The sequence below is a fragment of the Tiliqua scincoides genome, chromosome 2 (assembly GCF_035046505.1).
Source record: "Tiliqua scincoides isolate rTilSci1 chromosome 2, rTilSci1.hap2, whole genome shotgun sequence".
Lineage (NCBI taxonomy): Eukaryota > Metazoa > Chordata > Lepidosauria > Squamata > Scincidae > Tiliqua > Tiliqua scincoides.
Genome location: NC_089822.1, coordinates 158841539 through 158960013, shown reverse-complemented (window position 1 = coordinate 158960013; position 118475 = coordinate 158841539). Strand labels below are relative to the sequence as shown.

The 118475-nt window shown below is 44.5% G+C and overlaps 2 protein-coding genes across 8 annotated transcripts; both read left to right on the top strand.

Moving 5' to 3' along the window:
- Nucleotides 1–8467: 8467 nt before the first annotated feature.
- MXRA7 (matrix remodeling associated 7) lies at nucleotides 8468–89593 on the top strand. 7 transcript variants are annotated; one of them, XM_066618458.1, is made up of 6 exons: nucleotides 8468–9208; nucleotides 45055–45115; nucleotides 47122–47175; nucleotides 70577–70673; nucleotides 75923–76003; nucleotides 84487–86250. In XM_066618458.1, the coding sequence occupies exons 1-5, from the start codon at nucleotides 8483–8485 to the stop codon at nucleotides 75954–75956; spliced, it is 972 nt and encodes a 323-aa protein (XP_066474555.1). In that variant the 5' UTR covers nucleotides 8468–8482; the 3' UTR covers nucleotides 75957–76003; nucleotides 84487–86250. The 7 variants fall into 7 exon arrangements, with proteins under 7 accessions (XP_066474555.1, XP_066474552.1, XP_066474551.1 ...); XM_066618455.1 differs by lacking the exon at nucleotides 75923–76003 and adding an exon at nucleotides 75686–75741; XM_066618454.1 differs by lacking the exons at nucleotides 75923–76003; nucleotides 84487–86250 and adding an exon at nucleotides 88626–89593.
- A 3725-nt stretch (nucleotides 89594–93318) lies between these two features.
- LOC136640736 (uncharacterized) lies at nucleotides 93319–100825 on the top strand. The gene is made up of 2 exons (XM_066616027.1): nucleotides 93319–94274; nucleotides 99217–100825. The coding sequence occupies exons 1-2, from the start codon at nucleotides 93887–93889 to the stop codon at nucleotides 99813–99815; spliced, it is 987 nt and encodes a 328-aa protein (XP_066472124.1). The 5' UTR covers nucleotides 93319–93886; the 3' UTR covers nucleotides 99816–100825.
- Nucleotides 100826–118475: the final 17650 nt, after the last annotated feature.

Here is a 118475-nt window from a genome sequence, read left to right as displayed (position 1 = left end):
TCTGTATTCAGAGATATAAAGGCTAAGGTCAAGACTTGCAGTGATCAGCCAAGTTTGGCATTAAATACAAGCATCCTCCAAACTGTGGTACAATTGAGGCTAGGTTGAGCTAAATACCCTCTGCCCAAGTTGTTGTTCAGTTAAAGGCTAAGGCATGGATAGCTGTGACTGTTCCCATTAGAGTTTATGGGGACACCACTTACTTATATATGGATTTTAAGTGCATATTTTCAGGTACCTGTCCATGAGAAATCTCACTGAAGGCTTGTGATTATATCAGAGTCCTGGTTTTCTTAATTTTTTAAATACTTTAGACAGACTTAATCCACTTGTTTCCTGATTAGCGTTATGTAACAGCTATTGACTTTGAGACATTGCTAAGCCTAAACCTTTTCTTTTTTGAATTCCTAATGACCGTGTCATTATGACTGAGGAGACCTTTTGTCTGTTGAGCCCCTTTTGAGTTCTGTTTTTCCCTTGTGAAGGAAGCAGTCTCCTGGACTCTTAGGGAAACATTAAAGTGCCATCTCCACTAGCTATTCATTAAATCAAACCCATCCATATAGTGGAGTCAGGGATGCTCTGAATTGTGTTTTGGATGATGATTGTGTTCCTTTTTATTTAAAATAAAGTCTTATTTTCCATTATTTCACTTTTACTTTGCTTTCGCATAAATGCTTGGAAATGCATTGTTCACTTTGTGTACAATAACAGATTTCCTGTGTACATAGCATGTAGTATACTGAAAAGGTAGATGCTGACATGGGAATGTCTAGAGTCCTCCCCTTACTGGCGTAGGAAGAGTGCTGTTCAGCTTCAGTATACGTACATCTGACTGGGGACTTGTGCCCTATTGATTACTTTGTGTTCTCTGAGGAGGTGATGTGGACATTATTTTTAAAAACCTCTACATATTTTAAAACAGATGGTTAGAAGTCCAAATATTTTTTTTTGCATGTAAGGTTGATAGAAGAAACATCTGAATTGTCTTGTGTAGCACTTTAATCATTCTGTATCATCTGAATAAGGTTGTTGCAAGGCTTGAAACTTCATTGAACTCAATGCATCTGACAGGAGGCCGTATGGATGTCTTTTGTCCATTTTGCTTCAGATGACTGAGCTGTGAATGATACAGTATTCATGAATAGCACAGTGTAGGTAGGTAATTCACATAGATTTGAAACCACTTTCAGAGAGGTAGCCTTGTTTGTAGCAACACACACAACACTCTTGTGGCACTTTGAAGACTAACATGCATTTGTAGTAGATGATTTTGTGGGCTACTGTCTAGTTCACCAGATGCATGAAGTGTTATCCAGTCGGCTCTGTGGGAGGGGAGCAGCTGGGGGGGTATAGGAAGAAAGAAGAAAAAATTGTATAAGCAGGCTAAGTGCTATACAAGAGGCTACTCTCAACCACCACATCAGCCCACAATCACCACATCAACCCATTCTACAGCCCACTATTCAGATCCACTAAGGAATACTCCTTGCTGTTTTTTCTCCCTGTTGTATGTGCGTATCACATGCACTGTATATATGAAACAACTACAACTGATTGGTTTAAAATTGGGAAAGGAATATGACAAGGCTGTATATTGTCACCCTGCTTATTATACGCAGAGTATATCATGCAAAAGGCAGGGCTGGATGAATCACAAGCTGGAATTAAGATCACTGGGAGAAATATCAATTACCTCAGATATGCTGACGATACCACTCTAATGGCAGAAAGTAAGGAGGAACTAAAGAACCTCTTGATGAGAGTGAAAGAGGAGAGTGGAAAATGTGGCTTGAAACTTAACATTAAAAAATCTAATATCATGCCATCTAGTCCAATTACCTCATGGCAAATAGAAGGGGAGGAAATGGAAGCCAAGAGTTTATCTTCTTGGGCTCCAAGATCACTGCAGACAGAAATTGCAGCCAGGAAATTAAATGACGCTTGCTTCTTGGGAGAAAAGCTATGCTAAGCCTAGACAACATATTAAAAGCCAAGACATCATCTTGTCGACAAAAGCTCCATATACTGAAAGCTGTGGTTTTCCTGGTTCTAATGTATGTCTGAGAACTGAACCATAAGGAGGGCTGAGCGCCGAAGAATAGATGCTTTTGAATGATGGTGTTCGAGAAGGCTTTTGAGAGTCCCCTAGACTGCAAGGAGATCAAATCAGTCAATCCTACAAGAAATCAACCCTGTTTATTGGAAAGACAGACACTGAAGCTTAAATACTTCAATTACCTCATGAGAAGGGAGGACTCTAGAAAAGATCCTGATGCTGGGAAAAATTGAAGGCAAAAGGAGAAGGGGACGGCAGAGGATGAGATGGTTAAATAGTGTCACGGAGGCAATGAACATGAATTTGGACAAACTGGTGGGTAGACAGGGAGGCCTGGCGTGCTGTGCTCTGAGGTCATGAAGAGTCGGACATGACTTAACAACTGAACAACAACAATGCAATATAAAGAATTTTAAACAGTGATGTTGTTCCTCCATGAAAGACTAGATTTGAAAATGAGCGTACAGTCTGACCTTGCCTCATTGAGTGCATATGGGGGGGTGTGCTGACTATATTACTAACCTGAATGCATGTGTCTAACTTAATACTATAGTCTCCATGTGTCTGCCATGAGGTTGACACTAGTGGATAGCCTGGTGGATATGACGGCCTAAAACGAGAACACTCTGGTCTGTAAAGTACTTGCTTCTGGAAATACAATATGAAGCAATAGCCCTAAGAATGCTTGCTTGAGAGTCAACCCCCTGGAGCTCAGTAGATCTGACGGCCAAGTGGAACATACATAGAATTGGACTCTCAGTTGGACTGAGAGTTAAAATAAGTGCACGTTCATTAGTGAGTTGTGTGGGATTCTTTGGAAAGATATGACTCTTTTTCTAATATATACAGTGTCTCCAAATAACTATTACTGAACAAGGGTGTGGTGGTATTTAGACTATTTATATTTTGCTTTTCAACTAAAGCTCACTAAGTGATTGATATAGCAAAGGAATATGAATCCCAAAAGGACCTGTAATCTAAAAAGAACCGAAAGGAGCTATTACAGCCAGTGGGACGGATGCATAGAGACCATTGTTGGTCCCTTGCTAAATATGAGAGCCACTACTTTTAAAGGTGCCATTTTTTCCAGTTAGCAGTAGTAGCAATACTATTGATTTTCCCCTCCCAGGGATTCAAATGCATATACAGCAGGCTCTCTCAGCAAATGCTGTATCTGTGTTTAGATAGTGCTGGTCTCTTACCTTTCAGCATTAGACAGGTTATTATGGAAGAGTAATACTGGCCCTTGGACTCAACTTCTGAGGTGGACCTTTTCCAATACTGCCACAGTCCCTACTAGTATGCCTGTCCTTCTATTTTGGTTATTTGATTAGATTGCCCCAACATAACATCTGTCTTTTTCAGGAATAAACATTGTTTTGACTGCTATGAGGGGTGTTGTGGCATGGCTTAGTTTCATGTCAGTTATCACATCTGTACTGCACACAAGTGAGATTGTCCTGTCCGTTGCCACTGCAGCAGAAATAGTATTGGTGCCAAGTTGTCCTCCACTGTGCAGTTTTTCTGCAGGAGAACCAGACAGTTTACCCAGCATCAGTGCCAATACGTTTGCTGATGTTGTCACCTGTAGACGTGCTTTTCCAGTAGAGGGCAGCAAACTGCTGAGATGAAGAAATTGATGAGTAATCATTGCAAGAGGTTGTGTGCACTGAAAATTGGGTCTCATCTCATGGAATGGAGTAGCCAGAGCCTAAAGACCACAGGTAAAATGCTGATGAATGTGGGACTGGGGCAGGAGATAAATTTGATAAATTTGCCAATTCTTCTCAAAATTAGAGTCACAATTTTGAGAATTGCAGAGAATTCTTTTTGACATAACTAGCCTGAGGAGTAACGTTTTTGAAAGGATTACCAGGTATTAGTTCCATAAAGATATTCAAAGTTGCTTGAAATTACATATCCCTCTCTCAGAAAATTGGATTTTGAGTGTTTTCTATTTGAATACCCCAAAACCAATGGTATCCATATCAAAGTGCTAAAACAGAAAATACACGATCCTCTGTCCTTCACTTTTAATATAGTTCCTCTTATACCTGTGGTTTTCAAACTCTCTGGAAGTTTGAAACCTGTAGTAAGTCTTTGCAATTGTGTCGCTCAGGGGGCTGCAGGGACTGGGATGCACTCACCAGTCCCTTCAGCAGCCATCCCTGTGTGCAGGGAGCCCTGAGGGAGCACCTACAGGGTGCCCCAGGTCAGGGAGAGTGGAGCAATCTGCTCTGCGTTTGCAAAAGCGGAAGCGGAGTGCGATCGCCCCACTCTCCCTGACCTGGGGTGCCCTGCAGGCGCTCATGCAGGGTTCCCCGCACACAGGGACGGCTGCTGCAGGGACTGGCGAGTGCATCCCAGTCCCTGCAGCCCGGTCAGAAGGGAAAGCAGAGCGATCGTGCCCCGCTTCCGGTTTTGCGGAGCGGGACACAATCGCTCCACTTTCACATTTCCTGACCTGGGGAGCACTTCCAAAGGTTGTGCAGAGCTCCCTACACCCCCAGGAGGCTGCAGGAGGCTTGGGCAAGCCCCCCTGCCATCCCCCTGTCTCCTGGCTGCCCCCGTCCCTTAAGGAGGTAGAGGCCAGGACCCACAGGCTGGGGCGTCGCAATGCCCCAGTTTGAATACCACTGTCTTGTACAATCAGTGCCAGCTCAATGGCGGAGAGCAAACACTTAGATCCTGACCCTACTCCTTTAATCAATCCAAAGAATTGAAAAATGAAGAGATGTTTTGTTTTTTTTTAAACCTGCCGCAATGAAACTAGGAGGCCAGACTTTCACCAGTGTTTGATTTAAGCAGAAGGCAAAGCTATTCAAACATATAAAGGCCACCAGGTTTATGGAAATCTTTGTTGCTTTTTCATGTTTTTCTTGCCTTAGTTTAATTATTCTAAACTGTTCTGAGGGTGCTTTGCCAAGCTGCAAAGCATGTGCTTAGCTGCCACTGTGGTCAAAGAGGAGGAAAGACCCATCAATTGACAATATTTCCCTGAATATATCTTAGAATTTGTTCCCCTTTTGTTGTGCTGTAGTCCAGCTCTGTCATCTCTCTCTTTGAAATACAAAGCTGCATGGAGGAGAAGATTAGGTGTTATGGCTGTTTGTTACTAAGAATACAATTATCCACATGCTAATGACCACTGGCTTGATAGGATTACCCCATAAAGAGAATCCTGCCTACAACCCTGGAGACACTGCCTTGCCTACTCCACTGGTACTTAAAGTGGATTTGTTTAGTCTTGGTATCCTAGGAAATGAAAAGAAGCCATCCTTGCGTATGAATGTATAAAGTTTGAACCACAATCCAGTTGGGCTGGAGTGCTAAAAATTGGGCCAGCTCCACTGGCTTAAATGGAGCTAAATCTAAGGTCAAATGCATTTTATTCCCTTTCCGGATGGAAACAAACCCAGCACTTGAGGCCAAGGATTTCAAGTGTGTGTGAGGACAGACTTGGAAATCTGACTCCATTTGCAGACATCAGGAGCTTGAGAAGTATGGCATCTGAAGTAAAAAAGGACGACGCCAATAATGTGTTACCAGTCAAGCTAATCTTTGGAACGTTGCCTTATCTATGATGGAATGGTCAGAAATGCTACCATGTCTTGTTTAATAGGGAGTTACTGTGCTTACAATACTTCGCATTACCAATGATAGCTTTCTCTCTAGCCTACAAAAAGGTTGTGAATATGAAAAACCTCTATCTAGCCCACCAGGGGATCACCTGGCAGTTGGTGTGGCCACACTGCCCTGTGGAGTGATCAGTGAGTCGGTAAGTTCCACAACCTCTGTACCTTTTTGCCCCTTAGCACAGAGCACTCTATCCACTCTCTTAGGGTCCAATCCTATCCAATTTTCAAGTGCCGGTATAGCTGTGTCAATGGGGCGTGCACTGGATCCTGTGGTGGGGAGGCAGTCACAGAGGCCTCCTCAAGATATGGGAACATTTGTTCCCTTACCTCAGGGCTACATTACAGCTACACAGATGCTGGAAAGTTGGATAGGATTGGGCCCTTAGCCAGTTGACATTTTTCCAAATACTCCTAAACAAAATTGGAAACTATGAGACAAACCAGAATCTGCTATCTGTCTAGGAACATTTAAGCTGGCTGAAATGTCTCTTGAAAACTGAGAGGTGGTGCTGTGTCATTAATGTGAACAGCACTTTTAGATGAACACGGCATTCCCCACTGTTCTGACCATCTATGACCATTTTAATCTGTTTTTTAACCATTGTAAGCTGCCTTAGGTCCCTTCGGGGAGAAAGGTGGGATATAAATAAAGTTGTTAATAATAACACAGGCCAACACACATTTTGCTTCCTTAAATGTTACACCAATTCGTGGGTATATTTGGGGTGCAGATTCCAAAAATGGCATCCGTTTTGCCCTATCACATCTAGTTTTGGAGACACGGCATAGCCTCTTTGGTGAAAGGTTCAAGCAGCTTCCTCATGAGGAAGCCATGGTGTAGGCTTCCTCATGAGTAAGCTGCTTGAACCATTCACTAATGAGGCTATACTGTATCTCCAAAACTAGAAGTGATAGGGCAAAACGGATGTCATTTTTGGAATCTGCACCCCAAATATACCCAGGAATTGGTGTAACTATAAAGTTTGGGAAAAGCTTTTCTGACCCTCAGTTTTGCAGGCCTGTGTAATCTATCAGTTGCCTGGTAATGACTCAAGAGCAGCAAACGTTAGTGAAGGCTGCATTAGCACTGACTGCTGGGTTATTGTGCACTCCTCTTTTTTTTCTTTTTTTTTTTAAGGGCAGAAGCAAGGGGGGAGCTGCAGGATTGATTGAACAATTTGTTCCTGTTTGAACAAGAGAGTACAACAGCCTCAGGATATGAGCTTGGCCTGCATGCTTTAATTTTCTTTAGCACATTCTGAGCAGCAAGCAAAAGTAGTACTTATCCATCATAAATGTGCTTTTACCTTGAGGTGGAAAAAAATAAAATTGTAACAGCAAAGATACTTCTGAATGGTGACCAGCAAACTCAGCAACGCTTCATAGCAATTCGCTGCCATTTGAGTAAGACAGGGCGCAATCCTAACCCATTTTCCAGCACCAACATAAGGGCAATGCAGCTCCAAGGTAAGGGAGCAAACCTTCCCTTACTTTGAGGAGGTCTCCATGAATGCCACCCAATTGCAGGATGCAGCGCATGCCTCATTGGCACAGCTATGCCAGTGCTGGAAATTTGGTTAGAATTTGGGTCATAGAGGTGCTCACTGGCACCTTGTGCCTCATTATATGGGATTGGTCTGCCACTCTTGCTCAATAAGGAATTGATCCTATGTATTTTAGACATTACAATGATCTCAGAAAAAAGTTATGGGGTGGGTAGTGAAGGGCTGGATGGAGAAAGATGAGATCATTTATATAGCACTCTCATTCTCATTTATATAGCACTCTTAATGAGAAAGCACAATCTCAATCTCTTTTATCCTCACAAAAATCCTTGGGAGTAGGTGTTTAATATTCCCATTGTATAGAATAAGTAACTGAGGCAGAGAGTTGGATTTATCCAAGGTCACTTTGGGCCCAATCCTATCCAATCTTCCAGCGCTGGTGCAGCCACAATGCAGCCCCAAGGTAAGGGTACAAATGTTCCCATATCTTAAGGAGGCCTCTGTGACTGCTACCCCACCACAAGATACAGTGCATCCCTCATTGGCACAGCTGCCCCAGCACTGGAAGATTGGATAGGATTGGGCCCTCAGTTGTTTCAGTCAAACAAGGAATCAGAGACACACCCAGGGCACATAGGATCAGGCACCACAGGTGTGGATAAAATGCACTATGTGGTTGGGAATACTCGCATACAACTTGATACACACCACTGTCTCCGGTTTGTGGCAGTGAATCCATGGCTAAAAGAAGATTTGAATGTAGTTATTGAACCATGAGATTTATGAAACAAATTAATTGGTAAGAAGAAAAGGAAGACTTGTGTGGTCTTTTGTATGCATTTGTAAGATGAATGGACTGAGTGATAATAAGCATGTCATGACTTGCCAGTGCTCCTCAGGCACTGAGGTTCTTGCACAAGGCCAGGGACCTTAGATTCAGCCAACTATCTTCTCTTTTTATGGCTCTGTGCTCCACTGATAAATCACCAAATAAATTCCCAGCCCACAGACCTTGCGTGCAAAGCGAAGATTGCAGTGCACATCCCTAGACGGGAAGGGACACCATCACCTTGTCTCCAAAGTGACCCCAGTGCTTGCTTGCTCCCAGTCGCCTTGTCCGGGGCTCTCTTTCTCTGCCCCTCCCCAATTTGAGGGTCGCTCGCGCGCCTTTCCCCACTTGGCTGGGGAGTTGCAGGTGGAAAGGAGCAGGGCCCAGAGCCGCATCCGAACTTGGGCTTCCTGCGCGGTGGCAGAGGCAGCTGTGGGCAGGGCCCAGGGAAATGACGCGAGTGTTGTGCAACCCTATCCAGCTTCGAGAGGAGAAGGGATTTCACGGGCGGCTGTTGCTGCTGTGCTGTCAGACGGGGCTGCGGGCGCTTGCAGTCCGCGGGCATTCGCCAGCGCAGAGCAGGGCGCTGGAGGCGAGCCATCCTGAACCGCAGCAGCTCCGGGCCAGTGCTCTTCGGCCTGCCAGCCTAGGAGGGATGGACGCAGCAGTGGACTGGTACCTGGCAGTGCCCCTGCTCTTCACCATCCTGGCTGTGATTCTCGCCTCGCTCTTTGTGAAGCTGCGATCCTCCGAAGGGGACAAAGCTGCGGAGGCGGCGGCAGCAAAGGAAGGAGGAGCAGAGCCCCGAGTGCGGGAAGCCCAGGCGGGCGCTGCAGCAGCCCGGGTCGATGGAGGGGGGAGAAGCCAGGATGGCGACGGGAGAGAGCAGCAGCCTCCGAAAACCCGGCTGGAGGAGGAGGACGTCCCGGAAAGCGGCAGAAGGGGCCCCGGGGAGGAGATCGGCGCCGGAGACCCGAAGGAAGAAGGAAAGGGAACGCGGGGGGAGGACGCGGCGGCTGCCCAGGCTAGGACTGAGGAAGCAGGACAGCAGAGTCACCCTCAGGAGGTCAAGGTGCCCAGCCAGGCTGCTGCTGCTGCTGCTGCTGCTGCAGTGGAGGTAGGCGAAGAGGAGGAGGAAGAGGAAGAAGAAGAGGACGAGGAGGAGGAGGAGAGCAAGGTAATGGGGGAAGGGGGAGGTGTGGTTGTAGTGCATCGCAGCCAGTAAAGCACTGCTTTTGGTCCAGTGAGTTCTCCTGCCAGCTCTGCTAGCCTATTCCATTAAGGGGGTGTGTGTGCATGAGAGAGACTGCAGAAGCCCAATCTGCAAGGCTTTTCCCCAGGAAAACAGTGAGTTGCGGGGTAGTTGATGCAGCTGGAGCGTCTCCCTCTGTTCCTTCAAGTGCTCAGTAAAGCTCAATGACACCCATCACCACCACCGATAAGGGTGCTGGCCTCTTCTCAAGGGCTTCCCAGCTGTTATATGACCACCGCACCCAGCCTTCCTGCTCAGCATTTAGTGCCTTCCCAGCATCCAGACAACAGAATTCCATTGCTGTGAGATATGCCGTGCAGCGTGATTGTTTTTAGAGCTATTTAAGATGCCAGACAAGTCAAGGATGTCGTAGATTAGGGGGGTCCCAAATCATCCTCCAAGAAGGGATCTATAAAATCCTCCCCTTTCAGCTCCTCCATGTGCTAGAACCAGTTTAGGAGGCCCACCTGTTGCTTCAGAGTGACTAGCAAGGACTTCTTGCTGCTGCTCTGAATGAGCTTTATGAAGTCTTGATCATCACCCTCATTCAGTGAACAGAGCTGGAGATTTCTAACGAATGGGCTTCCTGAATAGTGATAGTTATTATAATAATAAATAGTTGGATCCTTGGGAAGGACTCGATAGTCAATAGGCCAAATCCAGCCACCAACATCTGACAGGCTATGCATATTTGTCATCATTAACAGTAGTTATTATGGTTGTGATAATAAGGACCATCACATAGCACGGCCAGTGTACTATAAGTACAGAACAATGTTGTTTGCCTGAGCTGTTGGAATGTTAGGAATCTGATTTCAAAGTTTTCTCATTTTTGCCATGAGCCTAAATTCCAGAGGAGACTGGACTTGGAAGCCCCACTCCCTGCTCTTACTGCAGGTGTATCAAGATGAAACCCACTTGGGAGGAGTCTTCTCCAGCCCAGACAAATGCTGGATTTGACTTCCCATTTCCGCAAGCAGGGCCTAGGAGAGGGGAGTAATTTGTACCCGGGCCCAGGAGCCAAAGGAGGGGTCCCAGAAATTTCCTGGACTTTGCCATTTTTCTATCTGCTGGGGACTCTACCATGACTGGAGATGCTGGGGACACTACTGATGCCACATGGGTGGGTAGACCTGGGCTCCAAAGACTCTTCCAGCTGTCTCTACCCTCCCTTCACCCTGCTTTGCCCCTCCCTGCCCCTATTCTGCTTGCCAGTCACCACCCTCCCCTGCTCTGTTTCACCCCTCTCCCTTTGCAAAGGAGCCCAAAAGAAACTTTGGACCCCCTGATAAAATTCCTCTCAAAGGCCCTGCCTGCAAGTTTACAAGCACATTGTGATGTCACCTGTTTTCCCAGAAATGTTCTTTGGGTATGTGCAGAGCATGAAGCAAAAGTGACTGCTTCCCCTCCCACATTCAGTCCTGGTTTGTTCCTTATTAAAAGCAAATGAGCCATCCTAAGGGACCACTGCCTGCTTTGCCCAGACACCATTGTTGAACCTGCTCATTTGTCCTAGTCAAGGAAGGCAAATGTTACTTGCTCAGCTCTAAAAGTCTACAGAGATCAAGGCTTCCCCACTCTCACCCGAGGCTTGCTTGCAAGTTGCTTCTAGCTAGTCATTTCCCTTTGCATTCCTGAGGAAAGCTAGACTGGATGAATTGGGGGGGGGGAGTAAGAAAGAAGAAAGGAAGGAGTAAAAATATTTATTGCTCAGATTTAAGGCATACCAGTCAAGTGGGATGAATCATGAGACAGGGATTCAAAAATTCACATTACAGTGACCTCAGAAAAAAAGTTATGGGGTGGGTAGGGAAGGGCTGGATGGAGAAAGATGAGACCATTTATATAGCACTCTTAATGAGAAAGCACAATCTCAATCCCTTTTATCCTCACAAAAATCCTTGGGAGTAGGTGTTTAATATTCCCATTGTATAGAATAAGTAACTGAGGCAGAGAGTTGGATTTATCCAAGGTCACTTTGGGCCCAATCCTATCCAATTTTCCAGCACCGGTGCTGTTTTGGTGAACCATGTTTGGCTACCAACTAGTACTTAATTCCTTAAATGGGGGTTGTGGATGCTCACTCTTGCCTGGAGCCTGGGCTTTCTGACCTGGAAGCCCTTCCCCTCTTCTCAGGTATGTTATCTGTGCCTGCAGAAACCAAGGAGTAAAGGAAAGGTACTCTGTACAGGATCAGATGCACTTGCACCTCTTTTCATTAGCACACTCAGAGCTGGCACCAGAAAATGCATTCTGTCACTAGTGCCAATCAAGTCTTGATGCACCCCAATGGATCACAGGGGCTTGGAAAGAGGAAGACTGTGTGCAAAGCCATGCCCAAAAGAATCTGAGACGTTTGCGTATATGCAGCACACAGAGTACCCTGTTGCTTCTGATGTTCTAGGCAGGAATGTGTCACCCAGTTTTCCTTTCAGCTGCCAATTTGCTGTTAAAGAAAGCCTGCTGTGCAGAGAAAACTAAGGCAAACAGGCCCCAGGAGATGGTCTGAGAGCAGCCGCCTTGCTGTAACTAAGCAGGCCATGGCCTAGAAAGGGGACTACCTCTGAACCCCATGTACTCCACTTTGAGTCAACCAGGGAAGAAAAGCAGGGTATAAATGTAATGACAAATATTAAATAAACACAAAGAGGAGGAGATAAAATCATAAGACTGGTCCTTGCGCTCAGCGCTGCTGTGGCATGGCTCTCTTGGCTGATTGCGGGCAGACAACCTGGACTGAGCCCTCTGTTACACAGAGTATAATCTGTGGTATGGAATAGTAATGGAACCATTAAAGAGCTGGTGTTTTTAAGTGGTCACAGAGCAGAAGCAGCAAACTGAGAAGTCCTCAGTTCAAATCTCACCTCAGTCATCTCACCTAACTCACCACATCTCACCTAACTCACTGGGTACCACTCAGCTACACCAAACACGCTCACCAACAGCAGTAAGCACATTTCATTCCATCCCAGGGCTTTTCTGTTGTTTAAAATCATTAAGGGGAAGATATAAGTCCATCCTTGTGGTTAAGGAATGATGCCTAGTTACCTTTGTGTGAGTATACCAAGCCTAGAGGGGATTAATGAGAGATGGATCTGGCTAAGAGCCAAACCAGAAGACTTTGATTTAGGCCGATCTAATCCCATTGGGGTCACTGGTTTAAATGGTTTGTGTTTTACACTGTTTCATACAAATGTTTTGGCTCAAACTCCCCATCTCTAATAGGGGAATAATAATCCTGGCCAATCTTGACACCTCATTATAAAAGTTACTGAGATAATATTATATATGTGAAATTCTCTGAGAGCACAAAAAGTGCTGTATAAATAGATTTGCCATATTCCATTTTATCAAAATACAATGCACCTAATTTGCATATTATGCAAATCACTACTTATGTAAATTGAGTGGCAGAAGGGGGGCTAAGCGTCATCACTGTATTACCATTCCAAATTGTCCCCTTTCAGTGTTGCTTTGCAATGAGGAATAGTGCATTAGGCCTTTCCTGCACACTACTCCGTGCAATACTGGATGTTTGTATGTATTTATTATAACATTTTTACCCCACCTTTTGCCATCAAATGACCTCAAGGCAGTTAATAATAATAATAATGAAGTGCAGTTGAATCCTCAAAGCCTAAATAAAAACTAAAGTAGTCTGAAAGACTAATCCTATGCATGCAGAAGTAGCCCCACTGAATTCCATAGGACCTACTCCACAGTCATCATGTATAGGACTGCAGTCTAACTATCCAATCCTGTGCTCCCCATCTCCAGCAAAGCAGCCACACTGAAAATAGCTTGCGATGAATCCTGTGGAGGTGGCAGTCCTGCATGTCCCTTCTGGGTAAACCAATGCAGTGTGGAGGGGGTCTATTCAGACCCATGTCAGTGAAATTGCATGCACAGGTCTGCATGGACTCAGGTCATGGGACTGGGTTGGGAAGGGGGTTTAAACAGCCACCACTACTGCCAAGCTCACTCCCTTCCAGGGTCTGATCCATGCTCCCTGCCATCATCACAGCCCTGTTCCGCCATACCCCCATCCCATCTCCCCTGCCACATTTCACCTAACTCATCTCCCCGCCCCCCCCCCATACCTGGGTCAGAGGGCCTTGATGGAGCTGCTGCCTGGTAGGAGGCCATTCCAGCCTCTCTGCTGGTGCTCCAACAGCACACGGCTTCACACGCTGTCAGATATGCATTTACAACTGCCGTAAGGAATAGACATTCCACCAGCAGAATTGCCCATTAAGTTTGGGCTGTTAGTCTAGTAAACTAATCTTTAACTCACTGCATAAGTTGTAGTATTCTTTGTAATCTGTTCTTGTACATAGCAATTCCTTGCTACAGAATATTCTTTGATCTTCTAGTGCAAACACATTTCGGTGGCACTTTCATCTCTGACTCAGATGTATACCACACCATTTCACAGATGAAAATAGGGACATGCTAGTTACACTCCTGTTCCTCAATCAAAAGACCAGTCCCAGAGCTCCACGCCTTGCACTGATATATTGTATTGTTGAAGGTCTTCTGGCTGTTCATGTACCCTGCAATAGCCTGTCTTTCACTTACTTGACTCTGGTTTGGGCAGCAGTTTCCAAACTTTGCAAGGGAGGTGGGACCTCCCTAAATAGTTGGAGAGTAGGGACTGCGGTTATGGCTGTTTGTGATCACGCATGCCTCTGTGCAAAAAGGGGGGTTTATCACTTAACAGGGGTTGCTATGGCCCTCCAGAGGGTGCAAGATGTCATCACCCCCTTCTGTGGACCTCCTCACACCTCAAAACTGCTCCCTGCAGCAATCGTAACCCACTTCTGGTTTCCGTCACGAGTTAAATGAGACCCCCCCCCGGCCCCACCACACCCTCTTGAGGGCCATAGTGTCCCCTAGTAAGTGAAAAAAACCAATTTGGAAAGTGCTGCTCTAGGACAATTATTTTTTTTCTGTTGAAAAACACCAGAAAAGCATCATTGCCCTATCAGTAATGTGTTATCAACAATTCAAAACATGCCATCACAGCAGCTGCTGTGTATGAAATAGTATTCTGTGCCCTGTCATGAGCCTTGCTGTTCACATACCTGCATGTGCTCTAGGCAGGATGCATCTTTCCCCACTCAGGCTGCCATCCTATGCATGCTTACATGGGAATCAAGCCTGTTGTCACTTACTTCGGAGTAGACATGCCAGAGGCTTAACTTGCGGAGACTTGGATCTGGAAGCTGAGCCCTACACAACACCACCAGCAACACAGAAGCAGAACAAGGGCAAAAGAGGGACAATGACTGTCCAGGGAAAGGTGCTAAAAAATAGTGACTCTCCCTGGTCAAAAGGAACATTTGAAGCATGTGCTCTGTTATAAATGGAAACTACCCTCACTAAGGCTGTAGCACTATACAACAGTATACTTTCCTGGGAGTAAGCTCCATTGAACACAATGGGACTTACAACTGGCTAGACATGCGTAGGATTGTGCTGTAAGCTACTAAACTTTATACAAACTTTCTCTACCTGTAAATATTTGTCCTTCCTCATACACTGTACTTTTGGGGTTGGAGGATTAGGATTAGGGGCAATGGGAAATAATGAGTTTGGGGTCAGGATCATGGCAGTATTCAGATCTGGGGTTAGAAAGGTAAGAGAAAATTTTGGGTTTATATCAGCAGGCTTATCTCAGCCAACCAAAAGACTCACAAGATGGCAAGTGATATTAATCATAATTAATTAATTCAGGGGGCAATCCTAACCCCTTACGTCAGTACTTTCCAGCACTGGCATAGCGGTGCCAATGGGATGTGTGCTGCATCCTGCAGTTGGGTGTCACACATGGAGCCCTCCTCAAGGTGAGGGAATGTTTGTTCCTTTACCTCGGAGCTGCGTTGCCCTTATGTCGGTACTGGAAAGCACCGACATAAGGGGTTAGGATTGCGCCCTCAAACAGATAGCAGGTGAGAGGCCTACAATCTGTGAGAAACTGTGAGAAACCTGCCAACCAGGTAATAGGGCAACCCTATACCTATAAATCATCATTGTTATACCCATTGTTATTAACCCTTTGCTATATGATGCATTGTCAAAGTAGCCATAGATTTTAAAAAACAGCCAAGGAAAGAGAAAGAGTTAAATTTTCTGCAGAGTCTGAGGACTTGCCTGATACAATAGTCTTGCAGAGTCAGAGTTCAGTTTGACTGGAGGTGGGGGAGTCATGAAGAGAATTAGAAGTGGGACTGATAAAAGTCTTGCATTTACACTGTTGTTTTTCTTTCGGGTTCATGAGTTTCCTGCCCTGGGGCCTGGGCAACATCTCTCTAGCACAGTGTTTCTCAAACTGGGTCGGGACCCACTAGGTGGGTCACGAGCCAATTTCAGGTGGGTCAAAATGTCATTTTTAATATATTAGACTTGATGCTCCCATGGTCTGTGACTGCATTGGGAGAAATGCTACAGATCTGTACTTTTAACAGCCTACTATATATAAGCTTTTAACAATGAGAGTCAATGGAACTTACTCCTGGGTCAGTGTGGGTAGGATTGCAACCTATGATTGTGAAAAATGTTCCTGTTTGATGATGTCACTTCCAGTTATGGCATCACTTCTGGAGGGTCCTGACAGATTCTCATTCTAAAAGGTGGGTCCTGGTGCTAAAAGTTTGAGAACCACTGCTCTAGCATAAATATTGCCTTTGCTTTGTGAAGCAAATGGAAGCCATGCAGAGTCAGCACATCTTGAGGACAACCCCTATGGCCCCCATGTCAACATGCATGAGGAGGATGTAATTTTTAATTTTTTTTCCATTTTTTATCCCTGGACCCAGTGATTACTTTTCTAACCCTTAGATCTGTCCTGTGCCTGCTTATGCCTCCAGGCACCCTTAAAGTAATTTCCCAGGGGACACATTGGCAAGATGGAGAAGTGCCCTAAGCAGCCTTGCTGATCAGGAGATTGCTGCTGTCAGCCAGCTGGGCTTCTCAGGACTGCTCAAGTTGTCTGCAGGGTGCAGAATTCACGCTGGCTTCTGTGGCTAGAAATGCACTGCATTTCTATCAGTGAAAAAACAGTTGACGTTCACCAACAGTCTGCTTAGTTGGAGCATCACCACAGATGTGAAGGTCTGTGGGGAAGGAATAACCTGGGGTGAGGCTGCCTTGTCCCCTTTCTCTCCTTTTTCGAACTCTTTTGTCATCAGTGTTAACCACAACTCATCTATGCTTTCTTCGGGTAAGAAATGTCATTTCTCAGAAATGACATTTATCCAGTTGTATATATAAATCAGATTATCTTTCCCAGGAGGTATACCTTAACATCCCTCTCAGCATGATACCTGGGGTCATGTACCCCCCTTTAGCTATGCCACTATAGGGCTTGGGCAGGTCTGCAAATCTTCTGCAAGTTGAAAGGCATCTTACCGATGAAACTGGCAAGAAGCAACTGATTTGTTAGACAGGCAACAATTCTGACCATGAGTACCCTTTTAAAAAAAAAAGGGACAGGAAAGCAGCTTAGTTTGCGGTAACAGAGGACAGCTTCCGCACCATGGTCTCCCCATCTCATTCCTTTCCATCCTATTGGACCTTTCAAAGCAAGCCAGAATATTCTGATTTATTACTTTCCTGCCATTTGCTGCATGTTGTTTGTGGGAAGAATGGCCCCATTTAGGTTGCTTGCTTTGCATAGCTTCTTTTGGCTGGTTCCAGCAAGAGGTCGTGCCTGAACAACATCCAGAGGAAAGGAAAAGAGGGAGGAACATTTTTCTCTGCTGAGTAAGTGCTTGAAAGGCCTGGCCTGGCACAATGTGAAACCCGGCACATGCCGGGGCTTCTCTGAGCAAGCTGTTTGTTTAGCTGGCATTAAAGTGAACAGATGCCCAAAACATTCTAGAGGGGGGTTGCTACCCTCTTGCTGCCCCTTGACCTTTGAAAACTTGTCTTGCAACCTCTCTTGTGTCCCTAGTTTCCACTTATTCCAAGCAGGAATAAGATTGTCTTTTGTATTTTAACTGAAATAATAGAGCCTTTGAATGGCTACAAATTGTATTTTAATGACTTGATTGCTGGCTTTGTGTTTAGTTTCCCAAAGGAGGTTTCTTGAATGTGGCTTTCATGGTTTTTGTCACTTTCCTTGTGGAATCAAACCATGTCATCTGGACCAGTTTTGTGATTTATGTCAGCTAATAAGGTTATGTATATGTTCACCTGATTTATTACTGCACAATCCCATGTGTGTCTCCTCAGATGTAAGTCCCATTGTATTCAGTGGGGCTTACTGTTGGCTGTGTATTGGATTGCAGCCATTGGCTTATACAAGTATTCTATCTGCAAATGTTATTCTTCCTTTACTAGCGAAATCTGCAAAATCAGACAGGTTTTATCTGGCAGAATGAGATATGCAGTTGGTTGCAAGCTTGCTTTGCATTCTGGCCTCCACGTTCTTTTTAACCCAGAAAACTTTTATATATAAAAAAAAAAATCAGATGCAGCATGTTTCAGCCATACTGAATTCAGTTTCTTGCTGACTCCCTAATCATAGGTCAGCTATCAGCTATTACTTAATATTGACTCACAGAGCCTCAGAGGCTGTTGAAATCCATGTAGAAATGCTCAGGAAGGCACTGAGGAGAAGCAGTGAAGATTTGATGTGTTTAAGGGTGCAATCCTATCCAACTTTCTAGCACTGATGCAGCTGCAATGCAGCCCTAAGGTAAGGGAACAAATGTTCCCTTACCTTGAAGAGGCCTCTGTGATTGCCCCCATAGCGCAGGATGCAGCACAAACCCTATTGCCATGGCCCAATCCTATCCAACTTTCCAACACTGATGCAGCCTACTCAGTCAAATGGGAGAGAATAGAGAAAAAGGTGGGTCACACACGAGAATAAAGAAAAGTAGGGCACAGGTAATATGGGACAGTGATTCACTCAAGCAGGACCTCTGAGTAACCAAACTACCTGTGATTGTGCCTCTATCTACCTCTAGCAACTCTTTTTAAGAGAAAAGAAAACCAGTGCTTGGCTGGTCAAGAGTTGACTTGCTCTGATTCCAGGGAAAAAGACTGTTGCTCAGCCTTTTATCTGCTCCAGTGCAAAAAGAAACCCTATCATGTAGAAAAACAGACAGAAGAACTGTACTAAGCAAAGGTTTACTTTTAAAAATATGCTGATTCTTGGGACATTTTGGAGAGACCGAGAAGCAGTTCGGCCATGGAGTTTTGGGAAGGGAGCTGAACCGCTCACTGCCTTGGGTTTTGACTGCGCAGCTGCCTCAACATGACAGGAAGTATCTGGATAAGCATTTGTCTCTCTTGACCATAAGAACCCTCCATGCCTCTTGGGTAATATGTATATCTGTGGCAGGAATTATGTATTAAAAGAGTGTTCTTATCTAATCAGGAAAAACTCTGGACGTTTTCCCTGCCTGAGATTCTCAGGCAATGTGAGCACAGCTGTCCGTTCTGTAGCAACCTCAGGGGTTTGCTAAGCAGGCAGAAGGTTTTTTAATTGAATCACTACATCAGGAATGGCAGGAAGAAACTGGATGACTGTCTCCTTTTCCCTTCTGGCTGGATGCATCAGGGCATGCAATAATTCAATGCAAATATTAATCAGCCTAGTAAAATGTTTATTGAGAAAGATGATCCCAGAGTGCACAGGACTGATAGACTGCTTATTCTCATAAAACTTGAGAATCTTTATGCAATTCACTGTCACAAAGGGGCAACTGAGGGTTGATTCTCCTACAAGTGTCTCTCACTCAGTCACTTTGTTATTGATAATCTTGTTCGCACCATAATTGTGCTTGGTACTTTACAGAGCAACATGAGCACCCCTAAAGAAAGGCCAAGCCCTTGCCTGACTTTTACAGCCTACAGCCATGACCTGCATGTGTGAATGAGCCATTATAGATCAAGTGTTACATATAGTGTTTTCATCTCATGTGATGTCACATAAATGTGACACATTTTTAAATTGTGTCCATTCACACAGTCGACTGTGGGTCATCAGGAGTTACGTAACCAGGTGATAGACACACACATTTGTAAACAATCACTGAGAATGAAAATATGCAACTTGGCTGAAGCCTGAGTTTGGTGTTTTTAAGCCAATAAGCCAGATCTTGGGGCAAATTCCATACCAACAAGACTCCACTTTTCGCATTTACGTTTCACTCTAGGCTTGTTTACACAATGAGGTACAATGCCTGGTTAGGCAACAACTTCCAGATGATGTGCAAACTGATTCTGTTGAAAAACATTGTGTTGGGGTGGCATGTATTTGAGTTCTGATGGCCTATTCACACATGCAAGTTCTTGCTTGCTGCAGACATCACCCAGTGATGGTCATGCAACAGTGAACTGCTTCCAGGCTTGATTTTCCTTTTAGTTTCTTGGTTCAGAGGAGTAATAACATGTACACATGTTACTTTTTTTTCTTTGTACACATTTGAAACCATTGCAGGAAAGGGTTGTGATTGTCTATGTGCGTATGGAAAACCAAGTGTGTCTCTGAAAGTGACACACAGCCTTCAGTTTGGCTGTACTTGTCGTAAGAGGCGACTAAACAGCCACCGGGTAGATGGGACTCAATAGCCTGGGAAGGCAGCTCATCTGAGAGAAGGAAAACTCTGATCCCAAACCTCCACTGCCTTGTGGCTACATCCAGTTATGGAAAAGGCTTCAGGAGTCAACCTCAAGGCAAAATCGGGAGCCGGCGTCCCTGAGGCAGTTCATGGCTGAACATAGTCACGTTCTGGCAACTCCTGGGATGCCGCTGGAACCAACCGTATTGGCCTCTGCCTTTCTATTGGACCATTCCAGCGATGTGGAGAGGGGGGATTTGCTGCATGGGTAACAGTCTATCCTCCATATCTACTTTACCCAGGCTTCGCGCACTGGAGAGGACACTCTGTTCCAGAACCACCATTCAGAGCGCGATAGCATAGTCTTCCGAGACTGAAGGATGCCAACTACTCTGAAAGTCTTATGATATCATTCTTGCATGTTTACACATTCAAATGGTTAAAAGAAAGAAGTAGACAGAAAGTTGTTGATATCAATTGCTAGAGGAATAGGTAGGGGATGGGTGAAAATCTTCTTTCAGAGGTGAGAGATCTGCTGGCTTTAGAGAACATGGGGATGCCCTTCTTTGCCTGCCTCTCCATGAAAAGCAATCCTATACACAGCAGTCATCTCTGGTGAAAATGGTGGGGAGGGAGGCAGGTTAAAAAGCCCTACTTTGGACTCTGAGTAGTCCTGTCCTCATGTAGTAGAAAGTAATTCACATTGATATTTACCACATAGAATAAGTACAAAAAATGACTCTAAGCTACCATGGTCATGACTTCTTGAATTCCTATCATTTTTTGTTGCCAGCTAGCCTCTAGCCTGAGCCTTGACAAATATGACACAAAAGCAGAAAAGTAGCCTTTCAAGACTACTTGTTTGACCCATCACTTGTTGAGAACAGGCATGCCATCTGGGGCGTCATCCATGAAACTATCCAGGCATTCTCCTCAGAACTTAGCATAGTAGAGGTACCTTTTATCACTCATCCAACATTTCATCTGGCATAATTTATATAGCACATTCGAGATCTGTAGGAGAGACAGAGAAAACTATTTTCTTGGAGTTTGATCCATTCTTCTCAAAAGATGAATTAAACCGATTAGTAGTCAGGGATCTGTTGGAAGATGGAAGGTCTTTTCTTCAAGCGTGATTTGTTGGTCACAGAATTTGCCTCTATCCTTCTAGGAACTGTTTCAGATGGTCTGTGACTCATGTTTGTGGAGTTAGACCCTTCCTTTGTGATAAATACAATAATATGTTGCAAAAAGTTCTCTACAATTGGTATAAATGTAGCCAACCATGTTTTGTGGATAAAATCCCTAAATCCTCTCTTGCCCTGTGAGCTGGATCAGAAGCAGGTTTGTGCTTCCCATCTGCTCATCAAGCTGTAGTGCTGTGATATAAAAGCCCTTTTAAAAGCAGCCTGGCATCCTGCTAAATGGGTGTTGCAGCTCAGAGAGGAAAGGAATCTGACACCAAGAAAAGACTCAACTGGATACAGCTGTGTCCTGAAGTGAAAAGTTTTTTTAAAAAAAATTTTTTGACCACATTCAGCAGGTTTAAGTTCTTCTAAAATATTACCCTTACATGTACAGGGCATTATCAAAGGACTCAAAGCACCTGAAAAGCTAAAAATTGATCTACTGGTAAAAACTTAAACTCAAATACCACTAAGGTTAAAACATCAAAACCCAGACAGCTCAAGTTGAAAATTCCAGACATCTAGAAATAAAAACCCTCTCCAGTCAGTTGCCAGAGTAAAAAGGAAGGTAGTTATAGCCAGAACCTCCAGACCCCAGGAGCTGCCCACCAATAATCACATTTATTTTTCTCATGACTCTACACATTTAACCATCTGTTTCATCTGCCTGCTTACACCCTCTGCTGTGTTAAAGGTACCTGACACTTCTTTCTGATCTCCATTAAATCTTAAAATTTTGGTCTTTTTAAGTCCCATGACTTAATTTTTTTAAGCCCCACCCACAGAAGTAGGCTCTAAGGCTGCAATCCCAGCCACTCTTTCCTGGGAGTAAGTCTCATAAACTCTAATGGGGCTGATTGGATGGCTGCATCATGCTGTATTTCATGCTCACAGCTATGTGAAATTGTGCATGCACTTCTTTTCCAATAGGATTGGAGAAGCAATTCTGTGGTTTACCTTTAAGATAATATAAAAATTAGTTTTGCGTGACATTCTTACAGATAAGCCTCCAGTGGGCAATAAGGCAGGGCCAGCAGCACGTGCAGGGCTGGCGCCACAAAGCCCAAGCAGTGGCCCAAGCGCTCTGCTCCCCTCCAGCTATGCCACGCTGTGAGCTATGCTCCCCTCCAGCCTAGCTCCTCTCCAACCCAACCACGGGAATGTCCGTGCTGCACCCTCAGGCTGCAATCCTTCCCTCACATTCTTGGGAGTAGCCCCACTGACTACAATGGACTTCCTTCTGAGTAGACATGCATAGGAGTGGGCTCTCAGGCTGCAATCCCAGCCACGCTCTCCTGGGAGCAAGCCCCACTGACTCTAATGGGACTTACTTCTGAGTAGACAGGCAGGATTTGTCTCTGCCTGTGCTGCGGAGGAAAAGCCTCTCCTGGCGCTGAGTGGGCAGTTGGAAAGGTGGGCTACAAAGGTTCAAATGGCTGAGGAGGAGAGCAGCTCCAGATTGGCTGGTCTTCAGCCAGTGAAGGGCCCTGAGCCATTCTAACAGAAAAAGTCAGGAGTCTGCTGGATGCTGATTGGCTGAGCCTGCTGGAGAGTTGGGGAAGGGAAAAACGGAGGGAAGCAAACTCGGGGCAGGTGGGGGCAACGGAGGGAAGGGAGAGGAGGCTGCAGCTTCAGCGCCCCTCTCCAGGCTGCCTGGCTCAGTCAGCGCGCGTGCCCACAGAAAAGGCTCGGAGTGCCCTCTCTGGCACGTGTGCCATAGGTTTGCCAACACTGCCCTATTGATTGTTTTCTTAGGATAACCATTTTATTGCAGGCCCTCATGATATGATCCTTTTCCCCTTGTAGATATTGAGATTCAGAGATCCTTTCTGCCCTCTTCATTAATGTGTTAACCAGACCCCTTTTTTGTTTGGGGTGATGATTAGAAGTGAATTGCGAATATCTGTCTATGGGTTGGTTTTCTATAAATCCCATATCCCAAAGTTCCATCTCTATTCCTCCTGACCAACACATCTAAAAAGGGCAACTCCTCCTTCTCCATCTCCATGGTAAACTGAATGATGGATGTAAACTGTTAAGATGGTCCATATAAGGGTTAAGGGTATAGCTCCCTTTCCCCCTTTTCCCATAAAAATATCATCAACATAGCAGACCCAGACTAGAGGTTCCTGAGTAGCTGAGCTCAACACCCTGTTTTCAAAGCCCTCCATGTACAGATTGGAAATTATGGGGCTCAGGGACCAACCCACTGCTACCCCTTCAATTTGTTTGTACACTACCTGATTCCACATAAAAAATGTAGCAGTCAGGCAATGCCAAAATAAATCTACTACATCCGATGAGAATAGATTAGCAATAATGGTGATTCAGATCAGCTGTTTCTTCAGACCTTTTGATGATGTTCTCCTGCTCAGGATTCAAAACAGGGCTTGTCAACCCCTCTCAGCAAAGCTTGTTGATATGAGCTACTTTACAAGTCTCTCATGAAAATGACTTGCAGTAAAGGAAGCCTCATGTATCCCCCAGGAGCTCAACTGTCCCTCCCAAACTTCACATGCTAGCCTAGCAGCTGAGCAAAGAACAGAACATGTGGCTTCTAGGGACCCAAATCATGTTGCCCACTGACTGTATTGCCCACTGTGTATTCTCAGAAGGTTCCCATATCTCGGTAGCTGCTGAGATAATCGGTTCACAGAAAAGCAACAAAGGCCTCCACGTACTCATGATAAGGTTGAGAGAGATGAGATGACTCATCAGATGGATAAGCCTGATGGGACAGCTGCCAGACTCCAGCAAAGGCTTATTCCAGTACATGAGACTCCACCAAAGCAGAATGAGGAATTTACTGAATTCCATCTTTAGCAGAATGATGGCTTCTCAAAGAATATGCATAGAGGAAGTCCATTCCTCATCTCATTCCCTTCCCTCCCTTTGCATTGAAACAGAAGGCAGCAAGGAACACACACCCCATCACGTGCAGGAGGACAGCCGCCCTTCTTCTCTACAGCTTGCTTTGTAAGCCTTGACAGATAACAGTGATGCATATGCATGTGTGAATCAGCCTTTAGATCAGGGACATCAAACTCATTTTTTTTTTGGGGGGGGGGAGAGGTTGATTAGCATTCATGAAGCCTGCTGAGGGCCAGAAATGACATCATTAAACAGGAAGTGATGTCATTAAGCAGGTCATGACCAGAAATAAACACTTTTTTTTCTCACTTAGGAACTCAGTGACAGAAGAGAAAATATGCAAGTCTTGGCTCATATTTTTAAGATGTGGGAAAACCCAGCTATCATACAGGAAGCCCTTTCAGCAGTAACGCCTTGGCATAGCTCAGCAGCTGAGAGCAGCTAATAGTGGTGCTAGGAGAGTTTGAGTGCCAGATAAGGAGTTTCCAGGGGTTACATCCAGCCCATGGGCCTAATGTTTGACACTTCTGCTTTAGACACTCTCGAGGGTTAATCAAAAAAGACCTGGACAACTGTGCATGTTGCCAAGCAAGCAAAGATGTCAAGATCGCAGTGCGGCATTCTTAGTTCCTCAGGGCAGGGACCACCTCTGACAGGCACAGCCATGTGGAAAATGAATTGTGCTAGACAACAGCAGTCTTATTCACCCAGTAAACTGACACTTCCCCCTGCAGAGTCAGCTGCCTCCTAACTCATGCACTGCTTTTTAAGCAGACAAGGTCCCGATTAATGGGCAGTGGATGGATGTTGTCCCAGCTGCTCTATAGGAGTTTCAGTGGAGGGAAGGGAGGAATTATGGGTCACAGAGCTGCCAGATGTTCCTTAATTTAAGAAGACTTCTCTTGTAGGGAGAGAGAATCACTGTTGATCAAAGTTATCATTTTATTTCAGAACCGCACTGAAGTTTATATAAAGGGAAAGAGTTCTACAGGATCCCTTGTCAGTCCCGCATGCTTGCAAGTTATAGAAATGTGGATTATTGTTTGACCTTAAACTATGCATGGATCAGCTCTGGTCGAAACCTAAGATTAGGGGAGAAGGGAGAGAAATGAAGAATGAGATTATCAAGCCATTGAAGAGACGTTCTGTTACGAGCATTAATTATTTTATGCATAATCAGTAAAAATTATCTTCCAGATAATGATAAAGACTGCATTCTGTTTTCAAAACTACTAGTACTGGTCTGCTAAAGTGGCAAAGGATTAGCATTTTAAGATCCCATCCAGTCCCATGCATTATGGAAACTCTCAAAAAACTGCACAGCAAAAGTGTCACAAAACCAAAATTATTGTCAGCCTCCTTTTGGCTATTGGCAAATAATGATCAGTATTGTTTGATCTGCTTTTCCTTTGGCTCCATGCCCTGGGTAACTTTTCTGAACACTTTTTCTTTTTTTGGATACCTCTGTCATAGGTATTTTTAACAATACTATTCCCCCACTGCAAACAAGGCCAAACCCAAGAACCAGCCATCCCAAACCACAAAATTATAAACTCAGTTTACATGTACAGGCTCACATAACACCCTCCTTTTGTTAGAGCTGCTGGGACAGATGCCATATGCTGTCAGTGGGTCCAATTAGGGAGGCTTTAACAGACTGCTGTCAGTTCTATTTAAGAGGTGGGAATTCAGCAAACCTACTCTGCTTGTGTATATAACACATTGCTTGACCCCCTTCTAGAGTGGTATGTGACATTCATGAGAAACACAAGCATCCTCCTAAAGGCATTTCTGCAAAAAGAAACCATTTGATCGAACAGCCAAAACTACCTGTATAGTGCATATATACAAGTTGGTTTCTTTGGACATGTCTGCAATGTCACCCCTCTGTTAGCAATATTTACCATTTCGTTATTTTTTTTTGAAGAATACCATTTCAGATTCTGTCTAAAATTCAGTGACTTTTGTTTTTCAGATTTACTTAGTGTCCCAGTAGCACGTTACTAGAGAATGAGAAAGAGAGAGAGAGAGAGAGATCCATCACTTACAGCCAAATCCTCTGATTGCCAGATGCAGGGGAGGACACCGGGTCACAAATTGTGTCTGTTGTCTTGTGTGCTCCCTGGGGCATTTGGTGGGCCATTGTGAGATACAGGAAGCTGGACTACATGGGCCTTTGGCCTGATCCAGCAGGGCTCTTATGTTCTACCACAACTACCACGTCTACCACAACTCCTCGGATCGCAATGCAGCAGCTCTGGTTTGGGCCCCTGGCAGCCCAATCCTAAACTGTCCAGCACCTAGAGGATCAGTGGTGCCAAAAGGGTGACTGTTGTATCCTAAGCGCATGAGGCAGCCACCGGCATCTCCTCAGGGGAAGGGGATATTTGTCCCTTTCCCATAAGGCCGCAGGTCCCACAGTGGGGCTACTCAAATCTGTGCTGACTATTTTGCGGTTATATGAATCCATGGGATTCATGGTTCTGGATGAGGTTCTGAATCCACCTTGCTCCCTCCACCCCCCCGCCCCAGAACACCTCTCCCCTGCTCTGACTAACCCCTCCGCTGCCCAGAATTTGTCCCTTGCTCCAGGTGGCCTGCAGCAGACTTCTGGCTAGTGCTGGTCCCAGCGTGGACTGGCGCTGAGCTGGTGCCAGTGCTGACCCAGCACTGAGTGTCTCAGGCATGCCTTATGGCACGTTTGCGACACTCAGCACCAGCACAGGGCCGGCGCACAGAGCTCAGGATTGGGCTCTGAGTCCCACAGAAAAGTTTTGGCCTCAGGCCTCCTCAGGATAAGGGAACATTTATTCCTCCGACCTGGCCTCCTGTGGGCCCAGTGCGTCAACTCAGACCAGCTCTATAGCTTTTGCAAGTCTGCGTTGACCCGGGAAGGTGAATCGGGTCGGGGATCTGGATTTGACATGCACTGCTGCTGCTGAACCCACCTCTTCCCTCCTCCCCCACCCCGTCACTGCACTGTTCCAGCCACCCATCCCCATTGCACCCCTTGCGCAGCCTTACCTGTTGTGGCAGGTCTTTGGCCATCTGACACTTTGGCCTCCCTGTGCCAGCCATGGCTGCTTTGCCACTGCTGTAATGAAGCCTCCGCCTCCACAACATGTGTTATGCCCAGCATAGGATTGTGCCATTAGTTTATCTGGATCCTATGGGGTAAGTGGGCAATCCAATCCTATGTAACTCTCCACATGGCAATGCAAGTGGTGTCAACACAGCTTCTGCTGTATACTGTGGGGGAGTTTAGGCATGTTGAGGCTTCCTTGAGGTAAGGGAACATACCCTTCTGGGTAAACCCCAGCAGCCGCCATGGGTCTCGACCTGTGCCAGCCCTGTTGACCCATGAAGGTGAATCAGGCTCAGGAAGGGGGTCGGGATTCAGCATGCATCTCCCACTGCCAAACCACCCCTCTCCCAGGCCTGATCCACATACCCCTGTCCCATCCCCTCCGTGTTTGACCCTCCCTCTGCCCCTTTCCACCCCCCTATCCCCTCCTTCCCACCCCCTGAGTCACCTTACTTGCCAGGCCTTCCATTGGCACTGTAAATTTTGCAGCAATCGTAAAGGGATTTACACAGCAGGAACACTTATTCCAGTGGCATAAAGGCCCCTTAGGGTTGGTTCATAAGTTAGGCTGAGATATAGTTACTCAAGATAGGAAACAAAGGGTTGTCATGCTAACCGTCACAACTTTCTACTTATACTGACCATCTAAGCCCTAATTATACTGACTAATTATACTGACCATTTACTTATATTTAGACCATCGAAGCCCAGTGCTTTCTATTCCTGCTGGCTGTGATTCTCCTGGGATTCAGGCAGAGCCATTTTCAATCAATCACCTGTTTCCTAATTTTTTTTTAACTTGGCAATGTCAGGGATTGAACTTGAGACCATCCTCATGCAAAGCAAGTGCTCAACCTACCTCAGTTTTGTAGCAGATGTAGTCATATGTATGTTGTTTTTTACTTCTCACATCAGTAGCTTGTCCTTCTCTTATGCATTTACATTATATCCTCCCTGTTTTCCATAATGGAACGAAAGTTTCCACCCTCACACATCAAGTTACCAAGTTATCATCACCCCTCCAAATAGAGGGGCCCAAATAGAAAGACTCAGGGCCCAATCCAGTTCAACTTTCCAGCACTGGTGCAGCTGCAGTGCAGTCCCTAAGTGAGGGAACAAATGTTCCCTTATGTTGTGGAGGCCACCATAACTACCCTCTCACCATGGGATGCAGCACACACCTCATTGGCACAGCTGCACTGGGGCTGGAAAGTTGGATAGGATTTGGCCCTTAGTTCTGCTTAGCTTCATCAAGGTTACTGCATCATTGGCCTAAGACCAGACTCTGGAACTCAGGTCAGGACTGTGTGCATTCAGACAACAACCCTCCAAGGTAGTTTTGACTATGAGAGTGTGACTTTGCCAAGGCCACTTGGTGAGCTTCATGAAGAATGCAGGTCTCCCATGTCCAAATCCAATCCTTCAGAAAAGACACTAAGGGCCCAGTCCTATTCAGCTATCTAGCACTGATGCAGCTGCAATGCAGCCCTTAGATTAGGGAACAAATGTTCCCTTGAGGAGGCCTCAGTGACTGCCACCCCAACACAGAATGCGGCACACACTCTAATGGCACACTACTTCGGTGCTGGAAAGTTGGATAGGATTGGACCGTAAAAAGCTCTGTGGCATACACAGACATATATATTTTGTCTTCACAAAACCATCGTGATTCAAAAGCCACAGTTTTTTTTACCATTTAGACCAGTCCCATTGACATCTTGTCTTCCTCATTCTGTTAACAAACAGTTCCTTGCAAAAAAAAAAAGAAAGAAAAGGGAACAAAAATCCACATTCTGCAGGAAACCAAATGTTAGGTTCAGAATGACACAAGATGGGAAGCAAGCAGGAGTACAGAACTTCTCGCCAAAGAACAAGTGTCTGTTCTCTTCCTCTGCAGCGTGTGAAGTATTCAGTTCACAATATTGTACACAAGGTACAGGTGGCAGATTTTCTTTGGTGGCAGATGAGAATGTTCCTGGTGACTCTGAAATTGTCCAAAACAAACACTGTGCAATACTTTGAGCAAAGTAAGGAGTGTCTGTTAAACAGAGGGATTTGGGGGTGAATGATTCCCATCAAGCTAGTGACAGAAACGACTGCAAGCAGAAGTCCTTTTCTAAGTATTTCTGGAGCCAAGTATCTCAGTGGTTCGGAGAGAGGTGCTGTTTTGTTTTATAAGCAAGGAAACAGAGGCAGATAAAAAAATCCCTAATTTTCAAGGCTGCACTGAAAGACTAAAACAATCAGGAATAGAACTGTTTCCTTTGGACTCTCAGTCTTGCACCCTTATCATTACAACCAGCAATTTCCCCCAGTTTCTAAGCTGAGCTGAAATCTATTTAAAATGTCTGGGCAAACGGCATAGTGTGTCGCCAATAAATGCAGTAGGGAGGTCTGGTATTAATGAGCTAGATTAGAAATGCTGTCAGGAGCAGCAGGCTCAAACAGTCTTGCAAAGCCTCCCCAGAGAATGGCATTACTGGGTGGGGTGGGGTGAGGAGCCCTTTGTCAGCTCCTTCCCTTATGACTCCTTACAGGCCAGGGACAAATATAGAAGGAGAATAAATAGTAGATCTGGCCAGCTAGCAACATGCTGGATGGTAAAGAATTTCTCAAAGGTTGGCTTTAATTATCTACCTGGGGATGCTGGCACCTAGCCTGGATATGTCTGGTTCCTGAGCCCTGTAGTCTCTGATCATCTTTTTGCCTTCAAGGATCTGTGTTGGTACAGCTTTCTGGGATTAAAATAAGGACTCGTCTTTCTAAAAGTGGGTTCTCTTTCTAAAAGAGTTCAATAACCCTGTGCGAGCTGCACCTTTTCCCCTGAACAAATGAGTCTTGTTTCAGCCTGATCACTGAGTGGAATTTAATGAACATTTATTTTATCCTTTGATTGTGATTTCAATCCTTATTCATTCTCACAATACTCCCACTGTGAGATGTCATTATTATCCCCATCTTAAAGATGAGAGACTGAAAAAGAACTTGCCTAACTACCCAGTGATTTCAAGGGCAAGATGAGATCTGAACCTGGGTTCAAATAAGTCCAATCCTCCATCCACAGGATCACATTGGCAGTGACTGAGAAACATGAATGGATGGTTCCTCACCCTATTTTCACACATCATCCAAAAAGTCAGACTATCATCTGAGCAAGGGTCCTGGAGGCCCATTTCAAGAGAAAGACAATTGGTCAAGATTATGTCATTGTATGTGCTTGGGATACAAAATGACAGCATATCAGGAAATACGCTTATATCAGACAAACTTCCAAGAGTAAGGGTTGTTCCGCCAGGGCTGCCTTTCAATAGATTGGGCCATCATATACACAGATTGTTTGTGTGCTGAATGTAATGTGCAATAAGGCACCTCCTCCTTGCTTTCCACAGAATTCCTCCTTCCCCTATGCATACGCATGTACCTGAAGTACGAGTTGCACACAGGCGAAAACAGCATATGAGTGGGCTCAGATTCCTTGTGGCTGCCACACAGTGGGAGAGTTCATACCTGTTCCAAGGCACATCCCTCACTGGCCTTCCAACTCTCCACTAGATTCTCAGACTCTGCCAGAGGTCAAGGGAGGTGTTTGCTTCAGCAGCTGTTTCCTTCGATACACAACAATGAAGAAATTGAACTGAAGGATTGGGGTGAAAGGGAAGTGGGCCTGATGTCACTGTCTAGTTGGCCACACTCTCAGAGGCAAACCGCTGCCTTGATTCCAGACTTTGTTCTTCTCCCTTTCCTCTTGCAACGTCTTGCATCAGGCTTGGGTCAGAAAGCAGAGCCATAAATGGCAACGTGTTTCACTCCTAAGTGCCCTAGCCAAGAATTATTTTCCAAGTGGTGGCTTTTCTTAAGCTCTCCAGCATTTGCATTCTCTTCACACCCTTCCTCTTCCCTGGGACACAACAATTGCTCGATTCCCGTCTCCAGCTTCTCTGCTTGCTATGGCAGCTTCACCTTTAAAATAAAATACCTACGGTACTTTCTTTTCTTCTTGATTTCCTGCCAAAAGAAATATTGGGCAATTTCACTTGTTTGATAGATGCTTGTGGGCCCAATCCTATCCCACTTTCCAGCACCAGTGTAGCTGCAATGCAGCCCTGAAGTAAGCGTACAAATGTCCCTGTGCCTTGAGAAGGCCTCTGTGACTGCCCCCCAACTGCAAGATGCAACACATGCCCCATTAGCACAGCTGCACCAGTGCTGGAAAACTGGATAGGATTGGGCCCTGTGATAGGGGGCAGGGAGAGAGCGCATGTAGGAAACAAACACCAGTGAGGTCATCCAAAAGCACACATAAAAACAGATTGCAGTTTGGTTCGTGAAAAGGGGGCACATTGAAACAACTGGTAAGACAGGTTGAGCTCCTCTGCCATTCACTTTGCTCCTTCCTTGTCATGTTCTTATGAGCTTTATTTGTTCATAATGGTCAACATTTGAAATGTTCCTGACAAAATAGGCAGAACTGGGCTCCCCCCCCCAATCCATTCTGCTGTGATATTCATGTTCCTCTTGTGCAGAAGCCTGACCCTCTGCCCCAGGCGGAAAGCACAGCAAGAAAAAAAAAATAAAAATGCAGTCCTCTGTAAGCACCGTTAATGAAGAAAAAACCCAAATGACATTCCACAAAAATGACACGATGCTATTCACTTTTAGATGTTAGAGATTGAAAATCTTTTTTCGTTCTGCTTTCGTTGAAATTTTTTTTACTCAATTTTATGAAATGATAAACATACAAATACAAAAAAAGTATATAAACTTAATGTAAAATGGGGGCTCAAACATTTGGAAACGAAATCTGGTTTGGATCAGATCTGCAGCCTGGGATGGTGGAGGATAGGATTGGTCTCTTAGACCAATGTCACTATTTTCACATTAATACTTATAAAAGCCTTGTTTTCCTTGCGTGTGTATATGGAGAAGTGCATAATAAGGGGTAATTTATGCCACAGTCAGCACACACCATCTTGGTCTGTTTTCTCCAAACCATGCATCTTTATCCTCTTTGGGTTTGCTGGTGTTTTTTCATAACCAGGCATGGTTGCTGATAGCATAAAGAATCAGGGAATACTGCAGACTGTTGAGTTCCATCCCCATTTTGACATCTTGGGTCTTTTTTGGTTTTGAGGGCAGTCCCTCCACTTCTCAGTTTGCCCCCAATCAGTAACCTCAGAAGTGAAGCTGGCAACTGCAGCTAGCTTAGAACCTCCAAAAATGTTTGGGTGCAAAGCACTGCTCTGTGGTAGAGAAGTACACAGAAGAGAGATTGGCCTGAAGATAAAACAGTTGTGGAAACCCACAATCTCCAGGCCTAGCACACTCAGTAGCTCAGGCAGCTGCTGGGTGAGAAGCCCCCTTCATTAAGCCTCCAGAAAAGTGGCCTTTGTCTGTACAACAGCTGCCCAAACTGCCTATGCACGTAGCTGTCCTCCAGATGCTCCCAGATACGGATCTCTGCCTCTGTTCTCCCCCAGGCAGGAAGGTTTCCACTGCCCTCTTTCTGAAAGGAAAACTCCTTTTTCCAGCCAGCTAAGCTGATGCTGTTCTCAAGGCCACAGTCAGCAAATGCTGGGGGAGCACAGGGCGGGGGGGGGGGTGCTGTCGCTTCTGACCTGAAAACGCCACATTGCTGCTCCTTTGCATGCTGCTTGCCAACTGGGTCACATCTTTTTCTTCCCCTGATGGGTTTTTCTGTCCTCTTGTTTTGCCCATAACTCAACCAGCTGTCCCATTTCTCCAAGGGGTAGCTTGGCTTGAGGACTCTAAGGACTCTTCTATTTGGCATAGACTTATTTTCTTCTGAAGCTAAGCATCTCGGGCATTCTCCCAAAAGCCATACTTTACTGGTGCATGATACTTCATGACACTGATTGCAGTGAATTGCAGGCCGAGCACGAGCGGCACCTCCACTGTGGATCCAGCAGCAGTAGCACAATCCAGATCTTATCCCATCTTTTCAAAACTGCCCCACCCCTTTCTTCAGACATATGCCACCAAAATAGGTGGCATACGTCCAAGGAGACCCATTGAAGATCAGGCACTCAACCAGGTAGGAAGTGCAATATGTTTTCACTCAACACAAAACGTTTTCACTTCTGCAGGATGTCCAATCACCCACCCCTCACCATAGGACAGGGGTGTGCAAACATTTTAGCAGGAGGGCCACATCATCTCTCTGACACTGTGTCGGGGGCCAGGAAAAAAAAATTTACATTTAAAATTTGAATAAATTTACATAAATGAATACATAAGGGATGGAACTTATATGAATGAATGAAGGTCTTGCAGTAGCTCAAGGCCTATAAAAGGCCTTGTACAAAGCAAGGCCAGCCTTTCCTTCACTGCCACTGCTGCATCACAGACATGAAACAGCAAGTAGTGGAGAGAGCCCTCGTCTCACAGCTCAGGTGAGAGGTTGAGCAGTCGTCCTCAGGCTGAGAGCAGTTGCGTCGGGCCAGCACAGGCTCCAGCAATTTTTCGGAGGGCCAGAGGCTCATTAGAGACTGGGGGCTCCCCGAGGGCTGGACTGGGAGTCCCCAAGGGCCGCAAGTGGCCCCAGGGCCGGGGTTTGGGCACCCCGCCATAGGATGCAGTGTTTGTCTTTTTGGTGCAACTGCATTGGCACTGGTGGTGAGTGATAGGATTGGGCTGTTCTTGATCTTTCTTACTCTAGACCAGGGGTAGCCAAACTTTTTGACAAGAGGGCCGTATCATCTCTCTGACACTGTGTTGGGGGCCAGAGAAAAAAGAATTAATTTACATTTAAAATTTGAATAAATTTACATAAATGAATATATTAGAGGTGGAACTTATATGACTGAATGAAGGTCTCGCAATAGCTCAAGGCCTATAAAAGACCTTGTGCAAAGCAAGGCTGGCCTTTCCTTTGCTGCTGTTGCTGCTTCACAGATGTGAAACAGCAAGAGATGGAGGGAGTTGGCCTTCACAATGAGAGTAGTTGCATTGGGCCAGTGCAGGCCCCAGCAAGTCTCCGGAGGGCCAGAGACTCATTGGAGATTGGGGACTCCCCGTGAGCTGGATTGGGGGTCCCTGAGGGCCGCAAGTGGCCCTTGGGCCGGGGTTTAGGCACGCCTGCTCTAGACAATGGTTCCAGTCTGCCATGGCACTTCTCTGTGGCTCAGCCAGGGGCAAGGGGAAACTTTCCCCCTTACCCCGGAGAGAGCCAAAGCAGCCCTAATGGGTCTACTTGGATCTGTACCACCTCCTGAGGTGGCGCAGATCCCTTCCTTCAGAATGCCTGCCACCCATCCTCCTTCCAGCCTGGCACGCCTTCCTCCCATCTCCTCCCACACTCCCCTCAGAGCCCTGCATCAGCTGAGCTCGGCTGACACAATCTTACCATCCTGGGCCTGGATCCAGCATGGGGAGGCCAGCACAACTCCTTGCACTGGCCTCCCCAACTCTTAAGTCGACTCAAACATGCCTTATGGCATGGTTGCAACACCTTCAGGTCGGTGCAAGTGACTTGTGCCTGCCTAACCCAGAGGTTAGGATTGCGACCTTAATCGTATATGCCCTTGGCTTGATGAAGACACCGTTCTGCCTCACTGTTCAAGGCATGATCAGCTGGGCATTGTTACCTCTTGCCAGAGTCTGGTCCAGTGGGCAGAAGTGCCCAGTCCGGACCCATACAAGCTTCAATAGGAGGGATGCACTAAACATCTTTTGACATGAAGGAGTTTCCCTAAACTCCTAAACAATAGATTGCATGTTGCCAATCCTAAAGTATTCACTAGCCCCTATTCTGAGACTGGGAAGGGAAACTCTGGGGATTTTCACCACCTATGTTCTCACTGGCCATCCGTGCTATAGGCCAAATTTGGGGAGAAGTATTGTCTAATCTGGCCTAATAACTTTCTCATCTGTTCAGTAGTCATTATATGGTCAGTCCAGTGATATTCTAGTTTACCAAAGGAATCTGTTGCTAATGAAGGCGATAAAAAAGTCTGGAAACAGTTTTCGAAAAGCTGAGAGTGGATCCAGCTGGATCTTCTAACACATGGATGTGAAGGAATTGGACTGACAAGTCTAGCCAGGCCTGCTGTGGATGAAGCCAGGCATCCAACTGTCTGCTCAGAGCAGATTTGGTATGAGTATGAAAGGAAACCTTTGGGAAGGAAAGCAAGGTCCAACTGAACATTTACATCAGGAGGGCGCTGCTGAACCAGAACAAAGTTCTATCTAAGCAAGCATCCTGTTTCACTGAGGTAGGTTCCAGTGGACGTCTACCTTCCATGGACGTCTTCCTCCTTTCTGGGTGGTCCCAAACAGTGTCTCTCAGCCACCACCACACAAACATTATGGACACAGAGGTGGCCTTAGCTATCAGCCACAGTCTCTTCTGAGATCCTTGTGTCCTCAGCAACAATGCAGAATTCCTGACAACAGCTTTGCACAGTGGCCAACTAGATGCTTCTGGGCAGCCCATTTGGACAGGCATGCAAATAGCCCTCTCCTGCTATTGCTTCCCAACAACTGGCTTTTAAGCATTATGCATTCCCAGCATTGAAATAAATTTCCGCTCTTGGTGCATTGCACTTGCAAACAGGTTTTCATGCTGCAGAAGCTAAACATGGGGGCTGTGGGACAAGAGATTAAATGTTCAATCTGCAAGATTCTTTTCACAGAAAAAAGCAGACCCATGTATACAAAATGGAACAAAACTCAAAATACAGAGGCGGATTAAAACAAAAGTTGCATCAGTCTAAAAAGATCTTTCTAGTCCAGTAGACTTAAATTATCTCCAGACCCCGCTGGAAAATGTATGGGTAGGGTATGAGGAAGAGAACTTTCTCTGGTTGATTGTTCCTAGCATCTGTCAAGCAGGATATAGCATTCCATATGGAGACACAGTAGCAGGCATGCAATGGCTCAAACTCTACAGGGAGCTTGGAATAATGCAGTTATTTCAGTGAGTGAGTATTTGTAAGTCCATTACCACGGATGGTGTCAGGGGTAGGCCAGGTTGGATACTGGCCAGTGGTTCACATCCATTACAGGTCTCATCTGACCAGAATGACTCCTGAACCCTCAGTACTGGTGGCAGTGGAAGTACCCAGTGTGCCATCAGGCGGGTAGTGGGGCAGTGCAGGCTCTCTACAACCTGGCACTAGCACTGGTGCTTACACCCTTGATCATGTTGCTCTCATAGTGTTGGAAAGTCACTGTGTCTCAGTTTCCATTTGCGGTCTGTAAAATGGCCTGACAGAAATATTGGGGAACAGATAGTGTTTCTGCTGCCCAAACTCTCCTTGCTTGAGCAAACGGATGTGGAGCGGAGATGTAAAACAGCTGTATCATCTATTTGCAAATAAGTATTCAGCACTGGCAGTGCTATGCATTGTTCAGATTTAAAAGCCAATGTGTTTCAAATCTTAGCTGAGGAACATCAGTATTGTTCTGAGGAACAAACCCTTAGAATTCAGAACTTTGCAAATGTAAGACGGTAAAAAAAAATCGCCAACTTGGTATATGCAAAGAGTCGGCTGTCTGCAGAGCTACAGAGTTGCTGCTGGACCTACTGCCAGGAATAACAATAATAAAGATGGATTTCCTTTCTGTAGGCAATGAATTACAGCTGGGGTGTATTTTTTAAACCTTAAGCTATTTTGTAAACTGCCAGCATTCTTCGGGATCCTTATTGAAGTACTAAAAATATGTGACTATATATGCAAATAGTTGGTTAACTGATTACATGACCGGTGGGCCCTCCGTATTCGCAGATTGTGTATTCACAGATCTGGCTCACTGTAGATCCCCCAGACCTGCATTGAACCAGACTTGGCCCCACTTGCAGGCACAGCTCTGGTCACCTCTGGAGGCTGCAGAGGCTGTGCGCATTCACCCACTGCAGGCTTCAGAATGCCTTTTTGGCCAAAAAAAGCTACTTCTGGTACTTTTCCCTTGGGAAACTGGAAGTAGTGTATCTTTGACTGAAAAGGCCATTCTGAAGCCCGCAGAGACCATGAGGAGATGTGCGCTCTTCCGACCTTAGAAAGCCCTCTGGAGGGAACTGGAGCTCATTTCCATTCCCTTCAGAGGACTTAAGGGGCTTAAGATCACAGATTTGATTAGCTGTGATTTTTAGTATCCACGGGCGATCCAAGCTTGGATCCCCCATGGATACTGAGGCCCCACCTCTATTTCAATTAGATGGCCTTTTCTTGGTTCATAGGCCTACTCAAAAGCAGTAGGAAGTACATCAGTGGTGTCCAGCCGATGAAAGAAGTGTCTTGAAGGCATATGCTGGAAAGCCAACCACTTTCCAATTGAACAGAAGGATTTTCAGTGGAATGGACTGAGCAAAATGCTTCCTGTCTGTGTCTGGTGGGATCATACCCCAATTAGGATAATTGCAGAGCAGTTTGTAAGGGGTATAGTGAATCCCAAGCTCATAACAACAGTACCAACAAGAAGCACTAGCATTCCTGGGAGGGCAAATGCTCCAGGGCACCACACCTGCCACCTATTGCCCCCCTCAGCCACTACTCTGCCACTGCCCACCACCTAGAGCCCTGCTGAGGTCCAGGTAGGCCGCACACAGTGTCCTGTAGCCCTCTAAAAGCTTCTAAGGCCTCCAGAGGGCCATTAAGCATCACCTCCAGTTTTCTGACAAAAACCAAAAGTGATATTTAAAGGCCTTCCAGTGGCTTAGAAGGTGTTTGGAGAGCTAGAGGACACTGTGCGAGGCTCCGGACGTGACCACTATGTGGGGGATGGCAATCTCCTCGGGGGAACAGGACGGGACAGCATTCTATGGTCCTGCTTCTGAGCAGTACATCAACTAGGATTGCAACTGACAAGAAGTGTCTTCTTGGACTACACACTTGGTGCAAATTCATCATGACTGAGTGGTTAAAGATGAATGGATTTTAGCTCTGGCATGCCATCGCATTTTTTAAAAAGAAATAAGCTGAAACTGAAAGGGCACGGGCTGCTTACAGAACCTGCAAAGAACATGTAAGCAAGGACATTTGCCTTGATCCTGAATGGAAAAGGCAACAGAGCTAAGACCAAATCAGATTTGTTTTTGCACAATCAATTTCTTACAGCACAATTTTATGCATGTGTACTCAGAACTAAATTCTATTAAGTGGGATTTTCTCCCATGTAAGTGTGCTCAGGATTGTAGCTGTACGGTGAGTCCTATACATGTTTACCTAAAAGTAAGTCCTATTATATTCAGTGGGACTTATTCTGTAAATGAGTATTGGATTGCAGCCTTTGGGAATCAATATCCACTTGTTTCTCATTTGCTACATGCAGCCCTCAAACCTGCCTTCAAAAATGTTGCTGAAATGATTGATGTTTAGGAAATATTTCTGAGTACTCAAAGTGTAATACTTTCCAACATAGCAAACACAGTTTTGTGACAGTTGGTGTATTTATTGATACTTCATGTTGCATTTGAGTTAGAAGGCACTCACATGAGCAAAAGAAACCTTTTTCATGCAGTGGATAATGAAACTTCAGCACTCATTACCATGAGAAGTGGTAATGGCCAGCAGTAGGGCTGTTCTAACAAGCACTAGATAAGAATTTTCAACAGCTTTGGGGAAAGTCCAGTTCCTCAAGTCAGTGGCGTCACAATGGGATGCGGGCCGCACCAGGTGATGCACATGGGGGGGGGGTGATACTGCTACTGGCCAAAAAATTTTAAATCTTGGTATTTTTGAATAATACCATAATTATATATATATATATATATATATATATATATATATATATATATATATATATATATATATATATATATATATATATAAATTGATACATAATTTCATGCAGACCGTGTTGAAATATCTCTATTCTATCAAAAGTTACAGCCAAAAAGCCAGCAGGGTTGGGTGACACCACTGCTTCAGGTATAGTTTTTCACAAAGAGTAGGCCCTTTCTGCAGAGATGCAGTCAGTTGCTGCTGAACCTGCTTCACTCAATCAATCAATCAATCAATCAATCAATCAATCAATCAATCAATCAACCTCATTCATTCGGAGCATCTCTATGGCTCAGAATTCTCCTAATATTGAATGCACTTTTGCATATTTATGGCAAAGCACAGACTCTCCAGTTACCTGGTCTACCTTAATTCCATCTAGCTCTCTGACTGTTAGTGGCAGACCTCCCCAGCCCTGTACGAGTAAAGGTCTGCGATGGCACCCCCCACGGGCTGTCATGGCCCCCCACTCACCTGAGGTTCACAGAGCCTTGCGCGACCTGTGCCTGCGTCAGGGAAACTCCCTGAGGCTTCCCCGACGCAATAAACTGCGCTTCCAGGAAACCGGAAGCACAGTTTCTGACCCCGTCGGGAGCCTCAGAGAGGCTTCCGCGGGGTCCTAGAGGCTCACACCCAGGGTATTTGCCCCATCGGACATAATGGGAGGTCCACAATTGACTCTCACCCACACATCTAATGACAAACATGCCAGGAGAGAGAGATAATAGAGAAGACATAAAACTGGTGCAGATGAAAAAGATCCTACAGGCTGGATGTGGACCAAAGACAGGCAAGTGGATGAAACTGCTATATTGTAGCCAGAACATCAGACTGCCCTATGTATGGAGACAACATTTTCCTGATCTGATGTATCCTTGACTGTGCAGGAGGACTCAGCCAAATCATTTTTTCTATGACATTCTTTGCAGAACTGTGCACAAGACAGCCCAGGCTTGCTGGTCCACCACACTTCCTCTCCTCCAAATATGGACCAGAAAAAAACATGAATGAAGCAGCTAACAGAGCTTCCATTTTTGGAAGCATGGACTAAAATAGAGGCGTGTATGTGTGTGTCAGAGGTGGAAATGCAGGACGTGTGTCCAGCTGATGAGTCAGAGACCAGAGAATGCAAAATGCACCCAAAAAGGCTGATGAATAATTCACATTCCCCATTAGTGACAACACTCACCCGGTTCTGGCCTCTGGGCTACAAAGCAAATTCCTGGTTTCTATAAACTGCTTTTAGGATTCACAAAACCTTCAATGCAGGGAAGCGTATTCCTGTTTTATCTCTCCTCTCTCTCTCTCTGTGTCTCTCTCTTGCCAGACTCTTGATAAAGGCATGGCCCTGGTGCCCGTATTAGCTCCCTTTGTTTCCATCTTGACTCTTTCTCCCTAATTGAGGTTGGCAGCCTCCTGTGGCTTTTCCTCTGTACATACACCATCCCTTACAAATACAGCAAGCAGCAGCAGCTGTAAAGGCCCTGTCCCCTTGAATCAAACATGGGAGATTAGATGAGTTGGGGAGGAGACAAGAGACAGGCCCACACACCATCTGGAATCTGACTGGCTGTTCCACTCCTCTCCAGGGATACAAAGGCATGGAGAGAGAATGTGTGCAGTTTGCTGCCTTGTTGTTACGCATTCCAGCACCTAAGTACTAAAGAAAAAGTAAGTGCATGAACAGAAGTGTCTGAGTGTGCATGTAGGTGTGACAGAGTGGCGGACTCGCTGATTGACCAACTAGGGTGCTATACTAGGTACCTGCTTTTCCAGTGACGGAAACCATAAACTAAACTGAAGTACCCCATGGTGCAAATCCAGACTACAAACTTTTATTCATTTAAACAGTTGTTATGACTTTCCCAAGAAAAAGCCTTGGAACCGCAGGTTGCCTGGGATGTTGAGCATGCCCTGTGACAGATTCTTAGCTCTCCTCACAGAATTACAGTTCTTTGGGGAGAGGGATCTCTTCAGTCAGTTGAAATGCTTTGTGTAGTCATGCCCTGTATTTTTCTCTGTTATCTTAGGGCCTGTTATTCTGGGAGTTTACATGATAGTTCCTGTTCCTGCAGTGCTTCTGTCTAATGCATTTGGATTGGTCACAGAGGGGCTGGCATAATGCTCGCATGATGCTTGCTGGCTAGCGCACTGAGTTGACATGCTGCTTTCCAGCAAAAACCCTGCAAAAATCAACCCCTGGATGTGGTGTTAGTCTGTTTGGGGCATCTCTCAGGTATTATAGCAAAGAGAAGGAGGGCTTATGATGCATATCTTCTTTTTCTTAGCTCAGAACCAGTGCAGTGGGATGTTCATGATTCTCTTCCATTTTCCTTCCTTTTCCTACTGAGAAGGGAGCTCTTATACCCTTTCTCAGGGTACCATCATGCATTTAGTGTCTGTCCCAATCACGGAGCTGCCAGCCTGGAAGCACCACCAAACTGGAGATTCAGGAGGCAGGCCCTGGTGATGTCACAGAGTTGCATACTATTGAATGTCTTAAAATATCTGGTGCCAGGATGGAACCTTGCAGAGGAAAGGACAGAGAGAAATCCTTACCTTTAAAGAGAAATGTTTCCAGCGGAAGAAGCAATATTCTTTTTCAAAATGATGAGTGAAAAACAGTATTGTTTTAAAGTAGTATTTTAAAATAATATTGTTATCACCACTTATACTGCTGCATAACTCCTCCTCCTCTTCTCCTTCCAGATGAATGGGAGGACATTGAGTGGTGTGCCAGCAGCATGCACAAACTTTTGTATGGAACGCTGAAGGGGAACAACAGAGGTGCCCATCCCAAACTAAAGTCTCCAGCTGAAAACCTGAGATTTGGCACCCAATAGCCATAGTTATATACAGTCACCCCTCACCATACACAAGCATTGTGTTTCAGAGTCAGCATGTAAAACTAAATTTGTGCACAAGTGTGCCCTCTTATCAGGGGTAAGAGATAGCTTGTTTCAGGGATAGCTGAAACAGTGGCTACGGGAAATGCCCGTCCCCACGGTTTGGGGAGCTGCCCCCCCAGAGGGGAGTCTAAACTCAGCAGAGGCTGGGGATGTTTAGCCCAGCCTCTGCCATTCTCGGCCTGAGCTATAGAGCTCAAAACACATGACTTCCGGTTTCATGAAGAAGGACAGATGTCAAGGACGGGAAAGTCAAGGATGGACGTCTCCAGTCTCCGCTGAGCCTCCCCTCCAGAGGGGGTGTGCGGGCGGGCACATGTGCTGGGGGGGCTGGACTTGATCCGTGGATAACTGAATCCACAGATAAGGGATCCGCGGATATATGGGGCCCTCCGTATACTCAATATTACATTGAAAATCCCTTACATCCAGAAAGTAATATATATTGTCTCTTAAAAAATTATGAGAGACAAGCAGAGACCGATGGATCAGCAGCTTCATTCTCTGATCTCAGTGGAATTGCCTTCACTGTTTAAACCAGAGGTGTCAAACCTAAGGCCTATATTATTATTATTATTATTATTATTAACAGTATTTATATACCGCTTTTCAACTAAAAGTTCACAAAGCGGTTTACAGAGAAAAATCAAATAACTAAATGGCTCCCTGTCCCAAAAGGGCTCACAATCTAAAAAGATGCAAATGAATACCAGCAGACAGCCACTAGAACAGACAGTGCTGGGGTGAGGTGGGCCAGTTACTCTCCCCCTGCTAAAAAAAGGAGCACCCACTTGAAAAAGTGCCTCTTACCCAATTAGCAGGGGTCAATTGCATAGGCATAGGCCTTATTTGGCCCACAGAAGCTCTTTATCTGGCCCATGTGATAATTGGGCTCTCTCAGTGCTGCCATCAGCTCCTCTCAGCTGCCGAGCTGTGACATGGCACCTGTGAAAGAAGCAGCACTGCTGAAAGGACAGTGCTGGGTGAGCTCAGTTATCAAAAGGCACCACAAATGCTTTTTGGCCTGCTTTATGAGACAAGTCTGACACCCGTAGTTTAAACTGTTGTTTTTCTCTGAGTTGGGATTTGTTTGGTTTGCCGACCACACATGGTTGAATTTGCACGTCAGCTGAGTGTAAAAGAGGGGTTATTGTGTTAACATACTAAAGCGGCAGTCTTATGTACACATACCTTAGAGTAAACTCCACTGAATTCAATGGGACTTACTTCTAAGCAGACATTCATAGGATTGCCATGTGAGTCATTTCTTTCCGAAATAGAATTTGAATGAGGGAGAGTAGTAAAGAAACATCAGCTTGCTACCCTCCAGGATTCTATAGCATTCCATAAGAGACTTCCAGCTTGTCACATCTAACCTTCCTTCTCTGTAATGTAAGACAAGAAGGGGAAGGGACCAAGGAGAGGCAGTGGAGTGTGGAAAAGACCAGGGCACTGAATTCCAGCCTCTACTGCAAACCATGATGTGCCCTGGGCTCCAAAGGCAATCAGAGAGACTGTCATTTTTTCCCTTCATCCACTGTCTGTGGAATTACATTGGCCACCCACCCCTCAATAAAATATTTTATTTATTTTTCTGGCCACAGAAATCGTCAGAACTAGTGGTGACAAAATTGCTCCAAAATTATGTTGGACGTACGAATCTGATCACTGACCATCTAAATTGTAAAGCCATCTAAACCAGTGTTTGCTGCTCTCAGTGACAGTGGCACAATAGACATTACTTATTACTGTACTGATATTCTTTAACTGGAATTGCTGAAGATAGAATGGGGGACCTTCAGTACGCCATGCATATGTGCAGCCACTGAGGTGTGCAGCTTCTTCCTAAGTACCAAGTCACATGTTATGAAGAGCCTGCCATTTGGCCTTTTGCTTTGCTTTTAGATAACATGCTGGTATGTATGTATGGGCAAGCCTGAACACCACATCCCCTGCTGTGGTTCCTATTCCGATAGTGCGACTGCCATTCTATTTATAGTTTCAAAAGAGCTCCAGTTGGTTTTCAATTGAAGCTTTTCAGAAACTGTCAATAGGGCACAGGGACACACACAGTTGGGATAGGAACCACAGCAGGCGGTAAGAAAGAAAGCCTCTCCTCCCCCCACCCTCACTGTCACTTTGCGGTGTTTTATGCACATGGGTGCACACACCCCACACACTATTTAGGAACAACCAAGCTCATGCATTCTTTGTAATGTGTAGTTTAGCCCAAAGAGAGAAAAAATGAGCTGTTGCATTTTCTCATGACACTATGGCCAGTTTCTCATGCTACATTTTGTACTCTTGCATATCTGAGTATAAAATCCATATTGTGAAGGGTATGTGCCCAGTCAGATATGGAATATCAGCATGAGGTTTTAGGGTGATACAGAAGTTCCACCCCAGGTATAATCTTTAAAGGTTTGTTTGTAGTTGTTTGGTCTACGCTGTCAGTATGCTGTACGGACAGTGCTTAATATCGGAAAAGAAAAAAGCGAAGACTCAGGCCCGCATGGGGTTTCTGCCATCTGCCTTGGAGAGAGGCACTGCTCTTGACTTCTGAAGTGGAGAGACAGGCTGCAATTGCTCATTCCTGAGGGAAGGCATTTTGTACTTTAGGATACATTATTGTTTTTAATAAGGAGTGTGGCTAAGTTACCAGAGAGGAGAGGTGAGGCTATCAACCCTTGACCAGTGGTTCCAGCAAGAGATTTTTTTTCCCTTCTTACGCCAGTGGTGCAAGCACTATTGCTCTCCTCTTTGCATTGTAATGCATCTTCTGGATCTTCTGGATCTGAAGGAGAAAATCAAGCTGCCCCTTCCACATAGTTTCAGAGATAAAGGGGAAATTTGGAGACCTTTGCAAACAATCCCATATTGAGTATATGTTGTGAGAAGTTGCTCCAAAAGACTTCTCCTAGGATTTTTGTGTATGCTGTTAATGCAGGATTGAAAGTGGAAGAGAGTCATGTTAAAAAGTGAATGGACATGTTCACCTTACATGTGGAGGAAATTCAAAATACAACTTTCAATACTTAACATTTCAAATATATCTTTTGTAGAAATCCTAGGCTATGCCAATCCTTGCTGTTGCCCTGTTTTGTTAACATAATAGTGTGTCCCCAGGAAACACTTAAATGATGATCCATCATACATTAATACGCTCCAACACTTGTGTCTCCCCCCTTCTGGTGCTCATAAGAGCAATGTGGAGGAAAATGTAAGTGAACTATAAGGGTGTATTTAATGTGGAATTTTTTTTTCTGTGTGCTCCAATAGAATTCTATCTCTGAAATTTTTGCCTCTAATTCCCTTGTGGTTTGTAATGGTTTGATCTGTTTGTTTTGCAAGGAGCTTTTTCTGCCAGTAGCTTTTTAACAGTTTTATGTTCAATTCTCCTGTTCCAGGAAGAAGATCAAGAATCAGAAAATGAGAAACTAGTGGTGAAGGAACCTGAAACGGAAGATGGTAAGTTCTGGGCTTACATGATGACTAGAGGAAGAACTGTCAGAGACACAAGCTTTCATAACTGATGGCATGAACATCTTTTAGTCAACTGTCATTATTTTGAATGTAAAATTGGAAGAGAAAAAGAACCATTATTAAACTGAATGCACATTTTAGTCAAAGTAGTAGTAAGCTGCTTCTTTTTTTGACTTACAGGATTTATTGATTGATTTGATTTGCTTTATAGGAAAAGCAAACACTCATTAAACCCATCATTTGCAAAAATAGCCTTAGAAATCAATTTGTGAATTGAAAACAGGTGAACTTCCTCCTCCAAGGAATTTCATAAAATGAATATCATATCAGTACCACACTGTATTGTCACTTGGTTGGTTTTCAGCTGCCTTTTTCTGAACTTTTTACAAGCAGATGCAATTTTTATTTTACTTAAATGGCATTCAAGGTGGCTAAAAAAGTGTATTTTTTAAAAATAAAAATGGATTTTTAAATCTTTAAACTGTACTTTTTGTAAACAAACAAGAAAACCCATGTGATTATAGTTTTAATTTAAAACATGTTATAGTTCAGCAGTGACCAACCTTTCAACTGTAGGACTCCTGGACCTTTAACATGTTTTAAATTAAAGGTGCAATCCTATCCTGCGCTGGAATAGGCAAGCCAGGAGGCAGGATAGTGGCCATAAGCAGCTCAGCCAGAGGTAAGGGGAAACATTTCCTTTTACCTCCGGGTAAGGGCTGCTGGCCGCTATGGGTCTCCTCGGACTTGTGCCACCTCTGGAGGTGGCACAAGTCCAAAGAGAGCGGAGTGGCTTGAAGCTGCTCCCTTCTCCCTGGGAACAGGAGTTGGTAATTCGGCATAACTGCCCAATCCCAGCCCCGCCTCCCACTGACTGCCCACCTGCCCTCGGGGTCACCCCCCCCGCCCGCCCTCCTGCCGCCCAGGAACGCCTCCTCCCTGCCTCCCCCCCGCCTACATTTTCTGCTTGTGTCGGCCTAGCCGGGCCAATTCAAGCATCTGAGAGGAAGCCAGTGCAGAGGCTTATGTCAGCCTCTGCAGACCGGTGCTTCTCAGAGCGCCAACCTGGCTTCCTCTCGAGGAGGCGCAAACGTGCCTTATGGCACGTTTGCGGCCCAAATATGGGTCTGGACTGCGCCCTTAAGCTATCATCACATGGGTTTTTCTTTTCTTTTTTAAAATATACTCCAACAGTTCTTGGACTGGGCCTCGACTTTATGGAGTTCCATAGGCTTCTGCATAGATTATTTCGGTTTATCTTTCTATCTATCCAAGTACTAGTATTCAGTCTAGATTAGATACCATCAGAAATGTTTGTAGTTCTCAGACTGGGTTTGTGTCGCCAGAGATAACATGCCTTTAAACATGCTTTTTAATAGCTATAGATGGAGATGAGAAATAACAGAGCTGATCAGCTCTGTTTTCCAACTCCGATTGCAGTAATTCCTGGGGCTCCCCCACCCATGATGCAATGTTATAAATTATTGGAAGCCCTATTAAAATCTCCAAGATCAGTGATGCAGATTCCTTTAGGGTGGCAACCCTGTCAAATGTCCATCTTCAACTTTGTGCAGACAAAGTCAAGCCCTTACTTCTTTACCTGAAAGTGCACACTTTCAACAAAGTCCATGGACAGAGGATTATTGGAGGTGGGGTAAATCTGGGCAAGGAGAAGAATGCTGGAGATAAATGGAAAAAGGGAAATGCATGCAGTAGAAACCAAAGTGGGAAGATATGAGCAGAATATATGAGAAGTCTTGAGGTCTTTTGAATGATAGTTTTGAAGTTTACCTCACCTTTCCTCATCACTAGAAGGGAAAATATATCGCGGCAGTAGGCCATAAAAGTGACTGTTTGAGAATATTTTAATGAAGTTCCTAGGGCTGTGGATAAGACAGGCATGCAGGCAAAATGCAAACAATGCAACAAAGAAATGCAAGGCCTTTTTGCCCAAATGAAACAACATCATGAGAATTGTTCCCTCTCCAAAGGAAGTTGCTTTGAAGATGATGGAAGGAACCTATCTGGACATACAGGATCTTCAGGTTAGTAAACTTTCTATTCTTCTTTCTGAAAGACTACCTATCTTCCCTGGCCTTATTGTTTGCTTGGACATACTTGAATTCTTTCTGGCGCTATTGGTTTAGATGTAATAAAGAGCAGTGGCCGAAATAGACAGATTTTCTTGTTATACAATGCAGGATACAATGTCACCTTTAGTACTAAGTGTCAGGGCATGCTTGAGCAGAACAGTACTGTAATAACTAACTAAACTGACCTTTTTTAGGAGGATCCATTCTGAACATGCAGGATTCCAGTGGTTATTCACCTTCAACATCACAGTCATGTTCTTCTACAGTTTCAAAGTAATCAGCTAATGAAAGGGACATTGTTTCAGTAGCATCTTCTATGTCACCTAAGTTTTAAATCACATAAGCCTGTGGTTTAAAAAAAATCTCCACTCTTCTGAGACCATCACAGATAAGTTTGTGATAAGAATCAGCAAATTACAAAAAGAAGTAATTGATTAAAAAAATTACTTGGTTTGTATATTCAACAAATTCTCCTTTTCATTAAGAAAACACAGGTAATTGACATAGTTCAGTCATTACAATTATGGATATAGGTATATATGCCAGGATATCATCCACCAAGGAGAACAGATGTTGCGGAAAAATTGCCAGGTAAAATTTGAGAGAATAATTGAGCAGTATGCAAAAAAGTCTACAGGGCAAAACTGTCAGCTTGAGTCTTGATGGTTGGAGCAATGTCCACAATGATCCCATTATATGCCCTTGAATGACAACAGAAGATCGTCTTCCGTACAGAAACAATGGATACATCAGGAAATGTACACACAGCATAATACTTAGAAGAAGTAGTAAAACTATAGCAAACTGTGAGAAAAGATATAAATGACTGGTATGTAGCTTAATCGTGGATACTGCTGCAAATGTAACCAAGATGAAAAGAAATCTAGAAGGAAGTGCAGAGAATCCCAAGCTAATAACATATGGCTGCAGTGCTTATTTGATACCTCGTAGTCAAAGACTTCAGTGCTCAAGAAATAAAGACTAATGTTGTTAAAAGTGCACAATGCTTTCATAATAACCACTCTACAGCATCTAACCTGAAGAAAGTGAAAGGAACCAACCAAGCTTACTCTCCCACCAGATGTGCAATGGAAGTTGGCAGTAGACTATTTTGTCTTTTGGTATCAAAAATTGGCCTAACCTGATGATGGTTTACAAAACCATGAAAAAGTAGATGGCACTATCATAGTCAACATTCTCACTATTGTACTTAAGAGAATTGCTGGTTGACCATCCTGAAGCCCATTTCCGTTGCCTTGAGCAGTGTGCAGGAAAATACTGTTCATCGCTGATGCTTTTGAAGTATGGAAGGAATTGAGTGAGATCCTAAGAAGAGAAATAGATGATGAGAAGCATTATAAGAAAATCAAAAACATGAATGAAACAAGCAGCATTCCCAGCTCGCACATATTCCCAGTACTCAGTACTGTCAGACCTTAAGTACTGAGGAAGAGGAGTTGGCTATCACATGGGCATCCATAAATCATCCTTCCAGAATGACTGCTATAAACCTTCAAAGCAAAGGGCAAACCATTCAAGAAATATACATTTGCTAATGAAGTTTTTAAGGAATGCCCCAGCCTGAGGGCCCTAGCCTCTGCCCCCTTAAGGGGCAGGGGCAAGGCAGCGATGTGATCCCCAGGATCGCATTTCTGATGGGGCTGCAGAGACTGGGATGTACTCACCAGTCCCTGCAGCAGCCTTCCCGGGGTGCAGGAAGCCTTGTGCGAGTGCCTGCAGGGCTCCCCAGCTGGTTCCAAGTGAAAGTAGAGCAATCACGCCCCACTTCCGGTTTTGCGCGATCACTCTACTTTCACTTCAAGCCAGCTGGGGAGCCCTGCAGGCACTCGTGCAGGGCTCCCCGCACCCCCAGGACAATGCACCCCCAGGACAATGCATCCCAGTCCCTGCCTTCCCCCCGCCCCCGCTGCCTCCCTCTCCTCCCTTGCAAGAACTTACTGCACTTTTCAAACTCCCAGAGAGTTTGAAAACTGCAGCACTAGGCAGAAAAAGGCTCTAGAAAGAGGCAATATTTTATTATTCATAATAATAAATTATTAATTAATAATAACTGAGGTCCTGTGCTCCTGAGTCTGCTAGCATCCTTACATTGTGTGTGTGTAGAGGTATAGACATTTGCTGGACCCTTCCTAGAAATGGAGTCCAAGGACTGTTCCCCCAAACCCCAGGGTACCCAGAAGGCGGACCCAGAGAGCAAGATGTGCAGTTAGGGACTTCCAGGCCAAACAAAAGGCTGAGACTGGGTTCACACGTGATCTACTGCACAGCGATTACTAGAGATCGGAAAATGTGACATTTTACTCTAGGGGTATGAAAATTACCTCATGTCACAGGTTAGCATTCCAGCTAACAATTTCTTCTGCAAATCAGGCAAGAAAGCTTGCAGAAAATTTTTTTTTTAATGTTTTAAAAACTTTTTGCAACACACCAAAAATAAGCTCACAATTCATTGGTGGGTCCTGACTCACAGTTTGGGAAACACTGGACTAGTTCATTCAGAGAAATCATTTACTGAGAAAGCAGGAAAGCTTGTTTTTCTTTTCCAGGTTATGAAGAAAGAGGAAAAAGAAGATAAAGACTTCTTGTTGGCTGTGTAAGCCAAAATTTCAAGTTTCTCCAGTAGATCTGGCTGAAGTAGGCTGCGGTCCTTAAACACATTTAGGCTTCAATCCTATGCACACTCAACTGGGAGTAAGCCCCACTGACTATAATGGGATTTACTTCTGACTTAACACACATAGGAGTGGGCTGTCACATGAGAGTAATCTCCATTCATAAAATGGAACTTATTTTTGGGTAAACATGTATATGATTGTGCTGATAGTCTCATTTCTATTGTTTTAAAAATTTTAATTAAAAATAAACTTATTTTTCAATATCTGGATGCACTGGATGTGAAGTCACTCCTTGCGATGCAAATTGAAAGGACTGAAAAAGAATTCTGGTGGTTAAGATCTGAACCTGACAAAATCTGCACTTCTCCCTTCAGGCTTTGCTCTCCTGACCCAGCAGAGAAGGAAGTCCAGAGAGCTGTCACTTCACATTTCCCGCCTAGCATAGGTGACAGAGAGATGGAGGAAAACAGCAAGCTGCCTCCTCAGTGTTCCCTTCCCTGCACAGCAGAGCCCTGCTTATATTGTGTGTGAGCTGGGGAGTCTGAGCCCAGATACAGGACAATCCTGAGCAATGATCGAAGACGAGGGCAAGGCTGTCAGTCTCTATAAATACAGTTTCTCATGAGGCAGGCCCAGGCACTGTACTATAGTATCCCTCCTGGGGGAAGGCAGAGGATTAGCTGCCTTTCCCCAAGCAGCTGAGAGGCAAAGCAGGCTGCTGCCTCCTCCTCCTTCTGCTGATTACTGAGCTGTTAATTCTTTCAGTGGCAGCGCAAAGCAAGGGAAAGAACAAAGGACAAGACCATTGCTGGTATTTGTCAGAGAGGCGAGTTAGGCAGTTCTCTCCACACACTGTCTCTCAGAGAAGGAATAACAGGACAGCAGGATATCAGATTGAGTTGTGCTACTGGTGATCCTAACCATGTCGAAAGAAAAAGAAAACCAGGCATTTGTCAAGGCTGAAAGCTAACAGACAAATGGGAGGGTGGATGCTTAAACACAGCTGTTAACTCAGTGCTACCCTTACATTGTGTGTAGTGTCCAGGCCTTCCATCTTGGGGAGTTCTTAGTAGATGATAAACAGTCCTGAAGCAGACCTTTCAACTATCAGAGTCAGCTTTGAAAAAAATAGAACAAACTACTGAGTTTCATGAAGCCAGAGTAAAGAGAAGCCTGCGATGACAAGATATTCTCATCTGCAGATCTGTTAATGTTGTACAGGATGCTTGGCCACATTTAACCATAGCTTAAAGCCCTTTTCTGTGCTCTGTAACGTCCTTTAAGAAATTGCCAAAAAGAACACCAGCCTTTCTAAAAGACTTTATTGGTTCCAAGGTGTTTTTTTTTGTTCTTGTTACTATCCAGAGAACCCCAGCTTTCATATTGTTTAAAGCTGCATTTTGAAAAACAATACTAAAAATTCAACAGGGTTCTCTGACCTATTGAGATGAGGAAAAGCAAGTCCTAATCTGTTGTTTTCCAACACATTGCATTCACCAGAAATACATTGGTTAGCCAAAATAAAGCATTTTGTTATATTTCTGCGGTGTAGATCAAATTGTCCTTCCCAGTTCCAAAATGACCACATATTAAATTCAGGCATATATTACAGCCCACTTCTGAATCTCCACAGAGGTTTATCATAGAACCCATATCTGATCTCTGTCTCCTTTTCTAGCCCACCATTTTAAATCCCACTCTATTCTATCTCTAGAGACATTTATCCAGAGCTGTATTTAAATAATTAGCCAATCAGATGATTAGGAAAAATGATTAATTGACTAATTTTGGAAGCTTTACTTCCAAATTGACTAATTTGCTTTATGCTGGGCACTTTACCTGCCCAGCATAAAGCAAGACAGATGGTACCAAGCAAATGTGTGCTCTAAGGCCTTTGCAGAAACCTTGTCGAATGGAACCCTCCCTATTAGCCTTCCAGTGGGGGCTTAAGACGTTTTTATTTGGGATGGCTTTAAGTTTTTAAATTTTTTTTTACTGTTTTATTATGTTTTTATGACAAATGGTTTTATTTGTGGTAATTTTATTTTTTTAATTGTTTTTTTTGTGTGTGCAAAGTTTATTTAGTTATTACAGATACAGGTAAGGAAAATGGGTTAAACTTAGGGCTGGGACTACATCGGTTACACATGAGGGTATTGGCCATAGATTACAACATGTCTTAATCCAAAAAAGAAATCAACAACAACTGAAACGAAAAATAGTCATTGATACAAAAATTATCATATTTGTCATTATACTAATGACAAATATTTAACTAAACTAAACTAAATGACTAATGATTTAACTAAACAATCAATATTGTTTAACTAAAATTATTTATCCAGTCATAAAAAGGCTTCAAATTTTGCACATACAATATTCTTGCTGCTATACTGATATGTACAATAAAATGTTTCTTGTATTGGTCTTCAATTTTATATCTAAAAGGAATAAGTCAATAATCCACTTCAAATCAACATCTCAAGAGACTGCCCCGTCAAGAGACTGCCCCGTTCAAGCTCTCAGCCTTTGTTCCTTCTTCTTGGCAACGAAGAGTACCTCATTGTTGAGGTCCTTGGAAAACATATCTATTTAGCAGTTCCCCCCCTCCAAGGTTCTCTGCTACTTTACTGAGTGTTAACTCTGCGCCCCCCCCCCCGTTTTAATTGTTGATTGTTAGCTGCCTTGGTTCCTTACAAGAGAAAAGTGGAGTATAAATGTTTTAAAATACAGAAGTAAATATTTTCTGCAATGATCCAGCACTTATAGCTCCAAGTCCTATATACCGTATTCCAGTTAAGTTACCAACAGCCCTTAGGAGTGGTCTGGTCTGCAACATATAGCAGATGAACCTGTTTGTTTTCCTGCCCTGGAAAACTTCATCTGTAGATTCCTGCAGATCAGGAACAGATGAAGCTGGTTTTCTTTCTTTCTTTCTGGTAAGTAATCTCATTAACTTCTCAATGTAGCTGAGGAGATGCTGTAGATGAGTTAGTGTAAAAGCTTTTATACTAGAGGGATTTACAAAGAATGGTCACAGAGCTTTATTCATCTCTTAGTAGAAGTAAATGAAATAAGATTTTTGTTGTTGTTGTTATATCGTATTCCACCACCTCAATCCTTCTACCACAGAGCCCAGGATAGCATAGAAGGGCAGGAGTCTATTCCGTTCTATTCTGACAGCAACTCTTTGAAGCAAGTTTGTCTGTTAAGGAATAAACTTTTCCAAGGTGAGCTTTTATTGCGTAAGCTGCAGGGTTCCTCAGTCTAAGCCAAATAGTCTTATCTTGTAGACTTCACTGCCAGATGAGCATCTCTGGGAGCAGTCCAAATCTTCCACCAGCCTCTGCTCTTCCTCAAGAGGAGAAGGAGAAGCAGTGGAGGGAGGTGAGTGGACACAGGTGGTCTGCCTGCTAGTCTGCTTATCTCAGGCAACTGCCTCAGTTGTCTTCATGGGTGGGCCAGCCTTGAGAACCCCTATGCTAGTTAAAACGATCTCAGGCTAGAACATTCTTCACCTCCTGCCAACCCAAGTATTGCTGCCCATTCCTAGTCTTCCTAACTAAACTGCTGTGTCTTTCTTGCACAGATGGAGCAGCTGTCCCTTGAGGCCCCATGTCACAGCCACAATCCTATTGGCTCAGGAGGATTATGCTTATAATACTTATAGACCATCTTTAATCCTCACACATCATGGGGCTCCCAAGGTAGAAGAATGTTATCCTTGTTTGATAGAGGGATGGATACAAAGGACATTGTGCATCAAATTTCCTGAAGCTTCTGCAACAAGACAAGTTCAGGGATTAGAAGTAGAGTTGCTATTTTTCTTTATTGCCAGGTCGGTGAATAATAAAACCTGCATCATCCGGGATTTAATCCTGGATGAGAAAGCCGACCTGGTATGTATTACGGAGACCTGGTTGGACATGGCAGGAGGAGTTAGTCTCTCTGAACTCTGTCCTCCAGGTTTCCAGGTGTTGCAGCAGCCAAGATTGCAGGGACGGGGAGGGGGAGTTGCAATGGTCTATCGTGAGTCCATCTCCCTTACCAGGTGCCCTGTCCAGCAGTTTGCTGGGTTCGAGTGCCTGCATGTTGTGTTGAGAGGACCGGACAGGATTGGGATTCTGTTGGTGTACCGCCCGCCCTGCTGCCCAACAGTCTCCCTGCCTGAGCTGACTGGGGTGATCTCGGGGGTGGCATTGGAGGCCCCCCGCCTATTAGTGCTGGGGGACTTCAATGTGCATGCCGAGGCACCTGCGTCAGGTGCAGCTCAGGATTTCATGGCCGCCATGACAACCATGGGCCTGTCCCAGAAGATCTTGGCCCCAACACATACTGCAGGACACGTGCTGGACCTGGTGTTTACAGCTGGGCATGGGGGCAGTGATCTGGACGTAGAGGAGATCAAGATCACTCCGTTGTCATGGACAGATCACTTCCTGGTAAGGTTTAGGCTTGTTGCGACTTCCTACCTCCGCAGAGGCGGGGGACCGTTTTCTATGGTCCGCCCCCGGAGGCTAATGGATCCTGAAGGTTTCCTGAGGGCTCTGGGGGATTTCCCCACTGCCAAGACTGGCGTCTCATCTGAGGCCCTAGTTGACCTCTGGAATGGGGAAATGACCAGGGCAGTGGATGAGATTGCTCCGGAGCGACCTCTGCCACGTCACAGACTCGGAGCGGCTCCTTGGTTCACTGAGGAGCTGCGAAGGATGAAGCGGCAGGGCAGGCGTCTAGAGCGACGGTGGCAGAAAACTCGGGATGAATCCGACCGGACACGGAGTAGAGCCCATTACAGAGCCTATTCCGTGGCGGTGGTAGCAGCGAAGAGATCGTTCTTCTCTGCTACCATTGTGTCTGCTGACAACCGTCCGGCAGAGCTGTTCCGTGTGGTGCGGGGCCTCCTCCATCAGGCCCCCCCAGTAGACCAGGAGGAATACACGGTCAGCCGCTGTGATGTGTTTGCGCAACATTTTGCAGATAAAATCGATCGTATTCGTCACAACTTGGATGCCACATTGACAGTGTCTGACGATGTCCCCTTGGCAACTGCTTGTCCTGTGTTGTGGGATTCTTTTCAGCTTGTACAGCCTGAGGATGTGGACAGACTCCTTTGGAGTGTGAGGCCAACTGCCTGCCTGCTCGACCCTTGCCCAGCTTGGTTGATAAGAGCTGCCCGGGGTGGGCTGGCTGAGTGGACAGGGAGGGTGGTCAACTCTTCCTTGATGGAGGGGACGTTACCACTTGCCTTGAAACGGGCGGTGGTTCGCCCCCTCCTGAAGAAGCCCTCCCTGGATTCCACTGTGTTGGATAACTACCGGCCAGTCTCCAACATCCTGTTTCTGGGCAAGGTAATTGAGCGGGTGGTGGCGTCCCAACTCCAGAGGGTCTTGGATGAAGCGGATTATCTGGATCCTTTTCAATCTGGCTTCAGGCCGGGCTTTGGGACGGAAACCGCCTTGGTCGCCTTGGTGGATGACCTACGCCGGGGACTGGACAGGGGGAGTGCGTCCCTGTTGGTCCTGCTGGACCTCTCAGCGGCTTTCGATACCATCGACCATGGTATCCTTCTGGGCCGATTGGCCGAGTTGGGAGCTGGAGGCACTGTTTTGCGGTGGTTCCGCTCCTACTTGGAGGGTCGGTCCCAGATGGTGGTGCTGGGGGATGCCTGTTCGACACCCTGGCCCTTGAGATGCGGGGTGCCACAGGGCTCAATTCTGTCCCCCATGCTATTTAACATCTACATGAAACCGCTGGGAGAGGTCATCCGGGGGTTTGGAGTGGGGTGCCATCAATATGCTGATGACACCCAGCTCTATCTCTCCTTTCCTCCAGACTCCAGGGTGGCGGTTGAGGACCTGGAGCGCTGTCTGGAGGCAGTGAGGATCTGGATGGGGGCTAACAAGCTGAAATTAAATCCGGATAAGACAGAGGCTCTCCTGGTTAGGAAATCCTCGATGCAGGTGCTGGACTATCGGCTTGCGCTGAATGGGGTTGCACTCCCTCTGAAGGAGCAGGTCCGCAGCTTGGGGGTCCACCTGGACTCGCAGCTGCTCCTGGATTCCCAGGTGGCGGCTGTGGCTAGGGGGGCCTTCGCTCAGCTTTGGCTGGTGCGCCAGCTGCGGCCGTACTTGGATTGTGCAGACCTGGCCACGGTGATCCATGCCTCGGTGACATCGAGATTAGATTACTGTAACGCACTCTATGTGGGGCTGCCCTTGAAGACGGTTCGGAAACTGCAACTAGTGCAGAATGCGGCGGCCCGTGTGGTTACTGGAGGTAGGCGGTTCGACCCTGTCAGTCCACTTCTCCAGCGGCTGCACTGGCTGCCCATTCGTTTCCGGGCCCAATTCAAGATGCTGGTATTGACCTTTAAAGCCCTATACTGCTCTGGACCAGGGTATCTTAGAGATCGCCTGTTCCCGTACAATCCGGCTCGCCCTCTCAGGTCATCAGAGAAGGCCTTTTTACAAGTGCCGCCGCCTAGGGAGGTACGTGGGGCGGCTGCAAGAAATAGGGCCTTCTCAGTACTGGCACCAACGCTATGGAACTCCCTTCCCCTTGACTTAAGAATGGCTCCCTCTCTTGAGACCTTTCGGCAAGGCCTGAAGACCCTTCTGTTTAAACAGGCCTTCTGAGTTCTTGGCCTTTTAACATCTTTTTAACATCTTTTAATATTTTTTTTACAGGCCTGATTCTTTTATGACTTGCTGCTGCTCTATGCTCTTTTTACCTATTTTTACTCTGACTGCTGTTTTTAGTATGTGTTAATATGTTTTTATTTGTTTTTAAATTGTTTTTAATATGTTGTAAGCCGCCTTGAGTCCCTTCGGGGAGAAAGGCGGGGTAGAAATAAAGTTATTATTATTATTATTATTATTATTATTATTATTATTATTATTATTATTATTGGCTGTGCTTCTGTGCTTTTAAGAGTGCCTGAAGCACAGAAACTAGGACTGCAAGCCTATACACACTTACAAGGGAGTAAGTTCCATGTAGTTGAATAAAACTTACTTTCAAGTAAATATGCATAGGATTGTACTGTAAGAGAGTGAATAATTTCTCATGATGTTGTCTTTATGCCAGAAAAATGCATCCACCTTAATTCTCATGTGTCAGTTTGTTGTTATGGACACAGGAGAAGAACAAGTTTATGTGCAATGACAATCCGAAATAGAAGCTAGGAGCTCTGGAGTTGCTACAATCAGAGCCATAACTAAGGCGGAGTTCAAGGGGCATCTGCCCCGGGCACTACACCAAGAGGGGGCAGGCTCTTTACTGCCCCATAGGCTCTACCTTAGCTGCAGAGGAGGAGCTGGGGGCTTCACGCCACCTATTCCTTCTCCTGGGGAGGCTCACCTTCAAGGGGAACCTCCATAGGAGAAGGAACAGACAGCGCAAAGCCACCACAGCCAGTGCTTCTCCTCTGGGGAGAACTCAGAAGTAGTTTAATGTCATGTGACATTATGACATCATTGCCCTGGGCTCTGGCTAGAGTTAAACAGTTATAGGGCACCTGTGCCTTAAATAATAGTTTGCCAAAAATTTTGCCGAGGCAGCTTGTCCATGCACTGTAGCCCCTTCAAAGGAAATTATAGGGAATGATATCCAGGAGCACTAGCTTTTAGGGTTTTCTGGTACCATATGGAGCAGAAATCTGGTGTCTGTAACAGTTGTGTACAAGGAACAATTTCACTGGTGCAGCAAGGAGGAAAAACTGCACCTATTGAATTTCTGCATATTAGGCTGCTGGTAAGACACAGGAGTCCTTCTAAATAAAAATGGGGCAACCTAAGGCAGGCTGAGAATGAGGGTTTGGTTTTAAGAGTGACACATTAGCTCATGGCTGATAGTCAAGCTGAAGACAAGAGAACCATTTCTCCTTCGTGAAGCTCCGATTGGTGATACTGGGTTGCCCAGACACAAATGGAACTTTTGTAGTGTTAATACTCGAATAGGAGGTGGGAAGTTCTCCCCCCCCCCCAGCAAATGCTATTGGTCTTGCAGAAGTGAAAATCTGCACTTGCAGGCACGATTCAAGTTACAGGAACCTGGTTGCCCTTTACATCTGATTTTGAGCGCGCTTAGTGTGGCTGAGTGAAAATAAGACAAGTACGTCATGAGCAGTCCCTAGCAGTGCATCAAGCTGTGATTGCTAGACCTCCAACATTAAAAGCAAATGCTGGAAACTGTTATTCTAAGAGACAGGCAAAGTGGCCCTGTTTACTTAAGTGGAAATGCCAGAAGGTGGCATGAGGCTTCGTTCACTTGGAAGTTTTATATAAAAATCTTTTCAAACTCTGGTGTTACAGATGCATACACATGCTCCCCATGCACCCCCATCCTACCACCGGAAGGAAAGGATTACATAATTTGGGCATATTAAGGTCAAGATCCAGAAGACGAGGTTTAGCCACGAGGTACCTGGAATTGTTAGACAGCAAACATTGTGCATCCCTAATACATTTTCTGACCATGCAGTGACAGTGCCTGCAGCATCCAGAATTCTAAGTGTCTCTCTGCAAATGGATGTCTCCCTGCCATCTTTCATAACCTTGGCGAGAAGAGTCTATTATTATAGCTGGACTTTTTCTTTTTTTAAATGTTTCACATCATGGGCTTGTGTCTGATTTTTGGATAGATACTCAAGATGAGAAGTGCATCAGATGTCATTGCCGCAGTCCTGTGCCTCATCCAATTTGGTCTACAGGACTGTCCATTTCCATGTGCCTGACCTTACAGTATTGTAGTCTCAAATACTGATTTTTATTTACCGCATTTGAATTCCATCCTTTTTTCAAAGAGCTCAGAGTGGCATGTAAGTTCCCCCCCCCCATTTTATTCTGCCAACAGTCCTGTTAAATACATTAGGATGACCTAATGATTGAACCAGTGAGTTTAACTGCTGATCAGGGATTTGAATCCAGGGCTGACAAGATACTGACAAGTCTGATCAAAGCAAGATCTACAAGCATTTAAATTTAGGAACAGAATAGATGATTCTCCCCCACAACCACTAGTAGGGAGGAACACATAACCATACCTAATGTTATTGTACAGGTGTAGCTCACATGTTGCAACAAATTGGTGGTGGATCTCTTGCCTACACATACCAAATTCCAGCTCCAGTGTATGTGAGTGCCAGTGTGGGCATTGGCAACCTTCCCTTCACACCAGCTAGCCAGTCCACATGTACACTGCACCAACACTCACCTTGTTGACCTTTTCTCCAATGCCATGTCCTCCCTGGCTTCTTGCAAAGTGCCAGGAGGATTGTCTTCATGCACGCCCTCCAAGTCTGCCAGAAGAGTATTGGACAGCTAGGTGGAGCACCCAGGCAGGCAGCAGGTTGGGTGAGGTGGGAGGTGAAAGCAGTTGCTGGGCACCCCCCCTTCCCGGTTTGCCGCCTCCCCAGTCTGCCACCTGAAAGGTTCATGACTGAACAGACCTTGTCCAGAAGATTATGTTCAGATAAAATCACAAACTTTCAGTGGGAGCATCCCAGTGAACAAATTTGGAATTACTTCCAAGTAAATGTGCATAGGGTGGATTATACTGCAAAGAGCATAAGGTGGTGAAGAGTTTAATTTGAACTTAAGTCCTGAATTGACAAAATGACAGCATCGTAGAAAATGACCTTCTCACACTCACTATATTGACATCTCACAGGCTTTTAATGGAATGGATAAGGGCAAGTGAACACATTTAAGTAAATACCTTTTAAAATGATATTTCCAGCTGCTTTGTTTAAAGTAGGTCACTCTGTTCCTCTTATATATTTTGCCTTAAGTCTCATGCCCACAACTTGAAAAGAATTTCCTGAAGTTTGCTGAAGGTAGGAAAGATCTCAATCTATGTAGGTATTTTTTTTTCACAGCCAAGCTCTGATGAACATGTAGATCAAGGACTTTCCTTGCAATGTTGAGAATACTTTATATCTATTTTATTTAAAACATTTTAAAGTACAGCATCTGTAGCTATTTCCCACTGTATGCATGTAGAGGGATGGATGTCACAAAGTGTGCTTGTTACTTTACGAGAGAGTTTTCTCAACCAGAAAAGTAAGAACTAGAAAACTGACATTAATCAGTGTAGGAAGCACCTTATTAACTAAAAATGCTTCTGTATGTTATGGCAAACCGGTGGCAGCTGGAGCGTTCCCTATTTTAGAAGGGCAAGTATCCTACCGTACCTACGGCCTGAATCCCAGAATTCATCTCCAACCCTACTTTGCTCCACCTGTTGGGAGGGTGGCTGGGAGTAATCTTGGCAACCAGACTCTATTCATTCTGGCTTGATCTTGGCCTCTCAGCAGCCCACAAGGGAGTAGTCACTGGTAGAATGGACAGCTGTTGTAGCTTCTCTTGCTCAGTGGGCCTGCCTAGACTGCACTTGGTTGGACGGGACGACTGCTTTTGAGCAGCCCACTTTTTCTTATCTGCACTGAGAGGAATATTAGATCTGTGTCAGTGCCTAATCCAAGGTTGCTGCAGATTGAATCGATTAAACAAAAACTGCATGTAGGAGGAAGAAAAGGAGTGTTCTATAAATTATTGCAGTTATTATAAATTATTGGTTTTAGGTACCAATCCGTGGAAGGTAAACCTTGATCTACAGCAAGAAGCCCCTTAAAAATCTTTCTGTAATCCACTACCCATGTTGTACTTGGATGATGATTGTCTACATTCTCCATGAACCTGACTGAAAATGTTTGCTTTTAAAGGCTAAGTGCAAAGTCCAATGCATGTCTACTCAGAAGTAAGTCCCATTGTATCCAATGAGCCATACTTCCTGGAAAGCATTGTAGGATTGCAGCCTGAAAGAGAGTGATAGTTTTATTTTTCCTCTGCTGAAAACTGATTGGGTGGGGGAAGGGGGGAATAAGGTCCTGTCCTTAATGCAATGTATTATATAACTCACTGATCTTTTCTGGTATCAATAAGTTTGATACTAGTGGTACTGATTTATATCACTGGAGATTTGAATCAGTCCCACTAGTATTTGTTGAGGAGCTCCAAGATCAGTGACCCATTAAAGTTCCTTTTCAAGCTCTCTGGTAGTGTGTGATAATTAAATGAGCTAAATTTCCTTTCACTTCCAGTTGATTGGGCTTATGTGCCTGCCAGGACCAGGAAAAAGCACTAGTTTGTCAGTGAAAAGAGATTTCACTAAACTGAATCTTTTGAGTACCCTGAGCCACAGCTTGGGTATGTTGGTAGTTGTGGTTGCTGGCTATACTGAAAGTATTTGGAATGTGGGAAGGGAATGAATTTGCATGGTGTCAGTAATTTCTGCTCCTGTTTTCAGGCAGACTGTTGTACCTGCCCTTTTGAGCTTTTGATTTGGGATGTTGCACCGGGAACTGTAGCAGGTGAAACATACTTGGTAACTAAGAGTGACACAATTTGGAATTTAAAAGAATGGATGTCAGTTTAGGCATCTGAATTTTGGTTTGTCTGCTCAGAAATTTCTGCTACCAGCAGCTCTTTCTGGACATCATGTGGTCTAGGTTATAAGTTTATACATCATGTGGAGGAAGAATTCATTTGAACAATGTGTCATTCTTTTTGGTTTGGGAAGTTCTGTCTAATTCCATTCAGTCAATCATGATTAGACAGAATTCTGCTACTCTCTTCTTAGCAATACTTTGAGCCCAGTTATATCAAATGTATGAGAGCCATTTAGAAGCATGACTTAGGGCAGGGGTCTCCAAACCCTGGCCTGGGGGCCAGATGCGGCCCGTGGCCAGCCTCTATCTGGCCCGTGGCCAACTTCTGAACCCCTGAGAGCCTCTGGCCCAGTTGACCAAACACAACCAGAGTTGTGCTTGTGGGGTGGGGGAATGGGGGTGCATTTAAGTGCGTGCTTTATTTCTTGGGCTGTGTTTGTTCTTGGAGAAGTCCTGGACATTTGAGCCCATTCATTTATTCATTCATCTAAGTTCCATCTCTAACGTGTTTATTTAAATTTTATATTTAATATTTTTCCAGCCCTCAACACTGTTCCAGATATTTGATGTGGCCCCCCGGCCAAAAAGTTTAGAGATGCCTGACTTAGGGCAACAAGAGGCTATGGATCAAATGACACAAAAACACACCTTGAAAGGGCAGCTGCTAGTCTAAACTTGGCTACTGAGCAAGAGGAACAGAAGAACTTAGCCTGACATTACTAACCCATGGGAGATGAGATCTTTTGATTGCAGATTGCAGCACCTGCTTTGTCCTAGATAAAAAAAAAACTGTGTTTCCTGTAAACAGTCTGGTTTTATCCAGTCCAAAACTTCATTAATTCCCCTTGCCTCTCATGGGGTGTCTTTTGTGTTCTCTCCTAGTAAACATCTCTTGGTTCTATTAGTGTATTCTAGTCTTTCCCTCCTTGTGTTTGTATTATTGTCTTCAGCAGAATGAAAACACATGGGTATCTTCAAAATCCACTTTTCTGTAACATCTTTGGTAAAACCCCGTCAACCCCATATCTTACTGCAACAAAAGTTAAATGTATATACTTAAAACCATATCTTGTCCCATTTCCACTGCCTCCATGCCCTTTTCAAAATTGCCTCCCTTGTGTCTACTAGACTGCTGTAAAGTTCTCTGAACTGACAACATTCTAACCATAATAATAAAGGTAGTTAATCTGGCTTTTGGAACGACATCTTTCATTTGTAAAGTCAGCCAGCCTAATTTCACCAGTGTTGAATAAACTAATTTAATCAAAAAATTGGGAGTCAGGATTATCTCCTTGGCAATGTTGTCAGTGTCAGGACAAGCCCACACGGGGATAACTACTTATGCAGGCGTAGGTCACATCAGTGGAATTTTTCCAGCAGTTGATCTTATCTTCCTGAGTACCTGGGTGATCTGAACCTGGTAAAGAATGGTGGAGGTGCTTAAGCATAGGTGCAGTGAGTGAACAAGTAGAGTGCCTTGATATGGGGAGGAATGTACCACAAGTAATGAATTAATTAATTGGTTTAAAGCAAAATCGTTTCTGCACTCTGATCTGACACTGTCAGCATTAGGGTTCATAAGAACAGCCCCACTGGATCAGGCCATAGGCCCATCTAGTTCAGCATCCTGTATCTCACAGCAGCCCCACCAAATGCCCGAGGGAGCACACCAGATAACAAGAGACCTGCATCCTGGTGCCCTCCCTTGCATCTGACATAGCCCGTTTCTAAAATCAGGAGGTTGCACATACACATCATGGCTTGTAACCTGTAATGGATTTTTCCTCCAGAAACTTGTCCAATCCCCTTTTAAAGGCATCCAGGCCAGATGCCATCACAACATCCTGTGGCAAGGAGTTCCACAGACCAACCACACGCTGAGTAAAGAAATATTTTCTTTTGTCTGTCCTAACCCACCCAACACTCAATTTTAGTGGATGTCCCCTGGTTCTGGTATTATGTGAGAGTGTAAAGAGCATCTCTGTATCCACTCTGTCCATCCCTTACATAATTTTGTATGTCTCAATCATGTCCCCCCTCAGGCGTCTCTTTTCTAGGCTGAAGAGGCCCAAACGCCGTAGTCTTTCCTCATAAGGAAAGTGCCCCAGCCCCGTAATCATCTTAGTCGCTCTCTTTTGCACCTTTTCCATTTCCACTATGTCTTTTTTGAGATGCGGCGACCAGAACTGGACACAATACTCCAGGTGTGGCCTTACCATAGATTTGTACAACGGCATTATAATATTAGACGTTTTGTTCTCAATACTTTTCCTAATGATCCCAAGCATAGAATTGGCCTTCTTCACTGCCGCCGCACATTGGGTCGACACTTTCATCGACCTGTCCACCACCACCCCAAGATCTCTCTCCTGATCAGTCAGGACAGCTCAGAACCCATCAGCCTATATCTAAAGTTTTGATTTTTTGCCCCAATGTGCATGACTTTACACTTACTGACACTGAAGCGCATCGATGTACATTCCTTGGTCAGGAGGGGCCGTTCGGGTAGCGGTATCTGCCTGAGGTCTGCTGTGAAGACAGTTGCAAGGAACTCATTCAATTTCTCTGCCATCTCTAAGTTTCCTTTTATTTCCCCTTTCCCTCCCTCACCATCCAGAGGGCCAACCACTTCTCTGGCGGGTTTCCTGCTTCTAACATATTTGAAGAAGCTTTTATTATTCCCCTTAATGCTGCTGGCCATGTGTTCCTCATAGTCTCTCTTGGCCTCCCATATCACCTTCTTACATTTCTTTTGCCACACTTTATGTTCCTTTTTATTCTCCTCATTAGGGCAAGACTTTCATTTACAGAAGGAAGCTTCCTTGCCCTTCCTTGCCCTTCCAGCCCTCTAACTTGGCTGGTTAGCCATGCGGGCACCCTCCTGGACTTAGTGGAGCCCTTCTTCCTTTGCAGTATACACTTCCGCTGCGCCTCTATAACTGTTGTTTTAAGCAACCTCCATGCATTTTGGAGAGAATCTTTTTACCTTCCCTTTCAACCTCCTTCTAACCAGCCTCCTCATTTGAGGGAAGTCAAGGGTTGTCGGAAGTCAAGGGTTTTTGTGAGAGATTTGCCCGGTATTCTTACCCTGACGTGCATGTCGAAACGGATCGCAGCATGATCACTGTTCCCCAATGGCTCCGTAACATTGACATCTCTAACCAGGTCCTGTGTACCGCACAATATTAAATCTAGAGTCACCTGTCCTCTGGTGGGCTCCATGACTAGCTGCTCTAGGGCACAGTCATTTAGCATGTCAAGGAATCCAGTCTCCTTTTCGTGACCAGAACACAAATTGTCCCAGTCAATATGAGGATAATTGAAGTCCCCCATGATTACAACCCTGTCCCTCCTTGTCATCTCCCTGATCTGTTTCCTCATTTCAAAGTCCCCTTCTGGTTTCTGGTCTGGAGGACATTAGTATGCCCCCAGTATTACATCACTCCTCAGGCCTGGTAATTTAACCCATAGAGATTCTATGGAGTCGGACCCATCTTCAATCTCTACTTTGCTGGATTCTATCCCTTCCTTAACGTAAATGGCCACCCCACCTCCAACATGCCCCTTCCTGTCCCTTCTGTAGAGTTTATAGCCCGGGATTGCGGTATCCCACTGATTCTCCGCATTCCACCAGGTCTCCGTTATGCCCACTATGTCAATGTTTTCCCTTGTCACCAGACATTCCAGTTCTCCCATCTTTGCTTGGAGACTTCAGGCATTCGCATAAAAGCATTTGTACATGGAATGCCCCAGGATGGGCTGCTTATTAGCTCCTTTATCCCTGAATTCTCTCATTGTGCCAAACCGTCTATCACATCCCATCATGCTACCATTCCCAATTTCTTCTCCTACTCTTTCTTTACCTTGTTGTTCTCTAACTTCCCCATCCTTGTCCCATAGGGATGAGGAGTCCCGAACCGGATGCCCCTCGGCTCCTGTCAGTTTTCCCCCAGGGATCAGTTTAAAAGCTGCTGTGCCACCTTTTTAATGTTATGCGCCAGCAGTCTGGTTCCATTCTGGTTCAAGTGAAGCCCGTCCCTCTTGTACAGGCCCCGCTTGTCCCAAAACGTTTCCCAGTGCCTAACGAATCTAAACCCCTCCTCCCTACACCACCGTCTCATCCACGCATTGAGACCCCTAATCGCCGCCTGCCTAGGTGGCCCTGCGCATGGAACGGATAGCACTTCAGAGAACACTACCTTTGAGGTCCTGGCTTTCAGCTTCCTACCTAATAGCCTAAGTTTGGCCTCCAGGACCTCCCAGCTACACTTGCCCACGTTGTTGGTGCCGACATGCACCACAACTGCTACCTCCTCCCCATCACTATCTACCAGCCTGTCTAGACGAGAAGTGATATCCACAACCTTTGCACCAGGCAGGCAAGTCGCCATGCGGTCCTCACATCCATCGCAAACCCCCCTCTCTATGTTTCTAATAATTGAATCCCCCACTACAAAAAGCCCCAGACCCCCGTCCCGCCAAGGAGTATCCTGAGTGCATTCGGATACGGGCCTGTCCCCTGGAGAAGGGGTCCCCCCAGTGGATTGTTTCCCTCCTCTCCAGGATGACGTCCTCCAGCCCCGAGACTTCCCACCCAGGCAGCTGAGGAGCTGCACGCCTGAGGTTGGGACGAAGCCTGACCGTCCCTGGAAGTCTCCCCACTGTCCTTCTCTGCCTTCCTCTGCTTCTCCAGGTCAGCCACCAAGGCTTCAAGGGAGCGGACGCGTTCCCTGAGACCCTGGAGCTCCTTGCACGGAGGACACACCCATGACTTATGCCCCAGAGGCATATAGTCATACATGTGGCACTTGATGCAAAACACTGGATAGCCCCCGCCCTGCTGCTGGCTGTCTGACTGCATAGCTTTTTTATTTTGTTTGTTTGTTTGTTTGTTTAGGGCAGGGGTGCTCACACTTTTTTGGCTCGAGAGCTACTTTGAAACCCAGCAAGGCCCAGAGATCTACCAGAGTTTTTTTTACAATGTTCGCGCCATCATAACATATAACATTTATGTGTACAATGTATGTTGGTGTACCTTGAGCCCCACTGAGTATAACAGGACTTACTCCTGAGTAGACATGCCTAGGATTAGGCTGTGAGGCTGCAATCCTAGCCACACTTACCTGGGAGTAAGCCCCATTGAGTACAATGGGCCTTACTCCCGACGTTTCCTCCCAGAGGCACCTGAAGGGGGCACTCCGCGATCTACTCATTTTGCCTCGCGATCTACCGGTAGATCGCGATCCACCTATTGAGCACCCCTGGTTTAGGGGTACTTAAAAACCCTACACTGGTTAGCAGCTCTCTTCTGAAGGGAAGAGAATGGGCGGTATCTGGGGCCCTGGCCTCCTTGCCCTGCTGCTGAACTCGCACAGATGCTAAACTTGCGGTGCCTTACCTGGCACTTTGTTCCCAGTGGCACCGGGTGTCCCAGAGGCCACACATGCTTCTGACTCTGTGCTTCTGACTCCACGCGCACTTCAGAGTCTCAATGCAGACCCTCCCAGAAGCAGTTGGGTACAAGGAGCATAGATGGTGTTGGTGGTTAGTCAACCACCACAGACTTCCTTCCAACCCTGTTTTCTACCCCTGTAAGGATAAAGACTGCCTGGAGTCTAAGCAACCTGACAATCTCGTAGTAAGATAATATTGCAGAGTGTGTGCAAAACAGGGTATGGCTGTTCTGTGTTCTTCCTGATGAGATGCAAATTGCGGATAGTATGTCATTATGCTGATAGTATGATATTAGCATATACAAGTTCACTGCTGTTCTCAGAGCCATGATGCTCAGCAGGTCTTACAACAATGCCATTGACCCTGAAGTTACAAATAAAAGAGGCATCCTAAGAAGAGACATTTCTCCACGACTCACATTACCCCTAAGAACTACCTGCGTCTCCCTGGATTTTCCAACATGAGCAATTCATAGCCTATCTGGTGTAGAGTGTATTTAAACATAGCCATGATGTATGGGTACTTTTTTAAAAGCTGACAAGCACAGGTGCATCCCTTGCTTTGATGCTTTTAATTGACCTCCAGGCCCATTGTTAACTGGGCCTCTTGTAGGAAGATAACCCTGAGGAGTAACTTAAAAAGCAAACAGAAACAAAGAGCTCTAGCAAAATTTGCTTTGGTGAGCTAAACCTCTGGCTCCACAGTCTTGTTAACTATAATGCTTTAATTAGGAAAGAGATGTGTCTATAGCGTTCAGGGAAAAAAGAGAAAATGTTGCAAAGAAAGACACCAGACCTACTTGATAGCTTGGGAGTTCTGTTCTTATCACCTGGGAACAAGGAAAGTTGGTGCTACACTGATTTCCACTGCTTCTCAGCTAACCAGTGGCATTTCAAATGCCCACATTAGCGCACTGTGTTTACCCCACATCTTTCTGCTTTTTAACTGGGGCATTTTCTGTTAAGCCATTTCTGCCCAACATAGCATATACGGAACAGGGACCAAATGTATATACCTGTAGGCTGGGCAAAAATGGATTAATCAGATCCACAGCTCCTAGGATTTCTCTTATTGTACTATTTATTTATTTCTACAGGTATTTACATACCGCCTTTCTTTGGTTGTCAGATTTCTCCTCAGACTTTAATCCAAGGCATTTTACATAGGCAGGCTGTTCTAAACCCCCGTAGGGATTTTTACAGTTGAACAGTTCTAGTCTTTCATAGAACTCCTCGTTCCAGCTGGATTCCTTCCCAGTTTGGCCTCTCTCTGGCCCTTTACCTCCCATGCTCCACTTGACGGCAACTCCTCTCTGCCACTGAGGGTCAGCTCATCAGTATATCAGCGTGTCGTCAGTTCTTGGGTACTTCTGGTTGTTTCGAACTGGCAGCCTCAGATCTTCAGGCATACAAGGTGGCAACTCTACCAACTGAGCCAGACCTCCTGCCCTCATTTTAGCACTGAAATGGAGGAAAGAGACATGTGGTCTCCTAACATATCTGTCCCGTCCCGTCTCCCCGATCTACATAATGGATGCAGATAGCTGATGTAGGGCTGATCAACCTAGATGTGGGCTAATATAAGTGGGATCCATGCTGATCCAGCTTGCTTGTAAAACTTTCCAATTACATCACCAAGTCTTGCTGTATACACACTGCAGTGTTAAGCAAAAGTGGTAAAGATGCTGAGAGGCCATCTGTTGTAATGCTGGTAATGCAGAATGATCAGTATGTTTCATCAATGGGAGCTAAGGACAGAAGTATCCCTGGTTAGGTGGGAATCTCTCTCCAGCTTCTCGAATAAGACCAGTCAGACTTTAGTGACATCTTCCAGCTAGTGAGAAGGAGAGGTTTCAAGTCTGTGGAGAGTTGAGACAGAGAGTTGTGAGTTGGTCAAAGGCAAAGCATCTTGGGGTGCAGGAGCTTTGTCTAACAATCTCATGCGGGGTTAAGTGGATTTGCCGTCTGTCATAAGAAGATATGTTGTTTATTCTATGCTATACTCCGAGATTTGTAAAAAAAAACACCAAATCTTGCAAAGAGGACATGCTTCCAGTGTTGTCTCTCATCCCAAGGAAACTAAACTCTGGAGTGCTGCTCTTGGAACTTCTCAGTGCTTGGAGAACTGAGAACTGTGTAACAATATTTACGTAGAAGTCTGTATGTTCTGTGGTACCACTTACTTCTAAGTAAATGTGTTGGCTATCAAGGTATCAGTCTTACCTGCAGGAGTAAGCCTGGTTCAACCACCTGGAACTTGCTTCCAACCACATAAGAAAGACTGAAAATATTTTTACAATAAAATAAATAATATAGTACTCCTTTAGGCAAAGTATTCACTTCCTTCTGATCATTCTTGAGTTCCAAATCTCATTTAGCATTATTGTGGTAAACAGGATTATCCTCTTCATTCAGAGCCCAATCCTGAGCTCAGTGTGCTGGCTCGACACTGGCACGCACAGTCACAAACGTGCCATAAGGCACGTTTGAGGGCCCTAGTACCAGGCAAGTGCTGGTGGTAGCCCAGCGCTGGCCGGCACCAGGCTATTGCCGGGCGGGCACCCAACCTCCACCGCTTGGTGGTTACACGGCATGCGGAGGGTGGGGAGGAGGCATTACAGGGAGGTGGGGAGAGGGTAGGGGCAGGCATGCTGGGGGGCAGGAGCGGGGAGAGAGGGAGGCAGGACCGATGGGGTGATGCTCCACTGAATCCCAAGCCTACATGTTGGGCTCACTGCCAGACATGGAGGCTTTTGATTCACCGCCGACCTTTTCGTTGGTGGTGGATCGAGTAGCCCAATAGTGAGGCTACTCTCTTTACCCAGGGGATGGGGACAAAAGTCCCCTTCTCCCAAGGAGACACCAGCGGCTACCCAAAGTGCACAGGATGCGGCGGCAGCCATTTTCAGCACCGCCACAGCCCCACACCCCAGGCAGCTCAGGATTGGACTGTCAGTCATTTTTCTTAAACCATGAAATTCCAGAGTTGTTATTCTAATCCAGCTGAGACCTAGCCATTGTGAAGTGACAGGAGAAATCATTCTATGTACGTTGGAAATATGTTATCCCAGGAAGAGTTTGCAGGGGAATTACATGGTTTATCACAAGTATGCACATACAATAAACTCAGTCCCTTCTTTGCAATCCCATTCTCTAAGCACCTAAGGCCTATATCTCATTAACAGCAACTGAGAGCGCAATCCAGATTGCTCGTTGAGCCAGTGTGGGTCCCCTGTGCTGGCCCAGGAGTGTCACGAACATGCCATAAAGCACATTCATGCCTCCTCTGGAGCCCTCCAACCGGAACCTATCTTGCAGGGGTACAGTTCAGGCCACTCGGCCTGTGCAAGTTAGGATTTGGCTGCCTGGCAATAAACCTATATCAGGACTACACAACTTCATACAGCAGGTGTGCCTCTCCTCCATAAAAATACTCCTCCATACAAAAAACACGCAACATAGCACGAAGTTTCAGAGAAAAGGATTTGTGACTTTTATAAACTGCTGACTTCTCCCCTCCTCTGGTTTCTTTTGCTTTGCTTGACATGCCGTCTCATGAAGAGTTCTGGAAAATTCAAAAGCTTACAACTTTTTGTGGTTGGTCTTAATAAATGTGTTGATAGTGGATTGATTCTGGCACTGTTACATTTGTCACTAAAAAGTACCTTTTTCCCCCCAAGGTAATATGTTGAATGAAAAAGATTGATCACAATGTATATTTTAAAGTGGCTCTTTTACTTTCATTTAATATAGTAACAACCATCCAGTTTAACGCACAGCCTTTTTCTGACATAAACTGTCTCTCTTTTCTGTAGTGGATGAGCAGTTCTCCTTTAAATATAGTCCTGGAAAACTGAGAGGAAACCAGTATAAAACTATGATGACCAAAGAAGAACTTGAAGAGGAACAAAGGTAAGTTGGCTTTCTTTTCTGAGTAGGAGAACATGTGGTGCCTCTAACACAGCTACAACATTGCAGTTTGCAACCAAGAATTATTTGGCTAGTGCATTTTAACTTTCTCTTAAAGCAGTGGTTTTCAAACTGGGGCATCACGATGCCCCAGCCTGAAGGCCCTGGCCTCTGCCCCCTTAAGGGGCGGGGGCAGTGAGGAGGCAGGGAGGAGACAGCAACAGGATCCCCAGGATCGCGTCGCTCAGGGGGCTGCAGGGACTGGGATACACTCACCAGTCTCTACAGCAGCCTTCCTGGGGTGTGGGAAGCCCTGCGTGAGCGTCTGCAGGGCCCCCCAGGCTTCTAAAAGTAAAAGTGGAACGATTGCACTCCACTTCCGGTTTTGCGGAGTCGGGGCATGATTGTGACGCTTTCACTTTTGAAGACCTGGGGAGCCCTGCAGATGCTCACGCAGGGCTCCCCACACCTCCAGGAGGCTGCAGGAAGCTCTGGTAAGTCCAGCCAAGCCCCTGCAGCCCCCTGCAACTGCCTCCCCCCCGCCCCCACCAAGACTTACTGTGGTTCAAACTCTCCCTGAGAGTTTGAAAACTGCTGCCTTAAAGAGTGAAGTGCTAGAGTGTGTTTGTACCATCGATTTCCCCAGGAATTAAAGAATTGCTAACATTTTTGTGATGCTCCCATCATATGGAACATTGGTTACCTCTTCAGAAAGTGATTTTTAAATTATTAATAATACTAATATTAATTTAGAGTAATAAGAACATTTATATATTGCTTTTCACCAAAAAAGTTCACAAAGCAGTTTATAGACAAAATCAAATAACTAAATGGTTTCCTGTCCCTAAAGGGCTCACAATCTAAAGAGATGCAGGAGAAACACCAGCAAACAGCCACTAGAAAAGACACTGTGATGGGGTCAAAAAATGACAGGTATTCTCCTCTTGCTAAATGTAAGAGGAGCATCACTTGGAAAAATGCCCCTTTGCCCGGTTAGTAGGGCAAGTCATTATTTCATTTAAAATAGTTATACTCTAATTTTCTTAAGTAACAAAGCAGATTTGTTGGCCACCGTCGCTTGTGTCAAGTAGGAATCTTGAAGTAACACAAACAGAAACACACAGCAGCGTATTTCAGGGGAACAACTCTGAATGTGGGTAGAGGGACAGGGCAGACTTTGATTAATTATGCCTTTCTCTGATTCCATAAAACATGCAGGGGCAGGCAAGGAAATTGCTTACTGCTGGTTTCGGGGGGGGGGGCCCTGGGCAAAGCTCTGCACTGGACTTCCCATGGTGCCTCCCTGATTGGTTCATTGGGTACATACAGTGCAACCTGTATTGACAGTTCAGGGGGAGCCTGATTGGGTGGACTCTGTCAAGGACGTAGGCCCTCAGTCAGTGCCCAGCCTCATCAACCACTGATGACATCCCTGAGCCTTCCACAATGAGGCAGATATTTAACCTTGCCATCCTGGCTTTGGAAGACATGCACGACAGTTTATTCACTAAGCATATTTAATCAGATGTAGGTCCCATCGAGTCCAAAAGAGATTACTCTTTATTAAGTGTGTTTAGGAGTACAGCTATAAAGGAATAGTAGCATTGGTTCCATAGTGGAGGCATCGTTTTTGTGTGATAAAGTATTTTTGTGATACTGCTTTGCTTGGTGAAATCAAGTTTTCACATAAGGTAAATAACTAGAAGAGTAGCAAAAAATAGTCAAGGGGCTTCTGTATCTTACTAATGGCTTGTGAACACATATCGTATTGCTGCTTCATGATGTGGCAAACTGAATTTTCTTTTATCGTTTACTCTTCCCTTCTGTCTTGAGTTACGCAGAAATGTGCTTTTGAATGGAGACTTAAGGTCAGATTCATGAATGACCTGGCCAGATATGGGTTCACATGCTTGCAAACCTAAATATTTAATCAGTAACACTTTTATGTCATGAGCCTGGCTTGAAAACTGATATAAGATTTTAATAATAAGCATCTAATAATAATATAGTATGACTTTCATAACGCCTGAGCTCTCCAGTCGTGTCTCCAATTGGACTTTTAACCACGGTGATGGCTATATATTATTTAAAACAGAAAGGATTTTCAAGTTTGGGGTTCTGAAAAAAAGAATTTCATGATGGGAGTAGGGTCAAGAACACCATTATAGAGAAGTGTAGGTTCATGATTACCTTCATTAGTTAAATCTCCATAGGAAAGCTAAAGAAACTCAATAGGCTAATTTGACTCTCCTGGATTCAGTGGGTTTCAGTTAAGTATAAAAATTCTGGCTTACTATTGGGTAGGGATATCAACCAGAGAGACAAGATGGAACAGAGTATAAGGTGTCTGTATCTTGAAGCGTTTAAATAGAAGAGAGACTTGCAGCAGGTACAGTTTTCTCAACCATGCAGCATGGATATGACATGCGATATGACAACCTGTATTTGCCAAAATGTCCTCTTCTGCAACTCTGAATGATACAGGAATCCTGTCCTCTTGTGTATTTATTCACTCTAATCCAAACAGTGTACATGAGTAACCAAAGAAATATACAATGGGGAACTGGTTTTTAGACACAAGATGTATTGTGGCATTATGTGATTAGGTAAGCAATCACATTGAGGAACCAAATGTTCAAGGGAACTGAATATGAATTTGTAGATTCATTTAAAGATTTAAAATGGTGTACATACAGTTTATTTTTGTAAGTCCTTGATGGAAGAAAATGTAGTTTGCCTCATAGACCAGGGTGTCAAACATACAGCCTGCAGGCCGGATACAGCCTACAGAACCTCTTCACGAGGACCGCAGAGTTCCAGGCCCACCCCTAGCCTCTCTGAACAGAACGGGACTTGTGCAACTCCAGAGGGTTTCTGAGGACTGGGGAAGCCGTGCACCGCCTTTCTGGCCTTCAGAATGATGTTTAGAGGCCTTGGGAGGCCTTAAAACGTCACTTTTGTTTTTTTCTGAAAACCCAGAAGTGACATTTTAAGGCTTTCTAAGAGAACGTCATTCTGAAGGCCAGGGAGGTACACAGCCTACCCGGCCTTCAGAACACTCAGCAGATGTGACTGGAGCACAGCTGCAGTCGCATTCAGAGGAGGCGGGAGGGACAGCCCTCGGACCACCAACTCTCGGCAGGTGCTATAAATCTGATGAGGTACCTGGGTGAATTGAGTTTGATTCCCCTTTAATAGACAGTCATGTCTAGATGGAGAAAAGGGTGTAACTTTAACATACTCCGCAGTCCTCCTGGAAACATGGGTAGAATTTAAATGCAGGACTTACTAGGCTGGTTAAATAAACAATAAGCTTTCCCACAAACTTATCTGTTAGATTCATACCTAGAATTGTAAATCTGGAAAGTGCCTGGAGGACACCTTAGCCAATAATCTACCATACTCAGCATCCTTAACAGAAGAGCCTCTGTTGATGCATTGTGCGGGTGAAACACTTCAGCTAGCTTGATGCGACCAGCAGTGTTTCTCTTCAGAATGCTTTAAGTTGTCACACATTAAATACATGCTTGAGCAGTGTGATACACTGAGTCTTTAAAAAAAAGAAAACAAAAAAGTAAACATATTGCCTTCAATTTCTTACCAAATTTGAATTCTGATTAGTGAAACTCATTTTGATGTAAGTTTTGCTATAAGGATATATTCGGGCTCAGTTCTAAACACACTTTTTTAGCTTCCTTGAACCACTTCAGACATTAATAATATTCCTGAGTATCAGAAGCGCAAGGCATGCCCACTTTTGTATTTGTGCATATTATTAATTATGAAAGTGGAAGCTCACGCATCTCCAGGGGATCAAATTTGCTGTGTTTACATGTCAGAACAGAGTGTATTTTCCTTCCCCTGTGGCTAAGTTTTTCAAATACCCATGATGATCTGACATGCTAGGCTCTTTTTATGCCTTCCATTTTGAGAGATTCTGCAACAGTTAGCAAGCATCAAACTGATACATCAGCAGTTAAAAGAGGCTGCAGGTGATCATTGCATCCCCATATTGACTTTGCAATCCCGTTGCTGTATTGACTTTGCATTGCAGACTGGTTGTAAAATCTCATTTCCTGATCCCTGTTGGACTATATAAATATATGTTTCTAGCTCACTGAAGAGCCTGGGCATGTTTCTGCTAGCTTGTCCCCATTGTTACTTCTTGGAGATTCCTTATTAAAGTGTCCCATCAAACTGAATAAGAGTGATGTTGATAGGCTTCTCGGAATTCCAGGTAATTTCAAGATGGTTTCAGTCTGAATTCTATAGGAGCCAGGCAGAACCTGGCAATATCTTGCGTGTCATTGGTATATGACAGCTGCTTGATAAATCCCCATGATTTGGAAGCACGCCTGAAACTGCCAAGTGAGGAGAGAGATTGTATGTTACATGCTTGATATTCTGCATACAATCCATATAGTCCTTCACTAGAGACAGTCATTACTTGTGTGGATACCTATTGAACTAACAGTTTAAACTGGTGCAGTTTAACATGTTAGTCAAGTAATGCAAGAATAACTAGGCAAACGTCCCTAACCTCCACGAGCAAGGTGTCTGGAATTGATCATGACAGTTCACCTGACCTTCCTTTCCACAGGCAGGCAAATAATTCTGCAGGGCAGTTTTCTCATAAGGGATGAAGGTATCCAGGACTCTGACACCCCTCACTTTCCTGGACTGTAATGCCAGTGTTGACAGCAGAGGTTTAGTTTCTGACTAACAGCATTTCCTGTGCCATCTATTGTCTCGTTCCGGAATGCACCTGGAATACGCAGCACTTGCCGTCTCTGTGCAGAGCCCTTTGCAAAACTCCTTCCAGCCTCCTGCACTAATTGGCATTGGCAGATTGTTGCATTTCTTCTAATGGATTCTCTGTTTCTTGTCAATGTGCCATGTTTTCTGTGTGCGTCTGTGTGTGCGTGTTTCATTTTCCGAGTTCTTGTTTGGTTTCTTTTACTTCTTTCCCCCTACCTCTGAGTGCTGGCTGTGGCATCAGCAATTTTTCATTTCAGGCTTCTCCAAACCATCCTTCCTTCTAGCTGGTTTGTTGGGGCAGGGCTGCTCTCAGGTAAGGAGCTACACCGGGTCAGCTGAGGGAAGCCATGCCACCTGCCACCCGACCCTGTTATTTCCAACCCCTTTTGCTCACGCACACACTTTTTTCCCTTCCTTTTTGCTGCCAGGCACTGCCTGACAACAATGCTGCTGCCATTTTGAAGTGACCCAGGTTTGCTGCGTTTATATTGCAGGATTGAGCTGACCTCTGACCTCACATCCCTGTAGCAAGTACCTTAGGTCCTCGGCCACAAACATTCTTACAAATCTTTTTGGTAAGGAGATGATGCTTCTTAGAAGTAGTGGTACCACCTATAACCTCTGCTAATGTGATTTGAAACTAAAAGTTGACCATGTTTTTTCCCCGCACCTCCCTCCCTTCCTCCCTCTTCATGACTAATGAATTAGTCTCCTTCCCCTCTGTGCCCCCATTTCATTTTCCATGAGCACCACAAATCAATATAGTGAAACAGGATATGCTGTCTGTTTACTATCCACTCGGTGGTTTCCTTTTACGATAGACTGAGAACGCAAAAAATATCAAGAATGTGAACTTCAGAACACCAACCTTTCAGTTCTTAGGACCCATCTATCAGACCCTGTGAATCCACATCCTTAAAGTAAATTTGCTTCCCAGTTTTAAAATAATCTCAGTCAAAGTGACTGAGAGCCCAATCCTGTCCAATTTTTCAGCACCAGTGCAGCTCCAAGGTAAGGGAGCAAATATTCCTTTACATTGAGGAGGCCTCTGTAACCGCCTCTCCATCGCAGGATCTAGTGCTCACCCCGTTGGCACGGCTACATCAGTGCTGGAAAGTTGGATAGGATTGGGCCCTGAAATGCTATAAGCTAGACAGTACTTTTCCCTTCGTTCCACTGGGCATCAAAATAAGGGCCAAACTAGATATGAATGAAGAGGCACGAATCTACTTCTGTTTCTTTCAAGATTTTGTAAGTAGCAGCTTCAGCGACAATCTAGGACCATGGTTAATGCAGGGAGGGATATAGCTGTTCCTCTTCAACTATTTTCCTGATGAGACCCCCTCCTCAGCTTTTTGCCTTGTTAGTGAAAACATGCAGGTACACACACCAAAGACTGTTTTTATTGACAAAACAAATAGCAGCTTTGTGGGGTTTTTGTTAGGAAAACAGCAAAAGGAGAAAATGCTGATTCCCTTCTACCTGAACTGCAGTCCCAGATTCTATATCGGTGCCACCACCACCCCACCTCCTACAGTTGCTATTTCTGAAAACTTTAAAGGCACAGAGATCCTTCATGCACTTCCATTCTTGTTTCATTCAGTTCTAAGAAGGAAGGCTATTAAAAGGGATAATTGTGCAGCAACTAAAAGGATTTTGGAGAAAATCAAGCTTATTGGGAAATTATTCTTATCTAGCATTGATATGGTACTTTCTGAAAGTTGCAAAACACTTCACATACATTATCTCGGTAATCCTGACAGTCTTCAAACAAGACACACGAGTATTATCATGTCCGTATTTAAGGGCTGTGGAGTGAGGCTAAGAGGCTGTGGCTGGCCAAAATCCATCTAGCGATTTCATGGCAAAGGTCAGACTTCAACCAGGCACTTCCTCCTCACAGCTGAGCCTCACTAAGCCATTAACTACAGTACCTCTCATGTAATAGCTAGGTTTGCTGACTGGCCAGCAAAAATTAGCCTGGCCTGCTCCGGTGCCTTTAGCAGAGATTTCCCATGGATATGAATGAAAAGGCAAAACCTTTCATGGCGTGAGGCTTAAAATTATCAAATGGCTGTAAATGGACAATTCCTTATAAGGAAAGGCTACGGCATTTGGGCCTCTTCAGCCTAGAAAAGCAGCACCTGAGGGGGGACATGATTGAGACATACAAAATTATGCAGGGGATGGACAGAGTGGATAGAGAGATGCTCTTTACACTCTCACATAACACCAGAACCAGGGACATCCACTAAAATTGAGTGTTGGGAGAGTTAGAACAGACAAAAGAAAATATTTCTTTACTCAGCTTGTGGTTGGTCTGCGGAACTCCTTGCTGCAGGATGTGGTGACGGCATCTGGCCTGGATGCCTTTAAAAGGGGATTGGACAAGTTTCTGGAGGAAAAATCCATTACAGGTTACAAGCCATGATGCGTATGTGCAACCTCCTGATTTCAGAAATGGGCTATGTCAGAATGCCAGATGCAAGGGAGGGCACCAGGATGCAGGTCTCTTGTTATCTGGTGTGCTCTCTGGGGCATTTGGTGGGCCGCTGTGAGATACAGGAAGCTGGACTAGATGGGCCTATGGCCTGATCCAGTGGGGCTGTTCTTATGTTCAAATTCAAAATTTGGCAGCCTTATTATTATTGCACCTATCTATATACCTTTCTTCAAGCAAGACGTTTACAAAGTGAACGGTAGCAATAAATATGTAGCAATTATTAAATGGTCCCTTGTCCTGACAGTTTTTTAAAAAGCCGAAGAAATACCAGCAGCAGCCACTAGAAAGTGACACTGCACTGGGATGGAGATGGAGCATAGCTCTCCCGCTGCTAAATATAAGAGATCCACCCCTTTGAAAAGTACCTCCAGCCAGTTAGCATAGTGGCTGAGGCCCATGGAAAGAATCCACGAGATATACAGGACATATACAAAAGGATTTGTGTTTACCTGAAGTGCTGTTGACAAGTGCTGTGTGGCATGCAGGGAGTGCAGAGCTGGTCCAAGTCAAAGATCAGGAAACTAGGTGAGCATAGTGAAGCCAGAAATTGGTTGAAGACTATGGCCTATGACAGGGGTAGCCAACCCACAGCAAGCATGCCACTAGTGGCACATGGACACTTTCAGAGTGGCACTCACAAAGTTGTCTGTCACAGCCACACTGGTTGATGCAGGACTCCATGACCACGGGTGCACAGTGCTCTTCCCCAGCCCAAAACCCAGAAAGGAAGTGACAAGGACCGGGGCAGGGCAAAGATAGCAGAGCAGAGTTTTTGCAGATCACATGGGCTGATGAAACCACCCAAGCAAGTCCGGAGAGGGCCAAAATAAGGTGAAGTGGCACATTCAAGATTATGTATGTAAAAAATGGCATGTGGCCTGCTGGGGGTTGGTCACTCATAGCCTATGATCATGCTGAGGTAACACAGCGAGGGCATCAATCTCAAAGATCACCAGTTTAGAGCTCAAGTGAGGAAGAATATGAGGAAGAATGACCCAGTTCTAGGACCAAAGACCAAGAACAAGAAGGTTGAGGAAGCTCTGGTGGAGGAGCCAGCGGCAAACAAAACCTTGAATTAAAAACCAAGCGGTAAGACTGGGCAAAGAGCATGTAGGCAGAAGTCCTTAGGCCTTCAAGGAATCCAGCTGCTTGCTTGGCCTGTTGCTCGATATTTTGAAATCTAAAAGGCTAAGGCTTCTATTTTAGGTCAGGGATAGAAGGCAGTTTCAGTGACTTCTGGCGTATCCCATATAGATCTCAAGTTCTGTTCAAACTGGCATTTAGTCTCAATGGGGCAAAGACATAAAGAATGATCTGATTTTGGATGCATTCTTTTCAAGCCTTCCAACTATTATGTGATTTTTGCTGTTTTCCTGTTAAAACAATGTAAAATCCCTATTGTTGGAGCGCCCTCTGTAGGCCTTTGGCAAGCATTTCTGATTTGAAATGTAGTTCTAAACCCCTACTTGCGAGATCCCTATGGTTGCTCTATCTGGGCATATCCACACATTAGGTTCTTAAACTGGTATAAAAATGAATATTCCTTTCTGGGGAATCTGGGAATTTAAAGAGGCTAGGGCTCTTTAATATAAATCTCAGCAGCTCATGAAAGTACAATTCCCAGCATTAACTGGGGAAATCTTTGACAGCTAAAATCAACTCAGATTTTTCAGTGTAGGTGTGTCCAGTACATAGTAAGTGGGAATAAACACACTTTTACTGGATCATCAGATTGCATCTTTTTACTGAAGTCCAGCATATTCCATAGGCTTATGTAGCTTAATTTATAACTGCCTTGGGAAGTCTTCAGCGCTGTACCGATTGCTCACAGACAGGAAGGTTCAGCAGGAGGAGAGCTTGCTCATCTTACAGCGAGATATATTTTGTCTGTCTCCTTGCTGCAAAATTAATATTTGATTCTCAGTTGCCTCTCAGTGAAATAAACTGAAAATTTGATTTATGCACTGAGGTTAACATTAATCAAAGTTTTGCATCTAACCTTAGGCAGAGGGTACTCTGGGGTGGTGCATGTGCTGTGCTACGTGTACAGTGTCCCATGCTGCAGTGAGGGCAGAACTTAATGTTGAAAACAGCCCCCTCTAGTTTTAGGGTCAGTCAAAGGCCAGGAGCTACATAGCAGCATCTCACTGAATTTCACAGTAAGATAGATTTTAATGGCAGTCGGAGGTTTCATCCTAACAGACTAGTTCAGCTGGCCTTGGCTAGTTCCGTGCTAAGCTTGCTGATCCTGTAAAGAACAGAGGTAGTGTGTATGGTTATAAGACGATGTGGATGAGCTCTCCTTTTTGACCTGCCCATCCTCTGAACAACAAAGGGAAAGCTTTGCAGCCATGGTGGTTGCCACAATCTGATACTCAGAACTCATACAAAGGGAAAAGAGAGAGAGCAACGTGATTTCTTACCTGAATGTCAGTGGATCATAACCAGGGCAGGAGGGAGCAGAATAGCCCATTTTCATGCCTGCCTCCATTTTTTTAATGTCAGAATAGAGCTGACAAAATTGTCCTTCCTAGCTACAGCCCGTCATTGATGCACCACTGTGGATTTAGACTAAAATCATGCTGCTGGCTCATGTGAATGGGTCAAAGAAGTGGATGCAGAGGATTGAGTTAAAGCAGCAAAGTGTGTTGCCAGCTTCCCTTTCACCAAGAGAGTTCAGCTTTCAGAGGATACATATGAGCAGGCTGCCTTGGGCATCTGCCAAGCCTGCTCTCCAGTGCATGCTCTCCCTCTGCTTGCTCCTCCATGATTTCTGCTTGCTTCCTTCTGTGTGTAACCTCAGGATGGTGAATGTCTTCTCTTGGTGTCATTTGCCCTTTTGCTGCTTGCATCTTCCTCCTCCTTTCTCAGCAGCTTTTGCTTTCCTGTCCAGCATGGTGTTGCTTTGGGGATGAGAGAGGCTGGTAAGTTTCTGTTCCTTTTGCTTTTCATCTTCTGCAGCACAATAGCGCACTTAGGCGTGGGGAAGAAGCAACAGGAGCCTGAGCTGAGGCCACTGTTGGGGGGGGGGAGTTACTATAGCTAGCATGTCTGCCATTTGAGTATCCACAACCATCATTTTGTAATTCTGTTCAAACAATTATCCAGCACAGGAATTGTGTGACCAGATTATGCTGAATAGTCCATGTATCCAAAGTTAGATTCAGTCTTGTTTTGATTTTGAGCAGTTAAATAATGGTATTCCTGCAGAAGGAATGTGAATGCATATATTGACATTCATTTTAGTGCACTTTGCAGGTCTCTATTCGGCCAAAGTTGCTTAGCAGCAGTTACAATAGTAGTTTTTGAAACACAGTCTAATGTTTAATACTATTGAGGAGTGGAGTAGAAATAGAAACACAAATATACGGAATTGGCATCTTTCAATAACCGACAATACTCCACAATTAACTGGCTACCCCAGTATTTACTGATGGTAGCATTAAACTAAGTTTCTCCTTGCAGTCATCTAGTTTCTTGTCCCAGAATGCCTTGTGAAAAGTCCAGCAGAGGGTGTGTGGTCAGGGGAGCACTGGGCAATAGGCGTTATTGTGACAGCCAGAAGCTTATGAGAGTGACAGCAAAATAGCTGCTCACCCTATTTTTTTAAAAATGTTATTTTAAGAAGCACCGAACTCCTGATGGATTTGAAGTCTAGATCTCAGAATGTATTTTCAGTACATGCAGCTAACACGAACACATTCACATATACAAAATAAAAATATCTGATACCTTGGTGGTAGATGGACAGAGGACTTTGTTCCATCATAACTTTTAGCAAACTTCAACCACCTGATTGACTGTCCTCTTGCCACATCTTTCCAAAACATGATGCAGAATTGATTCAAGGAATCATTCAGCCACATCATGAAAAAATTCCTGTAGGGGGAGAAAAGACTCCTTGAATCTTTTGGCCAATGGCTTGAAGTCTGCCTTCTTTCCTCAACCAACAGATGGTCACTGAGAAGACAAAATGCTAGTAGGAACACTCCTTTGAGCTTCTGATTCTTTTTCATCATTGCTCAGCTTCTGCTTCTCTGGTCTTTGTTTTTCATCTGTGTCCTACCTGGCAAAGTTTCACAACATGTCCTCCTAAGTTCTGCTTTATACCTGTCCTTCCACAGGCATTCTGCATCTGCCACTCGCTGGATGTCATGAGTACCATTACAGCCCTCTTTGTCAAGCAAACAATTGAAGGTGCAGGGTTAATGTTGCAGGAGAGACCTGAGAACATGTGGAAAGAATCAGCTGCCAAAGGGATTAAGGACACTCATTTCCATAATGCCATGAAGTTGTTGTTCAGGCCCAGCAACAATTTGTACAGGCTTTTAGAATTGTACCCCTGTTTCAGTGTTGCTACAATGGAGGCAAGCAGGGGGTGCTAATATTACATCATATGTATAGCAATGCATGTGCACTTCTATGTTTCAGGCTAAATCTAAGGACTTTGACTTAAGTGAATCGTATTTTGGGCTGTAAATGTGCACTTTGGGGTGATTGTGAAAGAAATGTGAATATATTTTCCAGTTTCTATAATACTTATCATGCCTTAAAGGCATGATGTCTGGTGAACCTCCTTTCTCTGTGCACTGATGAAGATATTGATAATCAACATCCACAGTGGAAAATGTCCAGTTTTCTTCCTCCTCTGTCCCAAAATGGGCTAATGAATACTTTAGGATCACTGTCGTTAGAGGCCAGCACATGGTCTGTTATTTAAGGGTTAAGATCCTTCATCCCCGAAAGCATAGAGTTACTGAAGTGGGCATGCATCTGTACTGGATACTCAAGCCCATCTGACCAGGATATGGCAGCAGGTAATGATATCCTGCTGACTGTGTCCTGACCAATGAGAAGGAATTGAACAAAGGGCATGTAAGGTAAAACTGAAGGATGCTTTTGGCTCCTGGTTTGAACTTTAGTGGTGACAGTGATTGCTACCTTTTATTTTGATGAGTTAGGGGGAGGAAGAAGGGTGCTGGGTGCAGGGCCCTTCCTTTGGCCAGGAAGTGTCCTGTACCCAGTGAATTTGCTGTCCCTCATACACAGTGAATTCTGGGGGGAAAAATATTTTGTTGCCTAAATTGTTCAGCAGGTAATCTTGTCTGTAGGTGACTAGCCAGGATGGTAGTGACTTAGAATTTGGCAGCAGGATGATCCCTTTTGCATGATACTGCCTGCTTTTCTCACATGATGCTGTTCACCTTTATGCAAAATATTTGGGGGAGATGTTTGAGCCAAAAGGAATTCAGATTTTTGCCTTGAGAATTATGGTGTAAAAGCAACCATTGTGTGGTCAAGCGCATTAAAAAGGCTTGGCGGGACTTCTATAAGTCATTAGGTCTGTTACACCCAAGCCACGCAACTTCAAAAGGGACCATTTCTAAAGAGGATATCCGAGGCCTGCCACTTAAGCCATTAAGCTCCATTGACATCAATGAGGCAAAACTGGGTTAAGTGCAGGGCATGCCAAGCTTTAAGCAGCTTGTTGACCACATCATCATGGAACTATTCCATGCTCAATTACACAACTTTAGCCTGATTAGCTTCAGTAGGCCCACAGCACTGGAAATGGTCATTGATTCATTCACTTTGCTTCTGTTTTTCCCTTTTTCAACCTATAGAGGACACTAGTAATTATTTTTTTCCTTAATGGACCATGCTACCCATTGAAAATCAAATCCTCCAGCATAGGAGGAGTACATCCTGTACCTCTTATACTGTACATTTTGGTGTAAACTCACTCTGGTAAAAAATGTTAATGGTATAATAGTCTTGCAAACTGTGAGGAATGGTTACTGTGTGTGCGTAGGAAAAGGTGGGTCTGCCAGTAGAAATTAGTAGCTTCTAAGGCTGTAATCCTATACACACCCTCCTGGGAGTAAGTCTCACTTAATTCAACGAGACTTACTTCTGAGTAGACGTGCCTAGGATTGTGCTGCAAGTAATGTACGGTACTAAACCCCTCCATGGCAAGCTACAGTGACACGGACTTTCGACAGGGGTGGAATGACCAGGCACTCATTGCCCTCATGCTGAGCAGAGCCAGTATCAGGTGAGACTCATAAGGCCTGTATGAATTAGAGCATAGGCCCGATTCATGCCTTTTGAGCAAGCTTCATTGTCAGATGTGCAGTTGGTCAAGTGATCCATATTTCTTGGGAAAATCAGAACGTGAAACACTTTGGGGGTCACTGGGACAAATTGATTTTATAGCTACCAAACTGTTTACCAGCTTTCATCTTGCAATGTTGGAAGAATACCTGGTGCACAGCTAGAGCTTAGGCAGGTATTCACTCTCTTAGGGGTATTTGGGTTTAGGCTATCCTGCTGCAGATGATGAAGCAAAATACCTTAAGCCTTGAGCCCCCTCCTCCCTCATTAACTTGCTTAGTGTGTGCCCGTGTGGTTCAGACACTTTCCTTAGAACTCCCTCCCTGCACTGATGACTTCTCCAGTTATCACAGAAAGTCATAGTGATAAATAACCCACCTGAGGTGACATGACTGAAATGAATTTTTATTTATTTTTTCTCCTTCTTGTCTCTCTTTGCAGAAATGAAGACTATATGAAGTTATCCCTAGACTCTTCTTAAGGCTTTTCCTTTTGGCATCTTTAAAGGCTTGAGAGAGAAAAACACAAAAACCAACCAGATATATGCATACACAACAGACAAATAATCCCTCAAAACCTGGGACCGCCGGAGCAGAGTTCCTCAGAACAAATTCTATATCTTTGGTCCCAAGAATTGTCTGGGCTAGAAAATTTACTGAAATTATATTTGAGGGTTCTATTCTTGGATGTGAGAGAAAGACCCTTGAACAAAATCAAGCACACTTTGTTGTGTTCAGCACTCCATTCCTGCTCCATCTCATCCCCCCCCCCAATACCTACTGCATAGCACAGCCAGAGATTGCTAGTTACACTGGGTGGATTTCAGATGCTAGATCAAACTATCAAGCCCCTTTTCACCATCTCACCCAGGACCAACATTTTTATTGATATCTTTGAAGACAGTGCATTGAGATTTAAAGCATTGTGGAGGTTCCCTTCACACTCAGATGGAAGGATAATGATGACATAAACTCTAGTGTAGACCTCTTAATCTTGCACTGTAGCATGTTGTTGGCAGTGAAATGGTCCTCCATTTTAGGTAGAGAGACGTCCTGAGAAATAAGAATGAATTTGTGTTTTAGTTTGTGGCTGATTTCATCATGAGGACTTGTGCTTCATGAATGCTTAATAATAACCTGTGCTTTGGTTTACTTGCCTCTTGCCCCTGTTTCCATGAGTCGAATTTGAAAACTTAAATCCTGAAACGTAAGGCTCCGTTTGGGTTATTAATGCTGCGTTTCTGGGGTAACAACAGAGATATGCTACTTTGCTTTTGCCATGACACCACACTAGTGTATCACCCTATTCTTTTTTTAACTTTTGTTTGTGGCTTGCATTCCCCTGCCCTGCCCCCCCAAAATACAACACATTTATCAATGTATTGGATCACTAACTTGAACAAAAATTCTGGTTTTTTGGGCCTTAGTGGTTGACCTAATATTGAAACTCAAACCTCACTAGTTTTTGGTTCTATGAAATGAAGTACTTTAATATGTTACTGATGTCACTTCCTGTTTTGTAGACATACCACTTCAGGTTGGGATCCAACATACTCCTGTTTTCCCTTCATGTCTTGAGGGCAGGCTACTGTTTAGCTAATGCTTCATAATATATCAAACCCAGGCTGCTTTAAAAACAAAATGTTATGCAGACAGTACTTGAAACTATTTAGTCAATCGTTATTTGGAGCACGTAGGTTTGGGGAATGTTTGTTTCTAGCATAACTTTTAAAAAGGGCTTATGTAGGAAACAGCAGGAAGCCTTGGCTATAAAGAAGCGAAGCTTCTGCTTTTGTACCTGTATCCACTAGCATAATACAGTTTGCCACGGAATCCTCATTGTATAAGGACACTCGGCTTTGAGATACCTGTTAGCAACCACTCTGCCTCTGATTCATATTGTCTGACAGATTCAGTGTTCCAAACACCATTAACTATGCAAAAAATGCCTTATATACAATATAATGTTTCAGTTTTACAGCAATATGTACATTGTACAAGGAACAACTGTAGCCGAGCCCAGATATTGCTAGTGGCAGCGAACAAAGCTATCTCCTCAATAATGACAAAAACAGCTGTCTGGGTGTTTTTTTTACTTCTTCTTTTTCCCTAAATGGGAAGGTGGATCTTATACACAGGACTGTAATTTTTTAGTGGCTTAAAATGTATGTTGCCATTATTCAGTCCAATAAACCTTTAAATAGTTTGTGTGAATGGTCATTGTATTTGTTAACATTTGGGGGGGGGGTCATGTCTTTCTACTCTCCAGCAACAATGGTTTATTGCAGAGTTGGGCAGCCCAATCTGATGCTGGTTTCTGCCAATGAAACAAGCATGCACACTGTTGCGAATGTGCCATAAGGCATGTTGCACTAGCACAAAAGCCCATCCACCTGGTGGAAAGGTCTATGCCAGCCTCTCAGACATAGGCCAGCGCCTGTGGGAGCAGGTAGCCACTCCACAGGAAGTTGGGGAAATGGGTGGGGAAGGGTGTAATGGGATGGGGAGGAGGGAGGATCAGGTCTGGGAGGGGGTAGGGAGGAGGCCTCTGCCATATCCTATCCCCCCCTCCTGAGCCTAAAAGCCCAACATGCGGCAACCCAGAGTGTAACAGCTATAGAGCTGGCACGGATCCAAGTAACCCCATAGAACCTTCTAGGGCTTTACCCGGTGTAAGGGGACAAAGGTCCCCTTACCTTGAGGAGACCTCCAGCAGCCACAATTCCCCTGCTGGATATAATAGAGGCTGCACTTGCCCCACTGCACCACAGCATGGAAATTTGGTTAGGATTTGGCTGTAAAATGATCTTTCTGGTGTTATATGTCATTCTTAATACCTACCTTGGAAAACAATCTCATAGTTATGCTCTTTCTTATGAGTAGATGTCAATGTCAAGTTTAAGGTGCAGTATCAGAAACACTCTAAAAACAATCATACAACTGATACAGTGGCTTTGACACAACTAGATATGGAGTTATTTTTCCTTCAACGTTATGTTTTGCTTCCAAATTTTTATTGCACGCTAACCTGACAGTGAGCCTCAGTGGAACTTACCAGTACTTCTGAGTCAACATGTATAAGCTTGTGCTGCACTCATGTCATGTCTACTAGGGACTTTGCTTGTATAAGTAATGCCAAAATGACAGGTGTAATTTTATAGAGATGGGCTCGCATGAAGTTACAGCTCCTCCCATTGCTAGGAAAGGCTTTCCTATCTGAGGAGGGGAGTTGCAACTTCACTCCAGGCCCTTTCCTCTGACATGATGCATGTAGAGCACTTGTCTGGGCAGATACTTGCTGAAGTAACCTAGCTGATGGTCAAAGACACACTAGAAAGCTGGTAGTAGAGGCCTAGTATCTGTTCCAATCAGAATCTAGTGCATCACAGTTGAAATAATTGGGCAGAATCTGGGTGACTGCCATGCCACTTGAGGGGAACTTGGGAGTTTGACCAGCAAAGAAAATAAGGAAACAAGAACACAAGGAATTGTCAATAAGACTTCATCTGGATGGCAGCTTTCCCCTAGGTCAGGGGTGTCCAAACTTTTTGGCAGGAGGGCCACATCATCTCTCTGACACTGTGTCAGGGGGGGGGGGAGAAGAAGAATTAATTTACATTTCAAATTTGAATAAATTTACATAAATTTACATAAATGAATTTATTAGAGATGGAACTTATGGTAGACTTTTTGACAAAGACCAATTTAGGAATATTGATATTGAAACAGTATCAATATTGTTTCAGTATTGAAACAATATTTAATATTGAAACAATATTGTTTCAGTATTGAAAAAATATTGAAACAGTATGGTCACTGTTGAAAATGGTAGACTTTGTGACAAAGATCAACTTACGAATATTTTTCTCAATCACACTTGCCCTTTAGACTGAAGTCCTGCTCTCTAAGAACCTGTTCACTTGCACATTGTTCTTCTTGTCCACTTGTGAAAATAGTCCATTCATGTGAACAACTGAACATGTAAACTAATAGCTCATGCGTCTTAGTCTCGGCAACTCCCATCAAAATACATTCGGGAGATAATGGAATTCAGGGATAACTGGGGGTTCAATTCTATCCAACTTTCCAGCACTAATGCAGCTGCAATGCAGCCCCGCAGTAAGGGAACAAACATTCCTTACCTTGGGGAGGCCTCTGTAGCTGCCTCTCCACTACAAGATGCAATGCACACCCCATTGGCATGGCTGCATCAGTGCTGGAAAGTTGGATAGGATGCGGCTCTAACTCTCATGTCAGGTGGTGCGTATGAAGAGAAACCCTGTGATAATAAATGAGAAGACTCAAAACAGAGATTAGAAATCAAGGCTCCTTAGATCTGAAACCAAGATTTATAGAATCTCAGTCCAAAATGTAAACAACCATTTTACATATCATGGGTATATCTCAAAAGGTTGTGTGCATATACAAACATACTACACTGCCACCAGGCATAACTGCAGAAGACCATAGCATTTATGAACTGTCTTGTTGTCCATAAATCGTGCTCAGGGCAGCTCTTGGCTTATGAAGCGATCATATTTCCATTTTCCCTTTTTGTTATTATTCTTCTCTTCTTGACAGGGTTCGGAGAGAGCAACTGACTGCCATCTTCAATCTCATGAAGGAAAAAACAGAGACATTTGGAGATATGTCTGAAACTGACATCAAAGAACAGCTTAAGCTTTATGACATGTAGTCACCACAAGCCTCATCATCATTTTCTTTAACCTTCAGTACACAGAAGGATGCAGGTCTATAGACTTCTGTATAAGTATATAGAAGAAGATAATGTTTGCCTTTTGGTCGATGAAAAATACTTAAGGCTAGCATCTATTTTTGAACTGATTTTTCCTCTTAGAAAAAATGTTGTTTGGTTCTTTCTGGCAAGAGAAGAAGCCCTGATATAACATTGTGGTGTTGTAAAAAGTATTTACTATATGCCATCTGTTTCCTCAGACAACTTTACACACAATGGCATGACAGCAGTGCTGAAGGTGGGTAACCTTAATGCAGCAGGCAAGCAAGATGGACAGAGCAAATGTTTAACAACCTGTTTCTGAACTCATGTGGCAAGGTGGGAACACATGACAGTTGTTTGAAATGTCAGTGATCTGTGTTGAGAGGATGTTTGCCAACCAAGCGCTCAAATACATGGGGAGTTAGGTAAGAAATACATCACTGCTAAGAACAAAGTACACAATTTCCACTTCTTATGGAAAGAGAATTCCATATTCTTATGTCCCAATTGTTCCCAAAGAAATCAACTTTCTACATTATCTAAACACCACATATGAAAAGGTTTTCAGGAAACAAGGGAAATGAGTCAGATTCCAGAAACTACCTGGTTCCACTTATGCTTGTTGATAGACTTCTAATGGGTGCTGTGGAAGGCAAAGACCTAATTTTTTTTTTAATGAACCTGGTAAACATGCCAACCCCCCCTTTTAAGCTTTAGATGCTGGGTTATACTACAGATGAGCAAATGTCAAGATATTCTATGGTTTCTTTTTGTGTTTTCTTCAATAAATATGCTTGTTTACAGCAAGACTGGTGGTAATAATAATAATAATAATAATAATAATAATAATAATAATAATAATAATAATAATAATAATAATAATAACTAGGTATTTATATACCGCCTTTCTGGTCATCAGATTACTCCTCTGACTTTATTCAAGGTGGTTTACATAGGCAGGCATTTCTAAATCCCTCAAGGGGATTTTTACAAACATAGAGGTTCTCTCTTTCAAGAACCAACAACATTTCAGAATGGATCTTCCTGGTTTGGTCTCACTTCTGGCCTCCAAGCAGCTCCATCTCTCACATGGAGGGCAGCCAAGACGCTTCTTGCTCACACCAAGAGCAGATGGAATCACTCAGCTTGGCTTGTCAGCTGCTTCAAGGTCTTGCCATTCTCAGCCTTTTAGGGAGCTGCCAGTGTCCTCAAACTGGCAACCTTCTGATGTTGTCTTCAGGCTAACAGAGGCTCTACCCTCTAGACCAGACCTCCTGCCCTGAATGTATGTGTCCTATTGATGAGAAAGAACACGTGAGGACTTGGTAGTTGCTTTTGGGTAACTTTGGATAGTTGCTTTTGGGTAACATATGGGACGATGCTAGCAGAATGGAAGGAGTTCAAAAATTAAACAAATTATTGTGCTTAGATTTTCTGTTTGGGGGAAAAAATTTTTTTGATCCAATATCCCATTCATATTAGTGCCTTAACAAGCCATGTAGGCTCTCGGCTAAATATCTATAATCTTCAGAATATTAACTGTCTCATGTATACTTAAATATGAGATAGTAATAGCCCCCTAAATGAAGAACGGAGACAAAACGAACAACAACATATGTTTCCCGCAGTGAAATTAAGAGCCTGATCCTACTTGACATGTGTTGACACTCACTATCGCAAATATGCTGTAAAGAATGCTTGCAGCAGTCAGTGCTGGCCTAACGCTGGAACAGGTTCAGTGCCAGTCCATGCTGGGCTGGCGCTGGCTGGAGGCCGGCCAACTGCTGCCCAGGACTCTGTGCGAAGTGCCAAGCAGTGGAGAGGTGAGTGAGGGTGTAGGGGGAGGCATTCCAGGGCGGGAGGAAGGCATGGCAGGGGGAAGGGAGGGGTGGAACTAAGGCACGGTGACCTTTGACCCCAGACTGTAACCCACATGTAAAGGCCACTGGATAGCCCAATATAAAGCATAGCAACACATAAGATAGTAAAAAGCTGCTTGGAGTTAAGAAAGAATCATTTTTACGAGTCTGACTGAAAGAATTGGCTGATGCCTCAGCTCAGGGTGTTTACACTTTGGGATGTAGCTCAAGAGATAACAGGTGCAAGGCAGCTGCTGGAGAGATGAGCAAGCTTTGGCAAATGTTAGTCACTGATTGTATTCACTAGCTTTGTAATTTAGTAACCTTTATGCTTTTAGAGCAAAAGCATACATATGTAATATGGAAACCAAGTGATCCCTTGATACCAATGTACTCAAGGTAACTGGTTGCAATAGTTAAGCCATAGAAACCAAAGTTGCTTGATTTTAGAAAAGTCTTAAGAGACACTTAATAAAAGACAAAAGCCTTGGTATAGTAGAGAGGCCCCACAGCTGCTGCCTAGTGTCTATATTAACACATAGGAAAGGTATGCAGATAAGATCACACAGTACCTTTCTTTTAATGAGGTTATTCCAAAATTTGTCAAAACAATCTGTATAAGCAACTGTTACCCTGCACATGCCTGATCTTGTCTGATCTTGGCTGCTAAGCGGGGTCAGGCCTGCTTAGTACTTAGATGTGAGACCGCCTGGGAATACCGGGTGCTGTAGGCTTATACTATAGTCTTTCGAGACTGAAGGTTGCCAACCAATTGGGTTGATTTATGTGAACATGGTCCAACACTCAGTAAATAGTATTATAGTGCACCCTGCTGGAATTTAGAAACTTTTGTACTTTTCTAGGTTTTAAGGTGAAACCCCACCTGTATGTAAATCAAAGCCAATCAATTGTTTTGCCTACTTGTTGCCCACCTATTTCCCATCTTTTATGCAAATGATACCTTATCTGTGTCCTATTAGGTGTTAGCCCCATCTCTGATGTAAAATTTCAGCCAATGGGAAGTCTAGATTTTGGGACAAAGAGCTAAAATTGTATAAATGGTCAAAATCAATATTGGGAAATTGCTCTCATGCTTTGGACACTAGTCCCGTGAGATGCCCATTGCTTGGAATGAAATAAAAACGCCTGCAAACTATCACCCCTGAGTACCAAGTCGTTCTGAGTTGCTTTCTTCAACCTTGCAACAGAACCAGCGGAGCTGAGCTCCGCCATATCCAAAGGCCCCACATTGGGCCTTTTAGAACCAGTACCCACTTTTTAAAATGACAATCTATCATGACCCACTAGTCCCCCCCCCAAAAAAAGAGAGACATATGAAGAGTTTTATTTATTAATAATGAAATTCTTAATTAATAATAATCATGGTCCTATGCTCCCAAAGCTGCTAGAGACTTCATGTATAGGACATGTGTGCAGATATTTGCGAGACTCTCCCTAGAAATGGAGTTCAAGGACTGTTCCCCCAAACCTTTACAGTCATTCCAGGGTACCCAGAAGAGAACTGGAGAGCAAGATGTGCAGCTAGGGACTTCCAGGCCAGATAAAAGGCTGATTGCATGGGTTTGCACATGATCTACGGCACACTAATTACTAGAGAAAGTTGGAAAACGTGACATTTTAATTTGAGTGTAGTTTGTAGTAATTTGATTTCCTCATAGCACAGGTTAGCATTCTAGTTAATGATTTTCTTCTGCAGACTGGGCAAAACTTTGCAAAGGTTTTTTTTTAAATATTTCAGAAACTTTTCACGACTCACCAAAAATCAGCTCATGACCCACTGGTGGGTCCTGACCCACAGTTTGGGAAACACCACTCTATACCTTTTCTTCCCCTCACTTTTCACTACTATGATTGCAATACTAAATACACTTGGGGCACAATCCTCAGCATGTGTAGTCAGAAGTAAGTCCTGTTGTGTTTGATGGGACTTACTCTGAGGAAAGTGTGGGTAGGATTGCAGCCTTAGAGCCAAATCCTATCCAATTTTCCAGCACAAGTGCAGCCATGCCAATGGGGCATGTGCTGCATCCTGCAGTGAGGGTGCAATCATGGAAGACTTGGCATCTGTAGTGGGGGCTACTTGGTACCATTAGGGAACCAAGACCCTTCTGGGAGCTTCTCCCCTTCAGTACTGATTTTTCACTTTTGACTTGGCTGTCTTGTTGGAACAGTGCGACAAAGTCATGTTGAGCACTGTTCACGTCTTCTGTCTACTTTTCAGAATGATCTCCCTCACATGGTAAACAATTTGAGGCAAATGGGACAGAATAAGGGTCAAACTAGATATGTGCCCAATTGCACAACCTTGCTGGATGGTGGTGAGCTTTCTTTGCCATGGAAGTCAGAGACGTCTGATTCTGGTGTCCAGTCACAGACCTGCAAAAACCCTGCCTCACTCCATTGATTCCTACGGTCAGGCAGAGCAACTCTGACGTTCGCCCTGGGGGCGGGGAGATTTCAAACGGGCTTCTCATTGAGAACCCGGAAATGACCCAGAAAGACAATGCAATGCTTCACTCTGGCTGTTTTCTAGCTCTGTGAGAACGCTGACAGGTCAGGGAACCACCACATTCTCTCTGCGCGCGCGCGCGCTCGTGCAGGACCCGAGAGAAGACTCCTTTGGTACGGCGGCTGCGCAGGCTCCGTTCTCGGCGAGTTGCGCGGCCTTATTTGCTTGCGCGCTTGTGCCGGTGGTCTTGGCGGAAGTTAAGAACCTAGGTGAAGTGCGTCTTCACGGCTGCGCGCCCGTCGCTGCGCCCTCGTTGCCAGGCGACAGCCCCCCCCCCGGCGGGAGTCCACTTTGGAGTCCCAGAGAGAGGCTCCTGACAGACCCCAGCAGAGGGGCTTTGCCCTCGGGAAAGGGGCAGCCTTCCCCAGAGGGGAAGCTGCTGCAGCGCCTCCTCCCCCCAAAGAGTGCCCTGAGCTCCCTGGCCTGGGCCTGGGCGGGAGGGGGAGTTGGGAAGCGGAACTCCTGGGGCTGCTGTGCTCCCCCACGACCTCTGGTCAACTGGGAGGAGGTGGTCTGGAGCTTCCACCCCCTGCTTACGCCTGCCCCACACTCAGGTTGCCAACTTACCAGGCCTGGTAGTGGAGAACTGCATCCTAAGCAGTAAAGCCCTCGTGCAAGCCACAGGCAGGCCTTTTTACAAACATTGGTTTAGGTGGTTGCCACAACATCAGTGGTTCTTCCCTGCCCCCCCCCCACTGCAAAGCCCCCTTCTGCCATGAGGCGCAGTAATACTAAGAGGCGCAATGACAGCAACCTTATTGTCTGTGGAGCCCCCACAAAGAAGCCGCTCAACTCACCTAATCCTGGGGTGCATCAACTGCCCAGGCCACCAGATCCGGATGGTAGTACCCCCAGTCCATCACTCTTGAAAGCTTTGGAGGCCGTTGTAGAAGCTGGTCGTCGTGGTTTGCTTGGTCCAGCGGCTAAGGCAGCAGCGACGGCAGCCAAGCCAAACTTGAATGGAGGAAATAGCAGTGGAGTGGTGTGTCCAGAAACCCAGAATCGTATTCCAACGGTGACAGGACAGACAAAAACGGAGAAGAAAACAGAGACCGTCAACAGAGAGCGTGGCACTTTGATACCTCTTGTGTCACCAGTAGAGGGTAAGTAAAGTGAGGCAAACCCGAATGTGCTGGGGCTGGAGTCCCATACAAAAACCTCCCATGTTTTCATGTTCTGTGACACTGCATCTGTCTCCTGGCATTGTTGGAAAAACGATCACAGGTAAGCGGAGATGGAAAAGGTTCCAGATTACAGTTTTTTAAAACTGCTTTACTGTACCAGCTCTAGACTTAAGTAGAGCAAATGTGGTGTTTTGATTGTTCTTTAACAGGAAACTAAAGTGTTTTCTCTTTCTATCATAGCCATTGAAAATGCAAGTCAAAATTTTATGAATTGGGGACCAGCAGACAATGTATTTTTTCAATGTACAGTAAATTGATTATACGCCTACATCATAACTGCAAAGTGTTTGTCACTCTGGCTTAAGTAGTTCAAGCAAAATGATACAGTTTGGAATGCTCTTAATAAAAAGGGTAATAGAAGTCTGGTAATAGAAACCAGGAGGTTAAGCATTTGGATCTGCCGTGGTGGTATATAAAATCCTAAAATAATTGGGGGGGGGGGGAAAACTAATGACTAACAGCCCAATCCTATCCAACTTTCCAGCACTGGTGCAACCCTGGGGTAAGGGAAGAAATGTTCCCAAATCTTAAGGAGGCCTCTGTGACTGCACCCCCAACACAGGAAGCAGTGCATACCCCTTTGGCTCAGCAACACTGGCACTGGAAAATGGGATAGGATTGGGCTGTAATTCATGTTGTCATTTTTTTTTCATAATAGCACACAGCAAGTGCTTTGCTGCCTTGTGCTCTTGACCACTTTTTTTCTAGCATATGATTCTGTCCTCAAGTGGCCACAGGTACTGGGCAGACCACTGATTAAACCCAGAATGGCTGCTAGTTTTCTGTTCTTTTTTTATTTGTGTATTAGAAATAATATTAGTTTGCTCTTCTCTGTTTTACTTACTTGCCCCTTAAGACAGAGATTTTTAACCTTTTGTGCCTTGTGCATTCCCCAGAGCATTTTGAAGTGCGCATGCATCCCCTCCAAGCAGTTTTTTTTGTTTGTTTGAACTATTGTTGAACTATTTTGTTGAACTATTTTGTAGTTTATTGAACTATTATTTGCTATTTTCCTGAAATTGCATTGAACGTATATGGCAAAAATTTGAACGACCCCCGCCCAAAATTTCACTAAATTTCAATAATAGAAAAATATATGCATCAAGGCAAACATTTTTCTTAATTCTGGGAGCATCTTATGCACCCCCTATACCCCTCCTCATGCATTCCCTAGGGATTCAGGCCCCACAGGATAAGAATATCTGCTTTAAGAAAATTTGAAGTCATTGTAAAGTCACATGCAATAAAAAAGAGTGATTACTAGGAATGGCATATTGTGTGTGTGCTTACTTTTCAGGGGTGCCTTGTTTTGTTCTTAATATATGACAAGTATGTATGACAAGTGTTTTGAACTCTCTAAAGCATGATAGAAATGGCAAGTATTATTACAATTAGTAGTAAGCACTTTATGCCATAGAAAACAAATGCATAATCCAGTTTATCTTTTGGCTGTATAAGGAGAAGGAATGTTATAGAGAAGAAAGTAGATTACTGTACTGTGAAAATAGATTTCCAAGTAAAAGTAACCTAAACTTCCTAAAGTGTTTCTGGGAATGTGTTTGGGAGTCTAGTCAGTTTTTATATTAGTAGGCTTGGCAGAGACAGCTAAAGACATGTTGGTTCCTGAGGCAGAAAACCCAGAGGGGAAATCTAATGGTGGCAAATATATGGTAACCTAAATTATTTGCTGCTTTTTGATGTTCCTCCAAAATCGGCTACCGGAAGTGGGCTGCTGTGAGTCTGGAGAGGGATGTAGCAATGTGGTAATACAATCTCAGTACTACAAAGATAACACAGAAAAGCTCAGTCAGTTTATGTGCACTATGAATTGGATCATTTCATGAAGTGAAATAATTGAATAATTCTCATTAGCAGAAGGTGTTAAGTCATGTATTCAATTTCAAAAACCTTTATTAGGCATTGGATTAAGTCATATATTTGAAAAGAGATTGAAAGCATTTGTCTTATGGACTGATGGTTCCTCAGCAGAAAGCAGTAGTGGAAGAAAAGGATTTTGATCACAGTAAGACTCTGAGCTACCAAAGTGATGTGACTGCAGAAAAGTGATGTATGCAATAGGAAATAAATTTTCTATTTTCCACCAAGGGTAGGGAACAAATATTATCCTTCAATTGAGGCCTCATCAGAACTATAATATCCACTTTTGATAATCTTTTTTTCAAGGATGACCACAAACATGATCAGGTGCAAAGAACTTTAATGGTCACAGAAATTGAGAATATCTTTTAGGAGCACAGATTTAAAAAGCTTGTTCTGTGTCTCTTAGGTGGAAGAAAAAAAGAGCTGTGATGGCCTGATAGTACAGTAGAGGTGAATCCTTGATTTAACAGACTTTGGAAACAATGAACATTTTCTACTTCATTTAAAATCATATACATTTTGCACATGTACATCTCATTGAGTTCAGTGTGTTCATATTTAACAGTCTATCGGCATTAATGTCTCTCCCTTTCCCTCCTATTTGTTAAATAAAGAGTTTGCTATATGTTTATCTCAGGGTGCAAAAACTAGTCACTAATAGTTGACCATTAATACATTTAGTTGGGAATTCTAAAATTTTTAACTGTAGAAGTTAAATTGGAATTGGCTTCCTTAGTGCTTATGTGGAACCAAATAATTTTGACAGTTTCAAGAGTGTCTCAGATAAATTTATGAAGGACATCTTTATATTCTGACACTCCAGTTGCAGTGTTGTAGTTCAGATTAGATGCACATTACCCCTTTGTTGTAGGTTTGCAGATTGCATGTTGTTTGACTACTCTAAATTCAGTCAAATATTTTTAAAACTCAAAATCTTGATGCTAGACTACATCTCATTTTAATCTCTGTATCTCATTTTATTAATAGACTAGGCTTCTTATGCTTCTTGAACTTCACAATTAGAATTCGCATGGGTAAATGTTAACACAGGATAGATGTGCGCGTCCACTGTTCCCCCCCCTCCCCCCGCAGTAGAATCCATTAGTTTTAGGGACCAAACTACATGTTACAATATGTAATTTGGCTCAGTATTTTTTCATTTTGTTCTTGAAAAAGTATGCTTGGGTGCTGTAAAATCGGGATAACTGGGAGGTGACTGAGGTCTTTAGAACTTTGCTCCCACTATTTATTTGAGAAATTTATACCACGTGTTGGGGATATAAGCACCTGTGGCTGGATTCAATCCTTCTTCCACCCAAACTGATAATGAACGCTATATATGAGTGAGTTTTTACTTAGGCCTTTTAGATGTTGTGATGGCACCTAGCCTAGTTGCCTTTAAAAGGCGATTGGCCAGATAGAGAAGTCCATCATAGATTACAAACCATAATGACTGTATGCAACCTCTGGGTTTTAGGCATAGTCTGTCTCTGAATGCCAGATGCAATAGGATATGGGACAACAGAACATGTTGTCTTGATTGCTCCCTGAGGCATCTGATGGGCCACTGTGAGATACAGGAAGCTGGGCTAGATGGTCCCTTGGCCTGAACCAACAGGGCTCTTCTTAGTTCTCAAACCAAGGTATTTAAAACCAATATATGTCTTGTCTCCTTTGCCTGAGACACCTAGATTTATTCTTTATTCTTTCTGAGTTGCACTTTGTTACTGGTAGTACATTGCATGCCATATTCTGTGGAAGCTGACGTATGAATGACCTGCCTTGTGGCAGGGTACTATTTTTGTTCATTTTCTGGTCGCTGTCAGTACAACAGTTCTGTGTTCTTTTTGATACAAGCCAATGTTCAGAAATTGTACTTTGTTATTTATTGGTGCGATGCATGACTTTGTAAATATTTCTCTCCAATATTAATGTACTTAATAAAGAGAAGCAAGCTCATTATGGTCAAATGCTCTTTTTTTCCTCCAGTGTTTTCACTTAAACTTTCTATGAAAGTGGGTTACAGAATATGGCTACATTTCACATTTTATAGAAGTCATTGGGAAAAAACTAAATTTTAATGGTTGAGACTTGCAATCCCTTATTTTCTTTTTGCTGAATGTGCAGCTAATAAAGCAAAAGGAATATAACCATCTAGATGCATTATGTCTCCAGTGCAGTTTTGATTGGGGGGTGGGGAGTCAAGCCAGGTTTCTATCCTACCACCAGCTACTATCAAGTGGCCACCTCCCTACTGTTTACTATTCTGACCTCACTCAGAACTTTGTCTTCTCCCTCTCTCTGCTGCTATTTATATCCTCTTCCACATTTTGAATGAGATTAGTCTTGTCACAGAGGTAAGTGCACCAATGCCTGCTGCTTCCACTCTTTCCTAATAAGTCAGTTTGTACTCAAACTTCTGCCTACTGATGTTCAGAAGTGTTCACGTTCATCAGTTGTCAGCAGAGCTCTTGCTGTCTCCTTTGTCTCTCTGTCTGTCATCCAGGCTGCAACTAGGTGAAGGAATAGCAAGGTTGAGGTTCATTCTTCTTTACTTGCCTTGCAGTGCTGGTCTGGAGTGGGGAGAATCTTCTTTTTACCTGCCCCTTGAAACCAGTTTGTGTGGGAATCCCTGTGGAAGGTGTGTTCCTCCCACCTTCAGGTCCTGGCTAAGCTCTGCTGCACCATCTTCCCTGTTCACTCACAGGCTTTTCCCCAGTCTGTCTTCCTGACAGTCTTCTGACAGTTTAATTCTGAAGCATAACTACAAAGCCTGACCTCTCTAAAGCACAGCTTGCACCCTTTCTTGATTTTTATCTTGAGGGAGTGTTGACCCACATCATCTAGCTCATTAATGTGTTTATATATTTTAATTCATTTTTCTAGTTCTTCAGAAACTGAAGGTGCTGGGATGAAGGAATACTAAACCTATATAGAGTTTCAACAGGAGGAGTTGAACTAATGTGACTTTTACTTTTAGGTGTTAAAAATCCACAAGCTACCCCAAAGGAAATCTGGATATGTGGCAATTCGGTGATCTTGTCATCAAAGAGAAGAGCCAAAATTCATCCTCGTGGGTTGCAACTGGGTGTTCCAGCTTCAAGCGCCTATGTATATTGGCATGGGATACAGGCAATGATGTGGGACCAGCTCGTGCCTCTTCTTCATGAAATGTATCAAATCCGATCTTGTCCATCCATTATAATAATTCATCTTGGGGAAAATGATTTGTTGCCTGACAATTGCACTTCACTCATTATGAAGATAAAAAATGACTTGGGCATTCTTAACAGAGCATTTGTAGATACCACTTTAGTTTGGTCTTCACTATTGCCAAGACGTCTTAGGAAGGAAGACCAAGCACCTGAGGATATTGAAAAAGCTCTAAAGTTTGTTAACAGTAAAATGGCAAAATATTGTAGTGAAATTGGTGCATACTTCCTGTCACATGAATTGATCACTTCTTATCAATCAAGACTTTTCTTGCCTGACTCCAATGACCTATCTGATGAAGGAACTGATATCTTCATAGCAGACCTGGCAAAAATCTTAAAGTTCATCCTTGATGTCAAAGGATGACATACCAACCCACTTCTTTCTGGAGGATGGATTTTCGAAAACTTCCTGTGACATACTGTATACTAGAACTTTTGGGGTGGATGGGAAAGAGATGCTGAAGATAGGTGCTTGTAGGTGTTGTAAAGTTGGGTCTGTTGCTCCTCATCATACTGTGTGTTGCAGGTTGTACACTTGAACAGATAGGGGTAGGCTACTAGAGAGATACATTTCTGGGTAATCTCAAATTATTGGACATTGAATGAACAGTGAAAGAAATTGATCCAGCTCCACATGCTGAAGCTTTTGAGTGTATACTTTTCTTTTTAATGAAACTGTTCATTTTGATTTCTCACAGAAGTAGTTCATATATACACTGTGAACATAGATACTGGATTTATGTTGGTTTTTTGCTTAGTTTGTGTGCTAGTCTTAAAGGAGCACATATTCCATTTGACTAGTGCATTGGTGCTCAAAGTGGTGGGTCATGACCCACCATAGGAACAAAAAAATGGGTCATTTCCCCTTAAGGAAATGCACGGCTGGCAGTCACCCTCAGGTAGGATGGCAAGACTCTGGGTGCCTGCGGCACCGTGATTGCTGTGACGCTGCTGGGGCACATCCCCAGTCCAAGTCCCTGCCCCCACAACCACTTACAAGCGGTTCTCAGACTCCCCATGAGTTTGAGAACCTCTGGGCTAGTGGTTAGCTGGAGTATAGGTTTTCCACATGTTAATCAACTATATGTAAAAATGTGGGAGAGGGGGAAATTATCAAGGCAACCATTGAATACATTGCTGCATATACAAATCTCTTCGCATTAGCTATAATCAGAGAGTATAACAGCAAGGCTTCCAGATATTTGCACTGATCTTCTGTTGCAACCAGTAAGTTGCTTGCACCAAATGTCCATTGAAGTCTAAGATCTACTCCAGGGTAAGTGATTTGTAGGCTGCAGTTTCTATTCAGGCTAGCAGCATTATGCTGTGACTTGTCAAAAAGAGACCATTTGACTCAATAGTTAGTTCTGACTCTAATGCAATGGTTCTCAAACTTCCCAGGAGTTTTACTCCTGGGGTCTTTGCAGGAGAGGGAGTGCAGGCATTGATATGATCCCCAGGATCATGTTGCTAATGGTGGAATGGGGGTGCTTTTACTTACAGATGGCTGCAGGACGTTGCAGGAGGTGTGGGGAGCCCCTTGCAACCTTCCACAGGGTTCCCCAATGCTTAGAACGTTAAAAAAAGCGGATGCAAAGTATTTCCTCTTTCTGTTTGCAACTAGAAAGTGCTTTGTGTCCACTCTTTTTTCAATGTTCTAAGTATTGGGGAATCTGGCAGAGGGCTGCGTGGGGCTCCCCTCACCTTTAACATCCTGCATCCAAGTAAAAGCACTCCCTTCCACCCCCATTATATCCTAGGGATCACATCGCTGCCCTCGCCCCCTCCCATGCCTCTTAAAGGAATGGAGGACCCTTTACATGACCTGGTGGGTTAGGACCCACCAGTTTGAAAACCACTGTTCTAGTGGAACCTGGAAATTGTGCCAAACTGCAGCCACACCTCCTGCAACGTCCTGCAGCCATCTGTAAGTAAAAGCACCCCCATTCCACCATTAGCAACATGATCCTGGGGATCATATCAATGCTCGCACTCCCTCTCCTGCAAAGACCCCAGAAGTAAAACTCCTGGGAAGTTTGAGAACTACTGCATTAGAGTACAGGAAGTCAGAACTATTGAGTTGCCTGTGATATCAATTTTTCCTTTTTTCCCTCATTTTATTATGGTGTTTTCATGTTGCTGTGTCAATACCCTTAATAAAAATTGAAGACATTATTGTTACTCCATTTGAGAAAATGCAAAACAGTCAGAAGCCAAATATCTCTGTTAGCTCAATTTTTCGTAATGTTTAATTGGTTCTAACTTTGAAGTTTCACATAATAGTTTCTCAGGTTGGATGTTAAGTAAAAAAGGAATGAAGGGAGGAAAAAGAAAAAGATGTCACTAGTAAGGAAGAGTCAGGAAGCTCATTGCGTAATTAAGACTGGACTCAGTCTATTAAACTCATTATCAACTTCTAAGGAAGCAGTCATAGAATTACACTTAGTTTGCTTGTGTCAAGTATACTGGATATCCAGTTGCTTTGGAGCATGCAGGAACAAATGAGCAATGACCAGGGATGGGCACTCAAGTCATGGATGTCACTGACCCTGATTTGACTCGCAACTCAGGGCCAGTGACTCTAAAAATGAGTCAGTATTTGAAATGAGTCCCACAGGCTCGATATTGAGTCCCGACTCAATATATTGTGCATGTGTGTTCTTGTTGTTTCCTTTTTTTCTTTGCTGCTTCCGCATCACACTGAAAAGACCTCGTGGGCGATCCAGAAGCTGGCATTTAGCAGGATGGCAGCAGCAAGGTAGGTTGGTTCCAGGAGGTGGGGGCTGGGGGGTTGAGAAGAGGAGGAAGGCTTAATTTTGGGAGGGAGGGGTTGTTGTTGTTTTTGAGACTTGTTTCTCCAAATGATTTGTGACACGAGTTGAAAGACTTAAAATTTTTCGTGAGTTGAATTGCTGTGGCCAGGCATTACTATTCATGAGTCGAGTTGCAAGGTTGCTGACTCAGGACTCGTCTCATGACACAGGCTCATGGACCTGAGCACATCCCTGGCAATGACCATTTTCCTTTTGAGAATGCAAAAGCCAGGAGTTACTGGATATGAGATGGATCCAAGTAAACACTGCCTTGTGTACTTTCAGAGGGGTTGTTGCCTCTTTGTCCCAATAAACTTGGCGCATCCTGAAATCTTTTGCACTTGGTGCAAGACAGCTTCATTTTCTTGAAGGGCTTCCTGAACCACCAACTTAACATTGTTACATGTTGCAGATGAGGCTTCCACTTTTCCCTTTACCAATATTTTTTTTTTCCTCTTCCACTGTCCCCTACCTTTTTTTAACCTGAGGAAGAGATCTGTGAAACTTGAACATTAGCTCACAGCTTTGACTTTTAGTTTGTCATAACAGAGAGAACTAGAATTTGTTACCAAGAGGATCTAGCAGCCAATGTGTTTGTTTTTATGCTGATAAGAACAAGAACCATGATATGTTTTTGAGTGTTGTCTTTTTCATCAGTATTGAATTATGCATTACAAATTATTATTTAGTTTAAAAGATTGAAGATTGGATAATGACCAAAGAGTGTGTGCATTAGTTTAGTGGAGATTCGGCCTTAGAGGGTGATCTTATCTCTGCAGAAGTCCAGTATAGATCCACAGGAATTTTGTTACATGATTTCAACAGAAGGTTAAGTAGTAGTAACGGGCAAGCCATCAGCATAGCTTTAGGTCTATTGAGGGTCCAATCCTATCCAATTTTCCAGTGTTGGTGCAGTTGTGCCAGTGGGGTGTGTGCTGCATCCTTTAGTGGAGGGGCAGTCACTGGAGCCTTCTTAAGGTATGGGAACATGTGTTCCCTTACCTTGGGTCTGCATTGTGGCTACACCGGAGCTGGAAAGTTGGATAGGATTGGGCCCTGAGGTTGCACAATTTTTGAGATAATTTTTTGATAGTCATGTAGTTAACCAAACCAGAAAGAGACTTGAGCTTAAGTTTCATTACCTGGAATGTTACCCATCTCTTTAGTTGAAACTTAAATGTAAATTTTGTAATTGTAATCAAACTGTGGTTTTGACCTTGTGTAGCGCTTTTCAATTGTTTTGCTTTTGGAACTGCAGAAAAATTCCTGTCTTGATTTTATGCAATAGTGTTAAAGTAAGCTGCTGGAAAGACTGTTCCCTCTGTGAATGAAAATTGAGACAAATGTTTTCTACAACAAGTATTGTTTGTTGATGCGATTTATAGCCACAGCATTATAGGAGCTCTGAAGATCAGTGACATGTGTGACTATTTTCTGTACTCTTTTAAGATGAATGGAAATGGAAAAATTGGAGATAATCCCAAAATGTAGTGTTCCTGTAAAATATCTATAAAATAGTTGGTCTGTACTGTACTCTGTTCTACTCAAGTGTCATCCACATCCCCTACAGTGTATTGGTCCCAAGGCATGAGTCTGCTGCATTTGGCCAGAAACTGGTCAAGCCTGGAAGCATGAAGTGCCTAAACTATGGGAGGAAAGCAGAATCTTCACCTCCAAAGCAAATGTCTTGTTTTACCCTGATTAAGCATCTATCAACCCATAATCCAATCAAGCACATGGGATGCTCTGTTTGCCTGGACCACAATATTTAGTTGCTACTGATGTCACACCAACCCTTGACTAGCCTGAGGATATCTCTCAAAGCTCTGAAAACCATCTTTTGGCCATTGGGAGTCTCCTTGACCTGAGTGCTCCTTGTCACAATCAAGGGCATCTTCAACCCAAAGAAAACTCTTATCACTGCCATCCTGGGTTATTCAGCCTGAGAATTCTGGTGTTGTCTTTGTTCTGGAGGGAATAACAAGACCACAGACAACTCCAGACTTTGCACCCTGACCTACTAACTCTTTGCATGGCATTCTAGCTCTGCATACCTGGACCATGATGCCTCTGTAAGGCACTTGGATTGAATGATGCTTACCCAAACCTTAACTATGCTTATGGATGTTGGCAACTTTTCTAATAACTCATTCAGTCTACTTTCCCCAATGTCCACTTCGCTGCAAGTCTTCTGAGTGCCTGCTTGGATTATAGTCTGGGAGTCCCCCATTCTTCTTTTTACTCCATCTTTTTTGCTCCAGTAAATTCACTTCTTTGCCTTGAGTGTCTGGCCACTTTGCTTTTCTGTGGAACCTCACCTACCAGCTTCAGTTCAGCAGAAATTGAAATGTATACCTTGCTTCCAGCTCTCCCTCTGTTTTCTCCCTTCTACAGACGTAGGCAGTGTGCAGTGTGCCCTTTTAAAACTCCCTCCTTTTCATCTTTTTCTCTTGTTTATTGGCTAGGTTTGTTTTTGGCAGCCATGTTGTTTTTCACCTTGCCTCTCAGTATTATTGCTAGTTACACCACAACCACATTCCCACACTTCAACTGGCATTGCTGATTTTCTCCACTTATACCTTTAGGTTCTCTTTCAAAGGCGGCACTTGTAAAGGAGCTCCCTCAGATGACCTAAAAGGGCAGGCTGGAATATATGGAAGGAGGCGGTCTTTCGGATAGCCTGGACCCAGATCATGGAGAGCCTTAAAGGTTAGAACTAGCACCTTTAATTGGGACTGGAAGCGAATGGGCAACCAGTGTAGCTGCTGAAGCAGTGGTCCAGCCGAGTCATATTGTCTGGCCCCTGTAATCACTCTAGCTGCTGATAATGCACAGAAGGGCCTCCTCAGTGGTGGCACCCAGGTTATGAAAATCCCTGTCCCAGGAAGTGAGGTTGGTGCTGTCACTATTGCAATCTTTTTCAGTTATCCTTTCCTCCATGATTTCTGGTGCTGTTGGCTGCTGTTTTTCCACTATTGTTTTTAATCTCTTTTTATGTTGTTGTTTTATCCTCCTGTTCTGTTGGTTTTTGTTTTTTAATATTTTCACATTTTGTTCTTAGCTATCTTGAGCATCTTCCTAACAGGAAGAGAAAGCATGGAATAGATTTTTTTTTAAAGAAATCACCATTTACCTCCTAACCTCTGGCCACCTTTTGCCAAGAAGTCACTCCACTTCAGTACAAGTCTCCAAATGCCTACTTAGATTATGGTCCAGGTGCCCCTCTCATTCTACTCTCTGCCTTTTGACTCTTCCATACAGTTTTAATTGCAGCATCCTGAATATTGTGTATGATGACTCTCTCTTGATACCCATGGCAGTGGTTTTTTGCACAGTTGCTTATATGGAATGGTAAAGTGGCTAAAGTATTTGCAAAAAAAAGCCGTGACGTTAATTTGCAAGCTGAATGGGTTAGTTTGGATACCGGAGTTTGTCACATATCAGTGCTTTACTGTTAAAAACTTCTTTATTAAATGAAAACATTATCTGGCTGTATATCTTCCAAATGCAAATAATCTTCAGAATAAAGTTTCTATTTTACTGCAGGTAAAAAATACCTTAATGTGTTTTCATTGTTGTTCATGTCTATACAATGTGGGGTTTTATTGTTATTCTTGTCAAACACACACACACACACACACTCACACACACACACACACACACACACACTCACACTCACACACACACACACGGTTGGGGGAAAGCATGGACATAAGAAGAGCCCCGTTGGATCAGGCCAAAGGCCCATCTAGTCCAGCTTCCTGTATCTCACAGTGGCCCACCAAATGCCCCAGGGAGCACACAAGACAACAGACACAACCTGCGTCCCGGTACCCTCCCCTGCATCCGGCAATCAGAGGCAGCTGCCTCTAAAACCAAGAGCTTGCACATACCTACTATGACTTGTAACCTGTAATGAACTTTTCTTCCAGAAATGTGTCCAATCCCTTCTTAAAGGCATCCAGGCAAGATGCCATCACTGCTTCTTGTGGCAAAGAGTTCCACAAACTAATTACACACTGGGTAAAGAAATATTTTCTTCTGTCTGTTGTAACTCCCAACACGGATACAACCTAGACAAATTTAAGTATAAGACTCAATCTTATGGGTTATAAACTTTGACTGGATTGTACTTTTGTAGCCCAATTCTATACGTATTACTTGGAAGTAAGTTTTTCCATAGTCAGTCGAATTCCTCCCAGGTAAATGTGCATGGAATTGTAGCTGTGCAGAGCAACTGAATGCATACTTGGAAGTCAATTTCAATAAATTTCAGTAGGATTTACTTCTAGACAGGGCATCAGAGGTAACCTGAACCCCAGAACTGGTTCAGAGAGCTGATTTCATGAACTGGAGCCTAAAATCTCTTGGTTGCTTTGCACTGAAACTGATGATTGGTTCAAAACCAGTTCAGTAACAAATAAGTAAAAAGAATTAGTTGCTCAGGAAATTTTTTGGTGTGGTGATGACGCCTCTGCTTTAGCTGTGTCTAGAAAAATATTACAGTGGGCCCTTGGTATCCAAGAGGGATCCATTCCTGGAACCTGGATACCAAATTTCACAGATAATTTAAATCCTGTTGGGAGGAATGCTGGCAACAAGAAGTGCCTCTGAAGTATCTGGGAGGCCTTCTCATGAGAGTGAGTTGTTACACTTCCTAGTGTGTTGAGAATTAATTTCTGAAAATCAGATAATCATGATAAGTATGTCCATCAATATAGTTGGGATATCCAAGAAATTCATGAATATTTCATGCAAAATAAATGTTTATATTTTCAAATACATGCGATATGTTACAATGCTAACTATAGGCCATCAGTCCCTCATTCAGTTTCCATGGCAGCTATCTGTGATTGATCAGTTACCTACTCTTGTGGTTTAAAGAGTTTGGTTTCTCTAGTCTTGGAGCAAAAAAATGAAATCATGCTGCCTAAATATTAAACATAGCAGGTGCTAGCTTTTGAGTGGGTTGTTTCAGTTGCTTTTTCAATGACTTTAATTTTCTGATAGGTATTGAACTGACTGGCTTGATATTCCATTGATAGTACAAAGACTAGATGTCCTTAGCTGAAGTACATTGTTTCTCGCATATCTTGCTCGCATTCTGCATACACTGCATGTTCTGCATACACTGCATATTCTGCATTCCTATAACTGCAGCAGTGAGAGAAGAAAGACTGTGCATTATATATCAAGTATATCACAAGTGATATGTTTTAACAACTGTTCTAGGTAATTTTTTATATGGGTATTTTACCAGACATCTTTGAAGCTCAGTGGGAATTTGTTGGCCCATTTGGTGGTGCTGCTACTGAATAAATGCTTTTAGATGCCTTTTGGGGTTGTTTGCTCTTGCAAGTGATTGAAAATATTGAATTTTTAGACAATGGAAGCGACTAACACTGGGCAAAACTGATGCAAAATGATATAGGCCAGTTACTGTATTCTCTAAGAAATGGACATGGTTTTTGTATGCTATATGCTGCCTTTCCCTCTTAATGCATGGTACAGTGATAACTCACTTTCCCAAGTCCTCTAGGTATGCTCTATGACTCTCTTTTTTTTCTTTTTGGTATTCTTGCTTCCATTCTTTTCTGTTTGGTCCTTACTTTAATTCAGATCACCTTAGGCTGTAAACTGTCAACTTTTCAAGTATGTGCAATATGTAAGATCTGTTTTAATGGAGGAATTCAACTAGAACCTAGTCACAAGATAGTTCTTAAACCCTTCTTTCTGTGCTATTGGCCAGATCCTATTTGGATGCTTCAGTGACAGTGCACTGAAGCTGGCTCAGTGACCATCATATCCTAAGCCTATCCAGTAAAGCAGTGGTAGTCAAACTTTTCCAGCTAGTGGCTCCCTTGACCCCTGTGGCTGTTGGCCATGACTCCCCATCATGTTCCTGACAGCTGGAAGTGGCATCGTTAAACAGGGAGGGGCCAGAAATATTAACTATATTAATATTAATTATATTAATCATATCATTAATTAAATGCAGATCTTAAAAATATATTGTTAATACACAGCAATATACATGCTTTATAAATGATCAGCTGCTCATCACTGTTGGAGACAGGATGCTGGAGTAGGTAGATTTTGTAGGTAGATTTTTGTAGGAGGTCCAGGAAGACTCATTTTTTTTAACTTTGTAAGCATACCAACAGAATTGTTTTATCAAATGAACTTTGTGAACAACCAATCTGACCAACATCACACACACACACCCCTGTGGACCCCAATCCAACTAGTCATTTCTCCCATTCTCCTTGGATAGGATTGAACCCTTTATTAATTTAAATTTTTCCAGCAGCTGGTGGGGAAAACAAAAATAGACCATGAAAATATATCAGAGCTGATAAGGGTTTGGTTAGGAAGCGGATTTGTCTCCTATACTAGGAGATGACCAGCTCAAGCCTATGCATGTCTACTCAGAAGTAAGTCCCATTAGAGTCAATGGGGCTTACTCCCAGGAAAGTGTGGATAGGATTGGGCTGGCAATCACTTAAACAATGGCTGATAAGTATTCCCTTCAAATAGCAAGATTCATCACTTTAAAAATACAGCCTCTTCTCTTCAGTCAAACAACAAGATTAATAAATCATTTTAAAAACAGAACCCTTTTTCTGCTCCTGGCCAAGTAAAGTGTGTGCTTCTCTCTCCCCCCCCCCCCCTTTGCCAACTGCATGGAAACAGCTTTAAGAACCCTGGGAAGCGTTTTATTTGGGGAGGGGGAGGAAAGCAGGAAGGTTTGGAGATCGAAAGGGGGGAGTGGAAGAGGGAGGGGGTTGAAAAGAGAGATTTCACTTTGATGAGAAGCGAACCCAGGCTGGGAACTAGGAACCAACCAGACAAGGATCAAGGAGGGTTAAGGACTGCAAGCTGAGCATGCTTGGTACTTGCCAGATGGGGGTTGGAGTCGAAGAGCTTTGGAAACAACATGCAGTGAACACAGAAGGCGGCAGCCTTGGAGTGGAGGGGCGTGGCGATGGCAGCCATTCTCGCAGTCACTCTTGGAGGGAGCAACTGAGCAACTCCTGTTTCTTCTGCTTTAAAAAAAAAAGCACAGAAGACGGGCTTGTATTCTGCCCAGGGGTGTGACTGTATCACTGTGAGAGGACATCCCACACCTCCCTTTTGAGTTCTTGGCGCCTCCCTAAAGAGCCGCGCCTCACAGTTTGAATAACACTGCAGTAAAGGAATGGGAGGAGAAACACTAGAAGCCAGATAATGCTTTGGGGTGCATGCCCTCCCAGTATTGTGCCTGCATCTCTAGCAACTATGCACAGCTATTATCCATGGAGTGGTGGACTTGTTCTAACAAAGAGCCAACCACTGCAATTACCCAGCCCCAATACCACTGGCCAGAGAAGTGCCACCAAGGCAAACCAAGCAGAGTGTGGGGCAGGCACAGGGCCACTGGAGTGACACCCCCCGGCCACTGGAGTGACACCCCCCCTAGCCAGCACCTATGAATGAGCAACACAGCAGCAGTCACCCCCTTCCACCATGGAGAAATGCCCCATGGACCAAAACATATTATAGCACTCCCAGCCCCCTACAGCAGCTATTATGGTGCAAGTAGGCAGGAGCTAGGAACTCCTAGAAATCCCAGCAGCCAGAGTTCAAGTCTCCTTATAACATTCACACTAATGCACACGTCCAAGAACTACCTTTCTGACCACAGCAGAGGGAAAGTAGAAAGACAGCTCCCTTGGAAAAGGGCAGCCAGGTGAGACAGATGCACAAGTCACTGCATGTTATAGCTTCCTTGGTGAGCCTTGTGTCAGCCTGGCTGAGCCGAGGCAAGGCTCTAGGGTGGGCGAGGAGGAGGCGGGAGGAGGCATTCATGGGTGAGGGGGGGCAGGTGGTGGGCGGGTAGGTGGGGTGTGGGAGGCAGGGGATCCATCCCAACCCCTGTTCCCGGGGAGTTCGGAGTGGCTTCAAGCTACTCCACTCTCCTTGGACTTGAGCCACCTCAGGAGGTGGTGCAAGTCCGAGGAGACCCATAGGGGCAAAGGCACCTTACCCAGAGGTAAGGGGAAAAATTTCCCCTTCTGGCTGAGCTGCTTTGGGCCCCTGTCCTGCACTAGATACAGCGCAAGCCTCTTGGCTTGCCTGTTCTAGTGCAGGGTAGGATTGTGCCCTTAGGCAAGGTATGGTGTTGGAAGCTGACTGCATAAGGGTGCATGGTAGAAGTGAGGCATGAGAAGTTTGAGCCCAGCCAAGAGGATTTCCTCAGCCAGCAAGGTACTCCCCTTTTGCCTGGGCAGAAACACCCATGGCAGGGACAAAGGAAGAGGGGACAGGGAAGAGAGGCTGGAGCTCACACTGACCACTCCACAAGGCTGTTTAAACATTCATCCACCACAGGAGACTGCCAAAGAGTACCTCATCTAGCATTTAACACCTTGCATCACCACAAATTGGCACATCTAGTTAGGATGCAGTAGTAGTACATGGACATATCAGAGGGAGCATTGCTTGGACCAGTCATTGAGCTGGCATGTGACACAGGGTACCTACTGCAGCAGCCCATCCAGCTAGCCCCCCCCACACACACCCATGCCCTTAGCTTCATCGCTGGCACCTGCTGGCATGGCTGTCCTCCCCTTCCCATCCCCCTGCCACTGTTTGTCTCATTGGCAGCAGAAAAAAGAGCTCATGATCACTGAGGAGCATCTTCCCTTGGAGCCCAAAAAGCTTTGATACAAGGATGTTGCAGACTGTGGGAGCAGAGAGGACACTGCTAAATGTCCTGCCCAGTTTGCTGTGAGCTCAGGAGAGTGGCTCTGTCATTCCCTGTCTGGCGCACGGTGACTTGGGCGGAAGGTAAAACCTCCGAAGCCAAGCTCCATGTAGGACAGACATCAGTTGGTGGGCTGGATGACTTGGGTTGGTAGGCAATTAGGCATGTAGACTTCATGTTGCCAGCCCCTGCTATAAAGCTTTGTGGAAGAAGGAATTGCCTGTTTTTGCTCTCTTATGTTGCTGCTGCTGGATCATATTTTCTTATATGATGGTTCTCTTTGGTAACTAAAGCCTTTACATAAAGCATACGCAATTACCATGCATTTTTGTGTGAGTTTTAGGCATCTTTCTTTAAGGTTGTGCTTCTTTTCTGTGAACATCATATTTTACCACCAAAGTTTAAAGAGCAATATTTATGTTTATTAGTTTAAGATTTGTAGCCCATGTACCTGGGCAATGCAAATGTTCCCTGGGTTAGTATTTTCCAGTAGCGTCACTAGGGTTTGCGTCACCCGGTGCGGGACGCCAGCGCATCACCCCCCATGCAGTGGGCGGGGCAACACCCCAGGTGACACTCCGCCCCCACTGGTTTTTTGGCTGTACCTTTTGATAGAACAAAGATAGAACACATTCTGCATGAAATTACGCATTGATTGATATATAACATGCTGGTATTATTCCTCCAAACTGTAATTTTAGTGATTTTGGTCACTAGTGGTGTCACACCCTTCCCCCCGGGTGTCAACTTACTTACCTTACTGCAGCAGTTCTCAAACTTTTAGCATTGGGACCCACTTTTTAGAATGACAATCTGTCCAAGACCCACCAGAAGTGATGTCATGGTGGAAGTGACATCATCAGGCAAATTAAAATAAATAAGTATGAATAATTAAAGTAAAACAAATAAATAAATAAGCAGCAGCCAGCCCTGGACCACCAAGTGAATTTCCTCTGTAGCCTGCCTGCAATAACACCCCCCTCCAAAATCAGTGAGGTTTTCAGCCCTACCCAGAGCCCAGTTCAATTTAAGAACTTCTGTTTAAACCAGATCACTGTCAGGATCCACCTGGTTTTTCAAGTCTCAAAAAGGTTCACCTTATCAGCTGAAGCCTCTGTTTTGATCCTTTTTAGTAGGGGGGGGGGGAGGCTGCCTTCTGGAGCACTTGTTTAGCTGCAGGTGCAGAGGATCAGGACCATTCTGGTAGCCTCGCATTCTCCTTCACCTGATCTTCCACACTAACCAAGGCATGCTTGCTTACTCGCGAGTTAACGTGACTGTGTGAGGTTTAGTTTAGCTTTCCATAGGGCTCAATACATTCATCTGCTTAGAGGGAGGGACTTCCTTCTCAGGTGTTTTTTTGGGCTGCATTCATTGGATCAGGACCGTTCTGGTGTCCTTTGATTCCTCTCAGCCTGCCCTTTCTGATGGACTAAGGCAAGCTCACCTACTCATGAGTAAACATGCAATACAGCTCCACTTTCCATAGTGATCCATGCATTTTTTGTTCTCCAGTTTTTTGGCCATAACTTTTGATAGAAAGAAGATATTTCACTCTGGTTTTTTGCATTGCATTCCACTCAAAATTCCACATCCAATATGATGGAATTACTCCTAACCATCGCAATTTTAGCACGTCATCCTTCCGGTGTGCGTCACCCCCCCCCCCCCGTGTGTATCACCCGGTGCGGTCCGCACCCCCTAGCAACACCACTGGTATTTTCATTGCTGTTCTGAATGTAGTAATACAAGTCTCATCTCCACCTTCTAGGCATGAACCTCTCATGCATTTTTACAGAATCAAATATCCCCAAGTGCAACCTCACAAATCACAATTCTCAGATGTGCACTGTTACATACTTTTTCATCTCCCACGCTCTTCAGATAAGCTGTTCACTGTCCTGAAACACCATGTTTGCTTCAGTCTTTACAACAGGTAGTGTGTGCCATGTTGTCACAATTAAACTAGGCTTTCCCTGAAACAACATTTGACCCAAAAAGAAAAGAAAAACGCCACTGTTTATATAAATATAATTTTATTGCGTTCAAGGGAGACTACTAACCAAACTCTCTTGCTCGGTTTTCCCTGTTTGTACTGAGATGTCCTTCTCAGTTAGTTGGGTCCAGTGTGGTGACAAACTGGCAAGCTCATTAGGATAGCTGAAGAGAAATGTCCCACTGGTTGTAACACATGCCTTGCAGCAAGGTCTGGATCACAATTGTAATTGTAACTGCTTGCGATCAAGCGTATAAGCTTCTGGGAGCCTTGGAGAAACATTGGAACAAGGCAGTTGTGGCTGCACATGGCCATGTGCCCTGAACAGTTTGCCAAAGCAGAAACTGGGAGCAGAACAAATAATGAAATCCAAGTGTTGGGTATACACTCACACACAACCAGTGTTAAGGAACTGATTTGCATTATTGTAGAAATAAGGAATTAAAGTTGCTTTGTAACTACAGTTTTCTACCAGTTCCCATAACTCTCTCACCCAGTTTCTACCCTTTGATTCCTCCAGCATCGCTATGAAAGGTGTTCCTTAGTACTGGTCATGCTGACTAGGGCCAATGTTAATATGAGTGTATGTGTACATGTGCACCTGCATGTGCGCAGTACAGTTCTAGCATCCCATTTGGTTGCCACTGAGCAATTTGCATACAGTCAGTCACATAGCCACTGCCAGCCGATAGTATGAGAAGTCTGGTTATCCGAGGAGCGCCTTTATTTCTTCCAGCCAGGCTCTTGCAGTTGTGAAATGAGTCACTGAAAAAAATAATCCTTTGTTGCTTGCACATCCTTTTGTTTGAACACACCAGTGAAAGACAGGCTCAGCTTCTTGGTGGAGAAGATGAGCTGTGTACTGTTGAAGGAAAGGGAAGGTAGTTTGCTAATTTTACTATGTTTCCTCTGCTGGAGTAAAGGAAGGGCGGTAGCTCAGTGGCAGAGCACCTGTTTGACATGTCAACTGCCCCAGATTTAATCCTTATCACCCCCACATAGGGCTGTGAAACACCCCTCCTGAAACCCTGGAGAGCTACTGTCAGCCAGCAAATTAAATACAGAGCTAGATGGACCAATGGTCTGACTCAGTACAAGGCAGCCTCCTATAGATGCAGCTTCTGGTCATTGTTCTGAAGCAGTTTCCATGTCTTTTCTGCCAGCAAGTCACCTACCTAAGTAACTCCCAACAATGCTGGTTAGCCTTCCAAAAGTCAGCTCACGTGAGTGTATATATTGACAACCTTCAGTCTCGAAAGACTATGGTATCGCGCTCTGAAAGGTGGTTCTGGCACAGCATCTAGTGTGGCTGAAAAGGCCAATCCGGGAGTGACAATCCCTTCCACACTGGGAGCAAGTGCAGTCTGTCCCTGGTCTGTCTCCCTGGCTGTGGGCCTTCCTTCTTTGCCTCTTTGCCTCAGACTGTTGGCCAAGTGTCTCTTCAAACTGGGAAAGGCCATGCTGCACAGCCTGCCTCCAAGCAGGCCGCTCAGAGGCCAGGGTTTCCCACTTGTTGAGGTCCATTCCTAAGGCCTTCAGATCCCTCTTGCAGATGTCCTTGTATCGCAGCTGTGGTCTACCTGTAGGGCGCTTTCCTTGCACGAGTTCTCCATAGAGGAGATCCTTTGGGATTCGGCCATCATCCATTCTCACGACATGACCGAGCCAACGCAGGCGTCTCTGTTTCAGCAGTGCATACATGCTAGGGATTCCAGCACGTTTCAGGACTGTGTTGTTAGGAACTTTGTCCTGCCAGGTGATGCTGAGAATGCATCGGAGGCAGCGCATGTGGAAAGCGTTCCGTTTCCTCTCCTGTTGTGAGCGGAGAGTCCATGACTCGCTGCAGTACAGAAGTGTACTCAGGATGCAAGCTCTGTAGACCTGGATCTTGGTATGTTCCGTCAGCTTCTTGTTGGACCAGACTCTCTTTGTAAGTCTGGAAAACATGGTAGCTGCTTTACCAATGCGTTTGTTTAGCTCGAGAGAAAGAGTGTCGGAGATCGTTGAGCCAAGGTGCACAAAGTCATGGACAACCTCCAGTTCATGCGCAGAGATTGTAATGCAGGGAGGTGAGTCCACATCCTGAACCATGACCTGTGTTTTCTTTAAGCTGATTGTCAGTCCAAAATCTTGGCAGGCCTTGCTAAAACGATCCATGAGCTGCTGGAGATCTTTGGCAGAGTGGGCAGTGACAGCTGCATCGTCGGCAAAGAGGAAGTCACGCAGACATTTCAGCTGGACTTTGGACTTTGCTCTCAGTCTGGAGAGGTTGAAGAGTTTTCCGTCAGATCTGTTCCGGAGATAGATGCCTTCTGTTGCAGTTCCAAAGGCCTGCTTCAGCATGACAGCAAAGAAAATCCCAAACAAGGTTGGTGCAAGAACACAGCCCTGCTTCACGCCACTTCGGATGTCAAAGGGGTCTGATGTGGAGCCATCGAAGACAACAGTGCCCTTCATGTCCTTGTGGAAGGATCTGATGATGCTGAGGAGCCTGGGTGGACATCCGATCTTGGGGAGAATCTTGAAGAGGCCGTCCCTGCTGACCAGGTCGAAAGCCTTCGTGAGTTCTATGAAGGCTATAAAGAGTGGCTGTCGTTGTTCCCTGCATTTCTCCTGCAGTTGTCTAAGGGAGAATACCATATCAGTGGTGGACCTGTTGGCTCGGAATCCGCACTGCGATTCTGGATAGACGCTCTCTGCAAGTACCTGGAGCCTCTTTAGTGGCTCACGTGAGTGCTGCGCAATCATTTCCTGAGGCCCGCTTCCTTTCATTCTTCACTGTGATCCAGGAATGGATCACTGCACACATTCACTAGCAGTCACCATGTGGTCAAAAATGCCCTGACTCAATTCAAAATAAATACACATATGACACTCCCACACACCCATTGGTACAACAGTGTACACAGAAAGGCTATCTTAGCTGGTTGAACGTCCTCACTAAACTAGGCATGGCCCTGCATATCCAGATTTCAGTCCTTTCAAATCTGATGCAAGATCAACATAATTCTGACATCTTGTTGACTTTCTGGAAGAACAGAAATTTTCTTTTTTCTCAATATGCAATCAAGAATACAATTAAAGGTGTTGGATTCTGAATGATCCTGGGGACGGGACGGGACAACTTGCCTTTAAGAGGAGGCATAACAGGTATTTTTGCATGATGTTAAAATTAGGTTTCCTTCTAATGGATCTGGGAGTAAGCATTGGGCTGAGCCCTACCTAGCTATTGGCTTCTTCCCTTCATATAAACCCAGAGGGAGGTGCAGGAGTTGCTACAGCTCTTGCAAGGGTCATTATACTCTTTGAGCAGCACAGGCACAATGCCTCCTTGAAACCTTGTTCCTTTGCAGTGCTGATATTGGTGTTTGTTGCACAAGGCAACCACCAAGAGCTTTTAAGTCCTCTTAAATGAAACAATAGCGTATACTTCCCTGTTTAGCCCTGCTCTAACCCAGTTCCCTCCCTCCATTATCTCCCTTGTGTCAGTATCTAGATCAGGGTTCTCCAGACCCCAACCTGATGTGGGGGCCAGATATGGCCCTTGGCAAGTCTCTATCCGGCCCGCAGCCAGCCTCTGATCTCCTGAGAGCCTCTGGCCCAGTTGACCAAACACAACCAGAGTTGTGCTTGTGGGATGGAGGAATTAGGGGTCCATTTAAGTGTGTGGTTTATTTCTTGGGCTGGGTTGGTGCTTAGAGAAATCCTGGACATTGGAGCTCATTCATTCATCACCTTGTCCCTAACTGCTACGCCCTCCTCATTACAAGCCCTGGCCTGTTTTAAAATGCAGACACACTCCATATATTTCAAAATGAACCAGATAGGCCATTCCAGCCCCTCAGCTCTTACCTGAAAACCTAATTGTATCTGATGGGGTTTGGATCCACTGTGTGCTTGGACCTCTGCAGAGGATGAAGGTCCACCCTGGAAGGTTGAAGTATCTACTCAGTTTCCAGAGCGCTCTTGGGGATTATGTGCTTGCTCTGACAGGCAACACGTTGAAGCTGTGGTCTACCTCCAAAAGGAGGAAATGATCTGGGCCATTGACATAGTTGCTTTGATATGCCCTCTCCAGGTTGGTGTAGCCTGCTTGACAAAGCTGATATCAATGAAACAGCATGAACATTGTCTAGACTTAGTGCAGTGTTTCTCAACCACTGGTACTCATACCACTGGTGGTACTTGAGGTGGTGTCCGGTGGTACTTGCGGGACACGCAGACGCTTGCTGCCTGGCAAGATCAGCACGCAGTGGTAGGAGGCTTAGCTCAGCGGGCAGAACTCCAGTGTGCGCTTTTTGCATGCTGGGAAATGCCCTCCTGCCCGCCCTGAGCCTCTTACCAGTGTTTGTCCTGTTGTATCTGGCCTCCCAATCTGGAAGTAATTGGTGATGACATCATCACCATTTACTCCTGGTGGTAGCAGTTGAATAGTTGAACCATCCAAAGTGGTACAGTGAGGAACAAATGTTGAGAAATGCTGGACTGGAGCAATGCTGAGGGAAGCTTTGAGATGAATTGTATCGAAGAGTTGAGGCCAATTCAATAAGGCCTGCTCTGTGGTAGTGATGGTGATGAAGCAAACTCACTTCTCCACTGACTTTGAAGCTGGGCATTGTAGGTTGTGGAACTTGCAAGGTGAGGTGCCTCTGCGGCAATTCCTTCCTCTGCGCAACTGCTGAAGGTACAGGAGCCCTGTCCTCTGCATCAGGCCATTTTCTCTGTAGCTCATGGAAAAGCAGAACCCATCACCTCATAACATTCTTTTCACCTCCTATAGAGGTAAAAACCTATTCAAAGTTTAGAAACCTGTTTGAAGTTTCACATGTTAGATGCTGCACAGCCTGAGCCCCTGTATGTTTCCACAGAAGCAATTTCTGCTTGAGTTCACTAGTGCTCATTCCCATGTAAGTGTGCATAGGATTGCAGCTTGAGTTTCTCTTCCTCATGATCACAGCTACTCCTGCCTTCCTTGCCCCCAATACTCTTACACACACACACCTCACTCCACTAGAATGAATACACAATAGGTAGAGGTGTTTGTTTCTGCCGAGTAAGATAGGGTTGTAGCCCAAGTCTTAATGAACATAACAGGTTTACTTCTGAGTAAGGTAAATAACATTGTTTTTGAATACCTGTAACTATAGGGCTTCTCTGTATGTTGTGCCTGCAGAGAGGGCAAAGTTTTAGCAGGTGTGGCTTGCACAGGAGTGAAAAAAGCTGCACCTGCCTACATTCCCTGGTCTACATAATTAGCCCTGTTCATTTTCACATCTGCTCACCTTGTATACACACATTTATCTGCTCAGATAATATTTGCCTCTGACAAAAAGAGTTTGATTACTTTGCTCAAAACTGTTTATGGGACTGATGAGATCTGTGGGTCCCACTTGTTTAACTTATGGGTGTTTGGCAGCCCAGTTGGCTCACAAATATAATAAACTTGACACGAGGAGGAAGTAACCATTT

Bases quoted from the DNA above. Each gene is read 5' to 3' on its own strand.
- MXRA7 (XM_066618454.1), top strand. From the start codon at position 8,483: ATGACGCGAGTGTTGTGCAACCCTATCCAGCTTCGAGAGGAGAAGGGA. The intron at 45,116-47,121 runs GTAAGTTCTGGG...CCCTCTCCAAAG, and splicing joins GGAACCTGAAACGGAAGATG to GAAGTTGCTTTGAAGATGAT. The intron at 70,674-88,625 runs GTAAGTTGGCTT...TCTTCTTGACAG, and splicing joins GAACTTGAAGAGGAACAAAG to GGTTCGGAGAGAGCAACTGA.
- LOC136640736 (XM_066616027.1), top strand. From the start codon at position 93,887: ATGAGGCGCAGTAATACTAAGAGGCGCAATGACAGCAACCTTATTGTC. The intron at 94,275-99,216 runs GTAAGTAAAGTG...TTTTACTTTTAG, and splicing joins TCTTGTGTCACCAGTAGAGG to GTGTTAAAAATCCACAAGCT.